Consider the following 135,422-nt stretch of genomic DNA (forward strand, 5'->3'; position numbering starts at 1 on the left):
TTAATCCTTGTGGCGCCTCAGTTTCCCCATCAGTCCCACCCGTCTCCCGGGGTTGCCAGAGCGAGTCGTGCTCCCTCCCGTCTGCCCCCCAGTTCCTGTGCTGCGGGAAGAGGTCTCCTTTCGGCCTCCTGGGGCGCTCGGAGGCCGGCCTGTGCCAGGGAGAGGCGGCCGCAAGACAGGTGAGAAGTGGGGTGGGGGCATCCGGACGCTGGCGGGACAGTCCCTGGGGGCGGACACTGTGGGGCCCCACCCCGAGACTCAGGGACATCCTCCCACCCGTGGGCCTCCCTGGACCCTGGGGGCCCGCCCGCCGAAGGGCTCAGGGAAGGTTCCGGTGGGATCGGGGGCGGCAGTGAAGGCTTCGCCACGCACAGAACCCGCCGGGCGGCCAGGCTGGGCTCGGCAGGCCAGGCCCTTCCCCAAGCCGGACGCGGGCCCCGGGCTCCACTCCCTGAGTCACCCCCTCCGGGTGGGGCTGCCCAAGGCCAGTGGAGACCTGGCCCACGGAAGCTTCTAGAAGCACACGGATTAGGCCTCAGTGCAAAGGGGGGCCCACAGAGCGAGGGTGGTCGGCTCGGTCTAGGGGGGAGGCGCAGGCCCCAGAGGCAGCTGGAAGGGAACTGAGGCTGGAGGGTCGCCAGGGACGGGTGTGGCTACAAGACCTCCATGATGGGCTGCGGGGTGGGGCCAGAGGCAGGGAAGCCCTTCCTCCCTGAGGCCTGGACCCCCCCCTTCCCTGGCTACCGTGCCCCCTCCCACTCTGCCCCTCCCTGCCTGCCGTCCTGGAAACAACCCACCCCCTGTCCTGGCAGGAGGGCCTGGCAGCCCTCCAAGGAACAGAGGAGGAGGATGGGGCGGCTCGGGCCTGCAAGGGGCGGGCCTGGTGCAGCTCGAGGCTGCCAGGGACAGCACAAAGCAGGGCCCAGCAGCGCCCGGGCGGGGCTGAGAGTTGGGGACCCTGCTCCTCACAAGGAGGGTCTCCAGGGCCCCAGCTGCAAACAGGGGTGCGGGCTTGCCTTGGGCACCCCGAGATGGCGGGGACACGGCGGGGGCGGGCACAGACCGAGGACTGCCTGGGTGGGCGGGCCAGCTGGGCAGGAGGAAGGCCTGCCCTGCGGGGGGGCGGGGAGGACGGGGAGACCATGGAGCCTAGGACACACGGTGATCTGTCCTGGAAACACTGCCCCGAATGCCAGAGTCCTGCCCCAAACTAAATGTCGGCGTCTGGGCGGTTCAGAGACGCCGTCAGCTCCCCGCGGACGCAGGCCCTGGGGTAGCGTTGGAAGCCCAGGATGGGGCCAGGAACCAGGACAGTGGGGGCACCCCACACCCTCCGCCTGCTCTCCCTGCCAGCCAGCACCCTCTGGTCCCTGGGCTGGGTGCTGGGACCAGAGTGAGTCAGACCCTCTCGCCGCGGAGCCAGACATGCGGCCCAATACCCCAATACTAGAGCTGAGGGCGGCCATGCGGGGCAGCAGCCCCCGGGGCCCCCACGGAGGCCAGTGTCATCCACTGGGTGTGGCCTTTTCCCCAGAGCCCTGAGGGGTTCCCCTGGGAATGTGCTGCACCCTCTCTTCCCATGGCCCTGGCACTGGCCCCACTGGCCTGAGCGGGGGCGGGGAGGCTGGTCGGGGTGGGTGCCATGCCTGCCGCCCCCCCAGGACTGCCTGCAGGGCATCCGCAGCCACCTGCGGCCGTACCGGAGAGTCCTCTCCACCCTGAGCGGCATCGGCCTGGCCCTCACGGTACGCCTCACCCCTTCCCTCACCCCGGCCCTGAGCGTGGCTGGTCCCCGGTGCCCAGGGAGGTGGGCTGGGGGTGCCCCTGCCTGCCTCCTGCCCCTGCCTGACACCCCGACACCCTGGGAGGCGGGGATCCCCTCCCCGATCAGCCGGTGCAGGTGCTGGTGCCTGGGGTGACCTGTCCCCTCCAGGCGTGCGCCTTGCCGCCCAGCGCCTCCCTCCCGCCCCCAGGCGTGCGCCTTGCCGCCCAGCGCCTCCCTCCGGCCCCCAGGCGTGCGCCTTGCCGCCCAGCGCCTCCCTCCCGCCCCCAGGCGTGCGCCTTGCTGCTCAGCGCCTTCCTCTGGTTTGCCGTCCGCTCCGGCCACAGCTTGGACCGCAAAGGCAAATACGCCCCGGCCGCACGGTAGGCCCCTGCCCGCCCCACTCTCGCCCCACCCTCGCCCCACCCTCGCCCCAGGGCCCCGGCCCCCCGGGAGGCGTCTGCCAGGCGGGTGCTCTAGAGGAAGCACTGTGGGGGGCTGTCCGGGGGTGCAGCTGGGAAGCATCCAGGCCAGCATGCATGCACCCCACTCTGTGGCCCACACTGGACCCCTACTTCCTCCCCTGACTCCCGCCAAGACCCGGCCTCACAAATGCATCTCCACTAACACCAACAAGGAGGGGTGGGTGCTTCTGGGGTCCCCCCACCTTGGGGACCCCAAGGCACCCCTGCACAGGGCGGACCCAGACCTGTGCCAGGAAGCCCCCACACCACCCCTGCCTGTCCCCTCCAGTCACCCCACTGCTCGCTCTGCCCCAGCCATCCGGGCCCTTCCCTGCCCAGCCATCCTGCCTGGCCCCTCTGCATTCTACAGCAGCCTCCTGGGCCCCTCTAGAACATTCCGGAACAGCCTTGCGCTCCCTTCTGCTCCTCAGAGCTCGGGGCTGCCAGCCCCTGGAGCCGGGCGCCTTCCGACGTCTGCAGGACGGGCACGCCACTCGAGCCGCCTCCGGAGCAGGGGCTGTTGGTGACGCAGAGGCCCATGGCGGCTCCAGGGCAACGGACACCCTGCTTCGGCCCCTGTCCTGCCGCCGCTTGCCCTCGGCCGGCCGGGATCCGTAGGGGAGGGCCCGGGCCGTCCCCCCACATGGCGGTGGGGGTGGGGCCCAGACTGGGGGGGGGGCGCTCCTGGGAGGGCCGGGAGGGAGGGAGACCGCCTCTGTCCCTGGTGGCGACTGGGGCCCCCACACCGGGCTCCGACCATCTCCCTGCCTGGAGGAGCGATTTCTTAATTCTGGCAAAACACACATGACGCGAAACTTACCGTCTCTGCCATTCTCCAGTGCGTGGTTCCGTGGTGTAAGGCACATTCCCATCCTGGTGCAGCCAACACCACCACCACCCACCTCCGGAACTTTCCATCGTGGAACACTGACTCCCCTCCCCCGCCCCAGCCCCCTCCCCACCCCCACCCACCGTCTGTCTCTGTGGGTTTGACGGCTCTGGCCCCCATGTGTGGTGTCACACGGCGTTTGTCCTCCTGTGTCCGGCTCCTCGCTCCGCAGGGTGTCTGCGTGGCAGCCCGAGTCAGGGGTTCCGAAGGAGGAATCTTTCCGTATTTGCCGCGAACCAGGGGTCAGGGCAGGACATTGGTGGGGAAAAGGGGAGAATTTTAGAAATTCTGCCTGCCGGAGCCACTCTCCCTGAACATTCAAGCCACCCTATGGCGATTAGCTCTGACCGTCCCTAAACGTCTGCACAGTTCGCTCAAAATCCTACGTCCTGGGTGGAACCGAGTTGGCCCGGCCGAGGCCGAGGTGTAGCAGGCGGAGGCCAAGGGGTGTCAGAGCCCTCTGAACTCCCCCAGCGGGTGGTGCGGCCCTGCCCCCCACCAGGACCACAGCGGGTCCCCCCAAGTCAGGACTGTCTTATGACAGCCCGGCACAGCCCACCTGCTGTCTTTTTTTTTTTTTTTTTGAGACAGAGTCTCACTCTGTTGCCCAGGCTAGAGTGAGTGCCGTGGCGTCAGCCTAGCTCACAGCAACCTCAAACTCCTGGGCTCAAGCAATCCTCCTGCCTCAGCCTCCCGAGTAGCAGGGACTACAGGCATGCGCCACCATGCCTAATTTTTTCTATATTTTTATTTGGCCAATTAATTTCTTTCTGTTTTTTAGTAGAGACGGGGTCTCGCCCTTGCTCAGGCTGGTTTTGAACTCCTGACCTTGAGCAATCTGCCCGCCTCCGCCTCCCAGAGTGCTGGGATTACAGCGTGAGCCACCGCGCCCGGCCCCCACGCCCGCTTGACAACGACACTCACACTCCTTCCCGCACATGCTTCCGAAACGAAGAGTGTCCCCGACACGTGCAAATGACAGGCCTCACCCCCAAAGCCTCGCGGGTCTCGGGGTCTCCGGCTGTGGGCGTTCCCCCTCGGGGACCTCTCTGTCCCGCAGCCCGAGAGACGGGTGTTAAAGGAGCAGGAAGCGCGCAGGAAGGAAGGGTCGTTAACTCCTGTCCGGGTTCAGGCACCACACGGGAGAAGAAATTTCAGCAAAAAGCGCAGGGCGCTCACTTCCCCGGCCGGTCGTGAGGCCGCCCGTGCCCGGGCCTGCCCGCACCGCCGCTCTGGGTTGCCAAGGATCCGAGTCCTTGCAGGGCCTGTCGCCGGGGCCCCCACCCATGAACCCTTGCCCCTAGACTGGGTGTGACAGCGGGTGGCAACTCCCTGTTGCCCCAGCCAGCGCCTTGGCCTCACTGATGGCAGAGGAGCCCGCGATGGCCAGGTGGCGCCCACGGCGTCCAGCTCGATGACACTGGTGTCCGGCCTCGGCTCAAAGTGTCCCCTCGTCATCACTGAAGTGTCCAGACCAGGACGGCAGGAACTACGGGGCCAGGAGGCAAAACTTGGTGAAGGTCTGGCCGGCGGGAGTTGCACCCATGTTATGCTCACGAGGTCCTAGCGTCATGTCCTGCAAGACACGGCACGGGTGACAGTGTCCCCCGCCACCCTGAGGGGTCTTGGGAAGCCAGAGCCCCTCCCCAAGGGCCGGCTCCCTCCTTTTGAGCGACAGGGTCAGGGGTCACCCCGCTGAGCCCAGGGCGTCGTCCCAGCGCCTGGTCCCTTTGGCCGTAAGGTCGGTTCCTTGGCCCCAAACGGGGTCAGACGGAGACGGGCGTCGCTAAGGAAAGGCCGGCGCCGGCAGAAGCGGTCCCAGCGGCGGAAGCAGACCGGGCAGAGAACGCCGAGGACAGCGAGAAAGAAAACCACTTCCCTGTCCGCGGAGGAAGGCGCCGGTCAGCCCGTGGCCAGGTCGAGACTGGCCCCCGTGCAGCGCGGGCCCACGCCGGGGCCCAGAGCTGCGCGGTGACGAGCCAGCCTCCTGCCGTGGGTGACAGGGGGCCCGGCAAGGCCGAGTCCGTGTGTCTGCGCCCACGGCGGCTCCCGTGCTAGCCCGTGTCTGTGCCAGGCGGCGCTGGTGGCCAGGAGGAGCCGCCTGCCCGCCACGGGCTCCAGCAGCCCCGTCTGAGTCCGGTTGCCCAGCCTCGGCTAGAAACAGAGGGCACCTGCCTGCCCGGCCCGGGGCACACCTGCTGCCTGGCAGCCGGGGCTCAGCCTCCACCTGCCCCCCAGGCTCCGGCGGGCATCGTGCCTGTCCGGCATGGCCTGCCCAGACTCCACGGCGCCCGGGGACCTGGAGTCCCTGCTCACAACAGCCAGGTGGCTCAGCCTGCCCACAGCCAGGCCGGCAGCCTGAGGCCTCCTACTCAGAGCAGGCCACCTGCTGGGTACAGGTAGCGGCGTCCACCCAAAGGCAGTCTTGCTTCCTCCAGGAGGTGCTGTGCACAGGGGACCCAAGGTGCAGCAACTGGCCCTTCCGCACGGAGGGACGTGCCTGAGTTCTTTGCACCCAGACAGGATCTGCACGGGACACACCAGCCTCCATTGTCATGGGTTCTACTTCTCACACGGTTCTTACCAAGCAGCCGACACCTCCTCCCTCCACGTCCCAGCCGCGCAGTGTCCCATGGGCGGGGCGGCGGGGAGCGGCCCAGGTCCATTCAGACTGAATTATGGCCGAGAGCCAGTGTGTGCCTGTAATCCCCGCGGGAACAAGCCGGGCACGAGCGGGCCACCTTCGTGGTTTGGACGGACTTAGCCTCACGGCAACGCAAACAGGCGTTCACGGGCTACACGGGTGCTCGCAGGTGTGGAGGCCGGTACTGACGTGCTCCAACCGGGAACACCTGAAACTGCAGCCGCAGCTACGTGGCCACCCGACTCGAGACCCTCCTTGGTGGGCAGTGGCTCCCGGGTTCAGAAACTCTGCTCTGGGGGGTCGCAACTAGACGGGGGGGGGGGGGCGCGGCGACTCCCCGCGTGTGCACACGGTCCCCTCCGCTGGGCAGCACAAAAGTGCCCGCCCCGTCTGCACACGCTGGTGCCCCAGCCGCAACGGGCTCGCCAGGGTGTCAGCAACCTGCAGGCAAGCGCGGTCTGAAAACAGGCAAGCACAAGACATTTCGAGAGAGACATCATATTTGCATTTATTACAGCATGTTGTTATAATTGTTCAGTGTCACCATCAATTACTGCTGTGCCCGGTTTATGAATTAGACGTCACCACAGGCATAGGAATGAACGTGCTGCTAGTATCTGCGGGGTTCCGTGCCACCCACGGTTTCAGGCGTCCGCCGGGTGTCCCGGGGCTTGCCCCCCGTGGGTGGGCTGCGGCTCCCGCGGGCCGTGCAAGGCGGGATGGGGCCCGGCCCCCAGCGTGAGTCTCCCGCCCGCCCGGGGTGTCGGACGTTCCCGCAGCTCGGTTTTGATTTCTCTTCCCTCTTTTTGGGTCCCCTTCTGGGAAATGCCTGTTTGTGTCCCGGCCCCTGGTGGCATGGGGCCACATCCCTTTTCTTGCTGAGTTGTGGGGAAGTTCGTGTGTGTTACGGGGTGGGCGGACACCATCTGTCCCTATGTTTCCCTCCACCAGGGAGGAGTCTCTTTACGCGTCCCTGTGCGTGTGGTAAATACCGTCTCCTGGCTCGTGGCTTCCCTCTCATTGTGGCGACTTCTGGTCGATAAATACCTTGCTCTGTACCTTTCTGTGAACATTTTAATACAGCGATGGATGCAGTGAGCATGCAGGTACCCCTGCGACGGTCAGCTCCGCGTGTCCGCTCAGCCGGGCCACGTGCCCGCTGTGGGTCAAGCCCCAGTCTGGGCGTTGCTGTGGAGGGGCCTTTCAGACGTGATTAATATAATATCTGTGTATGTGTGACACGCACGCATGGGATATGTCATGTATGTGTACGTGTGATATGCACATGTGGCATATATAATGCACGTGTATGTGTGATATGTGTGTATGAGATATATGATGTATGTGTATGTGTGATATGTACGTGTGAGATATATGATGTATGTGTGATATGTGTGTATGAGATATATAATGTACGTGTATGTGTGATATGTAGTATGGGATATATGATGTATGTGTGATATGTATGTATGAGATATATAATGTATGTGTGATATGTACGTATGAGATATATAATGCATGTGTATGTGTGATATGTAGTATGGGATATATGATGTATGTGTACATGTGATAATGCATGTGTACATGTGATATGTATCTATGAGACATAATGCATGTGTATGTGTGATATGTACATATGGGATATATGATGTATGTGTGATATGTACGTGTGAGATATATGATGCATGTGTATGTGTGATATGTAGTATGGGATATATGATGTATGTGTACATGTGATAATGCATGTGTACATGTGATATGTATCTATGAGACATAATGCATGTGTATGTGTGATATGTACATATGGGATATATGATGTATGTGTGATATGTATGTATGAGATATATAATGCATGTGTACATGTGATATGCACGTATCGGATATAGGATGTATGTGTACATGTGACATATATGCACGGGATATATGATGTCTGTGTATGTGTGATACATACGTATGGGATATATAATGTATGTGTATGGTGATATGCATACATGGGATATATTGTCTGTGTATGTGTGATATGTATGTATGAGATATATACTGTATGTGTACATGTTATGTGTACATACGAGATATATACTGTATGTGTACATGTTGTATGTACATATGGGATATATACTGTATGTGTACATGTTGTATGTACATATGGGATATATACTGTATGTGTACATGTTGTATGTACATATGGGATATATACTGTATGTGTACATGTTGTATGTACATATGGGATATATACTGTATGTGTACGTGTTATATGTACGTATGGGATATATACTGTATTTGTATATTTTATTAGTTCTGTTTCTCTGGGGAACCTTGGTACACCCAGCACCTGGACTAAAACAGTGGCAAGCATTCTGCCTTGCATGTGCACTCTCTCTCTCTGTCTGTATACATGTGCATATGTATAAATGTGTCTTACAGTAATTGTAATTTAGCTACAAACATCGTGCCATGATCCCTCAAGCATAAATAGATCAGCAAGCTCAGCATTCATCTCCAAAAGTGGAGGACATTTTCCGACAAAACTATGCCCCATTACCCCACCGAGCTAAGTCAACAGTAATTTCCTAACAGCATGGAGAACCTAATCCACGTTCGATTTCACCAAGTCCCCCGGAAACTAACACTGCTGTTTGTTCAGGCCAAGATCTAATCCAGCCCCGGGCTCGGGGACTGCCTCTCTAGTCCTTTAACGTTTACAACAGCTTCTTCCTCAGCAGCCCCCCATCTTCCCCCCAAGCCACTGACTGCTCCAGGAGCCTGGGTCACCTGCTGGCAGGTGCGCCCTGCCTGCTCCACTCTCACCTGTCCCCCCGTGCCTGGAGGCCTGAGTGTTCCGGAGAACGTGCCCAGGTGGTGCTGGAGGTCCAGTGCCCCTGCGGCCTGCACGGAAGGCACCGATGTCCCATCAGTGAGGCAAAGGTCACCGGCGGGCAGCCAGATGCTTCCATTTGCCCTGTCGTCTGAATATTGGTGTCCTCCCCAAAGCTCACGTTGAAACTTAGTCCCCAGCGCTGCGGCGTTAGCAGGTGGGGCCTTCGGGAGGTGAGCAGGTGGTGGGTGTGAGCTCTGCCCTCGTGGACCGATCCACACCTCACCAAAGGGGCCCACACAGCACCCCTCCTTCAGCTCTTCTGCCACCTGAGGTCACAGGTGCGTCCCTCTGGAGGACACATCGACAAGGCACCGTCCCAGAAGCAGAGAGAGCAGCCCCCACCAGACACTGAATGCCGGAAGCCTGATCTTGGACGTCCCAGCCCTCGGAACTGTGCGGAAACAAATTTCCATCGTTCACAAGTTATCCATTCGGTGCTATCTGTCATAGCGGCAGAAACAGACTAAGACATCTCCATAACGTTACGTCTTCTCTTTGCAACTAGCAACCGACCGTGGGTGCCTCGGGGCCACCCGGTTCCCGGAAACCCTCCTCCTGGAGGGACGGAGCATCTGCTGACGGGCCTTGCCTGAGGGGCCGTTTCACTAGGTGTTGCAGAACGGCAGGTTTCTGGTTGTGCAGCCCCTAAAACCACCCCAAGGAACCCACCTCCTGACAGTCACACCCACGTGCCACCCCTTCCTCTAGAGCTGCCATCCCCAATCCCCCAGACTGAGGCCCATTACCGGACTGAGGCTGCTAGGCCTGAGCTCTGCACCCCCCACCACCCCACGACACACCCCAGCCCCAGCCCCAGCCCCAGCCCCAGTGCGTGGGAAAATTGTCTTCTGTGAAACCGGTCCCTCGTGCCAAAAAAGGCTGGGGCCGGCTGCCCCAGAGTGTGGGCAGGCCCTGGTCATTCGCTCCTAACAAACAGATTAAGGTGAAAGTCCCAAGGCCCAAATAGTTCCCTTACCGCTGGGATGGTCTGTAGGTCCTACGGGCACGCGCTGTGTGGCAGCTCTCTTCCACGAGACCACGGCATGTGGGAACAAATCGTGCAAAACCTTACCGTTGCTCTTCCCTGACATGAAGGGCCTTGTGGGTCAGCCCCCGAGGACCATGAGGCCACCAGCCCCTGACGTCTCAGCTTCACTGTGTGTCTCTCTAGACAGGAGGAGGGAGTGGCGTCTCTTGGAAGCCAGACAGGGTGCAGTGACAGCCTGGCCTTTCGAGAAGCTGCAGGATCAGCCTGCCCTCTCCATACCCCGAGGAGACGTGCGGTGGTGACGCGGAGAATGTCAGGGGCTGGGACGCGGCCGCTTGCCGCCTCCTGTAGCTCCGCGTCTCCCCGGGCCAGCGCTGCGCGTGGCCAGTTGGAGGGCACGCTGCTGGGGCCGGGCCCCACGTGCCGCCGCGACCCCACGTGCTGGAATGGCCCCCGGGCCCACGCTGCGTGTTTCCGGCCATGCTGCTTGTGTGATCCTGATTGGGTAATTTTTGAATCCCACTGTTTTTGATTGGTTGTTAAAGCTTGTTGTTGATTGGATGTTAAAGCTTGATGTTGATTGGACGCATTTTGAGCCCTACCAAGGGTATAAAAGCAGGAGGAGCCCAAGGGAAGGGGCGGAAGATCAGAAGACAGGAAGAGAGCTGTAACGCTAGGCGTGCTGAGCCTGCTGTAGAAGAATAAAGGCTGTTCTCCGACTCTTCGTGTGCCGCTCGGTTCTTTCCCTGGTCAAATGAACAAGAGCTGTAACGCTGGCTGTACGCACTGCCGAGACAGTGGTGTTGTAAAGACAGACTGCGGTCCCGCCAAAAGATGGAGTCGCACCTGTGCTTTGGTGCACCTGGCCGTCCCGTTTACCCGGGCATTCCATCAGCTCCCAGCTAAGGGGAGGGGACATCGGAGAAGAAGGTGCTCCCAGAGGATCTTTCGATCCCCGTATTTTTATTGATGCTACTTGAGTCTCCCAAGGGGCACCAAATGAATTCAAAGCTAGAAGTCACATAACTGCTAGGTTTGATCCAGTATAAATAAAAATATAGAGCGGATCAGCTACATATACTATAATCAACAAAAATTTGTACATTATACCAGAAATGCCATCAAAGGTATAGCTGAACAGCTAGGACCTGCCGGTAAAATGACTTGGGAAAATAAAATGGCGTTAGATAGCAAAAAAAAAAAAAAAAGTGAAAGTGCCGGGAGGTTCCTTCCTCCCTGCCGTGCGCGTGGGCCACAGAGCTGGCAGCCCCTCGCCCTGCCTTGCTCTCTGCCATCCACGGCATCCTACGGAGAGGACCGGAGGGCGACCGGGGCCCTCGTCCACCCCCCGCGAGGCTTGGAATCGGCCTCAGTGACTCGGCCTCGGTGGACTTCCAAGCGGGCCTCCCCGGCGGAGCCTGCAGATGAGGCCACAGCCCCGAACGCCGTCGGCAGCCTCGGGAGCCTCTGAGCCGGAAGGCCTGGCTCAGGTTTCTGCCCCACGGCGACGGCCGGATGACAGAGGCCGCTCGGCCTGCGGCTGGCGTGTGCCAGCGCGGCGCTGCTCGTTTCTGGCCCCGCGCACCGCACGTCCCGCTCGGAGAAAACTCCCAAAGACAAACATGCTCTTAACAGCTGCGGTTTTTAGCAACGGGACATATCAAATGCTTTTTTTTTTTTTTTTTTTTTAAAAAAAAAACAGTTTTGGTAGCAAACCTTAACTACGGCGAGAATACTATTTATAAGATCCCAGACACTGACGTGCTGACTCTGCCTGTCTCTCTGTGTCCTCAGCTGCCCTTCAGCCGGGACGACAGTCTCTTTCCTTCCCCACACGGGACTGCTCAGGGTCCACCGAGAGATCCTCAACTTTGTTTCTTTCTGAGTCCGTTTTGTCCATTTAGATTTTTTCTAGCAAGGTTATTTTTTATTGCTAGGTGATTTTCTAGCAAGGTTATTATTTATTTATTCTTTTCTAGCAAGGTTTTCCTTTCCGCTGAGGTTTTCAAACGTCACGGCTCACGCTTTCTTTTAACGCTCTGTTTGGGGACGGCGTTAGACCCGTGGGGAGCCGCAAAGCAACGAGCGGGACGGCCCCCGCGCGGCCTTCCCCGCCTGCATCTCGCGTGACGTTACGGCGGCCTGGACGGCAGGAGGCCACGCTTGTCGGGGCCACGGGGCTGTTCGACTTCCACCAGTTACGACACATGCGCTCGTGCGTGTGTCTGTGTGTTTCTGCATGGCCACATCACATGCCATTCACTTGACACGCGTGCATCTTCGCAGAACCACGGCCACGTGAAGAATGGCAACTGCCCCACCCCCACGGGCCCCTCCTGCCCGTGCACAGCTGCACCCCATCCCCCACCCCCCACCCCCGCAGCCCACGGCCTGGCCCTGCCGCCACCCGTCAGTTCTCCACCCGCCGGCGGTGATGCAGGGATGTTGTATAACGACCATCGGACGGTACCCGACCCACCCATGTCACTCAGCGTGACCGCCCCGGGCCTCAACACGTCACTGCGCGGATCAACACTGCTCTTTCCGATTGCTGGCCGAGAGCCGGGGATGGCCCACAGTGTTCCGCCGCTCACTTTGAAAGGCACATCATGGTTGTTTCCGGCTCGGGGCCATTATGAATAAAGCTCTGAGTACCCACGTGCAGTTTTTTGGGTGGGCGTAAACTTCCATTTCTTTGGGACCAATGCCCGAGAGTGTGGTTGGCGCCGTCCGCGCCGACTTCATATTCCCTCGCGTTGCTTTAGCCTCCCGCGGGTCTGCACGGGGCCCTCTCTCCTGGCCCCGCGTGGCGTTCGGTTTGCAGCGGTCTGACCGGCCGGACGCTGCTGCCATGTTTCCCCGAAAATAAGACCTCCCCATAAAATGAGCCCTAGCAGGGTGTCTAAGCATGTGCGCCATAGAAGCCCCACCCGAAAATAAGCCCTAGTGACGGGCGTGGCTACGCGGCGCGTCTAGTGCTTGATGTGAGAGATCGGGGCCGGTGGTTCTAAAGGAAATAGAGTCGCGAGACATCCAGGATGGGATTCGGGGTTTGGAGAGTGATGATGATGATCCAGAAGAAGACGACTTCACTATATTTGAATCAGTGTAGATGGTTGTACCTTACTTAAAAAACAATAGCACATCCCCTGAAAATAAGCCCTAGGGTGTCTTCCTGACGACAGCTAAATGTAAGCCCCCGTCTCATTTTCGGGGAAACGCGGCAGTTTGTGAGTCTCTGCGAGGAAGCTGCGGGCTCCCGGCCTCGGTGCCGCGTCTCCGCTCCGTGGGCGCCGCGCTTGTCTCTACTGTTGACGTCTCCTCCGTTCTGCACCCTCAGCCCGGCGCCGGCGGCGGCCTCTGCCCCACCCGGGACGAGCCCGTGTGGTTCCTCCCAAACTCTGCTTCCGCGTCCCGCGAGTTTTAACGTGGTTTTCCCAGTATCATTCACTTCTAGTATTTTAAAATTCCCGTCACAATTTCTCTCGTGCCTGCCATCGGTCGTTTGGAAGGAACGCTCTAAACGCTCTCGTGGTTATGGACTTCCGACCGCGCTGGTGGGGTGAGAGGGGCCGGCGGGGACTGTGTCCTGGCCGGGGTGGGCAGGGGGCCTCGAGGGGCACCGCGGGGAGGTCAGCCTGGCCTGGCCCTCCCACGTCCTCATCCTGAGTGGGCACAAGACCGAGAGCGCCCCTCCTCCCCGCACACCGCTGGTCGGCTCTGTGGGGGACACCTTCCCCTGACTCTGGCCTCGACCCGCCCCCGAGCCCGGGAGACAGGCCTGGCGCTATCAGGAGCGGCCACCCAGCTCCCGTCCCAAAGCCGCCCTTCCAGTGCCTGGCCGGGCTGGCCACAGGCTTCCCGGGGTGCCCCCGTGACCCCAGCCCTGAGCCGGGGCCCCGCTGAGCCCCGTCCTCCCGAGAGAGCCTCCTCCTGGCAGTCGGCCCTTCCTTCCCACCAGGAGTGCGAGGGCCGCCGCGGTTTTCCACACGGACCGCACACTGCCGAGGTCCCCACCCCGTGGAGGGACACACAGGGGCTCCCACGAAGCCGGCCACGTCCTTCTCCTTGACCGAGCGCTGGCTCCGCCGCCGTCCCTGCACGTACTCCTAGGGTGTACACACTCTTCCATGCACGCGAGCACGTCTCACGGTTTTTTGTGTTTTTTTTTGAGACAGAGTCTCGCTTTGTTGCCCAGGCTGGAATGAGTGCTGTGGCATCAGCCTCGCTCACAGCAACCTCCAACTCCTGGGCTCAAGCGATCCTCCTGCCTCAGCCTCCCGAGTAGCTGGGACTACAGGCACGCACCACCATGCCCGGCTAATTTTTTCTATATATATTAGTTGGCCAACTAATTCATTTCTATTTATAGTAGAGACGGGGTCTCGCTCTTGCTCAGGCTGGTCTCAAACTCCTGACCTCAAGCAGTCTGCCCGACTCGGCCTCCCAGAGTGCTAAGATTACAGGCGTGAGCCACCGCGCCCGGCCTTGTCTCACGGTTTTACGGATGGGAGGGCAGCGCGGGGGGGGGGGGGCTGGCCGTGCTGCCACCAGCCTCTCTGCCCCGTCTGGTCTCTGGCGCCAGAGGCGGGGGGGGGGGGGGGGGGCTGCTGGGCAGGTGGCAGCTGCTGCGAGCCGAGCCCCAGGGCAAGCGCTTTTCCCAGGCACTTCCCCCCCCACCGCCCCCACCCTGGGAGAGCCCTGGTGCCGTCCTGTGCAGTTTCACAGGTAAGGAAACTGAGGCACAGCTGTCAGGAGGAGGGGCAGGGCCTCGGATGGTGGAGGTCACTCTCCCCAGCCCCTGCACGTCAGGCCCGAGTGCCGGGGGTCAGGCCCAGGCAGGCGGTGGGGCAAGAACTGCCGTGGTTGGGCTTTTGTCCTATGAGCAAAATGACAGCTGGCCGGAGTGGCCCCAGGGCTCGGCTGGCAGGTCCGAGAGGGCCCTCCCGGCCCCACGTGGGTGCCGGTCGGGGAGCCCCGTGCCCCCCAGCCTCACGGGGGCCCGCTCACTTCCAGGGGGTGGGATCCAGGTTCCCAGATCCCAAAGGAGGACTCGGGGAGGGGCCAGGCGGTGTCTGCAGCCTCCAAAGCACTGGGCGGACCGGAAACAAGGCCTGGGAAGCGCCGTCCCCTCCCGGGTCCTCAGCAGCATCACCCACAACCCTCCCTCCGCTCACAGCAACTTGGGCTTTCCCTGCTCTTGAGTTTAGCCACAGGCCCAAGATGCAAGAGGGAGCATGGGGGGCCTTTTCCTGGCTCGCACCCTCCACCCCCTCCGGCCTCTGCCCGCCGCCCAGTTCCAGAGCGGCCTCCGCACTTCCAGGGGCTGGTGGCAGCCGCGCCCCACGTCTCGGTGCCCGTCTGTGTCCCAGCCCGTGTGTGCCCCGCCAGCGGGACGCCGCGGCCGGGTGATTCGAGGACCACAGACGCTCAGGTCTCACAGCGCCCACCGCACGCCCGGCCTCGGCACCTGCCGCCCGGTCCTCTCCCCACTGGCTCAGCGGCGGCCGCCAGGAGACTCTCGGGCCTGAATGGGCCTTAATCTCATCTTTGTCCTGTGCCGCTCGACCCAACTCAGGCATTTTATCGGGCCTTTGTCTCACAAAGCTCTTAAAATCCCGACTGTCCGGGCAATTGGCTTTTCTGGCCTTGCGCCGTTCTGAATTTCCGGCCGGTCTCTACGCGCCGCGCCATGCCCGCTGGCACGCGGGCGTCCTGAGCTCGGGCGCTCTCCTCTGCCCGCCCCACAGCCGGCGGCGGCCGCCAGCACGCGCAGCAGGCTCTTCCCAGCTCCCTTCCTAGGGCTGCGGCCCCAGGTATTCCTGTCTTCCGAGGCAGGGCCAGGGCGACCGTGACTGCGCCCGTGAGTTTGCTAGTTGCCGCAGCACAGGCCTGTCCTTCCCGACCGGTCCCGAGCCGGCTCTCTGAAGCAGGCGCCGCCGAGGCAGGACACGCAGGCCAGCAAAGACCTGCAGCACCTCCGTGGCGAAGGCAGAGAGCTGCTCCTGTCGTGGGCCTGGCCCCGCTGGCCTGACCTTGGCAGGGGCGTCCACACGGCCACGGAACGTGTCCAGGCCGGCTGTGGTCACGAGCACGGGCAGGGGACTGGGGTCACTGACACAGCCCATCGTGGGAGGAAGGATGACCCACTGGTTTTTTGTTTTGTTTGTTTGTTTTTTGAGACAGAGTCTCACTCTGTTGCCCAGGCTAGAGTGCCGTGTCGTCAGCCTCGCTCATAGCAACCTCAGACTCCTGGGCTCAAGCGATCCTCCTGCCTCAGCCTCCCGAGTAGCTGGGACGACAGGCACGCGCCACCACGCCCGGCTAGTTTTTTTTTAAAAATATATATTTTTATTTGGCCAATTCATTTCTTTCTATTTTTTAGTAGAGACGGGGTCTCGCTCTTGCTCAGGCTGGTTTTGAACTCCTGACTTTGAGCGATCCTCCCGCCTCGGCCTCCCAGAGTGCTAGGATTGCAGGCGTGAGCCGCCGCGCCCGGCCTGACCCAGTGTTTAGGTGAGTCAGTGGCTGGGCCAGGAGGAGGCACCGGCAGCCCGGTGAGCCCGTGGATCAGAGTCTGGGCCTGTAGTGGACGTAGGGACTGCTGGGCTTTGGGCAGCAGAAGACGTGTTTTACGAGTGAGAAGAAGAAGAGACAAGGCTGTATGTTCACCTCACCGTTCCTTCCCCCAGGCCAATGGAACGCTCAGTGTGGTCGTGTGGAGGTCATGTGACTGCGTTCTGACCAATGGGGAGCAGGAGGAAGTGATGCAAGCTACTTCCCACGTGGCCCTCCCCCTCCCAAGGTGACCTTGAGGCCAAATGGTCCCCAAGCCAGAAGATGAAGAGCTGCTCAGCCCACGTCAGACCTGGGATCGTGCGAGTGAAGCACCTGGGATCAGGGTGTGTCTGCTACGGCCACTCAGCCTCACTCCTAAGTGTGGTCCCCCGACCAGCCCCTCCCCGTTGCCCGGGAAACGTGGCAGAAGTGCAGATTCCCAGGCCCTGCCTGGCCCTCTGCAGTCAGGGCCTCGAAGTCAGGCGTTCACAGGCCCTCGGGGAGCCCGATGGCCGATCCCACCAACAAGGTGTGGCGGACACCCGCAAGCGTGTGCTCGGAGCACGGAACCAGGTGTCCCGGCTGTGCAGGCCACGCCGTGGCAGAGTGGCTTGCCCACGGCGGCAGCGCGGGTGAGCGCGGTGGACACAGGTAGGATTGCAAGTGGAGAGAGGTTTGGATTCTGCGTCTCAGAAACGAAGCCACTGTCAACGGAAAAAAAGCCAAACTCTGTAAAATAATTTAAAAGAGGTTTATTCTGAGCCGAATTTGAGGACCGGGACCCAGAGCCACGCCCAAGAAGCCTTGAGCAAGTTCAGTTTGGTTTTATACATTTCAGGGAGGCAGGGGTTACAGGTGAAGTCACCAATCAATACTTGGGAGGCACACATTGGTTTGGCCCAAAGTGGGGGGCTTACAGGTTATGGGTGGGTTTAAAGATTCTTTGGCTTGTAAGACAGGAAGCTTTGCCTCAAAGCTTGGAATGTTTGGACATAAGGAGCTGTTATCAGAGAGAAGCCACTGGGCATAGATTTGTTGTGTAAATTGAGGATCTGCAGGTGTGTCTTGCAACCCCTAGGCCTGTTAATGGGTTATAAAGGATGTCTCCAAGAAGGGAAGGGGCCATGATGAGGCCTGTCTGACCTCCCTCCTCCTGGCAGGCAATTTAGTTTTAGGTTATTCCTTTCGCCACGAGGGGGTCCATTCAGTCAGCCGGGCTGACAGCTGGGACTGGCATGCAGTTGCGGAGGCTGCGGACCCGGGACCCGCAAACGCCCTGACGAACATGACTTCCGGAACGCCCCGCCAGCCACGGCGGCTGGGGCTCGGGGCTCCGGGGCTCCGTGTCACGATGACCAGACTAAATGACACCCAGAGAGCTGGTGAGGCGTCACGTCAGGACACGTCTAGGAGGGTGTTTCCGGAAGGGACTGGCATTCGAGTGAGTGGACTGAGTGTGGGTCCGGCCTGTTTCCGCTGCTGTAAGAAAATACCCATAACTTAGTGATTTATCACACGGAAAGGTACTGCCCGCCGGGCGCGGTGGCTCCCGCCTGTAATCCTAGCACTCTGGGAGGCCGAGGCGGGCAGATTGCTCGAGGTCAGGAGTTCGAAACCAGCCTGAGCAAGAGCGAGACCCCGTCTCTACTATAAATAGAAATGAATGAATTGGTCAACTAATATATAAAGAGAAAAAATGAGCCGGGCATGGTGGCGCATGCCTGTAGTCCCAGCTACTCGGGAGGCTGAGGCAGAAGGATCGCTTGAGCCCAGGAGTTTGAGGTTGCTGTGAGCTGGGCTGACGCCACGGCACTCACCCTAGCCTGGGCAACAAAGCGAGACTCTGTCTCAAAAAAAAAAAAAAGAAAGAAAGAAATGTACTGCTGTGTTTCCCCGAAAGTAAGACAGGGTCTTATATTTATTTTTCCTCAAGAAGACACCCTAGGGCTTATTTTCGGGGTAGGGCTTCCATTGCGCACACGCGTAGACATCCTGCTAGGGCTTGTTTTATGGGCAGGTCCTATTTCAGGGAAACACGCTATTTCATAGTTCTGGAGGCTGGGAAGTCAAAGGTCAGGGCATGGCGGGTTCACGTCTTGCTGGGCCCCCAGTTTCTGCTTCCAGGACGACGACGCCTTGTTGCCGTGTCCCCGTGGCGGGTGGTGGCAGCGTGATGCGGGGACAACCATCCCCAGGGCCTCTTACAAGGGCGTGAGCCTGTCCACGGGACAGAGCCCTCACGCCTTCATCGGTTCCCAGAAAGCTCCGCTGCCGGGGGCCACGTTCCAACGCGAATTTTGGACGAGCACACTCAGGTCACAGCGCTGAGGAAGGCCTGCCGGGCCCAGGGTGGGCGGCCACCGCTCAGCAAGCCTCGGGCCTGGGTAGAGGAACAAGGCCGGGGAAAGGCAACTTGTCCTCCCTCTGCCCGGGGGCAGGGACTCCCGTCCTGTCCTGCCCGACAGCAGAACCCAGGCTGGTCCAGACTTCACACCGGGGCTGCGCCCACAGCTCCCCACGCTCTCGGGCCCTGTCCTCGTCACCGCTTCCTGGTCCTTCAGCTCACAGACGGCGTGCCTGGCACTTCTCAGCCCCATAACCATGTGAGGCCCTCGCCAGAGTAAGTCCCCTCCCATCTATTCATCTACCTACTTATCTACGTACCTGCCCATCCATCCATCCATACCTAGCTATCTGTCCATCTACCTTCCTATCTACCTACCTGCCCATCCATCCATCCATCCATACCTAGATATCTGTCCATCTATCCATCTACCTTCCTATCTACCTACCTGCCTATCCATCCACCCACCCATATCTAGCTATCTGTCCATCCATCCATCTACCTACCTGCCTATCCATCCACCCACCCATATCTAGCTATCTGTCCATCCATCCATCTACCTACCTATCTACCTACCTACCTATCCATCCATATCTAGCTATCTGTCTATTCATCTACCCACCTGCCTATCCATCCATCTACCTATCTACCTACCTGCCCATCCATCCATCCATCCATCCATCAATCCATCCATCCATATCTAGCTGTCTATTCATCTACCTTCCTATCTACCTACCTGCCTATCCATCCATCCAGCCATATCTAGCTACCTGTCTATCCATCTACCTTCCTATCTGCCTACCTGCCTATCCATCCATCCAGCCATATCTAGCTACCTGTCTATTCATCTACCTTCCTATCTGCCTACCTGCCTATCCATCCATCCAGCCATATCTAGCTACCTGTCTATCCATCTACCTTCCTATCTACCTACCTGCCTATCCATCCATCCAGCCATATCTACCTGTCTATTCATCTACCTTCCTATCTGCCTACCTGCCTATCCATCCATCCAGCCATATCTAGCTACCTGTCTATTCATCTACCTTCCTATCTACCTACCTGCCCATCCATCCATCCAGCCATATCTAGCTGTCTATTCATCTACCTACCTATCTACCTACCTGCCTATCCATCCATCCAGCCATATCTAGCTACCTGTCTATTCATCTACCTACCTATTTCCCTACCTGCCTATCCATCCATCCAGCCATATCTAGCTACCTGTCTATTCATCTACCTTCCTATCTACCTACCTGCCTATCCATCCATCCAGCCATATCTAGCTACCTGTCTATTCATCTACCTACCTATCTACCTACCTGCCTATCCATCCAGCCAGCCATATCTAGCTACCTGTCTATTCATCTACCTTCCTATCTACCTACCTGCCTATCCATCCGTATCTAGCTATCCATCCACCTACCTATCTAGACCCTATCTGCTCTCTCTGGAGAACACCGACTAAACAGACTGAAATATAAAAGTAAAAACGTTTATTGCATCCTTCCAGAAGGACAGAGAGAATGAAAGAGAGAGAAAGGGAAAGAGAGGAGGCGGGGAGAGGGCAGGGAGACGGCGTCCCGAAGAAAGAGAGAGGGTGTCCGCAGCGAGGCCAGGTGCCCTGCTGATTTTAAGGAGGACAAAGAGAAGGGAAATAGTGATGCCCTCAGTTGACAGCCAAAGCGGCAGCAGGTAGATGATAAACATTGTAAGGATGTCAAAGTCCAGGAGTTGGTTTTTGTCTTTTTTCGGAGCAGGGGTTATCACAAGAGACGTGACTCTGCCCTCCAGATACAGCTGAGGCTGCAGCTTGTTTTCTGTTGTTTGTTTAGGAATTTTGCAAAAGCATTTTTTTGAGACAGAGTCTCTCACTCTGTTGCCTGGGCTCAGCCTAGCTCACAGCAACCTCAAACTCCTGGGCTCAAGCGATCCTCCTGCCTCAGCCTCCCGAGTAGCTGGGACTACAGGCAAGCGCCACCATGCCCGGCTAATTTTATATATATATTTTAGTTGTCCAGCTAATTTCTTTCTCTTTTTTTAGTAGAGACGGGCTCTCGCTCTTGCTCAGGCTGGTCTAGAACTCCTGAGCTCAAATGATCCGCCCGCCTCGGCCTCCCAGAGTGCTGGGATGACAGGCGTGAGCCACCGCGCCCGGCCATGTAAAAGCAGATTTTTTAAAAAACAATTTCGAAAGAGAGAGATTTATATTTATACATCTGTTTCATTCATTACGTTTTTTTTTTTTTTTTTTTAGAAGTTGTGTAAAGCAGAGCTCCTTCAGGGTTCCTGTCAGTTCCCAGGACTGATCTTCGGCTGTTATTAGGGAAATTTTAGGATTAGGTATTTTTCTATTCGGGGTTAGGTATTTTTTGTTATTGTTGTTTTCGTAAGGCTGCCCCTTTCATTTTCTTCTTTTTTGATTAAAATTTAATTTCTATTGTAAATGAATTCAGAAAATTGGGGATTAGGGGTGGAAGAATTTTTTTTTTTTTTGAAACTGTTTTTTGTTTACTGTGGAAGAAGCAACGTTCCCCCGACCCTGACAGTTTATGTGGATTATCAAGGGGGGGGTGTCTGAAAATGGACCGTGTTGAAAGCTAGGTTCGAGGGGGAAGGGGGCTTGTTGGAGAGACGCCGGCTAGGGCTTGAATGCGGTTTTGCATAAACGTTACTAGACAGGGGAGAGTGCAGGGTCGGAAAATGAGGCCAAAAGCAGAAACACAAGGGGCCTAATAAAGGCGCTAACCAGGAGAATTAGGACTAAAGGCGGATTTTAAAATCTCACCAGGCGAAGTCGTCAGGAGGTGTCTGTGTTTGCAGTGCATTCGTCCTCTTTGGAATGTTTTTAAGGTGAGTTTGTATTTTCTTTTGACTGGCGAACAAAGAAATAGGAAATTTCTCTGGCATGGTATACGTGTCTCCCTCATTTTCAAAGACAGTCTTTGTGTGGAGAAGATTGAATTAAGTAAATCAGCGATGTTGGCAGCAAGTCCAGCTACTATTCCAATTACTGCAAGGGTGGCAGAGGCCGCAGGCTTGGTGGCCTGGTGGCATGAGGGACCAATGGCAAGGGCGTAGGGTCCTCAAGGAGCGTGGGGCCGGGAAGCCAGCACGCCGGGGCACGGGTTCCAGTCCTGCCGGCCATGGGGCACCACAGATGAGCATTGGATCCATAAAGAGAATAAGTTTGACTTCTGGGATTCAGGCAAACATCAATGAGTAGATTGAAATAAGGTCTCGTAAGGTGGTCCCTAAAGTGTTCTGTGCCAAGGCCGGGCGCGGTGGCTCACGCCTGTCATCCTAGCACTCTGGGGAGGCCGAGGCGGGCTGATCGCTCAAGGTCAGGAGTTCGAAACCAGCCTGAGCAAGAGCGAGGCCCCGGCTCTACTAAAAATAGAAAGAACTTAATTGGCCAACTAAAAACATATATAGAAAAAATTAGCCGGGCGTGGTGGCGCATGCCTGTAGTCCCAGCTACTCGGGAGGCTGAGGCAGGAGGATCGCTTGGGCCCAGGAGTTTGAGGTTGCTGTGAGCTAGGCTGACGCCACAGCACTCACTCTAGCCTGGGCAACAAAGTGAGACCCTGTCCCCCCAAAAAACAAAAAAAAGTGTTCTATGCAGCGATGAGTGGACACTAAAGTCATGTCAGCCAAGGGAGGGAGCATGAGGCCTATTTAGGAACACGGGAGAGGTTATGTGCCCAACCGAAAGAAGGGACAGGAGGGCCCCATCCCACTTCACACGCCCAGGAGGTTTTCAGTTTCTGATGTTCCTGGTGTTATCAGGTTGTTATCAAAAGGTACGTCCCTTAAAGGGGCACGATCGGGGAGGCGGGGGACAGATGGTATTTTTCCCTGCACCCCGTTTGGGCCCAGTGGGTGGTGACGTTGTGGGGTTTAGGAACACATGGGCTGTGAAAGGAATCCCAGCAGGCTCCGTGACCCAGTCGCGGCCAGCAGACAGCCGGAAAGCACGCTCCCAATCTGAGCCGTCAGAGAACCTTCCCACCAAACGGCCCCCGGCGAGGGGAACTAATTAGGCACAGGGGAGCTTGCTGCACCAGGGAGACCAAAGGGGTATGGCTCCCTGGAGATTACGCCTTAGCTCTATCGTGCAGATGGCTTGGGAGGGGCCGGGCTATTTTGAGTGGAGATGCTGGGTTCCTGGTGCACCCCGTGCTGTCAGAGCAGGAGGGATTACCCAGGGCTCGGGCTGACTGCACTCACCAGGTGGGACAGCGGGACAGGCCCCTTTTGTGGAGAGATCCGAGCGCCAGTCCAACAGTTTGCACAGGATTGAGGAGGGCCAGCAGTCTCAGGAAGGCAGCAGGGCCCCTCGGACCGCAGGCAAAGATGGATTCTGCACCACGCCCGCGGCGGGCGTGGGAAAAGTCGGACTATCCTTGTGGTCCTCGGCGCGGGCAAGGGAGGAGTGAGCCTGGAACCCGAGCTGGGCAGAAGCGTGAGGACAGGAAGCTGTCCGCACACCACTGCACGGCGACGCTCACGGTTTCGAAGCTCCCGTCGACTAAACCGGAGTCCGGCGTCCGTGATGGGCTGGACTTCGGGGGAGTTCGCCGTGGGCGGAGGCGGGTTCTGGAGGGTCTGCAGGGTGGAGTCTGGAGGGATGACTCTCGGACCCGGTTCCCAGAGCTGAGCTAGAGTGGTGGAAGCAGCGAGAGTTATTTAAAGCGTAGAAGAGGAGGCCGAGGCGGGAGGATCGCTCGAGGTCAGGAGTTCGAAACCAGCCTGAGCAAGAGCGAGACCCCCGTCTCTACTATAAATAGAAAGAAATTCATTGGCCAATTAAAAATATATAGAAAAAATTAGCCGGGCATGGTGGTGCATACCTGTAGTCCCAGCTACTCGGGAGGCTGAGGCGGGAGGCTGAGGCAGGAGGATTGCTTGAGCCCAGGAGTTTGAGGTTGCTGTGAGCTAGGCTGACGCCACGGCACTCACTCTAGCCTGGGCAAAAGAAAAAAAAAGTGTAGAAGGGGGCCCAGCTTGTTCCGGCAAATCCTTGAGTGAAATCGAGTCTCCGGGTTGTGAGGGTTGCGGTCCCTTTAGGAAGCTGCCCGGGGAGTCATCCTGGGCAGGTAGGGGGCAGGCCGGGGCGGTGAAAGACAGCAAGGGAACCAACCCAACTTACTAATTCCATTTCTTGAGATTGGTTTTCATAATTTTATATGTGTGACAGCCCCTAGGCCTAGAGAGGATGACTAACGTTGGGCCAGGTGGAATTCAATAGCTTAAAGCCCGGAGATGACTCTGTTATCTATTTAATCTTCAGTGGCTTTGCAAAACCAAGCAAGAGAGTAATGTTTTAAATAAAAGTCGTGCCAATATTTTTAGTTCTTTCCATGACATTTTTTAAAGAAGCAAATCCGGGACCGCAGCCGATTATATAAACTGCTGTTTAGGAAGAATCAGAGTGAGACAACCACCTTCCGTGGGCGTAGAAGGCCTCATGGTGGTCAGGGTTTCAGACGTAAAGGGGCTTTGGTTATTTCTGTGGCACCCAATTTAGTACGTACAGTTATTATTGATAATATGTGTCAAGGCCTAGTAGAACTTTAGGAATCTCACACAGCCTCGGGGCAGATATTTATAATATATTCATATAAATATAACTCAAAGAAAGTTAAATACCATTTTACACTTGACGATGCCTTTTTTTTTTTTTTTTTTTGAGACAGAGTCTCACTTTTGTTGCCCAGGCTAGAGTGCCATTGCATCAGCCTAGCTCACAGCAACCTCAGACTCCTGGGCTCAAGCGATCCTCCTGCCTCAGCCTCCCTAGTAGCTGGGACTACAGGCATGCGCCACTGTGCCCGGATAATTTTTTCTATATATATGTTTAGTTGGCCAATTAATTTCTTTCTATTTTTAGTAGAGCCGGGGTCTCGCTCTTGCTCAGGCTGGTTTCAAACTCCTGACCTCGAGCGATCAGCCTGCCTTGGTCTCCCAGAGTGCTAGGATTACAGGCGTGAGCCACCACGCCCGGCCTGACCATGCCTTTCTGCAGGGTCTAACACACCTATAAGCCTAATAAGTTTTCTCTTGGGCTTCTAGTGCCTCGACTATTAAAAGCTAATTTGAGGTTTAAAAAAAAAAAAATCCAGAATTTTGCTCTTTGAAAGCCTGTCAAACATTATAGGTCTAAAACATTTGTTTAAATAGAATTGCAGGTCCCTTCTAAGACAATGGCTTTCTCTTTTACTCTTTTACCCAAGAATGACAGTCTTTAGAAGACAGTGCAATGCAGGTGGAACATGGATGTAAACTTTAACCCTCAGAGTTTTCCAGTAGTTAAAGCCCAACAAAAATAACACAGGGATTATTTTGACAAAGCATAAGATCTTATCTCTCTTAGGCCAGTCACCGAAGAGGCAAAGAAAATTTTCTATAGTACGACTCTTGCCGGTGGCCATCTCTTATGTAGCTACTTTCACTGATGTATTAATTAGGATCTTAAACATTTATACTTTAATAACAATTTTAACACTCTGGGAGGCCGAGGCGGGCGGATTGCTCAAGGCCAGGAGTTCAAAACCAGCCTGAGCGAGACCCTGTCTCTACTATAAAAATAGAAAGAAATTAATCGGCCAACTAATATATATATATATACACAAAAAATTAGCCGGGCATGGTGGCGCATGCCTGTAGTCCCAGCTACTCGGGAGGCTGAGGCAGGAGGATCGCTCGAGCCCAGGAGTCTGAGGTTGCTGTGAGCTAGGCTGACGCCACGGCACTCACTCTAACCTGGGGCAACAAAGCGAGACTCTGTCTCAAAAAAAATAAAAATAAAAATAACAATTTTAAAACCAGTTTTATCAAAGGTTACCAAGGCCCCATGAACTAAGAGGCATTTGAGTTCTCTCAATGTTCTTAACAAAATCTGATGTAAGTGCTTATTTTTTCTTTAAGCCAATCAATTAGAGCTCTCTTACACATTTCGGTTAGTGACACATCACATGCACATGACACGTGTGGACACGCAGGTATACAGACATACAGAGGCAGACAGTCTTAGGTGGAACAAGGCAGAAGGTCCTAGAGTTGAAGGCTCAGGGCATCCCAGGGAAAATGCCGCATGCAGATTTCTAGTTAAGCTTCTTCCCGAAGTCAGAGGAAGGAGGAAGCTATAAGATCTTCTCCCAGTGGGGGAATTGGGAGCACTAGAGCAGGGGGTCCTCAAACTTTTTAAACAGGGGGCCAGTTCACTGTCCCTCAGACCGTTGGAGGGCCGGACTGAAGTTTAAAAAAAACAACCATGAACAAATTCCTTTGCACGCTGCACATATCTTATTTTGAAGTAAAAAAACAAACAGGCAAAAACACCCGCATGTGGCCCGCGGGCCGTAGTTTGAGGACGCCTGCACTGAGGGTGGGCGAAGACTTTATCTCCCAGCTACGGAGAAGCTGCAGAACGCACAGGGGGTGCATTTTACCTTTTCCCTGGGAAGATGGGGGTAGGAGAGGGAAACCGAGGCCCTGGGAGTTCAGGGAGAGCAGAGGACGGGCCTCCCATGTTCTTACCTGTGCCAGAGACTCACCTGAGGCTCGGCTATCCCGGGGTGCGGAAGTCGAGTCTGTTCCGCAGCCTGACGGAAGCAGGTTCCGAGGGTGTGGGGGACGCCACCGTCCAGGGCGGGGCAGCCGGGTCCGGCACGCAGGTGCCGGCTCCCGTTTTTTAGGAAGAGGCCACTGGCTCTACCAGGGCCCTCCCTTTGTCAGAGGGGCAGGGTCCTGGCGGAGCCCACTTCCTGGGCCATTGTCCACTCCAGGGACCCAGTGGGGGACAGCTAAAGCAGGGTGCAGTTCCCGGAGAGGGTCGCAGTCCTGATGTCCTCTTGCACGAGCCCGTAATGCTACTCCCCGTCTCTGGGGAGCCCCTTCCACGGCAGAGCCGCCATCTGAGAGCCTGTGCTGCTTTCGGGGCTGCTGTCAACCCCACCCTCTGCTCCCCTCGCCTCTGCCCGTCCCGGTTAGGAACCACCGAGAAGGCCAGGTCTGAAGTTCCGCACATGGAGGCAGGCCGAGGTCCCTTCCCGAGTTTTTGGAGCTTACGCTGAGCATCGGGGCCGACTGGGAGATGAAGCGCCTCGCCAAGATGCACGGTCCCTCCCTGGTGTCGGGATCTAGGTTAGGGAAGAGGAGAATGACGTCAGACAGGGAGAAGACTGGAATCGCACCCTGGCTCCCCGATTTGGGTGCCTGTTGACGCCGCCACCGTCTGACCCTGCAGCCCCAGAAGGGAGCGGGTGTGCGGGGCAGTCCGGAATGGCCCACGCAGGTGTGGCCAGGGGAGGGGAGCAGAGGCGGAAGGAGGGACAGGGGACCCGAAAGAGAAACACCACCTAGGAGGTGAGGCAGGGAGAGAGAGGGGCGCAGGGGTGAGAAGTGGAGCCAAGGCCAGGACGTCCAGCGAGCTCAGAGGCAGTCTGAGGGTAGGGACTGCAGACCCCGTGCCGGCCAGCAGCGGCAGAAGGGCAGGCAGCCTCACGCAGAGATCCGCTCCCAGGCCAAGATTCCTGGTCATTTAATTTACTGAACGTTTGGATGGGGGGGGGGGGTCACTGAGTCCCCACGGTCTGACCAAATGTTGCCCGTGACGGCAACTAGGAGAAAGATGAGGATGTTTTGGCCGGGCGCGGTGGCTCACGCCTGTAATCCCAGCACTCTGGGAGGCCAAGGTGGGTGGATCGCTCGAGGTCAGGAGTTCAAAACCAGCCTGAGCAAGAGTGAGACCCCATCTTTACTAAAAATAGAAAGAAATTAATTGGCCAACTAATATATATATAGAAAAAATTAGCCGGGCATGGTGGCGCATGCCTGTAGTCCCTTGGGAGGCTGAGGCAGGAGGATCGCTCAAGCCCAGGAATTGGAGGCTGGTGTGAGCTAGGCTGACGCCACAGCACTCTAGCCTGGAAATAGAAGACGTCTGAGAGGGCGTCCCCAACTCAGATGACCCCCGAAGGTCTGATGAGACATCAGGCATCCCTGAAAATCTGAAGTCGGACCAAAGCCTGCTGATCTGGGCCAGAGAACAGGTGTCCCCAAACTATGACTCGGATTGTGACCTTGAATTCTTCCCCGCAGCCGGGCGTCCCTGGGTCTGGGTGAAGACTCAGGGGGTCCGTGTCCCCCCACTGCCACCCTCCCACGTGGCAGACCCAGCGCCGGGTTTCCCTCGACCAAACAAGAAAGCTGCCACTCACCGCCTTGTGCCTGTGGCCGTTCCCAGAGTTTCCAGGGACCAAGTGACTCTCCGAGTCCTGAACGATTTGAAGGATGTCCCCGATGCACAGAGGAGCGTTCGGGACGGAAGCGGCTCCCCATCTGCAGGAGGAGACATGAGAGAATGAGCCGGTTCCCTCACGGGGGAGAAAATTGACTTCTCCGAGGGGGCGGGCAGGGAAAAGTCCCCGGGGGGCGGGGGACACCAAATGAGCAGGTGGAAAGGCTGGCAGGTGCTCACGGCACAGGTGGAGAAAGATCTCTCGCTCAGAGGTTAAGATATAAAAGTAAACAAGTTTATTTTATCTTCTCAGAGGACGGAGAGGAAGAAAGAGAGAAGGGAAGGGCGCAGGGAGACGGCATGGCACCCCAAAGAAAGAGAAGGGGGTGTTCGCAGGGGGGCCACGCAGCCGCTCGCTGATTTTAAGGGGGATGCAAAGAGAAAAAATAGTGATGCTGTCAGTGTAAGGCTGGTGTCGGGCCTCCCTAGATAAAAAAGAAAAGGCTCAGGAGGCCAGACCCGCCAAGGACAAAGTGTCAGGCCCCGCTGAGAGGAACCACACCCAGATGTCCACCCAGATAAGAACGTTTGGGCTCCTGGATTCTGCAAATACCACCAGCCCCTCTAATTTCTCAGTGACCACAAAGGCCGCCCAGCTCTTCCCGCCAAAAGTCCTAGCTGGGCCCAAATGGCATAACGGGCTGCACCCCCTTCAAATGGGGGCAACTTCTGGGGCTTCTCTCTTGGGGCCCCAGAACCTCGTCCGGGAGCACTAAATAAAGCCACGTGGTTTGGCCCCCACTCTTTCTCTCTCTGTCTTTTCTTTTCTTCTTTTTTTTTTTTTGAGACAGAGTCTCACTTTGTTGCCCAGGCTAGAGTGAGTGCCGTGGCGTCAGCCTAGCTCACAGCAACCTCAAACTCCTGGGCTCAAGCGATCCTCCTGCCTCAGCCTCCCGAGTAGCTGGGACTACAGGCATTCGCCACCATGCCCGGCTCATTTTTTCTATTAGTTGGCCAATTAATTTCTTTCTATTTATAGTAGAGATGGGGTCTTGCTCTTGCTCAGGCTGGTTTCGAACTCCTGAGCTCAAACAATCCACCCGCCTCGGCCTCCCAGAGAGCTAGAATTACAGTCATGAGCCACCGAGCCTGGCCTGTCTGTCTTTTCTTTTCGCCGCTGCCGGAAAACCTTAAATTGGGCTGGGTAACAAAAGCGGCAGCGGGCAGACAACAAGAACTGCAAGGGTGTCCAAGTCCACAAGTCGGTTTCCTGCCCTTCCCTGGAGAAAGGAGTATGGCAGGAGACGCAACTGTGTCCACGAGATGCGGCTGAGGCCGCAGCTCCTTCTCCGGCTATTTACTCTGCAACTCTGTAAAAGCAGATTCTCAAATAAAACACTTTTGAAAGACAGAGACTTCCACCTTTCTTCCGTTCCTTCGGCTTTTTCCGAGGTTGCGCAAAACAGAACTCCTGCAGGGTCCGTGTTGGTGAGAGAACTCACAGGACTGATCTCTAACCGTGACTGGGGAAGTTCTAGGATCCGGTATTTTCCTAGGTGGGATTAGGTATTTTTTTTTTTTTCCCCCAGCTGTTTTCTGCAAAGCTGCCCCTTTCAGCGCCAGGCAGAGAATCCAACTTAACTCCTGCAGGTGGACATCCAGTTGCCCCAGCAACGCTTCCGAAAAGACTGTTCTTTCCCTCTTTGGACTGTCGCGGCCCCCTCGTCATAAATCGGCTGACCGCAAGTGTGAGGGCTTATTTCTGGAGTCTTGCTTCTGTTCCGCTTACATGTCTGCCTCTAGGCCAGTACCACGCTGCCTCCGCTGCCGTAGCTTTGCGGTAAGTTTGCGTCCGGACATGTGCATCCTCCAACTTTGTCCTCCCCTTTCAGGGTTGTTTTGGCTATTCTGGGGCCCTTGCATTTGCATGTGGATTTTAGGATCAGCTTCTAAAAAGCCAGCTAGGCTTTTGACAGAGCTTGCCTCGGATCTGTAGATCAGGGTGGGAGTACTGCCGCCTTAACAATAGGAAGTCTGCCCCGTGGCCATGGGACGCGGTCTTTCCATCTAATTAGATCTTCTTTGATTTCTTTCAACAGTATTTTGTGGTTTTCAGTGTACAGGTTTTACATTTCTTTCGCTGAATTTATTTCTAGGTATTTTGTTCTTTTTTGCTGTTTTGCCATAAATGGGATTGTCTCCTTGATTTTATCTGTGCATCGTTCATTGCCAGTGTACAGAAATGAAATTGATCTTTTTTGTATGTTAATCTTGTATCCTGCCACACTGCTATACACATTTATTAGTTTTAGTGGATTTCTTAGGATTTTCTATATACAATATGTGATAAGCAAATAGAGAGTTTCGTGCCTTAGTCCATTTGGGATGCTACGATAGAATATCGCAGACCGGGTGTCTTATAAGCAACAGAGATGTATTTCTCACAGTTCTGTGGGCTGGGAAGTCCAAGATCAAGGCGCCAGGAGATTTGGTGTCTGATGAGGGCAGCTTCCTGGTTCACAGACGGCACCTTCCTGTGTCCTCCCGCAGTGGCAGGAAGGGGCTGGGGGTCTGTGGGGCACCCTTTAGGGCACTAATCCCACTCATGAGGGCTCTGCTCTTGTAACCTAACTACCTCCCACAGGCCCCACTTCCAAATATAATCACCCTGGGGGTTAGGATTTCAACAAATAAACATAAAACGTTCAGACCATAGCATTTTACTTATTCCTTTCCAGTATGGGTTCCTTTTACCTATTTTTCTCTTGTCGATTTCCCTGGCCAGAACCTTTAGCACAACGTTGAATAGAACTGGTGAGTGTTCACCCCTATCTCGTCCCAATCTTGGGGGGAAAGATTTCAGTCTTTCAGCATTGACTGTGTCCGTAGCTGTGGGCTTTCCACAGATGCCCTTATGGGGTGGGGAGAGAGAGGACATTGCCTTCTATTAATATTTCTAGTGAGTTCGGTGTTTTTATCAGGAGAGGGTGTTAGGTTCTGTCGGGTTGCTTTTCCTTCATCTATTGAGATGGTCGTATAGCTTTTGTCCTCTATGCTACTAATGCGGTGCATTGCTTTGATTGCTTTTTTGGATTTTAAACCCTCCCCTCCCTCCTTTTAAATATAAAGCTGTCCCACTCCCTGCCTGCCTTTGGGTCTCTGCCGAACACAAGTGACAGGGCCAACTCCCTTGCTAGAGCAAGCTCTGCAGGCACAGCCTCTGCGTGTCCTCAGGTGGGGGTCTGCATGTATGTCCACAGGAAACCGAGGCACCAGGGGCTCTGTAACGGCCCCGGGACAGAATGTGTGCTCCTTGGGGGCAGGGAGCCACCAGCACTGGGCCTCTGCCAGGCAGAGGAGTCTCCTGGGTAAACATCACACCCGACACAGAGGAGCCAGCGACCTTGTGCCTCCCACAGGCCCGGCCGCGCTCCAAGTGCCCTGGGCATATTGCTGCCCTTCACCTGCCCTGCAGGTGGGGAGACAGAGGAACCAGCCCAAGTCACGTGGTGTGGGGAAGACTTCTAGACAGCTCAGCAGCCCCACCTGCCCGGGCACTCAGCCTGCCTGGGCCTGCCCAGTGAGGGGAGCCCAGCGAGGGGGTCTCCTCTCCCAGGCACGACTGCCGGCAAGCCCCCTCCCCGCTGTCTCCCTCGTCCTCTGACACAGCCCGCCTTTGTCCAGTGTCCTGGAGCCAGGACGGAAGCTCCACTGGGCCCAGCTGCGCCCCCTGGGTGCCCACCTGCCCCAGAAGGACAGTCACATGATCATGGCATTGTTGGTCAGGGGTCCCCCAAGGTCCTTGTGAGGTCAGGCTGGTGGGCCGCTGGGAAGGACACCTTAAGATGTGGAGCTCACAGGCGCCAGCCCTGCAGGGTGGCCCCATAAACCCTCAAAGCCCAACCTTCCAGCAAGTCCCCAGGGGCCTGAGGCCAGTTCCAGCTGCTGCCCCAGCCAGTTCAGCACAGACGTCACCCCGTTGCGGCCCACTCTGGCCTTCAGGCCCCAACGCCGGCCGCCCGCCTGCCCAGCTCACCGCCTGCCCGCCCACCACCTGCCAGCCTCAGCCTCAGGCCCTCTCCTCTGCTCTGCTTGTGCCCAGCCCCACCTCCTCTCTGCTCCCCCAGCCTCACCCCTCCGCCTGGAATGCTCCTCCCGCCCTGCCTGGCCCTGCACACTGCAGGGGTGCCCCGGTGGTGCCCTCTTTCAAGCATCCTAGGAATTCCCTCCCTCCAATGTTGACAACACCTGTCCCCCCACCAGAGCCCAAGGTCCTCAAGAGGAGGGGTCCGGTTGCCTGGCTCCCCACAGCCGGTGCCTGGAACGGCGCCTGGCGCACAGCAGGCACCGCTACATATCTGGCACATGACTGAAGGAGGGGACAGAACAAGCAGGCCATGGGCCGGCGTGACCTGCTTTGAGGCTGGTGGACCAAGGACACCGCGTGCATGGATCTGCCCCCTCCTCCCACTCCCTGCCGGTGAGGTCACTGCCTCCCGCCGCCTCCCCCTGCCGAGGATAGAAGATACAGCCCACACCTCTCAGTGCCCTCAGCACTGGGGACAGCAGGCGCCCAGGCCACCACCGAAATGCTTTCCCGCACTGGAGGCCTTTTGTGTCCCTTTTACACAAAAACAACCCTTGCAAGCCCCCAAGTGAACACCTCAGTTTCTTTCCTTATGACGGCACTTCGCATGCACAAAACGCGAGACTGGGCATCAGCTTGTGCTTGTAGCTCTATGAAAAGCGCTAAGCCAAAACCAATTTACAGATTAATCACCAAGAAAACTACAGGAACAGAGCACAGATGGTCACTGCAGAGCTGCTCTGGCCAGCATTAGCTACTGGCCACTCAAGGCCATTTAAATCTAAGTTATCGTGAAACACAATGAAAAACTCAGTTCCTGGTGGCCACACTCTGGTGGCCGGTGGCCGCTGTGCCGGAGAGTTGCCAGACGCAGACGTGCCCGTCACTGCAATTCCGCCTGGCAGAGTGCAGGAGGGGCCATGCTTTGCCAAGAGGGACCGGAGTGTAGGTAAGGGACAGCTCTCCCGACCTGGCCCCCCAGGGGAGCCCCTGTCCAGGGAGCAGCCCCAGGGGCCATCAGTTTTCCTGGGGAAGCCGGGTAGAACCTTCACGGGTGCGCCCCCGAGGGCGTTCACCCCTTCACCCTGGGAGAAAGCGCCCCTCGCTCCCTGACCCAGGCTCCCCGTCCTCACTGGCCTGTCCTCACTGGCCCAAAGCAGCGAGCCAGAGTGCAGGGCTGGCATCCCCGGGCACACACGCCAGCACGTGTTCGGGGTGAGCAAGTCACCCTTTCCACGGGACCAGGGACTGGCTGCCTGTAATCGCGTTCTAGGACCGCCATGCGGACACCCCCCCTCCGCTGACTCTGGGGACCTCGTGCCTACCCAGGCTCCCACCCGCGAGAGCGCTGCAAGCAAAGCGCTATCATTGCAAAGCCGTCACCTTCTCCAGGGAGCCCTCCCGGATTGTCCAAGACGCCTGAGACGAAGGGCTGCAGACGCTGCACTGTCCTCGGGCGCAGGCCCCGCCGCCACCCCCTCGGGGGCTCGGAGGACAGCAGCGCGGGGGGCGCCTCCCGATTCCCGCACCCCGCACGGGGCACCCAGGCCCGAGGCCGCGGCCGCGTGTCGGTCCCGAGCCCCGAAGTGCGCGCGCCGCGCCGGGCCGTTGCTGCGCCCCCGCGCCCGGCGGCGGGAGGAGGGGCGCGCGGGGCGGGGCGGGGCGCGCGGGGCGGGCGGGGCCTGCGGGGGGCGGGGCGCGGCGGCCTATAAGCGGCGCGGAGCGGGGCGCGCGCCCGGCCAGAGAGCGAGCGCGCAGCAGCGGCCGCGACCCCTCCGCTCCCCCGGCCAGGCCGTCCGCGCCCGCGCCCCGCGCAACCCGCGTCCGCCCCGCAGCGCCGGCCCGCGGCCCGCCGCCCCCGACCCGCGCGCCAGGCCCCGGCCACCTCCGCCCCAGCCGCCCGCCCGCCCGCCGCGCAGCCCGGCCCGCGCCCCGGCCGCCGCCGCCATGGGAGTGGAGGGCTGCACCAAGTGCATCAAGTACCTGCTCTTCGTCTTCAATTTCGTCTTCTGGGTGAGCGCCGGCGGGGGGCCGGGGCGGGGGCCGGGCCGGGGCCGGGGCGGGGGCGCACCCCTGCGCAGCGGGCCGGCGGCCGTGCTAGGCCCGGGCCACCGAGCCGCGGCGCCACCTGTGGGCTCCCGGCGCGGCTGGGGGGTCGCGGGGGCCGCCACGCCCCCGACGCGGGCCGGGGGCTGCGAGCCCCTGCGGCCGCCGCTGCGCTCCCGCTTCGTGCTGGGGCCGCGCGCGCGCTCGGCCGCCCCTCGGCCGGCGGGGGGGCGGGCGCGCATTCCCCCTTGCCGCAGTTTCGGGGACCTCCCGCTTCACGGGGCGAAGGGGGGCTCGAGGGCGGGACTTCGAGCGCCCCGCCCCCATGAGCTCATCGGGGCCACCGCCCCTGGATGGGGGGACGCGCAGTCTCCGCCGGAGCCCTGGGACCGTCCGCCCCACTCTTCCCCCATCCCAGCCCACCCTCCAGTCCGCTGTCGCCACCTTGGGGACCGCCCTGAGGGTCAGGCTTCGGGCGGAGCGCGCGACAGGGAGTTCACAGTGCCTGGGATGTCCCGCGTGCTGGGTGCCTGCACCGTGGTGGCCTGGTTTCCTGGGAACCGTCTCCCTCTCCGCACCCAGATTTCAGCCCTGGCCTTGCTCCTGGGAGGGGGTTGTGGGGGTTTTTTAAAGGGAGGGGCTGGGCGGTTCTGAGTTGGCACAAGGCAAAAGATGGCCCAAAGACCTGTGGGGGTCTCCGAGCACCAGGGCCCGCTTCCCGGAGCGGGTGCCCAAGTCTCCACTGTGCAAGGCGGTGCCCATGCGTGAGTCTTCTCAGGGTGCCAGCTTGGGTGCAGGACCGTCTCCTGCCGAGAGTTGCTCTCCGCTGACCCGTCTTCCTGACCGGGACTTGATTGATGGGGCTTTTGCCTTTTGTTTCCATTTCCTGTAAGCCCTGGAGTTGGGGATGGGGTGGAGAGTCCTTCTTGTCCTGGAAGGACTGAGTGGCTGTGCCCTGCCTCCCCTTGGCTGGGCCCCTTGCAGTGGCCACAAGCCCCCCCTGGGCCCCCAGGCTGCCACCCCCTCCCCACCCCGACATCCCAGTGGACCGTGCATTTCTCCAGTTGAGGCAGGGAGGGCGAACTTCTGAAATGGGCCCTGGAGCCCGTGTGTGGCGCGGGGACATCTGTTTTCTGTCTGGACTGCTGGAGACCCCGCGTGGGTCACTGGAGGGGGAGGACCGAGAGGGGACTGGCCTCCCAGCTGAGAGCGGAGTCGGGGGTCCCCCGCACCTCCCCAAGCCCACCTTGCCGGCCACGGCTCGGCCCGCCCGGGGACACCAGTGGGACGTCACCGTGGCCATTGCTGTGCCCTGGGAGTGGAACCCAGGAGCTGCCCAGGCATGGCCCCGGGGCCCGGGCTGCAGAGGCGGGCACCAGTGCTGGCTAGCCTTGCCTGTTTCTGCCCAGGCTGGCGGGACGCCCCTGCCCGGGCCCTAAAGGAAAGCATGGGTGTGGGGCAGGCAGCCTAGGCGGGGGCAGCGGCTTCTCCAGAAGTGGGTTTTTGCCCTCTTGTCAGTACGGGGAGTCCCTCCCACCTGCCCAGCTGGGAGGTCTCCTGGGCATCTCCCCCGGGAGCTTGTCCAGCCCAGGCCGGTAGTTTCCCACCAGCTGGGGTGGAGGCCCAAGAACACATCCCATCCCAGCCCCAGGCGCTCTGTTCTCAGGCCGGCCCCTCCCCTCCCAGGGCCCACCCAGTGCAGAGCATTGAGGCCTGCTTCCGGCCACAGTCCCCGAGGACCCACCACCCACGTGGGCCCCGCCTGGCCGGGGCTGAGCAAGGCGGTGCTGGCGGCCTCCCTCCCTCCCCCCGTGGAGCCCCCTCTGCCCCTGGCATCACAGGGCTTGTGCTATGAGAGCTAGGTGCCAGGGGGTTGGGCCTCGGTGAAGTCCCCACCCCACGACTCTGGTCCTGGGCCTCAGCTTCCTCCCCTCCAAAGTGGGGTCCCCCAGGCCCCTGTCTCCGGGGCTGCCGGTGGATTAGCGAATGCCCTAAGTGCTGACGGAGGGGCGTGGCAGGCAGGGCAGGGGAGTGGGTGCTGGCATGGTGTTTGAAGGGAGCTCGGCGAGGAGAGCCCGGCCGAGAGAGTGGGGGGCGCCTTGGGGAGCGGGTTGCAGGCGCCCTGCAGGGCCTGGAGGACCTGGGGCTGTCCCAGACGCGGCATGTGCTGGGCGGGCAGGAGGAGGCTGGCAGAGGAAGAGGTCGACAGTGGGTGTCTGGACGGGGCACTTTGTAAAAGTTCCGTTTTAGAGAAACAGGAAAATGCTTCCCCGCGGGAGAGGCGGGGGCAGCAGAGGCAGCCCGTGCACCGACGGCGCACGCTGACCTGTGCACACCTGCTCACCTGTACACGCACGCTCACACACACCCCGGCTCTCCCTCCAGGACCCCCGGGCGGAGTGCACGCCCTGCCCTGACGAGAGCCTGCTGTGGGGCCCAGCGGGTCCCTGTCCTCCTGCCCGGGAGTTCATGGCCGGGAGGCAGGGGCAAGGACACAGTGCAGAGGCCCTGGCCCGGCAGGGCAGCCTGGAAATCCCGTAGCTCAGGGGGGTTCCTGAGACCTTGACGGACAGCTGGGGGCAGGGCAGGAGAGCCAGGCGCCTGGCCTGCGTGAGCCTCACTGCCACATCTGCGAAATGGGTATGATAACAGCCTTTTCTCCCTGCCGGCTGGCACTGGCGGGCCAGGGAGTGCGTGAGAGGTGCCACCGGTCCCTGGGGAGAGAAGAACAGCGTCCCCCACCGGGGACTGGCTGCTCTTCCCCCAGCCTAACGTAGCTGGTGGCCTCCTTGTAGGCCAGACCCGGCCAGGAAGGAGACTGATTAGAAGCCTTGAGGAGACTGATTAGAAGCCTTGCTAACTGGCATTTAATTCTCAATTCCAGACAGCACATGACTGTCTGTCACTTAGCCAGTCTGTCACCATCCTTCTGGGAGAGGGGCTGCAACCCAGGCGTCTCTGGGTGGGGGCGGGGACTTCCTGTGCCTGGTCTCGTGGAGCTGGGGGGAGTGGACTTTTCCCCGGGCTGTCTGGCTGTCCAGCTCTGGGGAAATGGCCCGGGCCAGGCCCACCAAGAGAGGAAGTCTGGTTTGCCTCTGGGACAGACTGGCCTGGTGCAGGTGTTTCAGCAGGGAGGGGTACGGGCCTCGAACAAGGAGCTGGGGGGCCTGGGACCCTGGCCACCCTCCTGGCTGGCTCTGCTCTGGTCCCACTTGTTGCCCACCCTCCCTTCTGGGACCAGAGCTGGTGCCCGAGAGCCCGCGTTCCTTCCCTGGGTGTGAGGGGCTGGCTCCCACCCCCGCCCAGCCCCAGGTCAGCTCTGTCTGCAGAATCCAGTCCACTCTGTCATCATACGTAACTGTCCCCCAACCCAGACAAGGACACACCCCACCCCCATGCCCCGTCTCCGCACCTGAAACCCAGGTTCCGGGAGAGCCTCCAGTTATTGGATTAATAAGGTTTAAAGCGCAGATGCCTGAGGGAGGGAGCAGTCGGGGTTCTGGAAGGACCCTGGGCAGGGGTGGGGCTGGGGAGAGGCCCAGGTGCCCCTTGCTCTGGCCCTGACCTCCTGTGACCCAGGCCGGGCACACAGTGCTGGCCGGTCTTCCAGCCTTGGAGGTGCCACCTTGTCCCCGGGACCCCTCTTCTGCACGGAGAGCCAGGCTCACCCCGAAACGGCCCCCAGCGGCCTTCGCCTCTGAGTCATTCCCGCCTGTGCAGTGAGATGGGGTGGGCCCCGCCTGCTGGGCACCTTCCAGAAGCCTCTGGACTTACTCAGCGCTCCCCCTCCAAACACACACACACGCTCCGTACTTCTGGGCCTAACCTCAGAAGCCTCTCTGCCAGTGGGCTGTGGGGCGGGGGCTGAGTCAGAGACCACTTGGGGTAGGCCCTCGGGTGGGGCGGCTCCCTGCGCAAGGGGGGCTGACAGCTGGTGGCTGGGCCTTACTCCGGGTGCCCTGGCAGCTGCCCCCAGGGGCAAGATCTGGTAGGGGCTGGGTGGCCAGGGGCTCGGCCCTCATAAGTGCATTGAGTCAGTGGTGAGGGTGCCCAGCAGGGGCCGAGAGGGCCGGACCTGGGGGTCTGAGCGCCACGCAGGCCAGGGAGACGGCGAGCCGGCCAGCCTGGCGGAGCCTGGGGCCCACACCGCCACCCTGACCGCCGCGCCCCTTCTCTGGAGATGCTCCCCTTTTCCTAGCGTGGAAAGTAAATGCTTCCCTCCCCCGTCCCCGAGTACTGAGGTGGGTGTGGAAGACAGGAAGGCTCAGGTCACGGGGCCTCCTGGAGGGGGCGGGTGAGGGGCGGCCCCCCAGGTGCCCTGTGGTGCACGGGGCTATTAACTTCCTTGGGGGAGTCCGGGCGGGTGCCCCATAACGGCTTCCCTGGGCCGTTGCTTGTGGTTAGGCCCCGTAGTTGGTGCTGTGCTGCAGCTGACAGCAAGCTTCGGGGGGCTGCTGGGGTGCACTGGCCGGGGCAGGGCCGTCGTCAGTGAAGGCCCCCCGCCCCGCCCGCCTGCCCTCCCAGGGCTCCAGTCCTGGGGGCCGGGGGCCCCAGATCTCTGAGGGGACAGCGGTTTGGGAGGCACAGACTCCCTCACCCCACCCAGGGTGAGCGCCCCCTCTCAGCATCCTGCTCCCCCCGCCCTGCCCTCTGCCCTCTGCCCTCGCAGCCGGGCTCCTCTGAGCCAGGCGGGCACTGGGCTGGGAGCCAACCCTGCTGCCTGGGGTGTTCTCAGGGTCACTGGGGTGATAAGGAAACTGAGGTTCCAAGTGACAGCAGGAGGAGGCGGCTGAGAGCCAGAGCCACAGCCTGGAGTGTCCTGGTGTCCTCGCCCGAGTGGGAGTAGGACCAGCCCTCGGCCAGGCAGTGCCGGCGGCGTCCCAGGTGCTGCTGCTGGGCAGAGACACGCCGGGGACCCTGGGCCTCTTGCACCTGCTCACTGGTGCCTGCCTGAGACACACCCACCTTCCGTCACCTGCCCTGGGGGTGCCAGACCTCGTCCTTGGGAGCACACGGCCACACCCCACGGCTGCGCTGTGCCTTTCCCAGCAGGTCTGTGTCCCCGTGCGCCTCCTTGCAGGGCCCAGGGGCAGGGGGGTTTCCCAGAGGAGGGCCAGGTGCAGGGGGGCTTCCTAGAGGAGGGCCAGGTGCAGGGGGGCTTCCCAGAGGAGGGCCAGGTGCAGGGGGCAGGGCAGGTGCGGGGTCTGGCCTGGAAGGGGCCTGCTGCTCAGGGCGCCTGTGCCCGCCCCCAGCCCCGAGAGGTAGTGGAGTGTCCCCCGAGCCCGTGCTCACCTCCCGGCCCTGCGGGAAGTGGCTCGCAGGTCCCAGAAGGGCCAGCGTCCTCGCCTGGCACCTATTTTTAGATGCTGGGACAGGCAGCTTCCTGAGGCCAGGGGCCGTGTGAGTGGAGTTTCCACTTCCTGACCGAGGTGAGGATTCCTGCTCTTCCCTCCACGCTTCCTTCCCGCCCGGGCCCCTGGCGGGGGCAGCTGCTGCTTCCCGGGAAGGCCTGGGACGGGCCCTGTCTCCTCATGGTTGGGGGAGAGCCCGGGATTGGCCTGCAGGGACCAGCTCCCCTCCCCCACGGCATCAGCACCTACACCCCCACCCCCGCGCTCTGGCGTCCCATCCTGAAAGCATTCTGGCCGGGACTCTTCCCTCTGGCCTGTCCCAGCGTCCCTGAGGGGACTTCCTCCCTCCTTCCCGTCTCCGGCCCTCCCTGTCCTCCCGGGGAGGGGCTGTCAGGGCCCCTGCACCTCGCTGGCCGAGCCAAGTGGGCACTTTCTGTGCACTTCCCAGCACAAATGTGCACCCCCCAGGCGGCAGTGAGGAGGCGCGGGGTCTGTAGCCCCCCAGGCCCACAGCGTGCCACTGCCTGGCAGCCCCTCTCTCCAAGAGCATCGAGTTGGGGGGATCTGGGCTAGAGACTCGGGGACACTCAGCTGCTGCTCAGTGGGGGTAAGCCTACGTATGCCATCCTAGTCCCCGCGGGCGTGTGGGCAGGACAAGTGGTGGCCACTTGGCCCAGCTGGTGGGGACCACCAGATGCCCGTCCCCAGCTGAGGGGTGGCCCTGTGTGCTGTAGCACAGCCCCCTGGCCCCACAGCGCCTGGCTGTCCGGGCTCTGGGGGGGGGGGGGCAGTGGCGGCTGGCACAGGAGGGGCTGTCCCAGGCCTGCCAGCGGCGCCTGCCCCCTTTGCTCCCTTGTAACGGCTTTTTGGAACGCGCAGACAGGCTGGGCAGGAACCCTGTGTGCTTGGCAGCCGCTGGCTGGAGCTGCTCTGTTATTTATTAATTCTCAGGAAGGAGGAAGGAAACAGAAACAGAATCCTCACGGAGTTACGCACACTCCTTTCTGTGTCTGCACCCTCGTGCGGGGCCCTCCGGGAACCCCAGCCTGAGAACCGCCCGGCCCCCATGCCCCGGGGGTGGAGTGTTGGGGCAGGTGGCACGTGGCGGTGCCACTTCCGATGGGTGGGCTCTCGGCAGGGCTGCGTCCGTGGGGAGGGGGACGACTCTCGTTTGTGACACGTCACTGTGGCGACAGTCACCGTTGCATGGCCACTCTGGGTGTCGGCCTCTGCTGCGCCTCTGTTTCCCCGTGTGCGTGCGCGGGTTCCATAGGAACAGGGAGGCTGCAGCGGGCCCGAGGTCATCCAGGCCACAGGACCAGCCACAGGCCCTCGGGCCACGCTTCACGAGGTCCCCGCCCCGGGCCCCCAGCCAACCCCGTCACGGCCTGCTCCCGCCCGGGCTGGGCTCTCGTCTGCAGCTGACACGCGTGTCCCACAGTCACCCCGGCTCCCCGCTCTGCTTTCCTCGAACCGCGGTTCCGGGAACCGGGCTGCAGCGTGTCTGACGACACCCGCTGGCTGCTGAGAGCCCAGGGCGCCAGCTCCCGCCCGGAGCGCCCGTGGGCCGCCTGGGCTGTCCGGGGCCCAGAGCGAACTCTGACCCCGGCGGAGCTGGGCCGTCGGGGCTTTGGGGGCGTGGGGGCGGCTGGGACAGCTTTGTTTAATCTCGCTGAGCCTCACCCTCAGTGCACGTGTGTAAGATGCACAGCTCAGTGAGTTTTCACGTGTTCGTCCCCAGAGAGACTGTCACCGCCATCAGGAGCGTGAACGTGCTTTCCACCCTGGAAGCGTCGCTAGGGCCCCCACCCCCCGTGAGCCCCCATCTCCGGCTGCCCCCACCCCATCTCGGCCTGGAGGCTCCCCCTCGCTGACGACCCCCTCGGGTGGGCTTCCCTGAGGGCTTGGGGGCCGACGGGCTCCTGTGGGGGCAGCCTCCCCCCAGCCCGGGCGCCGGAGCGGAAAGCCCCTTCCCGAAACGGAGCAAGGCGTGGCGCCGTGGCCTGAAGTTCATGGACGGCGGGTTGGGTTAGTGGCTGAGCCCACGTGGCCCGCAAGATGGGGATTGTCCCCCCAGCACCTCGGGCCAGGAAGACGGGTAGGCCCTGGGCAGCCAGGGAGGGCGTGGGCTGGGCTCGGCGCAGGTGGGGACACTGAGGCACAGGAGGATGGGGCCCCGCGGCCCCCGCAGCTGAGTCAGGGCTGTAACCAGGTCTCTGTGACCGCAGAGGGCGGAACGGGGCCGGGGCTGCTCCCCCATCCACCTGCCCCCCTGCGTCCGGGAGCGTCTTGCACGCAGCAGTCTCTGGAACACAGAGACTTCAAAACAAAATAAGTGATGTTTTCAGAGCCGCTGGAGGAAGCCAGGGTTGCCACAGCAACTCGCAGCCTGCCACCTCCTCCTCCCCGCCGGGGCCACCGCCAGCCGCCCTCCCCGCCCCCGTGGGAGCCACAGGCACAGAGGAGCCCCAGCTGTGGGCTCCCGCAGGACCCCGAGGCCTCGTCCTGGGAGGGGCGCACCCGGGGTCCCAGCGGCCAACACGGTGGGGGTGGGAGAGCCGGAGCCCTTCTCTCCAAACCAAAGTTTGAAAACTGAGTTGAAACTCCCCTAGGAGCAGCCGGGTTGCGGCCTGCCACGAAGGGGCTAGGCTGAGAAACCACGGCTCGGGCCCGTGTGGTGGGGGTGCCCGGAGAGGGGGCCTGGTGGCCCTGCGGGGCGGGGGTGCCACCCACAGTCCCTTTGAGGTCGGGCGCCCACAGCTGCCGGTGCCCACAGACCTCCCTGGCCTTGCTGGAGGCCAGGCCCCAGTCGGAGGTCCGTGCAGGGGTGGCGGCGGGCAGGAGTCAGAGGGGATGGGCAGGGCCGCGAGCCCACGCCTCCTCCACCCTGCGCCCGCGCTGGGGCCAGTCTGCACAGGGCGTCCCCAGGGCCCTTCTGGGCTTTCCTGGGGGTGGCCCCTGCCGCTGGGGCCTGAACTTCACTGCGCTCCGCTGAGCACACCCTGCCCCGCCCCCGCCGGCCCCTGGGGCAGGAGCAGGGCTGCCAGGTGGTGTTCTCGGGCCCAGATCTCAGTTTCCCTTCTGCCTCGGACCGGCGGCCCCTGGCCTGTCGTGGGCTCAGCATCCAGAAGCAGCCAGTGCTGGCGTGGCGGGGCCTGGGCGCTGGCCCTGCCTGCAGGGGGACAGGACCTGCCCAGGCAGGGGGACGTGCGCTCCCCCCTGCCCCCGGAGCTCTCCAGAGCTGGCACCTCTCACCTGGCTGGTTTTGTTCCAGACCCCCCTGCCTCCTCCTCCAGGAAGCCCCACAGGCCTGGCCCTGGGTGAGGGTGGCACGGAGGGGGCAGGCAGAGCTCCTGCTGTGGGACCTGACACCCCCTGTCTGCCCGCCTCCGGCGGCCCCTGCCAGGGCCAGGTTTGGGTGATTCTCGCGATGTCCTCCCAGGGAGACGGGGCCCTCCTCACCGCCCAGGGACCCTGCAGCTGACCGGCTGTCCCTGTCCTTGGAACGCAGTGTCCCCAGGCTGCAGGAGGGGTGTGGGGCTGAGCTCCACACCTGGGGAGGGACGAAACCCCAGAGGGGATCTGAAGAGGCCCCCCTCCATCTGACCAGAGAGGAGCGCTGCAGGCAGTGGCCGAGGGTGCTGGCGTGGGGGAGGCTGGGGCAGGCAGGACTCGGGGTCACTGGTCATTCATGAGGGCTGCGTGTGCTGGTCCAGGGGCATTGGCGGACGAGGCTGTGACCCCCCCACCCCCCGTGAGGGAGGGGCCGAGCCTCATGGCAGACCCCCCGGCAGAGCTGGGCGTTGTGAGCACGGGGCCCCGCGGGCCGGGCTCCCTGCGCCTCTTCCTCCCGCCTGTCGAGGGGGCCTTGGCGCCACTTCCTTCCTTGCTAGAGCGCCTCTCCCTAGCTCCGATGGCCGTGGGACTTGTCCCACCAGCCGCCGCAAGCCTTGGCTGCCACCACCCACGGGGGCCAGCGGCCTCACACCCCCACCCTGCCCTGGCAGCAGAGGCTGGAGCCCCCACTGCCCCAGGGTTCTCAGTGTACCCAGGACGGTCCCCAAACACACCCGCCACAGTTGGGGCGGTACCACCCCCCAGGGGCGGGCCAGTGCTCCTGGGGTGCTCGGGTCTGGTGGGTGTGGCTTCTGGCAAGCCCCAGCAGATAAAAACACAGGAGTCCCGTTTACAATTCGGTGTTTACGGATATTTCGTCCACTGTCTGGGACACAGGCTAAGGAAGTGTCCAGGCACCTGTCTGAGACACAGATCTAAGTGGCCCGTGTCGGGCCACCCTGCCCCGGCGCGGCACTCAGAGGTGCTGGTGAGGGGCAGGGCTCCAAGTGGATGGCGCAGAAGGACCCGCCACGTGGCGCCCGGTCCCCAAGGCTCCCCGGGGCATCTCAGACAGCGGGCGGGCGCCACTCAGGACGGTGGCCCTGCGCGGCGGCCACACTCACTGCCACAGTGCTCCGGGCTGCAGCTAACTTGGTTCCTGCTCTTTCCCCAGCTGGCCGGAGGTGTGATCCTGGGCGTGGCCCTGTGGCTCCGCCATGACCCGCAGACCACCAACCTCCTCTACCTGGAGCTGGGAGACAGGCCGGCACCCAACACCTTCTACGTAGGTGAGTGCCCACCTGGGGCAGGCACTGATCCTGGGAGCCCGGGGCACCCCCGACAGGTGGTCAGGGAGGGCTTCCAGGAGGAGGGAGGCCTAGCCAGCGGGTAGGACAAGGGATGACAGAGGCAGGGGGGCGTGGCGCAGGCTGGCCAGAAACGGCTCTGTGGGCGGGAGGAGTCGGGCCTGTGCTGTGTGGGGACCCCACCAGGCCCCTCCTGGCTGAGCCAGGGCAGGAGGGCGCAGCTGGCGAGGTGGGAGGAGCCGTGTCAAGACCTGGCTTATTTTAACGTGTGGAATTTCAGGGGAGGCGTCCTGGGGAGGGTGGGGCTGGGGGCCTGGGCTGCCCTGGAACAGCTGAGGCAGCGGAGCGGGAGGGATGCAGTCCAAGGCCCGGAGGCTGGCGTGACTCAGCTGCCCGGCAGGCGGCCGCACCTTGCTGCCTTATTAGGCGGGAGCGGGGGGCCCCCAGGAGCAGGGGCGGTGGAGGAGGGGGAGGAGGACTGTCCCGTGCAGAGCGGCACCCTCCTCCTCCCCACGCCCCTGGCAGCGGAGGCAGGGCCTGGCCCTGGCAGCTCTCTGGGAGCCATTGTTGAGATGTTTCTGTCCTTCAAAGGAGGGGCCTCTGGGACGTCCCGCTGTCCCCACGTGCTGAGGGGTGGGCGGGTGCCATGTGTGCCCCAGGCCTGCCGGAGTCCTGCTCGGCCTGGCTGCTGCCCAGGGCCCCAGGGGGCCACTCAGCGTCCCTCCCAGACACCCTGGGCGCCACTCGCTGCCCATTCCTCCCGCCCTACCCTTCTAGGCCTGTTGATCCGGCCTTGTCCTCCCCAGAGACCGGGGCCTGCGGCTGGCAGTGGGTTCTGGGCCCGGTTCATCCTGGGGATGGCCCCGTGACCCTCTCCCCAGGCGGGGGTGGCCCCGCAGGTTTGAGTGTCAGGAGGAGGAAGGGGAAGCCTGCCCATCCCGGCGTTCGTGGAGACCTTGCCCCTGTGCACGGGGCTGGGCGTGCTTAGCAGCTTTGCCCGGGTGCCGGAGGACGAGGTGACCAGAGGGCCCAGCCAGCATCCTCTGAACCCTTGAGAGCCCCTCCTCCCCAGATAATTGGGGTACTTGGTTCAAATTGGGGGTACCCTCCCAGCAACCCTGGGCCTTGTCCTCCAGGGCCACCAGAGGAGCCCAGGCAGGTTCCATGGCACGTTCCTCCCCCTCCTCTGCCCACCGAGTTCCCGAGGGTCCTCGCCCCGGGACCGGGACGCCATGGGTGTGGCTTTGCCAGGGTTGGAGCGGGGCAGCCCCAGGGCAGGCATTTTTGGAAGGGGCTGCTCTCCTTGGCCTGCAGTGGCTGAAGTTTGTGGCTGGAGCAGCTTCTGCTCACAGGTCAGCACCTGGCCTGGCGTGGCCAGAGAGGAGCTGCAGGGTCACCTAGCTTCCGGTGGAGGCTGCTTGGGGCGAGGGCAGGGACCAGGGCTGCGCCAGGCTCCAGCAGGGCAGCGGTGCCGTGGGAGGGGGCTTGCCAGGCTGGCTCCAGCGCGCCAGGGCAGGGCTGGTGCTGGAAACAGGTGTCTGACCACATGGCACCCCATGGGCCACAACAGGCCTCTAGCCCTGGGGCCGCCCGCCCACCTGTCCTAAGTTATGGCTTCCCCTGTGCTGGGGAACTGCCCTCAGGGGAGCGGGGACCACCTGGCAGGTTAGTCACTGGACAGCAGGGCTGCTACCCCTGGACGTGGGCTTTGCCGTGTCCCCAGCGGCTGGGGGCTGCTCTGATCCCCTCTGGCCACCAGAGTCGGCCTGGTGGAGCTGCTGGCCGCCCCAGTGTGGGCTGGCGGGAGCAGATGCCGCCTCCACAAAGGCTCTTTGTCAGGGCCGGGGAGGGGGCGGGTGTGCCGGGAGTCCTGACCCCCAGGCACACAGAGCAGCCAGTTCAGACGCTGTTTCCCCAGGGCTGGGCGCAGCTGAAGGGCTGCCCTACGGTGGGACGGGGCGGGGGCGGGGAGGCCAGCAAGGCCCCGGATCCCCCCCACGCGCCTGCGCCGGGGGCTGGCATCCATCCAGCGCCAGGGCGCCATCACTCCCAGGCCAGCAGCTGGGCCGGCCAGACAGCACCTGAGGCACCAGCCCCGAGCCGAGACGGGGGCGGGTCTCATCGTCCCACACCCGGGGGCCTCTGGGGGTGGGTCGTGGCTGGCGGGACACGGTCTCTGTGAAGCGTCCATCGCGGCGTTCTCCAAGTGCTCCCACGGTAGGTGCCGTTCACTTCTCGCCGTGGCGTCCACAGTGTTCTTCCCATCCATAGAAGGGGAAACTGAGGCAGAGAGTGGCGTGCACATGGCTCGCGAGAGCCAGGCTGGGCTTCAGGACCCCTTGCTCCACCCGTCCCCGCCGTGTCTTCCTGCCTCCAGAGTCAGTGGCGGGGGAGGTGGGGGCGTTGGCTCACCGGTGTCCCCTCTCCCCCAAGGCATCTACATCCTCATCGCTGTGGGCGCCGTGATGATGTTTGTCGGCTTCCTGGGCTGCTACGGGGCCATCCAGGAATCCCAGTGCCTGCTGGGGACGGTGAGGCGGGGCCGGGGGGCGGGGCGGGCGGCAGAGCGGGCACAGGGGCAGGACCCGGAGTTCGGGGGGAGGCTGCTGGGTTCCCCACAACCGGCTGGGTCAGCCGGGACCAGGGCTCACCGGGTGGCCTCAGCACCCTCCTAAGGGTCTGGCCCCCTGGTTTTCCCCTTTGGTTTGCAAATTAAACCCCACTGTGGTTGGTCTCCGTCATGTCTGTTCCAAAGTGGCCTTTTCCCTTTCTTTTTTGAAAGAAGCCACGAACACAACAGGGAGTGTCTCAGCCCTGAGCCAGCCTCAGGGTCCTGGGCATGCCCCCCGCCGGCGGGAGCTCGGGCCTGGCTGTGTCACCCCGGGCCTGGCCGGTCTAGGAAGGGGGAGGCCTGTGCCAGTGTCACCAGTGGGAGAAACTGAGGCACACACGCGTGGGGAGCAGGAGAAAGGGTGGGGAGGCCAGCCCCAAGCTGCCCGCAGCCTGACCCTGTTCTCCACCCCCCCGTTCTCCTCCCGTGTGGCCCCCAGTTCTTCACCTGCCTGGTGATCCTCTTCGCCTGCGAGGTGGCCGCCGGCATCTGGGGCTTTGTCAACAAGGACCAGGTGAGCCTGGGCCCTCGACGGGCCTGGAGGGGAGGCAGGGCCCCTCCCTCGTGTTGCAGGGTGTGCGCGGTGCTCCCTGGGCTCCTCCTGGGCTCAGCTGGCAGGAAGGTCTCGGGGGCTTCAGGCGGGAGGGGCCCCAGGGCCGCCTTGCAGCCGTCCGGGGTTTGTCCTGGAGGCGGACCTTCCCAGGGGGAGGACGTGTCTACCCAGCATGTGACCATGCTCCCGCCGCGCCCAGATCGCCAAGGACGTGAAGCAGTTCTACGACCAGGCCCTGCAGCAGGCCGTGGTGGATGATGACGCCAACAACGCCAAGGCCGTAGTGAAGACCTTCCACGAGACGGTGGGCAGGGCGGCGGTGGGCAGGGCACAGGGGCCCTGGGACCCCAGGCCGGTGGGGGTGTTCCTCTCCTGGGGCGAGTCCTGGAGCAGGCAGTGCCCCGTGGACTCCGCTGGTCCCTGGGTGGGAGCCCCGGGGGCCAGGCTGGCCGAGTATGCAGCGACCGCTGGGCAGGGAAGAAGGCTGGCCCAGACGCGCTCGCGGGGGCCCCTGTATGGCGCATCTCCCTGGCCATCTGCCCTTGGATCCCCCGGAGCTCTGGGCTGCCGTCCCCCTGCGAGTGCCCAGGTCTGACGGCGGCACCCTTGGTCTCCGCAGCTCGATTGCTGCGGCTCCAACACGCTGTCCAAACTGACCACCTCGGTGCTGAAGAACAACCTGTGTCCCTCGGGCAACAATCTCATCGGCACCTTGTTTAAGGTGGGCGCGTGTGCGGCCTCCCTGGGGTGGGCCCTGGGCGGCGGGCTGGCCTGGCGGGGAAGCAGCCGTGCCAGGCAGGGCCCTGACCTGTGTGTGTGTGTGGGGGGGGGGGCAAGTCTGGCCCAGGAGGAGGCAGGCGCCCCGTGCTGCGCATTCAGGTGAAGAAGTTGTGGTGGTGGGGAGGGGGGGCGTGCACCCAGGTCTCACAGTTGGACCTGCACTCTAGGGGACATGGGGGGCCCTGGCCACCTGGGGTAGTGCCCTGGAGGCCATAGTACCCTTTGGAAATCGCCCGCCAAGGCCTCAGTGAACGTCACCTGGGCAGTGCACACCAGTGACACTTTAGGGCACTGGAGAGACTAAGTGAAAAAGGGCACAGGCAGTGTGTCCCAGGTGTTTTGTGTTGTTCTAAAATGGATGTGAGCTAGGGCCGGGCACGGTGGCTCACACCTGTCATCCCAGCACTCTGGGAGGCCAAGGCGGGCGGTCACTCAAGGTCAGGAGTTTGAGACCAGCCTGAGCAAGAGTAAGACCCTCATCTCTACTAAAAATAGAAATTAATTGGCCAACTAAAAATGTATAGAAAATATTAGCCGGGCATGGTGGTGCATGCCTGTAGTCCCAGCTACTCGGGAGGCTGAGGCAGGAGGATCGCTTGAGCCCAGGAGTTTGAGGCTGCTGTGAGCTAGGCTGATGCCACGGCACTGTAGCCCGGGTAACAGAGTGAGACTGTGTCTCAAAAATAATAATAATAATGGATGGGAGATAAAAACCTGGCAGAGTCCTTCTGAAGTGGGCAGGGTGTTGTAGCCACCGTGGGTCCCCTCTGCGCTCTTTGTGCGATGACCACGGATTGCTGTGTGGCAAGAGGGGGCTGGGAGCTGAGGCCTGGCCCCTGACCCCTGACGGCCACCCCTGCAGGAGGACTGCCACCAGAAGATCGACGAGCTCTTCTCCGGGAAGCTGTACCTCATCGGCATTGCGGCTATCGTGGTCGCCGTGATCATGGTGAGCCGGGGGCAGGGCAGGCTGGGGGCCTGGGCTCCGTGGGGCTGCCCCGCACACAGGGCCTGGTGCTGACAGTGCCCGCCTGCCACCTTCCCGCAGATCTTCGAGATGATCCTAAGCATGGTGCTGTGTTGCGGCATCCGGAACAGCTCCGTGTACTGAGGCCCCTGTAACTTCAGTCTCGGGGCACCCCTGCAGTGCCCCCCCACCCCACCCCCGAGTGACCCGGACACTTCCGAGGGGCCGTCACCACCTGTGTATATAACTTTCCGGTATTACTCTGCTACACGTAGCCTTTTTACTTTTGAGGTTTTGTTTTTGTTCTGAACTTTCCTATTACCTTTTCAGGGCTGACACCACATGTAGGTGGCGTGTGTGTGGGTGTGTGTGTGAGTGGAGACAGACCCAGGCCTTGGGGACTGCAGGGCAGGAGTCCCTCTGCTTTTGGGGGCTTTTGGGGAGCTCTGCCTGCTCAGCCAGGCCGCTCCCGGGGCCACTAGCCCAGAGGCTCAGCTCGGCCGAGCTCGGGCTGTGTCCACCCACCCTGCCCGTCCATCCTGTGGGCTGCACGGCTCATGCCTTTTTATTCCTTGTTCTCTCCTGCCCCAGTTCGAGAGCCGGGTCTATGAGCACTCTTATGCCTTCAATGCACCTATCCTTTCTAACATGTGACTTTCAACTGTAATTACATCTTGAAACAGTCATTTAATAAAGAAGGAAAAAATCAGGCATGCTAACCAGAACTGTCCAGCCCCTTCCTGTGCCAGCATCTGGGACCCAGCGGGCAGCTGGAGAGGCCCACGAGCCTGGTGTGGGTGGGACTTGCCTCTGTGGACTACGCCAGGTCCAGGGTAAGCCATCCTGAGAGGGGCTGCCAGCCGAGGGGTAGGGGGGATCCCTTGGGAGCACTCTATGTGGTCCATGCATGCCCTTTTGGGGCCCCGAGTTGCCTGCAGAAACTTCCACCTCCCTCCCACTTCAGTCCTTGGGCACACACTGCCCAGAGGTGAGCAGGAGAGGTCAGGCAGCCAGAGGACGCAGGACAGGGTGGGCTTGCAGTAGGAGGCGAGGGGGAGCTGCAAGACTCCCCTTCCTCCTGGGCACAGCACAGTAACGGACGGACACACTGGCCCTCCTGGGCATTTGAGGGTCCCTTCCCTGCCTGTGTCTAGGTGCCTGCAAACAGGCCATGAGGACCTGGGTGGCTCAGGGCCTACGATGCCCCTCAGGGTTGGAGGGGATTGGAGGGGAGGATCTTTGCCACCTGGGGAACCCACCCAGCCCACCAAGCCGGGCTGAGGTTCTAAGACTAAGCAGTCTCCTGCGGAGTTCCCCTCTTCCTTTGCCCTGAGCACTAACAGCCACTGGGCTCTGGACTGTCCTGTCTGCTGCGCCCTGGGGTGGAGCTTGCTCTGGCTCAGCTGTTCCCCCTAGCCAGGGGGTGCTAGCAGGTTTCATGACTGCTGGAGGAAATGAAGGCCTGGGAATCACGTCAAGGGCTCCCAGCAGCCTCCCTGCAGGCGGAGTTTGGAAACTAACCCCAGCCTTGCACTGGGGTGCTACAGGGTCTCTGCAGGCTCTCCTGTGGTGCTCCCGACCCCCTCACAATCCTGGGTTGGTTGGGAGAACGGGATGGTCCAAAGAGTACTCTCCTCCCTACTTCGACCTGTGCTGCAAGGCACCAGGGACACCCTGGCCAAGGCTGTTGCCAGGTCTTCCACATGGCTGCCTGGAAGCCACAATGTGACATTAAAGACTAAGTGCTCAGGGTCCGATCGACCATGCATTCCTGGCTGAGGGCACGGGGAGGGAGGAGCCAGTCTTAGGAATAAGGTGTCCCAAAGGTGCACAGCTGAGTGGGGTTCCTGCTTTCCTCTCTTTATTTCTCTAGTCCCGGCAAGAACCAGTCCTTGAATCCTGGTTTCCTGATGGATGCCAGGACAGCAGGCCCTTGGGGGTGGGAGAGGAGAGTTCTCTCTCTGGTCCTCAGAGTGATGGTGGGTCTAGCAGCCAAGGGGAACCCAGGTGCCTTGAGTTTGTGGGACATGAAGCACCCTCAGCAGAGCAGGACAAAGGTGCTGCCCACCTAGGGCTGGTGGCCAAGGGAGGTGTGGCTTGTCCAGGGAGAACCTGGGACCTCGTCCTCCCTGGCTGCCACCCACCCAGCCCTGGCTGACTTGGGAGGTTGAGGAGTGCTCACTGTCCTCCCTTGCCCTGGCCTCTCCATCCTGCCCGACACTCGCCATGCCTCCCTGGGCCAGGCGGCCGGGATTCCTGTGTGGACCACTGATCTGGACGGTGTCAGAGCAGAGCCTGGCCCTGGCTTCCCTGCAGTGACCTGGGGGAACGTCATCTGTACCTCCCGAAGCCCAGAGCAAGGCCTCTGAGCTGACGCCCAGGCGCGAGCCGCCGGCTGGGGCAGTGTCCCCGAGGTCAACGCCCCTCAAGGAAAAAGGCGGAGCGGCCAGGGGCCTGCAAGGACCTCGGGGACAAGCTTCGGCCCGGAGGGCCGGCTAGGGGGCCGCCCCGCGAACCCCGCGTCTTTGTCTCAAGCTGGGGCCGGCTCGGGCTCTGGCCTAAGTGGGACCACGGGAGCCGGGGGACTGCGGGCAACGACGGGCTGGGATCGCCCCCGTGGGGTCTCCAGTCTCCCTGCTTCCGGGCACTGACCGGACATAATGCGGCGGCAGCAGCAGCCACTTCCGGCCATAACCGGAAATACCCCGGAACGGCCTCGTGCCCTCCGTGCGCGATGACGCACTTCCTGCCTGCGGCGGCCGCAGTCCTCGCGGCTTCCGGCAGGCGGCGCTTGGGCCCCGAGAGGGCGCCACTGCCCGTTAGTCGCGCGGGAGCCGCGGCCCCCGCCCCGCCCCTTCCTGTCACGCGCTTCCGGGGCGGGCCGCGCGCATGCGCCGTGCCCCGTGGGCGTACGACGACTGGCGCGGGAGCCGGCTGTGGCGGACGCGCGGCAGCGGTAGGTGCGTAGGGGCTGGCGGCGCCGAGGGCCCCGGGAGGTCTGCCGCCCGCCGGCCCGCCCCGGCCCGCTGGCTCCGGCGGGAGGAAGGCTCGGCCCCGCCCCCCAGAGCGGCCGGGCCGGCGTCCCCGAGGCCGTCCGAGCGCGGCCTGGGCAGTGGCCGGCGCACGGCGAGGGGCGTGCGGGCGGCCCTTCGCCGCGGAGAGTCGCGCCGGCAGGAATCGAGATCCCGCCGGTGTCCGACCTGGCGGGGCGCAGGCCCGGCCGCGTCCTCGCTGTGGCTCCCGGGCAGGGAAGCCCGGCGGGGCGGGGCTGGGGGGCCGGTGGCTGAGAGCCGCGGCCGGGCCGTCCTGGGGGCCTGGAAGCAGGCTCGGGGCACCGGTGGACTCGACAGTCGGTGGGGGCCCGCGGCAGCGCTCCTCTGCGCGGCCGGGAAAGGCCCGGCGTGTGTCGGGTGTCCCAGGAGGAAGGACTGTGCCCCAGGACCAGTGGGGGCTTGCCTCTGCCCGGCAGGGCCGCTCCAGGTGACCGTGGGCACCCCGCCTTCCTGAGAGCTTGACCCTCAGACGCCAAGGACTAGGCTGCGGATCTCTCCGGAGCTCCCCGGGGTCTCCCTGCAAACAGGAGCCCACCTCCCCACCACGGACCAGGAGGGGCGGGTCTCTCGAGCACTCGTCGCACGCCATGCATGCATAGCGAGCAGCTTGTAAATGATGGTATAGTAGCACAGAGGCAGGTGCGGGCCCTGGCTGGCCACCTAATCGCTCAGAGCCTACCTGGGAGGATTGTCGTGGTAAATGAGGTAACAAGCGAGAAGTCCCTGCCCTTGTTTCTAGCCTGTGACGAGGACTGCATAAACCCAAGCTTGGGTCACTTGCGTCCTGGTGTCTGTTCCGCAAGTTCATGCTCCGGTCTGATGGCTGGTTCTCCCCCTGACCCCCACCCAGTGTCAGCTGGACAGCTGAACAGTCCTGGGGGACTCCTGGGACTGAGACAACCACACCTTTGCCACTGAGGACCTTCATCAGGGCTCCGCCCACCCAGCACTCAGCGTCCACCACAGGCACCCACCCAGCGGATGGGGAGGTGAGAAGAGGGCTTTGCAAAGGTGAGATCGGGGCCCCAACCCTTTGTGGGACACGGTTCTTTCTGCCAGTCCGCCTCGCCTGCCCATGCCCTGGGTGGTGGGTCTGCAGGAGGAACTTGCTCTAGATACTGCTCTGCTCAGAAACAAACTTCTGCTTTGGTCCAGGTGTGGTGTGGCCCTGGGCCCACATGGCTGAGGCAGGGACAGGAGAGCCATCCCCTGGCTTGGAGGGCAAGCAGGGGACAGAGTACGACACCCTGCCTTCGGACGCGGCCTCCCTCAGTGACTCGGACTCCGACCTCAGCCTGCCCGGTGGTGCTGAGGTGGAGGCGCTGTCCCCGGGGCGGCTGCCTGGGGAGGCCCAGGAGGATTCGGGCCCCGACGAGCCCTCCTCGCCTCCCAGGGCCGCGGTGCAGCCGTTCCACCTGCGAGGCATGAGCTCCACTTTCTCCCAGCGGAGCCACGACATCTTTGACTGCCTGGAGGGGGCAGCCAGGCGGGCTCCACCCTCTGTGGCCCACGCCAGCGGGCGTGGCAACAGGAGCTTCCGGCAGCCCCTGGCACCCTCGAGCCAGCCTTCAGCGGGAGGCCTGAGCAGGGCCCCTCGGAGCCCTGCCCCCCCGAAGGTGCCCCCTGTCCCCGATTACGTGGCACACCCTGAGCGCTGGACCAAGTACAGCCTGGGGGACGTGGCCGAGGCCAGCGAGCAGGACAATCGGGCGGCTGCCCTGGCGTTCCTGGGCTCCCGGAGCCTCGCTGACCCCACTCACTTCGTGCCCTCCTTCAACCAGGACCCCTCCAGCTGCGGGGAGGGGAGAGTCGTCTTCACCAAACCGGCCCGAGGTGGCGAGGCCAGACCCGAGAGGAAGAGGGTCCTGAGGAAGGGCGGGGAGCCAGGCAAGGGCCCCAGCACTGCCGGTGGGGAGGGCCCTGTGGAGCTGGCACACCTGGCCAGGCCCGGGAGCCCTGAGGCTGAGGAGTGGAACAGCCCCCTTGGGGGCCTGCAGGAAGTGGGACCACCGTCAGGGGCTGTCCATAGTGGGTCCACGCCAGGCCCCCCGATGGTGGAGACTGTTGGTTTCCATGGCAGCAAGAAGCGGAGTAGAGACCATTTCCGGAGTAAGGGCAGCAGCCCCGAGGGCCCGGGTGCTGACGTCTGAGCAGACTCTGGCCACTGGGTCCTCCTGCCCTCCCAGCCAGGCTGCCTACAGGGCTGGCATCAGAGGGATGCCCCGGCCTCTGCCCATCTGGAGTGGAAGGACCATCCCCCTGAGGAGGAAGCTGGGGGCAGCCTGTAGTGGTGGCAGCAGCCCTGGCTGGAGCTCTGGGAACCTATCTCCACTGGAGCAGAGATTTGCTGGGGTCCTTGGGCGTGTGGGCTGGGGACACTGGGAGCCCTTGCTGTCCACTGGGGCACAATAAAGGTTTTAGATCTTTCTCGAGTGTCGTGTCTGTCGGCCCAGCCCTCCGTAGCTGGGGGGCTGCTTTGCGTGTGTGCTGACACCTCCATTCCTCCCCAGATTTGCTGGAGGAACTGATGGGACAGCAAGAAGTAGGCCTGTTCCCTCCAGGCTGGCAGCTCACCACCATGGGTGTCCAGCCAGTGTCCTTAGTGGGCCTGGGTGGGTGCAGAATATGCCCCCAGCCTGGTGCCAACCACAGGGTGGGGGCCAGATGTCGTGTCTGGCGGGTAAGTCCCTGCTCCTGAGTGTTCACTTGTGCTCAGTGACCTGGACACATTAGCCGCCTGGGGTCTCGTTTGACCTGGGCCAGGTGTGTGGCTGCATCCTACAGGGCCCATTGGAAATGAGGCGGCACCTGGCAGGGTGGGCGCCCCAGTGATTGCTGTGCCAGCCATGGGGAAGAGTGGCGGGCTCGGCAGGTACAGTCACCTCCGGAGCCAGTCTGCCGAGTGGAGGGCTGGGTGTTAAGGGGTAGAAATTCTAAGCAATAGCGTTTCAAAGCAAGATTTGTTTGTCATCAGGTAACACGAGTGGGGGTAGGTGCAGGTCCCCTGGGTTGCACGGACATGCCCATCTCACACTGCTCATCCAGTGCTCTGATGGGGGCTGGGGGCATGTGTTTCTTGCTGTCAGGGAGACTGTTCCGGGACACTGCTGTGCTTCCCGGGGGCCCTGGGAGGGTGTCAGGCAGGACAAAGAGAGGTTCCTTTCTGTGGGGCAGATGTCCGGGAAGGGCTAGCCTGTGGCCACTGCCCACTGGGCTTCTCGGGACATTGGCGGAGGTCAGCGTGTCCATGAGGCCCAGGAGGACCAGCTGAGGAGAAGCGGGCCGGCACGCAGCAGGCCAGGCAGCTCAGGTGGCCGAGGGTGGCTGGCCAGGCTGCGGGGGCTCCCTGCCGCCAGGGCCCCCTCTGTGGTCAGCAGTGGCCTGCCGGCTCCCGCCGCCGCAGTTCCGAGAGCCTGGTAGGAAGGAAGGGCCCTCAGAGGCGGGGGCCGGGGCATGGTGGCCCTCGGAGTGGGGACAGCTGGGCAGCCTAGAGCGGGCCAGACCTCCTGTAAGCCCTGGGGCTAGTGCTGTGCCCTGCTAGGGCCCAGGGGGTCCTGCCTGCTGAGAGGGTGGCCCAAGGGGCCGGCTCAGGCTGGGCCTCTGGAGTCTGGGTGAACCAGGCCGGCGCGCCCTGGCGGGGCCTGGCTCTGTCAGAGGGCGCCTGCACCGCCCCAAGGGACAGGACCAACCAAGGCCATCAGAGACCCCCACGCCCCGGAGAAGGGGAGGCAGCAGGCGCAAGGCAGGACCAGCTGCCCGAGGGGGGTGTCGCCTGTGCCCACCCCCACCCCACCCGCCCCACGCGGGCTTACTCCAGGGGACGCCGCCCTGGGCCAGCGTGTCAGCCACGGAGGACAGGAGCACCGCGCAGTAGTTGACCTGGAAGAGAGCGAAGTGTTCAGGGAAACCCCAGGGCTGCCCGGACAGCAGGGGGCCCCTGCCAAGGCCTGCTGCCCTGTGACCCTCTGGGGGCTGCGGCCCACAGGAAGGGGCACGCAAGGTTCTGGCGTGCTGTGGGCAGTGGGCCGTGAGGGGACTGGGACGTGGGACCCTCGGGGGCGGGCTGTGGTCTCCTGACTGGTGGGGAGACAGGCCCAGCTACCAGCTGGTCCTCACCCCAGGGCCCATCCTCAGGGGTGCCCGCTCCTGCCGGGCCCTGGCGTGGCTCTTCAGCTCGTGTCTGGGCGCAGGGCTGTGGGTGGTGGGCAGGCCCCCTCGCCACCGCAGAGCCACCTGGCCTTGCTGTCACTTGCCTGCGATTCCAGAGACTTGATCCGCTTGTCTTGCTCTCTCAGCCCTCCGAGGAACTTGGCCACGAAGTCCACTCTGTGACAGAGGCAGAAGCCAGGCTGCTGACCGCTACGTGGCACTCCACATGTGGGAGCCTCCCGTCCTCCCCGCCCTGTCCTCGAAAGGTGCCCGATCTGGTGGCACCCAGGACTCCTTAGGGCAGCACAGTCTGTAGTGCCGGGCGCTTCTGCGCCCTCCCTGCCTGGGTCACACCGTCCAGCGAGGGGCAGAGAGGGCAGGCCGGGCCCGCCCCAGGCAGGACAGGGCCCCTGAAGCGAGGGCGGGGATGGACCATGGGGCCAGAGAGAAGGGAGGAGGGGCCAGTGTCACCCCGGAGACCGCAGCAGGGAGGATGCACGATCCGTGCCACGGTCCCCAGCTACAGGGCAGGCGAGGCCCCAGCAGAGCCCTGCCCCCGCGGCCTCAGCTCCTCAGCTCAGGTCCTTGTCGCTGGCACCGAGGACACCCCTCCAGTGACAGTGGCAGACGTCCCCCAGGGACCCTGGGGGCCAGGCTCTCCTGCCACCTCCACCTCCAAGGTCGGCGCCGGCACCAGGGCTCAGGGCCACAAGCAGCCGGGGCGCGTCTGGTCCCTCTGCCCCAGGCCGGGCCGCTCTGCGTCTCTGGGCAGCCGCGTGGGCAGAGGTGCCAGGTGCCACGCCCTCGCCCGCACCTGTGCGCCGTCTTCCGCAGCACCTCCCCCTCGCTGTCGCGCCGCCTCTTCTCCACCTTGCTCAGGAAGCTCTCCTTCTGCACCGTCTCCCAGGTGACGATCTGCTGGTCCAGGGGGTCTGGCAGGTCTCGCTCTGGGAGGGCCAGGGCAGGCGCAGGCTTTGCCGGGGCCACGGGGGCACTCCCAGTGGCAGAGCCCGGCCTGGCCCTGGGCGGGGCTCCAGACTGCGGGACGAGGACGGGTCCCGCACGGGGACACGCACGCAGGCTGCAGGGGGCCTCTCCCCTGACCCTGGTCCGGGGCTTGGGTCAGCCTGGAAGGAGCCCAGCCAGGACGCCAGGCCCCGGAGGAGGAGCCCAGGCCCCTCCCGACCCACCCGCACCCCGGGGCGAGCGCGGCCGCCGCCCGCCTCACCCAGGTGCTCCCGCTTGTGCTCGGCCTTGCGGACGGCCCTGCGCAGCGCCAGGCTCAGGTGGCTGAGCAGGATGAAGGGCGGGGCCAGGGCGGGGCGCTCGTGGTACTCCACGATCAGGTGGTAGCGCTGGAACTTCCAGAACATGTCGGCGTTGCCCTGCACCACCTGGAACGTGTAGCTGCGGGACAGGCGCCGAGCCTCACCCACTGGCCCCCCGGCCCCTCCTGCCCCCTCCTGCCCCTGGGGCCCTTTCAGGCGCCAGGCCCCGCACCCCCTTCTGTGCTGGCCCCCGGGGTGCGTCTCAGGGTCCCCTCACCCCCCACGCCCCCTGCTCTCCCCGGCAAGGCCGGGGTTCCTCACACCACCCAGCCGCCCCAAAGACCCCGGCCCTGCTTTCTGGGAGCAGGGAGGGCGGTTCTCGGAGCCGGGGGCCGGGGCGAGCGAAGCCTGGCGGTGCCCGGCTGCTCCGCCTCCTGCACCCCGGGCACCGGCACGGGCGGACGGGCGCGAGCGTCCAGGCCTCTCTACTGGGGCAGGGGGGCCGGGGGCCCAGAGCCTGGGACGAGGGGCACCTGAACATGGCGATGAGCAGGTTCATGAGCAGCACGTTGGTGACCAGTAGGAAGGTGACCAGCAGGAGGATGACCAGCCAGTTGGCGTAGAGGTTGGGGCAGGAGGGCGAGCCCTGCAGCGGCAGTGGGTGCGCGGAGCAGTTCACTCGGGCCTCTGAAAGGCAGGGCGGTGGGGCTGGGGCTGAGGCCGGGGCAGCCGCAGGCAAACGACGAGACCCCCGAGCTTGGTCCCCGGGCCTAGGCCAGCGGGGCACAGGGGCCCTGGCTGGGTGGCCTGCTGTCCCGTTTTACCCGGGATCGTCGGGGTTTTAGCCCCGAAAGCCCCATCGTGGGAGGCGCCGGGCCTGGCAAACCAGACGGGCGTCCGTCCAGCCCAGGGTGGCCCCTCCTGCCTCTGGGGTCACCAGGGCCTGGGGTCACAGCCCAGACCATGTGGGGGATGGGAGGTGGGGGAAGGAGGACTCACAGGACACAGTTTCTGCTGGTTGTTGCATGGATTGACACCCCCTATACCCCCAACAAAAGGCTCTGCTGTCAAGCAGGGAGAGCTGGGAGGGGAGACGGTGTCCTCTTACTGCAGGACTTATCAGAACCTTTACAGAGCTAATGCCTGTCACAGGCTCCAAGCTGGGGGTAAGTCTGACAATTTTCCAAAGCATATCAAGCCAGCAGGCCCAGAGGGCACAGAGCCTGCACTGACCCACTCCAGTCTGAAGGGCACTCTCCAGGCCACGTGGTCTCCCTCGGCCCTGGGCAGGGACTCGCCAGGGGCCCACAGATCACCACACCAGCCCCTCAGAGCAGCTGGAAGTCGGGGTGAGTGTGCAGACCCTAACCCTGGGGGCCCTTGGTGCACAGGGCACCTTGGCCAGAGGCCAGAGCGCCCCTCCACCCGCTACGACTCCTCTCTTCATCCACGAGGGAGCTCCACTTCCCCGCCCTCCCCGGGCCGTGGGCCAGCGTGCATGTGGGAGTGTCTGTGCACACACACGTGCATGTCCACGTGTGGGTGCACATGTCTGTGTGCATCTCTGCATCTGCATGTGAGTCTGCAGGTGAGCACGGTAGTGCACACGTGCACATTCGAGCGTGTTTCTGCGCCTGCCCCCGGGTCCCTGTCTCTCGAGGTCCACCCGTGTGTACCCGTGTTCTGGCCTCCACGTGAGTGTGGGGCTTCAGGGCCCGTTTCCAGGTGTGTGCGCCTCCCTCACCGGGCCAGTCCCTGCCTGCTGCTCCTGAGCGAGTCCCCGCGTGTGATGGGGAGGGGCGCGCAGCGGGCAGAGCGCCAGGTCCCGACCGGCCACCGCCCGGCAGCCCCAGCCCACGAATCTGCCCCCGGGCTGGGGCTGGTCGCGGCCATCTCTCTCCTCCCGGCGCTGGAGAGGTGGCCAGGGCCCGCCTGGACGGCGCGTCTGCGTGGCAGTGAATCTGCCCGACAACAGCGGCTCCCAGGCAACGGCCCCCCAGCCCCCCCACTGTGACTTGAGAAGGCAGCACCCAGCCGGGTGGAAAGTAAACTGTCCCTGCGTCCCGAGCCCAGGAGAGCGAGCTCCATCCAGTGCGGCTCCTGTGCAGAGCGGGGCGGGAGGGCAGGGGCTGCCCTGGACCCCAAGGGACCCGCAGGCTGTGGGGAGCTGCCTGAGCCTCAGTTTCCCTCTCAGCCCAGGCACGTATTAGTGATTGACTCTGCCCAGCGGCATCGTGGATGCGCAGAGAAGGGAGGTGACATGGACAAGGACTCGAGCAGGCCCTGGCCACGGCTTCCCCCTGCAGGACTGGCCGCTGCAGCTCTGGGGACCCCGAGGCAGCCCTCGGGCGGGGGCCTGGCAGAGCCTGCAGGTCCTCAGGGGGATCTAGGTCGCGCCCAGGCCTGTCCGCTCACTCTAGTGGCTGGGGCTGGCCGGGCCAGAGATGCAGCCACTTGGGCAGGGCCCCAACCCTGCCCTGGCCGGAGGCCACGCGGTGAGGAGAGGGGTGGGGCACAGGGCCTGGAAAACTGATGCGCAAAGGCCAAACCACATGCGCTGGGCTCTGTGTTTGCTTCTGTCTTGCAGTCAGCCCATCGACAGGTGTCTGTCACACTGCCCTGGCCTCACCCACGGCTCCTCCAGGAGGGTCGGGTCAGCCACACAGCACGCTGTGCCACGACTGCCCTGCGGCTCTGCTCCGTGCCGCTACTGAGCCTGGGGCACCCCGGAGCGGCCCGTGGGGCCAGCGTCCCTGAGCCCCGCACTCTGGCCTGCCTTCCCAAGGAGGTGGCCTCTCCCAATGGGACACCCGCAGCCGCAGACAGGCCCCGCCCACCTGCGCCCCACAGGTAGCGCGCGTCGAGAGGGTCCCCAGAAGAAGCAGGGGGCCCACAGGGTGGCCTTGCAGCTGACGGGCCTCAGGAGGGTGGGTGACAGGGACACTCAGCCACGCAGGGCCTTGCAGGAGGGTTGAGGCCAGGCCCGAGGGGCCCAGACACCAGGTGATGGCCTCCCCGACACCCCTGCCCTGTGCCTGCCCGTCCCCTACCCCACGTCACCCCCAGCAAGGCCTCTGAGCCTGCGGCTACCCACCGCTGCCTTGAAGTCCCCTGCGTCTGGTTCCTGAGGTCGGGGGCTCCGTGCAAGGAGCCAACCCTGTCCCTGGGTCTGGGCCTGGCCTCAGGGACTCCTCCGGTCTCAACTCCAGGCTGGGGTCCCCTGTGACCCCAACAGGCCCCTCTGGAGAGCTGCACACCCAGGGACTTGAAAGACCGACTGCCTTTGGTTGCTCCTTGGAGTCCCCGCCACCCCGCGCCCGCCCAGCCAGATACAAACCGTCGATCTCGTCCAGCGGAATCTGCCCGAAGATCTGCAGGTAGGGCCGGTAGAGCACGCGGCGGAAGATCCACTCCAGGCGGCTGTCGTGGGGGTGCAGCAGTGCCTGGGTGGTCACGCCGTAGGCCACCAGCCACACGCTCAGGAAGAAGAGGAAGAAGAAGACGTCCTTCATCTCCATGGGGCAGGGAGAGCGCCGTTAGCAGCCCCTTGCTGGGTGGCTCATGACGCACCCAGGGGGATAGTGGGGGGGGGGACAGAGGGGCTCACGACCCACCCAGGGGGACAGTGGGGGAACAGAGGGGCTCACGACCCACCCAGGGGGACAGAGGGGGAACAGAGGGGCTCACGGCCCACCCAGGGGGACAGAGGGGGAACAGAGGGGCTCACCACCCACCCAGGGGGACAGTGAGGGGACAGAGGAGCTCACCACCCACCCAGGGGGACAGTGGGGGGACAGAGGGGCTCACGGCCCACCCAGGGGGACAGTGGGGGGACAGAGGGGCTCACCACCCACCCAGGGGGACAGTGGGGGGACAGAGGGGCTCACGACCCACCCAGGGGGACAGTGAGGGGACAGAGGAGCTCACCACCCACCCAGGGGGACAGTGGGGGGACAGAGGGGCTCACGACCCACCCAGGGGGACAGTGAGGGGACAGAGGAGCTCACGGCCCACCCAGGGGGACAGTGGGGGAACAGAGGGGCTCACGACCCACCCAGGGGGACAGTGGGGGAACAGAGGGGCTCACGACCCACCCAGGGGGACAGTGGGGGGACAGAGGGGCTCACGACCCACCCAGGGGGACAGTGGGGGGACAGAGGGGCTCACGACCCACCCAGGGGGACAGTGGGGGGACAGAGGGGCTCACGACCCACCCAGGGGGACAGTGAGGGGACAGAGGGGCTCACGACCCACCCAGGGGGACAGTGGGGGAACAGAGGGGCTCACGACCCACCCAGGGGGACAGTGGGGGGACAGAGGGGCTCACGACCCACCCGGGGGGACAGAGGGGGTACAGTGGGGCTCACCACCCACCCAGGGGGACAGAGGGGGAACAGAGGGGCTCACCACCCACCCAGGGGGACAGTGAGGGGACAGAGGGGCTCACGACCCACCCAGGGGGACAGCGGGTGGACAGAGGGGCTCACCACCCACCCAGGGGGACAGAGGGGGTACAGTGGGGCTCACCACCCACCCAGGGGGACAGTGAGGGGACAGAGGGGCTCACCACCCACCCAGGGGGACAGAGGGGGAACAGAGGGGCTCACCACCCACCCAGGGGGACAGTGAGGGGACAGAGGGGCTCACGACCCACCCAGGGGGACAGCGGGTGGACAGAGGGGCTCACCACCCACCCAGGGGGACAGTGGGGGGACAGAGGGGCTCACCACCCACCCAGGGGGACAGTGAGGGGACAGAGGGGCTCACCACCCACCCAGGGGGACAGAGGGGGAACAGAGGGGCTCACCACCCACCCAGGGGGACAGTGGGGGGACAGAGGGGCTCACCACCCACCCAGGGGGACAGTGAGGGGACAGAGGGGCTCACCACCCACCCAGGGGGACAGCGGGTGGACAGAGGGGCTCACCACCCACCCAGGGGGACAGTGGGGGGACAGAGGGGCTCACCACCCACCCGGGGGGACAGAGGGGGTACAGTGGGGCTCACCACCCACCCAGGGGGACAGAGGGGGAACAGAGGGGCTCACCACCCACCAAGGGGGACAGCGGGTGGACAGAGGGGCTCACCACCCACCTAGGGGGACAGATGGGGAACAGGGAGGCTCACCACCCACCCAGGGGAACAGATGGGGAATAGAGGGGCTCACCACCCACCTAGGGGAACAGAGGGGGAGCAGAGGGGCTCACCACCCACCCAGGGGGACAGCAGGGGGACAGAGGGGCTCACCATGCGTTCCACAATGATGATCTTGGGGCCCAGCTGCTTGTGTATGGCAAAGATGTGGATGAGCCGGAGGGTGAACACCATGAAGTCCATGGCCAGGACGGAGCGGCCGGCCTCGAACACCGAGGGCAGCATCCTGGGGGGGACAGCAGGCTGGACGGGCGGCTGGAGCCCAGGGAGGTGAGGAGGGTGGCTCTGGCCAGGGCCTCTGAGGTTCCGAGTGGCCCCAGCTGGACGCCTGCCCACAGCCCCCCTGAGGACAGGGCCTCTGGGCCCCACAGACCTGCAGGTGACACCAACGATGAAGAGGAAGATGGCCACCATGTCACACTTGTTCCAGTTGTCCTCCACATACAGCGTGAACTTCTTCAGCAGATGCGTGTCCTCGTCCGTGAAGAAGCCCTGGCAGAGACATGGACACTCTGCTGCCAGCTGCCTGGGCCCTCACTGGGGATGGCCCCGCCCTGCCTGGGCTCTGTGAGGGCCAGGGCTTGGCCTGCCATGGGGTCAGGGTCCATCTGTGACCAGGATCTGGGCTCTGGGTAGGATCAGGGGTCAACTGAAGATGTCCCAAGTCTAAGCCTGGGGACAAAACCTGGGGTTAATCTGAACTTGGGGTCAGTGGTCTGTGTGAACAGGGTCCAGGATTAGTTTATGTCCAGTGGCTGGACTTGGGCTATGTATGATACACTCAGGCTTCACACTCTGACTAGAGAGACAATGGCCATGCTTAGTCTGGAGCTGGGATCGGGGCTCAGTCCGGGGTGGGGCTGGGATCAGGGCTTGGTCTAGAGTGGGGCTGGGATCAGGGCTCGGTCTAGAGTGGGGCTGGGATCAGGGCTCGGTCTGGACTGGAGCTGGGGTCAGGGCTTGGTCTAGAGTGGGGCTGGGATCAGGGCTCAGTCAGAGTGGAGCTGGGATCGGGGCTCAGTCTGGAGTGGGGCTGGGATCAGGGCTTGGTCTAGAGTGGGGCTGGGATCAGGGCTCAGTCAGAGTGGAGCTGGGGTCAGGGCTCGGTCTGGGGTAGGACTGGGATCAGGGCTTGGTCTAGAGTGGGGCTGGGATCAGGGCTCAGTCAGAGTGGAGCTGGGGTCAGGGCTCGGTCTGGGGTAGGACTGGGATCAGGGCTTGGTCTAGAGTGGGGCTGGGATCAGAGCTCAGTCTGGACTGGAGCTGGGGTCAGGGCTTGGTCTAGAGTGGGGCTGGGATCAGGGCTCAGTCAGAGTGGAGCTGGGATCGGGGCTCAGTCTGGAGTGGGGCTGGGATCAGGGCTTGGTCTAGAGTGGGGCTGGGATCAGGGCTCAGTCAGAGTGGAGCTGGGGTCAGGGCTCGGTCTGGGGTAGGACTGGGATCAGGGCTTGGTCTAGAGTGGGGCTGGGATCAGAGCTCAGTCTGGACTGGAGCTGGGGTCAGGGCTTGGTCTAGAGTGGGGCTGGGATCAGGGCTTGGTCTGGACTGAGGCTGGGATCAGGGCTTGGTCTAGAGTGGGGCTGGGATCAGGGCTTGGTCTAGAGTGGGGCTGGGATCAGGGCTCAGTCAGAGTGGAGCTGGGATCGGGGCTCAGTCCGGGGTGGGGCTGGGATCAGGGCTTGGTCTAGAGTGGGGCTGGGATCAGGGCTCAGTCAGAGTGGAGTTGGGATCAGGGCTCAGTCCGGGGTGGGGCTGGGACCAGGGCTCAGTCTGGGGTGGGGCTGAGATCTGGGCTCAGTCTGGGACCAGGATCAAGGCTCTGGCGGTGTTCTTCTTGTTCTGCAATGAGGAGCCGCAGCCCCAGAGGGCCGGCCCCGCGCCCCCGGCCCAGCGCCGCAGAGCAGAGGGAACGGGGCAGGCTGACCCCTGACCTGCCGGATCTCCTCCAGCACCAGTGTGAAGACCCAGAAGTACAGGGTGACCTCGGCCCCCGACGGCCCCTGGGGCGGCGGCCTGAAGTCCACCAGCAGGACGTAGGTGAACAGGAAGAGGAAGGCGAAGTACATGACCACGTTCCCCAGAAACACGGTCACGGGAGCGCCCCAGAACTTCCTCCAGCGCGTGAGCAGGAAGGCCGCGTGCGGGCCTCGGTCGCCCTGGGCTCTCCGCGCCTCCACCGGCTCCTCCACCCTGTGCCATGCAGGAGGCCACAGTGGGAGGCTGCACCCAGCAGGCGCCCACCGGGGTCCAGCCTCCGGCCACCACCCGTCGGCTGCCACCCGCCGGCCACCACCTCCGGCCACCACCCACCGGCCACCACCTGCCGGCCACCACCCACCGGCCACCACCCGCCGGCCGTCACCTCCGGCCACCACCCATCGGCCACCACCCGCCGGCCACCACCTCTGGCCACCACCCGCCGGCCACCACCTCCTAGCATCGGCCACCACCCACTGGCCACCACCTCCGGCCACCACCCACTGGCCACCACCCACTGGCCACCACCCACTGGCCACCACCTCCGGCCACCACCCGCCGGCCACCACCCACTGGCCACCACCTCCGGCCACCACCCGCCGGCCACCACCCACTGGCCACCACCTCCGGCCACCACCCATTGGCCACCACCTCCGGCCACCACCTGCCAGCCACCACCTCCGGCCACCACCCACTGGCCACCACCTCTGGCCACCACCCACTGGCCGCCACCACCTCCAGCTGCCACCCGCCGGCCACCACCCCACCCAGCCCCTCCGGCCCCTCACAGGCTGCCCGGGCCGCACAGCAGGCTCTTCTCTGCGCCCAGGTCGTCCAGCTCCTGCAGGTCCTGGGGGCCGGTCCGCAGAGGGGCCTCCTCGCTGCGGGCACGGGGGACGCTCAGGGCCCGCGGGAAGGGCCCCAGGGGCACCTGCTCGGTCCCACGCACCGAGAAGGACAGAGACCCAGGTGCCCAGCTGTGCACATGGGCCGGGGGCAGCAGGGCCACGGGGATTCAGGACTCGGGTTCCCGGAGACACGCGGCCACTGACACCAGGGGGCCCGGCCCGACCCACCTGAAGGCGATGAGGTTGGTGTAGATGAGCAGCGGGCAGAAGAAGGCGCCCAGCAGCCGCAGGATGGGCGTGCCCGTGGCCATGTCCCCCCACCAGATCTTGGTCAGGAAGGCCTGGGACAGAGACGCACCTGCTGGCCTCCCGCCTCCACCTTTGCCCACGCTGTGCCCTGCGCAGGGGACACCCTTCCCCGGCTCCTGGCCAACGCCAGCTGCTCCTCGGGGTGAGCTGGAGGTGCACGTGGCCGGCCCTCCCTGCTGCTGCGCAGGGCGCAGGAGGGCGGGTGCTCCTGCCACGCGAGCCTTCGCCCAGCGCAGGACCAGGGTGCCCGCCCCCCCCCCCAGGCGGCACAGGGGAGCCAGACGCTGCAGGCCGGTGGTCAGCTGGGCTCCTCGCTGGCCCTGGGTGGTCCCGGGCCCTGCTCGCCCACCTGCCCGCCCGCCTCGGCCCTCCCCGAGGGCTCAGACTCCGACCGGGGCGACAGGGGCCCTGCGTGGCCAGCACCCACCTGCACGCCGTCGTGGGCAAAGAAGGCCTTGGTGTCGGCCTCGGCGGCCAGGTGCAGGCAGGTGGTCCTGCTCCAGCAGCGGTTCCGCCGCACCAGCAGGGCGAAGGCCCGGTCCTCGCTGTTGCTGTAGCACTCAGAGAACAGGTCTGCCCGCGGGGCCTGGCGGCTGGATGGGGCTCGCCCTGCACCCTGCGGCCACACCCCTCCCTCCTCCTGCCTGGAGCCCACGTAGCCCCCCAGGGCAGCCAGGCCTCTGCACCGCGGCCGCGGACAGCCCTGCGGCCTGCCCTGGGCCGGGCTCCCCCGCAGGACCATGGGTGGGACACTCTGAATGTCCCACCAGCGGAGCGCAGGGCACGCCAGGGCCACAAGGCTGCGTCTTCCTCTCCCCGTGCCCAGTCGTTCCGGCCAGGGTTTGGGGGCCCCCTCCCATTCTACAGGGGGACCACCTAGGTCTCACTGGGCCACGCAGCGGGAGGAGGGGGCTTGGAGGGGAGCCCCGCCCCTCGGTCTGGCCCTTCACCCCCTTTCCCCCCAGCGGCACGGCCCCGGCCACTAGGCGTCCACTCACCGAGGGCCAGCTGCTCGTACTTGGCCTCGCGCATGGCCCGGGCCACCTCGGCCTCCGGCTCCAGGTGCGACATCTCTTTGAGGATTTTGCAGGCGGCCAGCGCGGCCGCCACGCCCTCCTGGCCCTAGGAGACGGGATCTCAGGGGCTGCCCGCCGCCCCCCACCCCGCGGGGGGCCGGGGCGGCCGCTCACCATGGCCCAGAAGTAGGTGGCCATCTCGTGGCGGTTCTGCAGCACGGCCCAGAGGAACAGGTCCCTCCAGGGCTGCTCGCTCCTCCGGCCCAGGTCCGGCAGCCACTTCTGGCCCGCGGGCCGCTTGGCCGGGCCCCCCTCCTGCGGCAGGACACGGCTGTCTGTGGGCTCCAGCTGCGGCCCCGGCCCCGCCCCCGCCCGGCCCCGCTCGCTCCCCACCTTCCTGCGGCCCCCAGGCCCCCCGTCCTGGTAGAGGCCGCGGCAGGCGTCCCGCAGGAAGTCCTTGAGCACGCGGGAGACCTCGTGCAGGGAGAAGGCGGGCGGCCCGGCGGGCGGGTCCCGGGCCTGCTGCGCGCCCAGCCCGGCCAGCGGTCGCCGCGCCTCCTCCTGCTTGCGCTGCAGCAGGTCGAAGAGCAGGCTCTTGGGCGCCACGGAGCGGTACAGCTGCTGCAGCCGCCCGAACGTCAGGAAGTCCGCCAGGTCCGCGCCGTTGTCCACGAAGAGCCGCACGAACTCGGGCTTGTTGCTGACCAGCGCGTCCATCAGCACCTCCTCCAGGTCCCGGGACTGGACGGCCGCGGGGGCACGCCAGGGGAGGGGGACAGTGGCAGTGAGCGGGAGCCGGTGGGGGAGGGGTGGCCCGGGGCCAGGCCACGCTGACACCTCCCCGGGCCGTGGCAGGCACAGGCGGGTCCCGACAGTCTGGGGGCACCAAGGGCACCGTGGCTGCCTGAGCCTTCGGGGGTGGCCCACAGCCAAGGGTGGCCCGGCCAGCGAGGGAGGCAGAAGCTCGGCGGTGCTGCGGCCTTGGCACGGCCCCCTCGGGACAGCGCCTGCCCCAGGCCCTTGGCACGGCCCCCTGGGGACAGCCAGGCCGGAGCAGGCAGCCAGCAGCCCTCAGGACAGCACCTGCCGCAGGCCCTTGGCACGACCCCCTGGGGACAGCCGGGCCGGAGCAGGCAACCGGGAGCCCTCGGGACAGTGCCTGCCCCAGGCCTTTGCACGGCCCCCGCCCTGTGCCGGCCACAGTCGGGGCGCGGGGGGGGGCAGCCACGGGCTGCGCAGACGGGGTCGGGCGGCACCTTCCACTCCACGTCCCCGTTGAAGATCTCGCTCTTGGCGATGTCCACGCGGTCCCAGGCCACGGCCAGCTTGAGCTCGTCCAGGTAGTCCTGTGCCTCCTGGCTGTGGCTCTTGCAGGCTGCGGGCGGAGCGGGCAGGGGCGGTGAGGGAGGAGCCTTCCCGGCTCGCAGCACCGGGCTCCACACCTCAGCGCGCTGGCGAGGGGCGCGGCTTTGCTGGGAGGGGCCCAGGGGGCAGGGCGGCCTCTCTGCTCCCATGACGACGCTCCCTCCTGGCGACTGAGGGGCCCCAGCCGACACCCAGGCCTGGGCCCCGGCCACCACGGTCCGGGGAAGCGGGTCTGGTGTGTTTCCTCCTCCGGGAAGGGCATCCGGCCACGCTGGGCACTGCAGGGCCACGCGACAAGGGCCACGCAACTGGACGTGGAGGCCGCTGTCCTCGCCAGACCCATGAGGGAGGCCGGCGGGCCTTAGACTCCAGACCGTGAGCGCCGTGAGACCGTGGCGCCCCTCCCAGCCCGTGGGACCTGCCCGGCTCTCGGGAAGCCACGGTGGGGGGGTCCCTGCACTCGGGGCTCCCCTAGGCCCATTGCCTGGGGGGCGCTGACCCAGAACCTCCGCCGTGTCGAGGGCCCCTCGCTTGGGGGGTGTCCCAGCCCTCGCTCCACCTGCCCTGTCCCCCCCCCGCCGTGGCCCCGTGTCTGGCCGCCACGGGTCGGCCCTCGGCACATGTTTGTCTCCAATGAAAGCGTGTGAGATGCTGATCCCTTTCCCTCAGCGGCCACGTAGATAAACGGGTCTGTCCACACAAGGGCCCACGTGGCCTTCGGAAAGGACTGAGGCCCTGCCACGGCCGCAGCGTGGACCAGCCCTGAAAGCCGGGTGCGGAGTGACAGAGCCGGCAGGACGCATCTTTGCGCGGTTGTGCGGGGCCACGCGGACGGAGCGCCCGGACGGCGCACCCGGAGAGAGCCGTGGATCGGGGCGTGCAGGCTGGCACAGGCTCTCTGCGGCCACGGCAACGCTCTGCGATCAAGTAACGGCGACAGTCGCGCCACCTCGCGCACGTGCTAGAACTGCTGAGTCGAAAACCTTGAAAATCTTTTAAAATTACGGTGAAAAAAAAACACACATCACGGGATTCGCCAAACGCAGGACGTGTTGTGAGTCTGTGCGCCGTCTCCCCCGGGACGGAAAGGGCCGCCAGGCCTGGCCACGCCCCCAGGCGGCTCAGAGCGCAGAAGCCACGGGGGCCACCACCCCGCCGGGCGCCACCACCCCGCCGGGCGCCCACCTTTCACCAGCGCCTTGAGGATGACGGTGTCCAGCTCCTCGGAGCCCTCCTGCTCGAAGTCGTGCACGGTGAGCAGGTGCGGGTGCGAGGTGATGTTCTGCAGCTGGCACGGGGACACAGCGGCTGCGTTGGTGGGAACCCCCTCCCCCAGCCCCCCCCCCAGAGGAGGGCGCAGGAGGACGGGGCCGGGCGGGCAGGGGTGCGTACCAGCTTGGTCCAGCACACGACGTCCTCCCAGGAGAAACGCTGGCTGGGGAACTTCTCCTTGAACTGCTTCTCGGCCACCTGGGGCAGCAGCGGGTGGGGCTGGCTCGCCAGCGCGGCGAGCACGTCGGCCACGCCCCCCGAGCCCGCCAGGATCAGCCACGGCGTGGCCTGCTCCACCGCCCGGGAGACCCTCTGCCGTGGGCGGGGAGGGGACGCCGGTCAGCCCGGGCGACTTCCAGGGCGTGTGTTGGGCGACCCATCACGCCCCTCCCGGAGGGTCCCCGCCTGGCCCCTCCGCCTCGCCCCTCCACCTGGCCCCTCCACCTGGCCCCTCCGCCTGGCCCCTCCGCCTCGCCCCTCCACCTGGCCCCTCCGCCTGGCCCCTCCGCCTCGCCCCTCCGCCTGGCCCCTCCGCCTCGCCCCTCCGCCTGGCCCCTCCGCCTCGCCCCTCCGCCTCGCCCCTCCGCCTCGCCCCTCCGCCTCGCCCCTCCGCCTCGCCCCTTCGCCTTGCCCCTTCGCCTCACCCCTACCTCCAGGATGCCAGGGTCACCGTTGACCAGGAGGCAGAGGACGGGGATCTCGATGCTGCCGGTGCCTGTGGACAGAGCGCCCGTGACGTCCCTCCCGGTGCCCAGGGTGCTGGGATGGGGGTGGGGAGGGGCCCCCAGCTGCCACGGTTTCTGGGCACAGCCAGGTCGAGGGGCCCCTTATCGCAGCCCCGGGCCCGTGGCGGGGGCGGGGACTTCCATCTCGGTCTGGGCCGTCCACCTGGCGGCCTGTGGCAAGGGCGGCACACGGCCATCTCGACATAAAGGGACGTCCATGACGCGGGACACCCGGCGCTCGCCGCAACCGGGGGGTCGCAGGACCACCCAGGGGGACCCCGACTCCGGGGCAGCTGTGAAAGGAGCCCCCCGGCCGGATCTGGAGGCTCCGCCAGGTGGGCCGAGGTGGAGCCGGGGCCGCGGGTGGGCAGGGCGGGCGGCCGTCCTCCTGCCAGGTGACCGGCTCACACCACTGAGTGTCTCGTCACAGAGGAGCGCTCAGCTGGCCTCGCCCCGACCACGTTTTTTGTTTATAAATGCTTTCTGTGGCCCGTGAGTGTCACTAATGTAAGCCACCATACGCTCCGTTTACACACACTATTTTTTTTTTTTGAGACAGAGTCTCGCTTTGTTGCCCAGGCTAGAGTGCTGTAGCGTCAGCCTCGCTCACAGCAACCTCAATCTCCGTGGCTCAAGCCATCCTCCTGCCTCAGCCTCCCGAGTAGCTGGGACTACAGGCATGCACCACCACGCCCGGCTAATTTTTTTGTATATGTATTTTTAGTTGGCCAATTAATTTCTTCCTATTTATACTAGAGACGGGGTCTCGCTCTTGCTCAGGCTCCTGAGCTGAAGCGATCCTCCCGCCTCGGGCTCCAGAGTGCTGGGAGTACAGGCGTGAGCCACCGCGCCCGGCCTATCCACACTATTTACACACACGCCAGCACATTCTTGGTAAATCCAGCTTTCAAACCTGCGGCCGACCACGGCGGCGCCCGTGTCTTGGGCAACGCTGCCCCCTGGTGGCAGCGTACCGCGTGGCCCGTGGAAAGAAAGGAGCCTGGTGCAACTCACAGATCTCACTCTGCTTCCCAGAGCCCCGCGCCTCCGGCTGGGGGGCCCAGTGGAAAGGGGGTGCATGCGGCCGTGCTCTGCCGCCTGACGGGAAGGTCGCTGCCTGTCGGGGCCCCCCCCCCCGCCCCGCTGTGCCACCTCTGCTGCCCCTGCTGGGACGGCTGCCGCTCCCAGGGCCCCAGGTGTGCCTTCTGCCTGGGAGGTGCCTCCCAACTCCCTGGCGGTCCCTCCCCGCCCCCACCCGCGAGGTCCCTGCGGCTCCCTGGGTCCCGAGGAGGCCGGGGCGGGCGGGCCTCACCTCCGTAGCCCGTCCTCTGCTCCGAGATGTGCTTCTCCAGCTGCAGCCGCAGCCCCGTCAGCCCGTCCCCCGCCCCGGGGGGCCCCGGCTCCACCAGGACGAAGTGGGACAGGTTGCTGTCCAGGGCGCAGAGGGGGCCCTGGCTGCTGCCGCCGTCCTCTGCGGGATAGTGGACGGGGACGTCCTCCTATGCCCGGGGGACACAGCAGAGCCCTCAGGAGGCAGCCCGGGCTGGGACCCCCACGACACCCTCCCCGCCACGGCCCCGAAGCCCTGCACAGGGATTCTGCCCAGGCCTCTGTTTCCCCACCCCTCGGACCCACGGGGAGGCCCAGGGTCCCTCCCTAGTCTGGCAGGGCCGGGCGGGAGCTCCCCGTTTCTAGACTCTGCGGGGGCCGCCCGGGCCCGCACGGCCTGCCTTGGACAGACCCCCGGCTGGGCGTGGGGAGGGCCTGGGCTGTGCAAAGCTTGGGGGCGCTGGCCACACCAGGCCTGGTCCCCATGCGGGGCTGCACCCTCGGTTCCCTGAGCAATGCCGCCACCTGCTGGCCGCATGTTCTGGCCTGTCCTCCCTGCCCTTCCCCTGCGCCTCAGTCCTCAGAACCCCTGCCCCCTCCACCCCTACCCCCACCTCCCCACCCCCCCTGACGCCTCCAGACTGGGACGGGAGCCCTGGACATGAGCTGCTCTGCCCCCGCCCTTCCTGCCTCCTGGGCCCACCTGGCCCACCTGGCCCACCTGGCCCACCTGGCCCACCTGGCCCACCTGGCCCACCTGGCCCAGCGAAGCCAGACGCTCACCTGGGCGTCCTCCAGGAGCCGGCGGTGCAGGACACGGCCCAGGGAGGCGAAGCCCACGGCGACCACGCGCACCCTGGCGGACGTGCTGGCCAGCGAGTGGTCGCGCACGGCCTGCCCCACGTGCCAGGCGGAGCCCGAGCGGAGGGCGCTGGTCAGGATCCAGGCCCCTGTGGGCGGGAGGAGGGGGACGCTTGTCCAGCCGGGGCCCGGGGCCTGCCCAGCTGGCCCTGACCCCCAGGCCGGTCGGCAGCCGGTGACCGGGGGCGAGGGTTTGGGCACGGGACAGCCAGGCTCAGAGATGGCGCGGCACCTGCACAGGCCACGCAGCAGCCGGGACCGGCTGGACCCCGAGCCCACGTCCCCAGGCCGGGTGAAGGAAGTGGCAGCCCCGGCCTGGCCTGAAGGGCACGAGCCAGCAGCCAGCTCCCCACGGGGACAGACCCTGTCACAGCTGGGCCAGAGTCCCCGACTGGTTTTTCCAAATGACAAAGCCCTTAGCTTGTGTCTGGTTTGGGAATCTTTTTTTTCTTGCTACAGTCATTTCTGCAGTAACGGATTCAGAAACCCCAGACCCTTCCCCCGGGGTGTCTGCAGGCAGAGACGGCTGCAGAACAGAGCCTGAGCCCCCGGACCGGCCGGCCAGCCAGCTCTGCCAGGGAGGCGCGGGCGTGATGGGGCCCTGGGCGTGATCAGCGCCGGGGCCCGTGAGTGGCGGGTGGCTCTAAGGAAGGCCAGGCCTCTGCCCACGGGGTGGCCGGGACCCAGCAGGGAGGCCCTTGGCCCCGGCCGAGGCTACTACGCGAGTCCCCGAGAGCCGCTTCCACCGGGGAGGGGCAGCGGCCGGGCGCGGGGGCCTCACCCGTGGTCTGGGCCGCCGTCACCAGCCCCTTGCGCAGCACGGCCCGCAGCCAGGGCTTCATGGCGAAGGGCCGCTCCTCCCCCACCAGCGACACCACCAGGTTGGGGGCCGGCAGGTGCCACCTGGTCAGCAGCAGGTCGAACAGCACGGACGGGGCCACGCCGCTCGGCACCTTCACGAACTGCGGGGCGGGGCGCAGGGGCTCAGGGCTCAGGGCAGCGGGAGGGGACAGGCCCCCGGACCTTTCCGGAGCACGGCTGGTCCTGCCTTGACCTGCCGCGTGGCCTGGGCGGTCCCAGCTCCCTTCGGAGAGACGGGGGTGCCGAGCCAGGACCTCCCAGGGGGACTTGGGGGCTCTGGTGACCCAAGGGTGGGAGGTGCAGCCGGAGGCTCTGGTTCCCGGCTCAGAGCACGGCCCCCAGAGAGCAGAGCCCGGGAGGCAGAGAGCAGTGGGTGCTCGGCGTCCTGAACCCGGGGGCTCCAGGGCGCACATGCCAGGAGTCACACAGGCCTGGGGGCCGCCCCTACCTTGCCTCGCTTCTTCCCAGACCCTCCGAAGTCGATCTCGCCCTGGTACAGGCCCGGCCCGTCTGCAGGGTCCCTGGGGCTGCCGGGACAGGAGTCCCGGGCGTCCTGCATGGCGGCCCCTCTGCAGGAACACAGGCACCCCTGAGGGCAGGAGAACCCGCCCCCTGCCTTCCTCCCTGCGGGGGCCGGGCTGCCGTCATTAGGGAGCCCCTCCCCAGCCGCGACATGCTGGCAGAGTTGGGGACCCCCACGGGGGAGTCTCTGCCACAGTGGCCGTCCCGCCAGGCAGCCCTGCCCCACACCAGCTGCACCCGTCATGCCCCTTCCCAGGCGGGGTGGGGGGCGCGTCCAGGCTCCTGGCCCTGCCACTCACCCCGGCCCAGCCGCCTTGGGCCGACCGCACCCGGCCTCTGTCCTCCGAAGGCTCCGGTGGGGGTTGTCCTGGAAACCCCGAAAGACTTAGCAGGGGGACCCGTAGCCTTTTGGCCTCGCAGCCCACCTGCCCCTAGGACACCCTGGGCGCACCTGGCGGGCAGGTGACAAGGCGAGGCTGGTGCACCCAGCTCAGGTGCAAGGGTGCCTGGGAAGACGGGTGGAGGAGGGGGGACCACCCCTCCTTGCCCGGGTGGGCCCCGGCCCCCAGAGAGGGAAGCCCTGCACCGGCTCCACCACCCTGTCTGCCTGGGGCCGCCTGCGGCACCCACTTCTACAGAGCTATGTCCCCTGTCCCCGGCAGTGCCGGCCGGCCACAGACGGGCCCCGTGTGAGTGGAGAATGGTCCTTCGGAACATGCTGTTTCTTACAGCGGCCACACCTGTGCCCACGGGCGGGGATGGGCAGGACAGGGAGCCGGACGGGGGTCCGGGGCCCAGCCGGGGCCCTCCCCACTGTGCCCCTCTGGAGCCAGCACAGTAGCTGTGTCCCCCCAGAGAAGGTGTCCCCCAAAGAGACATGCCCAAGTCCTAGCCCCTGGCGCCCTGACTGCGACCTTCTTTGGAAACAGGGTCTTTGCGGAGGGGGTCGTGATGTCAGTCAGGACGAGGCTTTGCAGAAAAGGGTGGGCCCTGCCCCGGCGGCTGTCCCTGTGAAAAGGGGACATTGGGCCGCAGACACAGACTCACAGAGGGAAGGTGATGTGAGGGCAGGGGCGGCAGCAGCAGTGACGCCACAAGCAGGCGAGGCTGGGAGGGGCCTCCTGACAGCTCTGCGAGGGCCGGCCCTGCCCACACCTGGCCCCACACCTGGCCCCACACCTGGCAGGACTGGGCACCTCGGCCTCCAGGTCGGGCGAGAACAGACTCCTGCCGGTTCGAGATGCCCGGCGAGCGGCCGTGTGTCCCGGCAGCCGGACCCCCGTGCCGTTTTCGGGCCAGCGGGGGGGCAAGCAAGCGTGTGCCTGCGTGGGGCCCGGGCAGGTGCGGTGTGGCCCTGTGGCCACAGGCGGGGCCACCCCGGGAACCCGAGCGCTGGCGGCCGGGACGCAAGTCCTCCCGCACTTCCCAGCCCACAGCCACGCGGCAAGGGCGGCATTTGAATGTGGCCTCCCGGGCGGGGCTCGCGCTATCCGTGTCGGGTTTCGGCGGCTGGTGTCTGCAGGCCGGCCCGGCTGGGCCCGGGGCGGGGAGGGCAGGACACGCAGCCTACTGGCGTCCCCTGGCTGCGGAGACCAAGGACCTCCAACCGGGGCCACAAAGCCACAGCTGTGGAGGCCAGAGATGCGGAGTCCAGGTGTGGGCAGCCCGTGCTCCCTCCGCGTCTCGGGGAGCACCTTCCTCGCCCCTTCCGGCTCTGGTGGCTCCAGGTGTCCCTTGGCCTGTGGCCTCTGTCCCTGCTGCCGTGTGGCCTCGCTCACGTGTGTCTGTGTGTGCCCTGCTAGTGAGGACACCAGCCACCAGGCCAGCCCAGCGTGGCCACCGTGGCAGACCACGTCCGCAAAGACCCTGCTTCCAAAGAAGGTCACATTCCGAGGCTCCCGGAGGACACTGCTGCCCCTTCTAGGGGGACAGTGCTCGGTGCAGAGTAGGCACCTGGGGGGAGGGGGTGCTTGCCACGTGAGCGGGGGTGGGGTGCGGGCCGAGGGCCCTCACTGCGCCAGGGCCCTGCCATGCCTGGCCACCCCGTAGGGCCATCGGCTGCCACATCTGGACACACGCCCTGCGGCAGGGAGGTGCGTGGCTGGATGTGTCTCCTTGCCCGGGTGGGGGTTTGGGGGCCAGAGCCCAGCTGTGCACCTCGGCCCCCAGGGAACGGGCCGTGCCGGCCAGCACTGACATCCTTGCCTATCCCACCAGCCTCAGGCCAGAGATGGGGCCTCACTCCTGTCCCCCCACCCCTGGTGGGGGAGTCAGGGGGGAGCCCGGCCCCTGAAACGCCTCTCCGCCCCCCCCAAGGCCCAAACCCCACTGAGCGTCTCTGGCTGGGGCTCAGAGGGGGCTCCCCTCTGTCAAGGCCCCTGGGAGTGGAGGCAGCCACCAGCCGTGCCCTGGGCCCCCCATGGCCCTGTTGCCTCTTTCCTCCCTGACAGGGTGGGGGTGGGTGGGGGGGCCCCTGGGAGAGGAGCAGTGGTGGGGGGGCAGCCTCACCTTCCCTCAGGCCCCGCCCACTTGGGCCTTGGGGAAGGTGCCAGGCATCAGGCAAATGGGGCCAGGGGTATGCAAACAGCCCGATTTGCATGGCAGGTGCCTGGTCCTTACCGCCCTGCCCCCCTCCATGTCTCTGGAGGAGAGGGGGAGCTGGGGGCGGCAGGGGTCCTCTGTGACTCCGGCCAGAATCCCATCCCGGATCTCCCGAGAAGCAGAGCCCAGGCAGACACGCGGACCCCGGCGTGAAGGCCCCGCCGGCCAGAGGCATCACAGGGACAGCCCGAGCTGCATGTGGCTCCCCGAGCCGGGTCCCCCCAGCTGTGTGACTCTGGGCAGGTCCTCCAAAATTCGTGGGCCGCCTCACCCCTGGGATTCGGGTAAATGGCGGTAACAGGCAGAAGGTGCCGGAAAGGTCCCTGCGCCCAGCAGGTGTGAAGCCGGCTTTGTGCCCTGGTCCCCCGAGCACGCAGGCCGGGGAGGGTGACGGGCACAGCGGCGACTCGGGGTCCCCACGATCCCTCCCACGGCCCCACCTCCCTGTCCAGGCTCCCTCCAGCCCAGACCCTCCCCAAGTACTGGGCAGCCCCTTCCGGAAAGCCCCACCTCACCATGGCGGGGCTGTCCCTGTCCCTGCAGAGCCCCTGGAAGGGAGGATCCCCCACGGGGTCCCCGGCCCCGCTCCCCACCTGCCCTTCCCGCCCCGGGGAGAAGGGCCCGTCCCAGGTGCTGGCGGTGGCACAGGGCCTACCTGTGCGCCTCCTCTCCGGCACCCCGACATGCGGCCACCAGCTAGGGAGCAGGACAGAGTCTGCCGCCCTGTGGGGTGCGCCCGTGAGCCCGCCCTCGGCCCCTCCTCCTCCCCGCCCGGCACGCCCCGCACCTGGGCACCTGGGCGGCCAGTGCCAGCCCCGCAGCACAGACACAGGGCCCCGGCAGCCTTCTCGGCGCAACCGGCCCACAGGCCTGCTGTCCCCAAAGGCCCCTGCCAGGAGCCTAACCCTTGCTCGGGTCTCCTCGGCCCCAGTGCCCCCGGGCACGTCCGGTCTGCAGGAGGGCAGCAGGGCGGGGGGCTGCGCCTGCAGGGTGGGCCGCTCTAGCACGTGATCGGACGGGGTTCTTTGCCTCAGTTTCCCCAGCAAGTGGGAATGGGAGTTGCCCTGAGAGCACATGTCCCACACCAGGGCCCCACTGTCCCGAGGACTGTCCCCACGGTGTGTCCTCTGTCGGGGAAAGCCACACAGCCCGGGCCTGACCGGGCCGGCGGCCAGCGCCCCGGTGCTGCATGAGGACTGCCCCGCGCCCGGGCAGGACGGGGTGCCGTGGGGCGGAGAGTGCCTCCTGGGCTCCCCCTGGGCTCCTTCATCACTCCGGGCCTCAGTTTCTCGGTCTGTAAAAGGGGCATCCTAACAGCCCAGCTTCCGGGAGACTGAGGGGGACGCACTGGGGTACCGAGCCTGGCGGCGCTCCCGTGGTGGGCGCCTTCCCCAGAGACCCGGGGCCCTCCCGGCCTCAGGCCCTGTGACCCACTCTCGGACTCCGGTGGCCTCAAAAGTCTAGCCCGTCGGCCACCAGAGAGCGCCCCAGGAGCACAGGCGGAGTTGGCCGGGCGGCTGAGGACGGAGGGGTGGAGGCGGTGACTGCACGTTGAGCAGGAGGCTCGGGGGACCCCACAGCAGCCCCTGGTCCCCGGCCTGGCTGCCCGCGACGGGCCATCAGGGGCCTCTGTCAACACAGGGAGGACACAGGGTCAGAGGCCCAGAGCTCGGCTCCCGGTACTCGGGGCCCCAGGGCAGGGCCCTCCAGGCTGGCAACCCGGAGGGCCCAGTTCTGAGAGGGAGAGGCCGGCCCCGGGCAAGGACAGGGTCCACTGGGCCCTGCAGGTCCAGCCTGAGCTCACACCCACCCCCCAGGCCAGGGCCTGGCCCTACTGTGGGCCCTGCTAGTGTCTGGGGTCACGTGGAGAGTTCAGGGGTCTCCCCAGACCCTCTGAGCCTGTGGGGTGGGGCACAGTCCCTCCCTTGTCCCGGTCCTGGCCCTGCCCCTCTGCAAGGCCTCCTCTGTCTCCTGGACACCGAAAGGACAGCAGCAGCCCCTCTCCAGCCCAGTACCAGGTCATACTCCTCCCTGCCTACAACCTTCCCTGGCTCCCTATTGCCCTGGCAAGAAAACCCAACAGGCCTTGGAGCCTTTGTTTCTGCTGCCCAGCCAGGAGCGCCTCCTGCTGGCGTCTTGCCCCTGGGATCTCAGCTTCCTCGTCTTCCCCAGAGACCCCTGGGGGGCCGGCTCACGTGGGCAGGGGGTCCTCCCCTCGGTCTCTCTTCCCCGCGCCCTGGTGCTACTTTTCAGGGCGCCTCACCCTGGGCAATGGTCTTTCATGCGCTTGTGTGCTTATCTGGTCGCTCCCCGCCTGGCACTGTGGCCTGGGAGTTCCCTGCCACCCCCGCCACCCCCGGGCCCTGACACCCTGGCACAGTGCGAGCGCCAGTGCGATGAATGAATGAATGAATGCATGAATGAATGAGTGAAACTATCAGGGAATGCCCAGGTGTGTGTCTGTGCGGGGCGCCGTGGGGGCAGGGACGGGGGTGTCTGGGGGAGGTGGCAGTCTTGGGGGACTGGGTGCTCGGGGCAGATACTGGCCGGGCTCAGGGGCCTGCTCCTCTGCACAGCTGGGGGTGCCAGGGCGCTTGCCTGCGTCCCCCCACTTTTTGCCGGGTCTCCCCACACGCCGCGGTGGCTCTGCCTCCAGCTGCTTCCGACCCCGTCGCTACAGTTGGCCCCGGCAGGAGCCACCTGGATACTTCCTTTGGGGGAGAGGCCGCACCTGGTCTGGAAGGGTCCGGCAGGGTCCGGCCAGACCACCGGCCCCCCGCCCGCTGGCTGCGGAGGCCGGGCCCACGTCCCAAAAGCTGAGCCCGGGTCCAGGAGGGCCGGAGCCCGCTGGCCGCCCCAGCATCTCTGACCAGGACCCCAGGCCTGGGCTCGGGGAGGGGGCTGGGGGCTGGCTCCCGGGCTGTGCCACACGGCGTTTGGCTGGAAGAAAGATTTGCAGCCTCTGAGCCACCTCTCCTGTGTCCTGCAGGAGTGAAGCCGCCACCCAGGCAGCGGCCGCACGCCCCCCTGGGCCACGCAAGGCCAAGCCTCGGGGGACAGAGGGCCCAGACCCCCTTGGACGGGAGCAGCGGGCAGCGAGGAAGCCACTCCTGGCCGGAAAGCACAGTGCACGCAGTGGGGGACAGGGGGACGGGGCCACAGGCGAGCTCTGCAGGCTGCAGCCCGGGCCCGACCCTGGAGTGGAAGGCAAGAGCCCAGTGGGACCAGCAGAGCCGCGTGCCCGGCTGCCCCCTCCACTGAGGGTCAACCCCGTAGGGCATCCCAGACTCTGGCCCCCAACCCCACTCCCCACCCATGAGTGACCTGTCCTGCTGCCCAGAGACCCCAAGGCCTCAGGGGGGCCACCCACAGGGCTGAGCCACCTTCGGGGGGCTCCGGGGACCTGGTGGCCCCTCCTCCCGTGACGGTGCCCATGGTTCTGCAGCCGTCCTTGTTTCCCGCGGTCCTTGCTCCCCAAGGCAGGGCCAGCATCCTCCCCCTGAAGTGGCCACGAGGGTGTCCTCAGCCCAGAATCCTGCGTCCAGCATGTGGGGCCTGGTCTGTGCCCTCAGCCCCAGGCCAGGGCAGGGAGGGGACAGAGGCCGTGCGGCGTCCAAGACAGCGAGCCCCGAGCCACACGGCGGCACCTGCGGCTGTCCCCACTAGGCCCGCGCTGTCCTTGGAGCGTGGCCTCTAGCCGCCTACAGCCCTGGGAGAGGCGACCTTGACCTTAACCCCGTCAAGGGGCTGGAGACGGGATGGAGCCCAGGGAGGCCGGGTGGCCCCACAGGCCCAGACTCCAGGCTCACGCCCCCTCCTCCACCTGGAAGCATCTGGAGCTTTGGGAAGGAGACACCCCCTCCCCCCGCCCCGCGGCAGAGTGCAAACAAAGGAGTGGCCCTGTCGCCCGCTGGCCCTGTCGCCCGCTGGGCCTGTCGCCTGCTGGGCCTGTCACCCGCTGGGTCTGTCGCCCGCTGGCCCTGTCACCCCCTGGGCCTGTCGCCCGCTGGCCCTGTCACCCGCTGGCCCTGTCGCCTGCTGGCCTATCGCCCCCTGGGCCTGTCACCCGCTGGGTCTGTCGCCCGCTGGCCCTGTCACCCGCTGGCCCTGTCGCCCGCTGGGCCTATCGCCCCCTGGGCCTGTCGCCCGCTGGGCCTGTCGCCCCCTGGGCCTGTCGCCGGATGGGCCCTGTCGCCCCCTGGGCCTGTCGCCTGCAGGCCCTGTCGCTCCCTGACCTGTCGCCCGCTGGCCCTGTCGCCCCCTGACCTGTCGCCCGCTGGGCTGGCCGCTCCGGCCCCACAGCTCCGGCTGTGGGGCCAAGCGGCTGCCCACGGCCGGGGATGCCACACGCATGTGACTGTGCCAAGGAGTCTGTTTTGTGTGTGCGCCTTGGTCTGTCGGTGTGAGCGCGTGTCCTGCACGGCAAGGCGGGCTCGGGGCGGCGGCCAGGGCTGCAACGGGGCCTTCAGGGACTGGGGTCCCAGGTCCCAAGTGGAGTCTGGACGACAGCAACGGCACGTCTCGCGGCCCGCAAGGACCCAGTGCAGGATGTGCAGGGCGGCGCCCAGCGGGGCTGGGTCTGCGCGGGCCTCAGAGGAAGGGCTAGCGTGTGCCGGTGTGCGTGCATGTGTGTAGACACGGGGGGTGGGCGCGTGTAGACACGGGGCCTACGTATGTGTGTGCATGTTTGTCCGTGTGGATGAACACATTGTGTGTGCAGGCACTGTGTATGTGTATTGAACACATCATGTGTGTCTCTCTGTGTTGAACACATGTATGTCGAACATAGTATGTGTCTGTGTGTGCATATGTTGAACACATGTGTGTCGGACACAGTATGTGTCTGCATGCATATGTTGGACACATGTGTTGAACATGTATGTCGAACATGTGTTGAACACATATGTTGAACATGTGTTGAACATATCACACGTGCCTGGACACTGTTGTACACACGTGTTGAACACGCGTGTAGGACACATGTGTGTTGGACACGTGTGTGTGTTGAACACACTGTGTGCACAGACGCCCAGGGCTCTGGAGCAGGGGCCCCACTGGCGGTGCACGCCCTGGTGTGTGCGGGGAGAGGGGCAATGTCGGGGTCCCCGGGCTGGCGAGCACCCATGAGCACCCCGGCCACCCTGCTCCTCAGCCGGCTGAGGACCCCGCCGGCTCCCGCGGCCACCGCACACAGGCTCACTGCGGCGTCCGGGCGCCGGGCACCATGTGAGGGTCGGAGTTCGGGGACACAGCAACAGGCAAGGAAACGAAGGAGACATGTGGAAAGTGAGTCGCCCACACAGCTGCGGAGAGAAACAAAGCGGGGCCCTCCCGCCAGCGGTGGGGGTTGAATTTTACACAGGCTGGTCAAGGAAGGCTTCACGGAGGAGGCAGCTTTTGGCAAATGACTCAGGAAGGGCGGCCTGCCCCCCCGCCCCCCCCCCCCCGCGCTCAGCCCCCCCCTCCGGCGCTCGGCAGGGCAGCTGACCGCCCGCCCGGCTGCAGCAAGCCGCCACCGCAGCGGAGCGGCCCTTTCTCAGGCTCCGGGTGGCCACGGGGGAGGACGTGAGCTTGTGAGCTGCTCGCGGGGCTCCGCCCTGCACGCAGGTGCCTCACACACAGGGTCACTGTCCTCTGGGGCCAGGGGCCTCCCCCACACTGCAAGCCGGCAAGCCTGGGAATCCAGTAGGCGCCCAATAAATACCAGCGGGCTGCCTGAGTCATCCCTGCCTCCTCATCCTCAGTCCACACCCCGCCCTCCCTGCCGGCCTGCGGCGGGCACCCCTCTGGTCCTTGCTCCGCTCAGGCCGGCCCCGGCTCTGCCCTGGGACGGGCACGGGGGCTTCGGGGTCGGGGGCCGGGCGGGGGGCTCCCGCCGGAGGACAGGAACGGCCCGCCACGCCTGGAGGGACTTAGGGACAGCCCACTCGCCCAGGCCTTCTGTCCTCTGTCCTCTGACCGCCCAGGGCTGCCCGTGACTTCCCCGGGGGGCTCTGGGCCCAGCTGCCCAGGGGAGGGCTGTGTGGGGGCCCAGGCTGCTCCTTGGGCAGGGACCCCCACAAGGGCCGGGCGAGGCCTGAGACCTTTAGACTTTCAGGACTGGTCCCCGATACGCCACTTGGAGGGGAGGGGAGGCTCGTGGCCAGTGACAGGGCACTAGTGGGGGGCCCTTGGGTGTCCCCCGAAGCCAGCTTCCCCAGACCCACAGAGCAAGCGCCAACGGCTCGTACCCCTGCCGGTGTCTCCCTGGGCCGGGAAGCTCAGCGCTGCGCGCAGAGCGGTGTCGGCCTTCTGTCGGGTGGGCTGGCCCTGAGGGCGCCTGGGCGCTTCCCCAGAGCAGGGCGCTGAGGCCGGCTGGGGCCTCTGCGGTGACGTCAGGTGACCTCACTCAGCGCAAGGTAAGCACAGTGCTGGGCGGGGCCCAGGGTCCAGGGCGGGAGGGCTGAGCGTGGCTATGAGACTCGGCGGGGAGGGCCCAGCCGCCAGCCGGCCGGCCAGCAGGGCACAGCCACGCTCCTCGGGGTGGCTCCCCGCCCCCCAACTCTGCCCCGCTGGCTTCTCGTCTGAGCCCGGCTGCCCTAGCCCGCCAGAGCCCACTGCCCGAGGCTGCCTTTCTCAGCGGCGGGGACGGGGCATCCTGGGCCCTGCGAACACTGTGCGCACCGTGCAGCTGCATGCCTGTACACGCTTGCACACGCGTGGGCACAGCGCTCAGTCTTCCGGGCTGGTGCCCCCCCAGCGCGTCCTGGAAGAGGAGGAGGCGGGGCACACCCAGACCGCGAGTCGGGGGACAGGCGCACGCCCTCCTCTCTGTGACTGTGAGATGCGGGGGTCCCCCATGTCACAGGCGAAGGAGCTGCCTCGGGGGTCCCCCAGCTCCAGTTTGTGCAGAGCCTGCTTGTGGGGGGCGTGTCCTGGAGGGAGCAGGTGGCAGCGGGCAGGCTGGGACCCAGGGACCCTGTCCCCCTCAGCGGGCGACCTCACCCCCTTGCCGGGCCCGAGAGTGGCCACTGGGCTGGGCCGGGCTGCTGCCACATCTCGGGCACGGCCCCCAGCCCCTAGCTCTTTGGAGCCTGCAGGGAGCTCACAGACAGCCCCTGTCCAGCCTCCCCCCTGCCTCAGTGCCCCCAAGCCGACAGGACCCCAGACTAGCAGAGCAGCATCACGCCATGAGAGCCCCGAGGAGCTCCCCCTGCTGGCTGCGGGCACAGCCCTGGGGCCTCCAGGAAGCCCCCCCAGGTGCTTGGGTGGCTGGTTGTTAGAGTTTTAAAATATGGAAACAGGCCGGGCGCGGTGGCTCACGCCTGTAATCCCAGCACTCTGGGAGGCGGAGGCGGGCGGATTGCTTGAGGTCAGGAGTTCGAAACCAGCCTGAGCAAGAGCGAGACCCCATCTCTACTATAAATAGAAAGAAATTAATTGGCCAACTAATATATAAAGAAAAAAAAATGAGCCGGGCATGGTGGCGCATGCCTGTAGTCCCAGCTACTCGGGAGGCAGAGGCAGGAGGATAGCTTGAGCCCAGGAGTTTGAGGTTGCTGTGAGCTAGGCTGACACCACGGCACTCACCTAGCCTGGACAACACAGTGAGACTCTGTCTCAAAAATAAAATAAAATAAAATAAAATATGGAAACGTACCCAGACATAGATGAGTGCATTCACCACGTGGCTTTGACAGTTCCCAATTCAGAGGCAGTTTGGTTTAATCTCTCCCCCAACTCCCTGCGCCTCCCTGCTGGTTGTTTCGAAGCAATTCCCCACGTCACGCCCTTCCATCTGGACATGCTCCACCCTAGCAGGGCTGCCGGTCAGTTGGTGCGGGGAAGGCAGGTCTCTGCGGGCTCTCCCCGAGCTCCGGCAACCCGCAAAAGGCCAGGTGGCACCGTCACTGATATCACGGATGGATGGGCTTTTCAGGTACTCGGTGTGTTTTCCTCCGTACTTCTTTTTGAGGCTCAAATTACCCTGTTGTCGAACAGCCTCTGCCCAAACTGTGCAGCGGACGGCACTAGGGCATCATTTCATCCTTAGATAATAAAGTGGCTCAGGGGTCCGTGCTAAAAATTTCCAAATCAAACTTAAGGATTGGTTTGTGCTTCTTTGGTTTTACATCATCTCTTTTATACTGAAAATCCTGGTTCCAAAGGAATACAACGTGATTCTTTTTTTTTTTTTTTTTTTTGGAGACAGAGTCTCGCTTTGTTGCCCAGGCTAGAGTGAGTGCCGTGGCGTCAGCCCAGCTCACAGCAACCTCAAACTCCTGGGCTCAAGCGATCCTCCTGCCTCAGCCTCCCGAGTAGCTGGGACTACAGGCATGCGCCACCATGCCCGGCTAATTTTTTTCTATATATTTTTAGTTGGCCAATTAATTTCTTCCTATTTTTAGTAGAGACGGGGTCTCGCTCTTGCTCAGGCTGGTCTCGAACTCCTGACCTCGAGCGATCCTCCCGCCTCGGCCTCCCAGAGTGCTAGGATGACAGGCGTGAGCCACCGCGCCCGGGCCAACGTGATTCTTTATTTGAGATAGATATGTATGTATGTAACTTCAAAACAGCAACACCAACGATACACCTCGCTGGGTTCCTGCCGTCCCTTGAGGCTCAGTGATAATCGGTCGTGACGCTTCCTTGCAGGGCTGCGGCGCGGTGAACCCACCAAAGGGCGTCGTGATGTTTCGCCAGCGCAGAGAGTGCGGCGTGGAGAGCAGCACGCACGTCTGTGAAAACGCTTTCCTGGTTTTCCCGCAAATCTTCGGGTTAGCTCCTACCTAGGAGCGGGGTTTCCAGGTCAGACGCTCCCTGCACTTTCCCTGGCACGGCCGGCCGGCGTCTCCGCCTGCCGGGGGAGGGGGAGGGGCACCTGTGCCCTGTGTGTCTCCGGGAGGGCGCCCTCAAAGGCCGGGAGCTTCGCCAATCAGATATGCGGCAGCCGTATCTCGGTGTACTTTCATAATTTGCATTTTCCTTGTTATGGGCAAGGTCGAGCACTTTTTCACGAGCACGAAGGTCACGGACCCTATCTCCTGTGACCTGTTTGCGCCTTTCGCCCGGTTTTCCGTAGGAGGCCGGTGGTTTCTTCCTCTCAGTTTTGTCCGTTCTTTATCTATAGTGGTGACATGGATCCTTTGCCTGTGATAGAATGCAAACGCTTTCTCCCCAATTTGTCATTTGTTTCTTTTGCTTTGCTAATGGTGTTTTTTATTTTTTTCTTGTTTTTTTATCTGTTGCTTTTGAAACCCAAGTCATAACTGGAGATGTTTCCCAGCTCCCAGGTTCCTGGGGGAAGCGTCCGTTCTTTCCTGAAGAATCTGCACAACTGCATTTCAACGTTTGCATTTGAGCGTCTGATCCGTTCGAAATCTCTTCTGCACGGTGTGAGGGGTGGACCCGGCGCCTTTCTCCTCCCGAGACGCTGTCCCGGTGCTCCAGCCCCTCTCACTACGCACGCACAGAGCCGGAGCTGGGAGAGCAGACGCGTCAGGTGCCCGGTTCACCCACTCCCCACGCGGAAAGTCCTCGCCGCCGGATGCCTGGTGTCCCCAAAGAGGCAGCCGCCCCCTCTGGCCGTCTGCCCTTTTGCACCTTACCCCAGGCTCCCCCCGGAAGGCTCCCCTCCCCCCCCCCCCCCCCCGTGTCTCCCGTGCCCCACGGTGCAGCACAGGTGGGACCCACTTCATTTGCTGTTTCTGCAAATCATACCCAGCCTCTCTGTGCGGGCACCGTGCTAGGTGTGGGGCGTCAGGGTCAAGGGCCCCTGCTGAGTTTCCGTCGGAGGGGGGTGAGTCACCCTGTAAGTCGGCCCAGGGTGCTGGGTGAAGACCTAGAGGTGTCGCATGTGTTGTCCCTGGGCAGGGCAGCAGCGGTCTCCGCAGAGCTCTCCTCCAGGCCTTGCCTTGGGGCACAGTGGCCCCCAGAGGGTGGTCTCTTCTCTGTGCTGCCCCCCCCCCGCCCCCAGCAGAATTGCACCCCTGGGGAGCAGCCGGGCCAGAGGCACCAATCTCCCACCCACCACTCGCCTCCACACCTTCCCCACCTGGGGACCCCCTACCCACCGCGCAGCCCAGGTCCGGAGAGCGCAGGACAAGACGCTCATTGCCCAAGTCCCTAGGGGGTGCCTACGCCTCTCCCTAGACCTGCCCAGCCAGACACCGGCTCCCCCGCCACGCCTCCCACTAAGCCGTCCCTGACCGTGGGTGGCCCCATCTCACCTCCGGAGTCCTGGTGCGCAAGGGCCCCAGAGCCCCCTCTCCACCTTCCGCTCGCGCACCTGGAAACCCCGGGGCGCTCAGAGTGTGCGCGGGGCCAGCACTCCTGGCCATCGGGCCCCAAGAGGATCGCCGCGAGTGCCCCAGGGCGCCCCTCTTTCGCCCTTTCCTCCCACCCCCTCTCAGGAGCGGCTCAGAGGGCGGGAAAGTAGGTGCCCACGGCGCCCCGGTCCCACTGCGGTCCAGGCACCTGCCAGCCCCCGCCTTCCTCCGGATCAGCGCAGCCTCTGGGGTGGGGCCCCGCAGGTGGGCGCGGGCGGGCGGGAGGGGCGGGGCGTCCAGCGGGGCGGGGCCCGGCGCCCCAGGGGACCGGCCCGCGGCCCCCGCCCCCTCAGGCCCCGCCCCGCCCGGGCGGAGCGGGCAGCGGCCCCCCGCGGCGGGGTGGCAGCAGCGGCCGCCCGCACTGTGCCCGGGCGCTCGCCCTCGCCGCAGCTCCGGCCCCGCGGGCGCGCGCCATGGCCGCGGCCTCCCCGCCCGGGACCGAGAGGACGCGCTGGGGCTGGGGCCGCCTGCCGGGCGCCCGGCGGGGCAGCGCGGGCCCGGCCAAGAGGTGCCCGTTCTCGCTGGAGCTGGCGGAGGGCAGCCCGGCGGGCGGCGCGCTCTATGCACCGATCGCGCCGCCCGGCGCCCCGGGGCCCGCGCCCTCCGCCGCGCCCCCCACGCCGCCCGCACCCCCAGCCGCCGAGCTCGGCCCGCCGCCGCGCGTGAGCCTGGACCCGCGCGTCTCCATCTACAGCGCGCGCCGCCCGCTGCTGGCGCGCACCCACGTCCAGGGCCGCGTCTACAACTTCCTCGAGCGCCCCACCGGCTGGAAGTGCTTCGTCTACCACTTCGCAGTGTGAGTATCGCCAGGCCGCCCCAGGGGCTTTCCACCGCTGCCTGCCGGTCCCAGCCACCTGCCCGCCCAGCTGCCAAGCCCGCCCAGCCGCCAAGCGGGGAGGGAGGGGTTAATGGCGAAACGCAGAAGTTCAGGGACACCCTGCTGTGACTGTTGGTGGGAAGCTCCTCGAAGGCCCACCTGGGCATGTGTGTGTGGGGGGTGCTGGGGAGGGGGTGCCCAGAGCCTAGAAGCGGGGTCCACTCCTCCTGGAGGGGCAGTCCAGGTGCTGATCCTCCTGGGACGAGGAGGAGTGGGGCAGCGGGAGGGGAGCTGCCCTTGGGCACAGCACAGAGGAGTCCCCAAGGTCGGAGGGGACAGGGCAGATACTCAGGAGCCCCCAAGAGGGGAGGGGCCTTGTGCTCCTGCTAGTGCCAGCCCGCCTCAGACCCCCAGGCCCAGTGGACTCCTGTCCTGGGCAGGCGGTGGCTTCCTGCAGGCCCAGCGTGGTGTGGAGAGCACTCACCGGCCCTGTGTTAAGCGAACCCAGATCCAGAAAACCTGGGTGGATGCGAGGAGTGGAGGGGCACGGGGAGGGGGTGGGGCCGCCTGCAGCCTCCCTGAGGGGCAGCTGTGCACCAGGAGACAGTGGGCAGGTAGCACCTGGCCCCTGCTCTTACCAGGTGGCTCCTATTCCCAGCACCACGTGCCCGAGTGGGGCAGGGCGCTGGCTTCTCAGGGACGGGCATGAGAAATTCCCTCCCAGGGGTGTCTGGCTGCTCTCGGCTGCTGCCCTTGGCCCTGCTTCCTGGCTGCCCAGCCGGCAGCCTCTGCTGCCGGGAGCCTTTGCTCCGTGTCCCGTGGGTCATCGGGGACTGTGCGGGGTGGCCGGCGGCAGAGTGTGCTCATCCCCGCTTCCTGCCCTGGGCCTGCTGGACACCTGGCCCGAGGGCACCCGGGGCCCTGTTCACTGCTGTCTGTCGGTAGCTGCTGCCAGGCCCCCAGGGAGCAGCAGGACCCGTCCGGCTTGGAGCACCGTCTCAGGTGAGGGAGTGGGGCCGAGGTCCCAGGGCGCTGCCCTCCTTGGTGACAGAGGCAGGACCTTCCAAGTCAGGGAGGGCAAGTCTCAGGGACCACTGTCCCGCAGACACGGTCGGACCGTGGGCTCGGAGACTCTTCCTTCCCCTGCTCCCCCGCCACCTGCAGTGCCCGGGCGTGCCGAGCCGTGGCCGGTCTGTGGGAGGGGAAGGTTCTGCCCACGGCCGCAGCGGCCCGTCTTGGGGTTCCGGAGATGTTCGCGTGCAGTGACCCCAAGGGACCCCACCCGAGCCGGATGCCACTGTGGGAGCGTGCAACAAACCCCGGGCTTGGGGGTGCTGCTGTGCCTCCTCACGCTCGCCTGCTGGGGCCCAGACTCCCTGGGGCGCCCGGGAGCAGGCAGCCCCCACAGCCAGATGTGTGGGGAGCCCCTGTCCGGAGGCCTGTGTGTCCGGACGCCCCCCTCTTGCCTTTAGCCACCTCTCGGTCGGGCCCTGGGCGTGCGGGGGGGGGCAAGCGTCCCGGGAGCTCCCGTGGCCCGCCCCGGTGCCTGCGGAGGAAGAGGGCTCGCCGCGCCCCAGAGGAAGTCTCTGCTTACGCTCGTGTTTTCTTCCTGATTCTGATTGTTTAGCTCTCGGAAGTTTGCTCAGCGCCGCCGTCTGCCTTTGCCCGGCCTCCCGGAGCGGGCAGGGCAGGGGCAGCTTCTGGGGACAGGGAGACGGGAAGGGGACGCTTCTGTGAGTGGCCTGTGGCCTTGGGCCCCGTCCCCGTACGAGGCGTGCCTGGCCCTGGGACACCTGGGGTCATGCGAGGCAGGGCATGGGGCTTGTCTGGGGCTTGGGGGCCACTCACCCCAGCATCTCCAGGGGGTCGCAGGGCCCTGAACACTCTCAGTCCAGCCTGGCTCTTGGGGGAGACCCGGCCTCACACGGGGACCACAGAGTGGCCGGAGCCCGGGGAGGACGGTGTGGTCCACCCTAGTGTCGCTCTGAGCATCAGAGGTGGTGGCCGGGGGGCCTGGGTGTCTTGGGTGGGGCAGACTGTAATGAGAAGGGTTGTGGGTTTGGGGGCTGGAGGAGGACGGGCTGAGGCCCGGGGTGCATAGGGTGTCAGAGTGGGGGGGACACGCTGTCCCGCGTGCCAGTGGCCGGGGAAGCAGGCCAGGATATCCTGCCTCTCCTTGGGGAACCCCCAGCAGCTCTTCCTGTGTTCCTCGGCCGCCCCCCCCCCCCAAGGCCTGCGGGGTCAGGGAGCAGGACGCAGCGGAGGGGCCGTGGCCCTCGCCTGCGTGGGCTTCCTGTCTGTCTCCTGTAACCCCAGCTGTCTTCCGTGGCCCTCTGTGCCCCCACCGTGGGAACCCCTACTGTATCTGGGGGCTCGGGGGTCCCAAAGCCCCTGCTGGCCGCAGGGGGTCCCAGCTACCCGCTGGCGAGGCCGAGGTGTCCAGGTTCCCCTGCTCTGGTTGCCGAGGAGCCTGGAGACCTGCCTGTGGATTTGAGGGAGGGCCCAGAGTGGGGGAGGCTGCCCTGCCCCAGGCTGGGCTCCTGTCCCCGCCCGCCCACGGCCCTCCAGCTCCCCAAGACCTCTCTGGTGGCTTTTGGCGGCACCCTTGACGCGTGTTAATCACTGATGGAGCCAGAAGCAGGTCCTGGGCTTCACTGGGCTGAGCCGGTCCGGAGGCCGAGGCCAGTGCCCGGGCCGTGGCTGCCCTGTACCCGCCGGTCCCGGGCTCTGGCCCCGGTCTGCAGTGGCCGCTGGGCAGCTGTGCTGTGGCTGGCAGGTGGGGGGGGAGGCTGGGAGGACAGGCGGTCTGGTCTGCAGACCCTGCCCGTGTCTCTGCCTGTGTGTTGAGTGCCAGACTGTGGCCGGTGGGCCGGGGGAGCGGCTGGGAGGGAGGGAGACAGTCCAGGAGGAGAAAGAGCTCAGCGCTCTGGGAGGAAGGGCTGGTGGGGACGTGCTGGGACCCGACAAGGGTGGACGTGGAAGTGGGGTGGAGCTCTGTGTCTGGGCACTGCCTCGTGGCTGGGCCACCCCAGCCAGGTTCCTGAGCCCTCTGTCTACCTCTTGCCCCTGTGGCCGGCTGGCGGTGGTGGTGCCGGTGCCTTCCGTGCAGGGCTGGTCGGGGGAGGTGGGAGCGTGCACACATGCCGGTGCTCAGGTGCTCGCTGCAGCTGCCGAGGCCAGGTGGAGGGACAGGGGGTCCCTCCTGGCACCCGGCAGCCGAGGCTCTGGGTCCTTCGCACACGGGCCGGCGGCAGCGGGCCTGAGGGAGGGGCTGCCGGGCGTGGTGGGTGCCATCTCGATGGCTTCTGCTGCGTGGGGGCCCCAGGCCCCCGCCGTTGAGGGACAGGGGTGGCGCCCGGCGGAGGTGGTGGCAGGAGCGTCATGACGGTGTTTGCACATGTCCACCCTGTTTGGGTCGAGTCCTGTCCCTCAAAGGGAGGGGGCGGGTCCTGACCCCCAGCACCTCGATGGGGTCGTATCTGGAGATGGGCTCGCTTTAACGCCATCTCCTCTGTAAAGACCCGAGAGGGTGGCCCTGATCCCAGGTGGCTGGTGTCCTCGTAAGAAGAGGGGATTAGGACACAGACGCACACAGAGGGACGCCCCTGAGGGGACACGAGAGACAGCCCAGGAGGGCCCGTCCTGAGACACCTCGCTCTTGGACGTGCCGCCTCCTGGGCCAAGAGACAGGAAGCGTCTGTCATTCCAGCCGCTCGGCCTGTGGGGCCTCGTCACGGCGGCCCCAGGCGCTGCCACCCTCCGCGTGCCCGGACGGTGTCCCTGAGTCAGCTTCTGGTCGGGCTGCCTGTTGGGGCCGCCCCGTGCGTGTGGGCAGAGTGGCTGGATCCCGGGGAGCTGGCGTGGCCGCTGCTGCCGTGGCTTCTGCCACGTGCTGCCTGGCTTGTGGCACGTCCGGCAGGGGCAGGAGGGGACAGTGGCTCCGATGCAGGCCGCAGACTGGGGACAGGCTGTGTGGGGCTGAGCGGTGGGAGCAGCTGTGCCGGGCAGGGGTGCAGTGCCACCTCGGGTGCCAGGGTGAGGGGGGCTGGGCGCCAACGCCACCGGGGCGGCAACACCCCCATCCCTAAAGGTGTCAGTGCCAGATCCTCCTCCTGCTACACACGCCTGTGTCAGAGTTTGCCCTTCCCGTGCCAGCGTGACCGGGGCCGCTCGGACAAGCTGCCGGGCGGTGCTGACCCGGCAGGCGTGGGGAGCACGGAGAGCTCCCTGGTGGTCCCGGGCCTCGGGGTGCCACCGGCCTGTGGGCTGCACTCTGGGTCGCACGGCTTTCCAGCCCTGACCTTGCAAACGGCATCTCTCTGCGACCCGGCCTGTCTCCTCCAGGGCAGGCTGACGGCAGGGACAGCCTCACCGCGGGCTCCCGGGGGTGGTGGCCTGCGAGGAGACTGTTCCAGGCCCTGGAGAAGCCAAGGGAGACACACGTCCAAGGAGAGAGATGTGGGTGTGTGGACGGCCCTGGGAGATGCCACGGAGAAGCTCCCGGGAACCCCAGCCACGGCTACTGGAGGGGAGAATGAAGGGGTGGACGCCACCACCTTGGGCCACTTTGACCCCCGGTATTTGGCTGCAGAGGGAAGGGGGGGGTCCGGCTTCAGGTCCTTGGGCAGCCACCTGCTCCGAGCCCTGCCACTCCCAACCTTGCCCAACAAACCTCGCCCTGGGCAGGTGCTTGGCCGGGCAGTGCCACTCCTGCCTGTGAGGTGGCCAGTCTGGGGTTGGTGTCGCTGGCGGGTCACTCCAGCACCCGGCTCTCCGCGGCGGGGCCGCGCACGTGTCTGGGGTCCCCGTGGGCGCGTCAGTCGGACCGTCCACGTCTTCACGCTGCCTGCCGGGCAGCCGTCTCTCTCCACTGGCCCCGCCGGGCACGGTGAGAAACTGCCGCGCTCTCGGAGGGCAAGGCTGGCGTGGCCATCAAGGGGACCGAGGAGGAGCCTGCTGGTCGCTCTGCTATGGGCCAGGTGACCAGGGGACACCATGGGACCTGAGGACACACAGCCATTTTTGCGGCTTCTGACCACACGACGGGGCTTGGTGTCCTGCTGCCCAGCCCCGCCCCCGCTCTGAGCCCCAGTGGGTCGGTGCCGGCCGGACTGGGGGTGCCGTGGCGGGGGTGGGGGGCAGCCTGGCCCTGCCCCGGGGGCTGTCAGAGGGACGGGAGCGGCACTGCGGGCCAAGCACCTGCCGAGGGTGTGGTTTGCTGGGCGCGGCTGGGAACGGGGGTGGGGGGCTGGGACTCAGAGCAGGTTGCTGCCCAAGGCCACACAGCTGTGCCCGAGGCTGCCAGACTCTGCCGCCCTGACCTGCTGCCCCGAGTGCCCGCTGACAGCCAGGCCGGAATCTGACGGGCCCTGGAGGCCTTGTTTATGCCCTAAGGAGGGGAAACTTGGGCAGGACTGTCACTTCTTTAGTGGCTTGGCCACGTGAGGAGTGGGCGCTGTCCTGGAGGGAGAGAAGAGGAAGCCACCTCCTGAGAGAGGAGTGTGGGGCCCAGCCCGACACTGTCCCAGGCTCGGCTCCGAGGCCACCTCCTCCAGGAAGCCTTCCCGTGCTGCCCCAGGCAGAGTGCTGCCTTCCTCGCCATCCCCCTCCAGTGCCTGGAGCCCCTGCAGCTCGGCGCTTGGGCTCTGTGTGGGGCGTTGGGGTGACCCTGGGCATTTGGGGGTCCATGTGGGCAGGTCCCACCCCTCCGGATGGGATCACCTGGCATCTGGTCTCTGAGACCCGGGCCCCTCCTTGCCTGCCTCTGCTCCTGCCCACCCCAACCCTGCTGTGTGTCAGGGCGGCCGCCCGGCAACTCCCAGCCCAGACAGGCCGGGCCGCTGACGTCTGCCTGTTGTACTTTTATGCAGCGACTTTCCTGAGCTTGGGCAGACGGTGGGCAGAAGCCACGGGGACCCCGTGGCTGGCGGGAGAGTCCTGTTCTCATTTTTGCTCATTGGCTTACAAATGGGGGCATTCGAGTAGCTATGCAGATGGGGAAACTGAAGCCCAGCTACTCTGCTCATGCCCCACCCGGGAAGCTTCTCCACTTCTGCCCGGAAGCCTCAGGATGCCACGGTCTCAGGCACGGTGTCACCCTGTTTCTGGCATCAGGCCTGGCGTGCACCCATGGGCACCCCCTGGCCAGCTGGCCCTGCCCCCAGTCTGCAGATGGTGCCTCTACCACCTCCGGGAAGCACCTGAGGGTCCCCCTTCCTACTCACAAATGCTTGCCTCGCACCTGTGTCTTGGACGTGGGTGCCCTGTGGGCAGCCCCACTCATGGGGTGCAGGTTCACTGGGGTTGGGGCTCTGGGCCTCGCCCCTGTCTGCCAAGGATGGGCCCCTCCTCCACCCCCTCCCAACCACACTCTTGAGCAAACCGGAAGGACTCTCTGAACAGCTGTCCGCTGCCTCTTCCCGTCCAACTTGCTGCGTGCAGAGAGCTAAGGAGACTCAGAAGGCAGGAACCAAAGGCAGGTGGCCGGACAGGAACTCCCAACTGCACCCTGTATGGTGACAGCCCAGCTGCACCGGGACCCATCCCCAGGGCCAGGCTGCAGCCTCGGCCTCTGGGCTGAGCAGGGGGGACCACAGGACCCCGACCCAGGCAGGCACGTTCCCTCCCGGCCTGCAGAAGGGAGCAGCTAGAGTCAGGGGGCCACCCAGGGGGATCTCCAGCTACATCCCGGCAGCCCGAGCAACCACGCACTTCACACGTCTGATCTTGGAGGGTCCTGGTTTGGGGTTTTCTCCCGTGACGTCTCCAGCTATTGTCTTGAGAAAAGTCACGTCTGTGCTCTCTGCTGGGGTGGCTCAAATAAAACATAAAGCTTTGGAAATTAAAACCACATGGTGCTGCCACGTGCACGAGCAGATCACCAACGGAACGGAATTCGTAAGCCACGTACAGACTCGATGGAAGTTGAGTGAAAGGACATCTCGCCGATTGGAAGAGACGCTTGCTAGCCAGCGATGCTGGGTGGCCACGTGGAATGCCAGCAGATGGGACCCAGGTGCCACCTCACACGCCAGGATAAACCCACGTGGGCCAGAAAACCACTCGGGCTCCAGGCACCCTGCACCCTGCAGCGGGGAGGCTCTCCCACACGTCGGAGGTGGATGCATTGCGGAGAGGACGCGTGGGACTGCGGAAGGCAAGTGACTTGCAGGCGGTGCCACCACCGTGAGGACAATAAACAGACGCTGGACTGAGGCAGGATGTGACTTGTCACGAGAGGTTGATGTCACTGATGTGGAGTTTCTGGAAACAGAGAAGAAAACCAGCCACCCACGGGAGATGGGCAGGAGACCCGAACACCTGTTCACGGGGGACCGACTGCAGGTGGTTTCCTCAAACATGCAGGGAGGCGCCACCTTGGCTCCTGTTGAGAAAAAATGCAGATGAAAACATCACCAAGGTCCCTCCAGACGGGCAGAAACCCCCAAAGCACTGGCCGGCGGGCGAGTGGTGTGTTAGACGACGTGGGGGGAGGGGTCGGTAACATCTGACAAAGCCATGTATGTGTTGACCTCCGACCCGACAATCTCACTTTCTGGAATCTTCTTTCCTGAAGGTACCAGCAGAAGCAAGAAGAGACATGGTACAGTCTGTCTGTAATCGTGAGACTGGGGAACGTGCCTGCCATCGTGGGGGACGGGCTGGATCGGCCACGCGTGGAGTATTACACAGCGGTGAAAAGGCGCGTGGATCTCTGTGTGCTACTGTGGAGGGATCGTCGGGAGTTTTAAGCGAAGAAGGCACAGTGGGGAACGGCTACCCACCCTCTGACAGAGGAGGAGGGTGCGGGAACATGCACTGATTAAAGACAAAGCAGTGGGAGCAGGATTCAAAGCTCAAAAAATTACCTCGAGGAGGGAAGAGCCAGATGTCTCTGAATAGACCTCGTTTCATAGATTTCACTCTGGAACCTTTTAAAAAATAGTTTGCATAATTTTAAGTAAAAAAGCATCCCCTAATCTCTTAATTAAAAATCCCGGAATAAATATTAACTGGAAAAAATATTCCATCAAACTCAAAATGAAACAGATTAACCTAAAAATTTGTACTGAGTTAGTGAAATACCACCCAGAAACTTTCAGGCGACGTATTTCCTGTGGGCTACTGGCTAAGGACAGCCCGCTAGACACGGGAGAGCAGCGACGGAGTTTGACTTATTTTGGCTGCTGCGTGGGGACTGTGGGTTAAGGCAAGTCCGGCACTGTTGGTGTCGTTAAGAACTGAAATTTTTGGTGCAGGAGGAAAAAAAAACGGACGTAAGTTAGATGAGGTTAGGCAAAAACGCTCCAGCCCTGCATTTGAGAGGTGTCTATGTGTGTCACCCTGATAGTCTTTGAAAAGGGCCACCCAGTGGCTGTGAGCACCCTGAACCCCAGACTGTGGCCTCTGAGTGTCATTTCTCCCCTGAGAGCAACTGTGGTCCCTGAGGAATGGCTGAGCCCAGGTCTGTGGCAGGAGGTGACCGGGCAAAGGCAGGACGGCCGTCCCGGGCTACGAGGAACGTGCCACCAGGACGGGAGACACCTCGAGGACATGCCCTGGCTGTAGGGCACAGTGGTCAGGAATAGTGGCCAACACGGATGGTGGCGTGTCCTGGGAGCTTAAATCCCGAGTTCATCCTGATGCTAAGGGAGGAAGCTGTCAAAGTGTTGGAGGTCAGCGGGGACACTCGTGATTTTGACCCTGGTGAGTCTTTACGTGGAGAGAGCCCAACGTGCCTCTGTCCTGTGTTGCCGTAAACGTAACTCGGAAGCCCAGCAGGTGAGGTTGTGTCCCTGCTCCGGACCCGCCTGTGCTGGAAGAGGCACCGCCGGGGCTCGTGCCTGACCGTCCTCTGGCACCGGCGAGGCCTTGGATGTGGCATTGAAGTGGATGCTACCACCAAGCAGACGGCCTGATGCCTGGGGCTCAGGATAGCGCCTAGGGGGCACCTCGGCCCTCGGTATTTTCTCACTGAGTGGATGAACTACTGGCTGAGCCTCTAGATGGAAATACAGGTTTATTGGAAATCCTGGGGCCTGGGGACACCACGGAGGCCACCTGCAACGTCCCCACTGTGGTGCTTTCCTGGACAGATGGCCGGTTTCCTCCGTGAGTGAAACGCCAGGAGATGAAGAGCAGGTGAGGTCTGAGAATCACACTCCCACCAACGGGCGCTCAGCCCTTCTTAGGTCTGGATCAGACAAACTGCAAACATCGCAGTTATGGTTCAGTGACATCCTCAGGCATCGTCACCCTGCCTCTCCCACCAGGGTGTTTGCCGTCATTGTCTCCTAGGTCCTGATCGCGTCTGCCCAGCCGGGAGGGTTTGGGGCTGTTGGGAATTTTGTGGCTGGCTCCCTCCTTCCCAGGGACAGGGATTTAGGGGGGCTCTGGAGCAAACAGACCTGGGTTTGCACCAGTCCCCGGCTGGCCCCGTGACCTCAGCTGGGGAACGGGGACAGCCAGGCTTCCCTGGTGCGTGGCAGTGGGGACGCCATGGCCCCCGGGGTCTGGGGTGCGGTGCCCGGGGGCTGTGTGGCCTGCCTGGGACGCGAGTTCACCGACCTTGCCCCTAACCTCAGGCCAAGATGGGGGGTCAGCAATTGGGGTCTGAGCAGGAGCCGGATGGATGAAGGCCAGGTGCCCTGGGAACAGGGTGCCCCCCACACTTCCTGGGGAGACCTGGGAGGACGCTGGGGGAAATCGGGGTCCGAGCAGGTTAGTAGAAGGCGCTGTCGGGCGGGCCTTGGAGGAGTCTGAGGCCCACGTGGGATGTGGCTACACTATCTGGGGATGGTCCCCGGCCTCTAGCTGTGGCCATGTGCCCATCCTGCTCAGCCTCGGCCCCGTGCTGCAGACCCGGCTCCCGGCTGGCTCGGAGCCACCCAGCCCTGCCCGTCCCGGCCCTGCCTGTCCCAGGATGCCTCCACCTGCGGCCTGCGGAGGGAGCTGAGGACAGGGAGCGGCCCAGACACACCCTAAGGAAACAAAAGTTGCTGCAGAGGCCTGCGGTTCCTTGTCCCCCTCCTGCTCCAGCCCCACGGAGGGCAGCTCCAGCCGGAGAGATGGGGGAAGGGCTCTCCGCCTCCTAAACCTCCCTCTGCCCCTCGATCCCACCTGCTGGGGCCTGTCTGGCCTGGCAGGGACCCAGGGACCCTGCGTGACCCTGTAGCAAGGAGGCTGTCCTGGCAGTCCCCGCCTGTGGGGGCCGTCTGCAAACGCGATCGCTGGGCTGCAGCGGGTGCAGGGGCCGAGGATGCTGCGTGTGGGGCCGCCTGCATCCTGCCCATGTGTGGAGACACCGGCCAGCCGGGCACATGCTGCACCTGGTGACCCAGGAGAGGCCAGGCCAGCAGCAAAGCCCACTCTGCCCCTGCGGCCACCCCGCCTGCTGCCCACACGCCCCGGCCTCCAGCGGAGTCCTGTCCCCACTCAGCGCCGGCAGGCGGGGACCCCGGCGTGCCTCCCGGGAGGGTCTTCCTGCAGGGCCGGTGCCTCGGTGACAAGCCAGCTTCCGTCCACTGTGTGGCAGGAGGTGGCCCTGGGGGTGGACCGTGTCCTCCTCTCGGACCACTCTGCGGGTCACCTAGGCCCCGCCTGCCCCCCGGGAGCTCCTGCTACGTGGCCAGTGGGTGTGGAGAGGGCTGGGTTCCTGCTCGTGGCCCCCGCAGGAGGTGGTTTGGGGCTGGCGGGATCAGGTGAGGGGTCGCTCCTTAAACCCGCTCCCCTCCCCACGGGCGGCCCAGGTGGCCGAGACCCGGAGGGAAGCGGTAGGCCAGAGAAGATACAGGGTTGGTTTAAAGCTACACCGCAGGTTTTGCAGTCGTCAGACAGACCGAGTCTAGTGCCTGGTGTGAACGGCGGGTTTTCCCTTTGAGTGCGTGAGCCCGGCCCAGCCTGCGTGTCGAAGCTCAGAGTTCCCCTAAAACGCAGACGGGCTGCGGGTCACCGGCGCGGCAGGAAGACCCCCCCCCCGTGGGGCATGTGGGGGTCCGTGGACAGCAGCAGGGCCTGGGTCCCCGCCTGCAGGCGCTGAGCTGGGACAGGACTCCGGCCAGGGCACGTGGGCAGCGGGCGGGTGGCCGCAGGGGCGGCGTGGACTCTGCTGCTGGCCCGGCTCCTCTGGGTGGCAGGTACAGCGCCCACCTCCCGGGGTCTTTTCGAGGGGCTCTGTGGCTGGTGCGGGGCAGGGGTGCCCCGAGGGAGGAGGAGGGGTGCCCAGGCCCCCGGCAACCCGAGGGCAGGCGATACTCGTCTGTGCGGCGGTCTCAGCCCTGCTTCTGCTCGAGGCTCCGGCCGCCGCCCCACGCCGCCCGCCCATCCGTCCTTCCCGAGGCCATGCTCTGCTCCTGCCGGGCCCAGAGGGGTCCCAGGCACCTGGACGCCGGCCCGGCTGTGTCTAGACCCTGCACCAAAGCTTCGCATGTGGACATTTGCCAAATGTCCCGTGCCCGTTGCCGGGGACTCGGTGGCAGTGGGCTGGGTGGGAGAGACCCCTGTTCTGGGTGGCTGGGGCTGTGCCCGGGTGCTCCAGGCCTTCAGCGTGTGTGGGGAGATGGCACCACCACGACAGCGGGCCAGGCATCTCTCTGCACCTCCAGGCCTGGGAGGAGCGCTTTGCTCCAGGACCGGGCGCATGGGGTGCATAGGGCACTTCTTGCCGGTCTCGTCCACTGATGCTGCAGCCTGGAGTTTCCTGGGGCGTCCAGGAGTCCGATGGGCCTGACCCTCCTCCCTCAGGGTGCAGGGGTGGCGTCTGAGCCGGGGCGTCCTGGAGTTGGCACCCTGGTGTGCGTCCTGGCCCTGTCCTGCCCTCCAGGGGTGGCCCTGGCGGCCACCTCCTCCAAGGCTGCCCTCCCGTGTTGACGGGGTCTGGCACCGGAGCCTCGTCTCGGCTTGGTGACGAGTCCGGTGCAGTCACGCGTGGGCAGCTCGGCCCGCGTGTGCAGCCTGGCGGGGCTGCCACTGACCCGTCCGCTGTCTCTTCGGCCTGGGAAGGGACAGGTTTCTCAGCCGACTCGCACACTGTCCACCTCCCAGCGCGGTGCCGTGCCGGTCAATTTTGTTCCTAAAATAGCCTCCGACACCCCTCCCTGGAGTGGACCTCGCGCAGGGAGATAAGGCCTCGCGCTGTCAGGGGCGGGCTGGCCTGGAGTGGGGCCGGGCTCCCTCCCTCCCCACTCTGTCCCCGCCAGCCTCCAGGCACAGGGCCGGGGGCGGCCTTGTCTCCTGGTGAGCGTGTCGGGGGGCCGGGGCGGCCATGGCGCCAGGCCCGGGTTTGCGTGGCCCCGGTTGCAGCTGTTCTCATTAACATGGCCCCCACCCCACCCCCAGCCCCGAGTCCAAGCATCTGGGTCTCAGGAATTTGAGGCCTGTGGCAAGGATCGTAGCAAGGATCCTGAGCCACCTGTGCCAGTGCAGGGCTGGCCTGGGGTCCGTGTCCCCAGGGGTGGGCAGGTGTGTGGGGGGTACGGAGGGAGGAGTGGAGGGACGCAGGCTGGTTCCAGCGCCCGCCATCCCGAGCGTGGCGTGGTGGGTGGGGCCTTGGCCGGCCTGGCCCCGGCGTGGCCGCCCTGTGCATCCCGGGCCAGCGGGGCCAAGGCCTGAGACTCGGGAGGGGCCGAGTCTGCCCGGTCCTGGGAGGGCCAGCCCTGCTTGCCTTTCCGAGGGTCGCAGGGGACTCGGAGCTCGTCCCTGGGCTGAGGGGGTCTTTGCAGACGTGTCTCATGGACAGCCGTGGGCGCCTGGCTACATGCGTGTCGGGTCCCCGACACGGCGTCGGGTGGGTCCCCATGGCCGTCCACTGCAGGGTGGACATGCGCGGTGAGGGCCAGGCAGCCATCGGGCTGGCGTCCAGGTCCCCGTCCCACTTGCCGCCACCTCGGGCGGGTCTCTTCCCGAGCCTCACACCTGCCTGGGGCTCTGGCGGAGGCCTCCGGTTTCTAGAATGTGCCGTCTCCCCTTCGCATCACAGGACCACGTGCACTGCAGCTGTCAGACCCCACCTCGTCCTGTGAGACCCCGCCGCTGCCGGGTGGCGGCCGGCTCTCCCGCCGCGTCCCCCTGTGGACGATTTCCGCTGGCCGCTGCCCTGGCGGTGGGGTGGCTGAGCCGCCGGGGACTCTGCTCTGGCCGGGGCTGCGGGCGGGGGCGGGCGGGGGCCCTGGCTGGCGAGAACAGCGGCCCAGAGGGCAGCTGGGGGCGGGAGGGCCCCGCGGCTGCGAGGAGCCCCCTGGCTGGCACGTGGGCCGCAGTGACGGGCGAGGCTGGCCCTGCGCGCCCGGCCTGAGTTCTGGTTTCTTCTGAGCTGTCGCAGCCTGGCGTGAGCCTCTCGAGCTGGGGGTGGAGCCGGCGGCCACAGGAGGGCCTGGGGCTGTGGGGCTGGGGAGGGGGCCTGGGGCCCGCTTGCAGGGGGTGTCCCTGCTGTGGGGACAGGGTGACTGGGAAGTGGGCTGGTTCCTGGGCGTCTGGGAAGAGCAGGGAATCGGGGCACGGTGCTCCATTCCTGGCTTTGTCCCGCATTGCCGTGTGACCTTGGATGACCAGGTGACTTTCCCATGTCCCTGTGAGCCTAATTGCTACCCACCTGGGGGCAGGGACAGAGGACGGGAACACAAAAGGCCTTTGAGAAGTCCCTGCCGCCCGGCAGCGAGGTAGAGGCTGTTCCTGGCTGGGGAGTGCTGGCCCCTCTGTCCCCTGGATCCCGGCCCACTCGGTCCCTGCTGCAGCTCCAGGGGGCACGGCACCTCCCGGTGAGCGCTGGAATGTTCTGGCCGCCCTTGGCACAGGCGAGGGGCGGGGCGGGCCCCCCCAGGGCAGGCTCCGCCCCCCGAGCGCTTATCAAGGCCCCTCTGGCAGGCCGCCTGCCACCTCAAAGTCACGCCGCCCCAGGGTGTCCTGGGCTCTAGGCTCTTCCGGGGAGTGGGAGTGCGGGTGGGGTGCTGTCGTTTGTGGGGCACTGGGCGCCCAGAGCCGTGCTGGGCCTGACACACGTGGGCTGGGGAGGTCTGTGGGTGCCCGGACCGGACGTGAACCTGCCTCTGCTCCCCGAGTGTCAGGGCAGTGGCGGCTGTTGCCCGTGGCACCCAGAACGTGGCGGGGGTCAGCCCGGCCCTGGCACGGCTCAGCCACGCCAGGGTCCCGTGGGTGCCGGGCACCCACCCACCCGGGAATTGCTTGGTGGGTGGGTGGGGGGGGGGTTCCGTGGGTTCCTGTCCGCGGGGCCCGCGTGGGCAGTTGGGTTTGGATTGGTCTGTCGTGGGCCCGGTGACGGCACCAAGGAAAACGACGTCAGCCATGGCAGGGCCGATCCACGCGGGGTGGGGCCGGGGCCTGTGGGAGCCTCGGGGCGGTTGGAAAGTGGCCTGTGTGTGACGGCACAGCACGGGGGTGTCACCGTCCCAGGCAGTAAACAGCAGGCCGGGCATTCTCTCTCTGGGGCCAAGGCACACGATGTCCGGCTGCTGAAGACCCCGGAAGTGGACCCCAAGGGTTCCTCGTGGTCACCCCGGGCTATGGGTTTAATCTTTCTGTTTTTGCTTATCTCAATTTTCTAACTAAAAACATATTGCTTTTTTTTTTTAAATAACAGGTCATTTTAATTAAAATATATAAGTGACCAGAGGTCTGAAACGGGGACTCTGGAGCCCTTGAGTGTGTCTTGGCGTCTGGGGCTGAGAACTCAGTGCCCTGAGTGTGGTTTGGCCCAGAGCGTGGGGGGTGGGGCAGGCGCCGTGGTCCCCCTTTGGGCCCTGGCCTGGGCCTCGGTTGCTGGAACCTTCCTTGGGGAGTGTGCAAGGTGGGCTCCGGGGTGGGAGGAATGTCCAGGAGAGGCGGAGGTGGCTTGGTGAACCTGCGCAGGTGGCTGGGGCTGGCGGGCGGGCAGGTCCCTTCTGAAGGGTCCCGACCAGAGCTGGAAGGAGCCGGAGCCCCCAGGGGGCTTCCCTTCTCCTCTTTGTTCGGGGTGGTGGCGGTGGCGGAAGTCCCCGTGCAGGACGCAGGCAGTGGCTCCATCAAGGGCCCCATGGCCGAGGAAGGGAGCGTGGACCTGGGCACCAGGCTTGCACCGGGTACGGTGACCCCTCATCCGAGGGACCCGCCTGGACGCCTGGTCCCCTGTGCAGGTGGGAGGCCCTGGCGGCAGGGACAGCAGTGCTCTGCCCACAGTCCGGCCACGTGGCCCAAGACCACCAGCCATCCACAGCGGCGAGGCCGGCTGGGGTCCGAGTGGGGAGGAGCCCCGGCCCGCCAGGGCTGAGATGTCTGAGTTCATCGCTCCCGCCATTGTCCAGGTGGGGTCAAAGCCCGGGAGCGGCAGACACGCGCTCAGGGGCACAGCTGGGGGCTTGGGGGGCTCTCTGGTCAGCGCCCCGCAATCGGCTCTGGGCAGCCCCCCCCCCACGCCCCGTCTGAGGCCCTGGCACACGAGCGTTGCACAGGCCCCTGCCGGGAGTTGGGGCTGCGTCTCCTGCTGGCAGCCCGAGCAGGCTCCCTCTCCAGGTCTGGGGAGGACAGGGTGTGAGCCGGGAGGGAGGGCGAGGAGGGAGGGGATGGTGGCTCAGCTCTGCCTCCCCAAGGCAAGCTCCCCGGGGAGCTTCCAGGTGGCCTTGGAGGGAGGGCCTCGGCGTGCCCCGGGCGGGAGCGGACTTGGCAGATACCTGCCGTGCTCCTGGGAGCCTGGAAGGTCGTCCTGGGCCTGGCAGGCGGAATAGAGCTTCCTCCCTAGGCGGTTCTGGATTGAGTGGCTCCTGGTAGCACCTGCTGGGCAGGTGACCTGACCCGTCCTTCCCCTGGGAGCATGGCGACTGCCACGGGCTGTCTCCTGGGAGGCCGTGCCCGCGGGGGTGTGCGCTGGCAGGCGCTGGCCGTGGGCGCTGCTCCCTGCTGTCCCGGCCGGGACCTACCTGCTCACCCACGGCTGCCGCAGGGGACCGGGGTGTGTTGAGTCTCCCAGAGACCTCTGCCCAGGACATGTCACCAAGGAAGCTGGAAAGGACCGTTGTCATTAGGGGAGGAGACGCAGACAGCCTGTGGCCCAGCTGCCCCATTTATAGCTGGGGAAACCGAGGCCCGGAGCAGACATTGGGCCTCCAAAGGGGCAGGGGACACCTTGGCCGAGCTCCCGCCTGGATGGGTGCTTGTTGGTGGGAAGACATCCCAGGCCCCCCCCGCCACCGGTCTGTCCCCCTCTTTGCAGGAGGAGGAGGAGTGGGGCTCACGGAAGCCCAGGGCAGCAGGGTGCTGGGGCGGCTATTCTCAGTGGGGCGAGGGCCAGCCAGGGTCACTGGGCTCGTCCTGCAGCCAGGAGTCTGGTGGCCCGTGGACGTCTTTCCGGCCTTGGGGCTTCAGCCTCACGTCAGCCTGGCCCAGCAGGACTTGGTCCCGAGGGCCAGAAGGTCCCTGGGAGCTGCTGTCGGGCCACGGCCACAGCTGGGCCACGGGACTGCTGGCCAGCCTCGGGCCTCCTGCCAGGCGGGCAGAGGGACAGCCTTCCTGTCCCAGTGGGGCGGGGTGGGCTCCGTGCCCACCCACGGGTGGTGCAGCCTGGCGGCTCCCTGAGCTCCAGGCCTGGGTCGTGCTACCTAGGAACAGACACTAGTGGTTTTAGTTAGTGGAGCGGGGTCTCTCCCCCTCTGCGCTGGTGACACTGGGTCTCTGTCATTCTGTCATGGTGACTGTCCCGTCCATTGTAGGGAGCTGGGTAGCACCTTGGCCTTGACCCACCAGAACCCAGAGGCGTCCTCCCCTACCCCAACCGTGGCAATGAGAATGTCCCCAGACAGTGCCAGGCCCTCCCTGGGGGGCCCTGCCTGAGAAGCCCGATTGCAGAGTGGCCGTTGGGAGGGCCCGAGAGGCCACGGCAGGCCCCAGGACACGCGGCAGCTGGATGTGAGGGCTTGGGCCGGCCGTCCCTGTGCACGGCTCTGTGGGTTGCACCCGGTGCCTGTGGGCAACAGGCTGGGTCGAAGGCCGTCCTGCCAGTCAGCCTGTTCCCCGGGCTCCTTGCTGTCCTGCGGTTCTGCCCTGTTTTCCTCGCCCTTGTGGTCGTCCGTGGCTCCCGCCGTGCCGTGTCCTGCCGCTCCCGTGGTTGGCGCCTGCAGGCGGGGCTGCAGTGAGCCGGGGAAGGCCCTGGTGCTGTTGAAGAGCAGAGGTGGGGTAGAGAGGAGGTAACACCCAGGTGTGCTCAGCCTCGTGGGGACAGCTGACCACGCAGTGTGGCCCTGGCATCCAGTTCGGACTCGGGATGTCCAGAGCAGCCCCCAGACCCTGTTCAGTGGGCGCCCGGGGCCTTGGCCGACTGGGGTGGGTGCGGGGGCTCACGCGGGGGCCTCAGCCCTCTCGGTCACGTGCCTTCAGCTGGCCCCACGCCGCCCGGCTTGGGCCTCCCAGCCCCTTTCGTGGCTGGTGCGCAGGGTCTCCAGTTTGGGGTGATTTGGGGCCCACCACTCACTTTGGGGGGACCGTTCTGTGCCCCTGGAGGCCTCTGGGTACCACTCCACCCTGGCCCGGCCTCCTGCTGAGGCTGCTGTCCTCCTGCCAGCCTGGACGCTGCGCCTGCCTGCCCCTCTGCCACCAGCCTGCCAGGTCCGGCTCCTCACGGGGCTGCCTGCTGCCCGCACGCCTGGGCCACGCCCTCCGAGGGCCAGCCCTGGGCCACAGTCCGGGCCCTTCCTGGGCATGTTTGCGGACAGCCGGGCTACAGGGGCCTGAAGGGGACCAAGGAGGGGTCCTGGGGCCCCGGATGTGATGGGCACTCCAGGCGGGGACAGGGAGTGACCCCGGAGGTCAGGGGGCCAGCCTGCGGCTGAAGCGGGGACAGGGCCCAGGCAGGATGTCACTCGTGGCTTTGGGGGTGCGCAGGGCACCTCTGCAGGGTGGCAGTGGGCCGTCATGGGGTCCGGGCTGATGCTCCTACTGCCAGGGCTCCTGGGGGTGGGACTGAGCCGTGGGTGCTGTCGTGGTGCTTTGGTGCCTGGCACGGAGTTGGGGCCCAGGAGGACAGGGCTGGCTTCGACCGTGTCTGGCCCCTCTGTTTTGTCCCTTGGAGGTGGAGGAAACTGTGCCCTGTTCCCTGGGTCAGCTGGGGATTGGGGGTCTGGTCCCCTGGTTCCAAACAGGCGTTTGCAGAGGATGTGGTGTGGCCGGGAGGGTCAGCTGAGAAGCCACCGGGGACAGATAACAGCCCGGGCTTGAGCACGCGGGGCTGCAGGGGCCGTTGAGATGGAATCTGGCTGCAGCCGGGGCCGGCTGGGGCTGGGGCTTGGGCGAGGCCACCTCCAAATGCCGGTGCTGGACAGGCTGCTGCCCACTGGGCCCGGCCCAGGCAGTGGGTCAGCACACACACCAGCTGATGGGCACCCAGCAGTGGGGGCTTTGGGCACCCCTCGTCCCCCTCCCCTCCCTCAAACAGGTGGGCAGGGAAGGGGCCCGGGCACCTCTGGGCGCACGGAAGCCCCTGTGTCGGGGCTGACGTGGCTCCCTGCCTGGGGCCCGCCTTCTGCCACGGGCAGGCCAAGGAGGCCGGGGCTGCCCACGCCTGGAGACCGGCCCCGCGGGCACAGGCCTGAGGCTCTGGGTCCTCCTCTTCTCTCTCGCCTGTGACACAGGGACGGGCCACAGCAGCTCCTGCAGAGCTCGGCAGTGACGTGCCCAGACCCTGCCTTGGACAGAGCTGGTGCCGGGGAGCGCTCACGCCTGTCAGGGCGCCAGGCCTGCGGGCTGCGGCCCCTGCCTCGGAGCAACGTTTCGTGAAAGCAGCTTTACCGAGGCGTGATGACACGTGACAAACTGCTGTCCTCGGGCAGTGCGTGTTGTTTGCACGTTGTCACGTGTGTGCGTCGCACACATGGTGGCCACACTCCCCGCCTGGCTTCTCCCGCTCGGACCCATTGCTCCGAGACCCCTCTCTGCTGCGTCGGGAGCTTGCTCCAGTCTGTGGCGGAGCCGTGCCGGGTGGGGGTGACCCTGTTGGTGTGTGCGGTCACCTGCTGGCGGACATGTGGGCTGGGTCCCGCTGGGCTCTTACAGAGGAAGCTGCCAGGAGTGTCTGTGTCCAGGTCATGGTGCGTCACAGCGTGCGGTCCTACTGCGCTGCCCACGGCTCGTGGAGCAGGTGCGTGTCCGAGTGTCGCCCCTCAGCTGGCTTCGAGGGTCTGGGCCAGCTGGTCTGCAGACGGCAGCCCGTGGGCACCCGAGGCGGTGGCTGCCCGGGAGGTGCCTCTGCTCGGGCAGGGCCTGGGACGGCTGTCACACACGCTGTGCCTGGGCAGACAGGCCACCCACGTGCCTCTCTCTGCACCTGCCACCCTCGGGAGCCTGGGAGAGCCACACACCCTGCCTTCCAGAACATTCTTCTTCACCAAACCTGCAACATGTGCAGGAGCAGGGGCTGCGGGGCCCTGGGGGGAGCTGGGTGGCCACTCGGGAGCAGCTGCGGCCAGCCCAGAGCTCCCAGCCCGGTGGCCTCTCCACGTGTCACCCAGCACAGAGCCGCTCTGCACCCTGCCCTCGGCACGGGCTCTGAGAGGCCCGTTTGGTGCCGAGCGGGGAGGCCGGGCGTCAGAAAGGCCGGCGGGAGGGCTGGGTGGGAGCCAGGGTCTCGGGCGTGAGGTTCGCAGGTCTGGTTCCTTCCTCTGCTGTCCTCTGGTCTCCTGGTGGTGACCACCGGTGGCTCATGTGGCACCTGGGAGCCACAACTTCTTTGTTTACCTTGAGCAGGAGGGAGACATGGTTGGCTCGGGGCAGGTGCCCGGCCTGGGCAGCGGGGACCATGGGGGACAAGGCCCGATGGCTGGTGCCCCGGCCGCAGAGAACAGGCACCCCCGGCCCTGCGGGGCACGTCCCACCCTGCAGCTGAGCAAACCGGAGCTCCAGTGGGTGCCGGGCGACAGGTCCCAGGTGGCCAGCAGGTAGCAGGTGCCACCTGGCATGCAGGCCGTCTGAGGCGGTTTGCCGGGCGCAGGTGCCTGCTGTGCCCTGGAGGAGGGGGGGCAGCCCGGCCGCGTCCCTGAAACATTCATGAGCCACTGCCACCACCAGAGGCCCTTTCAGCGTCCAGACAAAAGGCCTCTGCGTCAGCGTGTTCCGTGGTGCATGGGAGCCCGGGCTGGGAGACAGAGGGACTCGGAGCACGGGGTGGCCACGCCTGCGCGTGTGGGTGGGGTTTGAGGAAGAGGGTGCGTGTGGCCAGGGTGGGCTGCTGTGGACTGTCACGGGTGGCGGTCCTGCCCCGGGAGCCCTGGTCCCAGACTTCACGCAGACTTGCCCACAGGAACCTCACTGCGGCCATTTACTGGCCTCATCTACCTACAGGGAAACTGAGGCACAGGGTGTGCGGCTCGTGCAGGCAGAGCTGTATGGGAGCCCCGGCGTTCGACTTCAGAGATCACCTTTGTGTGTGTGTGTGTGTGTGCGCGCGCGTGCACATGCTTAAATGGGCGTCGTTTTTATTATGGTAAAATACACATAACACAAAATCTGCCATTTTTACCATTTTAAAACATACAATTCCGTGGCCTTTGGCTCATTCACAAAGCAGTGCAACCACCACCTCTTTCTGATTCCGGAACGTTTCTGCCACCCCAGGAGGAAATCCGTGCACCTGCTAGTCGCCCCTTCCACCCCCGCCGTCCCCCAGCCCCGACAGCCCCGAGTCGGGTCCTGTCTCTGGATTTGTCTGTTCTGGGCGTTGCGTGAGAGGGGAGTCGCGGAATGCGTGGCCCCAGCGTCCGGCCTCTGTCCCTGAGCGCCCCGTGGCACGGCACGCGTCGGGAATCCGTTGCCTTTCGGGCTGGGTGTCACGTGTGGTGTGGGGCGACCGCGGGTGTTTGTCCGATCCTCGGTGGGGACCCTGGGCTGTTCCACCCCTGGCTGCCGGGGACCGGTCCTCTCGCCGGGGACCTGCAGGCACAGGTCTGCACGAAAACTGCTCTTGGTCCTCTGCCGCACGCACCAGCCGGCGGGCCCTGGGCCGGGGCTTCTCCCCGCGCTTTGCAAGTCTGGGTTCCAGGCGGCTGGTTCCAGTTCGCCCCCGCCGGCCTCCCACCCTCGGAGCCCCTCTCGCCCCTCTCGCCCTGGCGTCTGGGCGCTCAGGGCCACACGCCCCCCTCCCTCCCACTGCTGCCAGATGCCACTCTGGCTCTGGCTTGAGATGACAGCCACCTCTCCGCGCCCAGCATTGACCTGTGATGAGAACGGGCTGCATTGTCCACAGCCCGCAAGACCACAGTGGAGCAAGACGGAACGTTCCAGAAGACCACGGCGGAGCAAGACGGAACGTTCCAGAAGACCACGGCAGAGCAAGACGGAACGTTCCAGAACTAGGCCCTGGGAAAGGAAGCATGCAGGAGGCCCGGTTCCTTCCATACTGAGCCTGGGTAGGACCCGGCTCACAGTGGGGCAGAGGCTGGCCTCCTGCTCAGCCTCCACCAGGACTCAGCCTCCCCGGCTCTCCGCTCGCCACCAGACCTCAGAGTCCCGCCACCCTCCCCCCCTCCAGGGAGGACTCGCCGTTGCTTCCACGGGCCGGGGTCTGCGCCTCACCCTCCTTCCTGAGTTCCTTCCGGCGCTTTCTTGGTGGTGTTGTACACGCTCACCGCCGCCGTGAACGAGAACCAAATGGAAAACGATCACCCAGCCCCGCCCCAGGCCGCCTTCTCGCTCCTTCCTGGCCAGACCTCCCGGCAGAGCTGTCCACGCCCGCCCGTCACGCTTGCTGCCGGCTAGAGACCCCTTCCCCAAAGCCTGATTCTTAGGATTGATTTAAAACAAAATAAAAAACCAAAATTAAATATGCATTGCTTGTGGAAATCACAAAATCGAGTATGACACCATCACGATACAAGAATGGCTGAAGGTTTTCGAGTATGCACACCTGCTGGCTGAAGGTTTCCGAGTATGCACACTGCTGGCTGAAGGTTTCCGAGTATGGACACTGCTGGCTGAAGGTTTCCGAGTATGCACACTGCTGGCTGAAGGTTTCCGAGTGTGCACACTGCTGGCTGAAGGTTTCCGAGTGTGCACACTGCTGGCTGAAGGTTTCCGAGTGTGCACACTGCTGGCTGAAGGTTTCCGAGTGTGCACACTGCTGGCTGAAGGTTTCCGAGTATGGACACTGCTGGCTGAAGGTTTCCGAGTATGCACACTGCTGGCTGAAGGTTTCCGAGTATGCACACTGCTGGCTGAAGGTTTCCGAGTATGCACACCTGCTGGCTGAAGGTTTCCGAGTATGCACACTGCTGGCTGAAGGTTTCCGAGTATGCACACTGCTGGCTGAAGGTTTCCGAGTATGCACACTGCTGGCTGAAGGTTTTCGAGTATGGACACTGCTGGCTGAAGGTTTCCGAGTATGCACACCTGCTGGCTGAAGGTTTCCGAGTATGCACACTGCTGGCTGAAGGTTTCCGAGTATGCACACTGCTGGCTGAAGGTTTCCGAGTATGCACACTGCTGGCTGAAGGTTTCCGAGTATGCACACCTGCTGGCTGAAGGTTTCCGAGTATGCACACTGCTGGCTGAAGGTTTCCGAGTATGCACACCTGCTGGCTGAAGGTTTCCGAGTATGCACACCTGCTGGCTGAAGGTTTCCGAGTATGCACACCTGCTGGCTGAAGGTTTCCGAGTATGCACACCTGCTGGCTGAAGGTTTCCGAGTATGCACACCTGCTGGCTGAAGGTTTCCGAGTATGCACACCTGCTGGCTGAAGGTTTCCGAGTATGCACACCTGCTGGCTGAAGGTTTCCGAGTATGCACACCTGCTGGCTGAAGGTTTTCCAGTATGCACACTGCTGGCTGAAGGTTTCCGAGTATGCACACTGCTGGCTGAAGGTTTCCGAGTATGCACACTGCTGGCTGAAGGTTTCCGAGTATGCACACTGCTGGCTGAAGGTTTCCGAGTATGCACACTGCTGGCTGAAGGTTTTCGAGTATGCACACCTGCTGGCTGAAGGTTTTCGAGTATGCACACCTGCTGGCTGAAGGTTTTCGAGTATGCACACTGCTGCACAAGACAGCAGAGGCTGCAGCCGCAATCAAGAAGATTATTGCTAGCGTCAGCTGTGAAGCTGTAACTCTCATAAAGGCGATAAAACAATTATTTGGAATGCAAAGGGGAGCAGAGACTTTAATCATCTCATCCGGTCTTTGGCGGATCCAGAAAACAGGTAATTTGAATTATTAATATAGTTGGTAGAGATGCAGAACTTTGTACCCTAAGAGCAAAAGATGAGCCTTTTGCAGCATTCCCGGAAAGTGACCTTATGCTAGACTGCAAAAGCCTCACTACAGTCTGAAATTAAGGACCTGTTCTGGACGTCCCTGATTTAAACGTAAGCTTAAAACTTATTAATTACAAGTTTAATAAGAGTTGAAAGAATAAAAAGTTCAAAGACATAAAAACAGCAATATTGCTGTCTGACAAACCTAAATATTACATGGATCCGTGCATATCTGTATCCCAGACAATCCACAGCTGTCGGCACTTCCGCTTTTAAAAAAGAAACGAGTAAACTAAGCACGTAAGTTAGAAAGTTCACAGTAAGAGAAACAGTGCTGACAACCCTTTTCGGGAGCTGGGTGTTTTTTTTTTTTCTTTTGAGGAAAAAAAAAAAAGGTGGCTTCATAATTCCAATGAAGGAAAAACCTCAAGTCCCTAGCTAACGGTGACACGTGAGAAGTCCCTTTAGTGATAGATTAGAAAAAGTTTTAGATTTGACAATGATTTATAAAATTCCAAAAAAAAATTTGAACTTTTGTGGAATGGTTGAGTATTCGGGAAAAGACATTAAATAAAAGTTAGGAAGCAGCAGAAAATCGGCAGAAAAGCAGCAGAAAGTCTCGGTCTGCGCGGGATGAACTTGGAAACATCCCTGAAGCCATCCCCAGCCGCCTTTGAATGTGTGGAGAATGAGGTGGGCGGAGATGGCTCTGACACCGGTCGCGTCAAAAAAAAAAAAAAAAAGAATATTCTTTTTATAAAGTCGTCAAAAAGTTTCTTCTGGCAAAGCCTCAGGCCAGGGTGCCCCAGGTCCTGTCCACCCCGGAGATGAGATGCCACGGAGAAGTCCGGCCGGCGGACAGGCTGCCCGGCCGCTGTGAGCTTAGCGCAAAACCTCTCCAGCAGAAATAGCAGAAGGGAAACTGAGGACTGATGACATGTGCTAACAGATGTGACACAATGCTCGATATGTTAGCAAGTTAAAACCCATAGCAGGGCCGGGCGCGGTGGCTCACGCCTGTAATCCTAGCACCCTGGGAGGCCGAGGCAGGAGGATCGCTCAAGGTCAGGTATTGGAAACCTGAGCAAGAGCGAGACCCCGTCTCTACTATAAATAGAAATTAATTGGCCAACTAAAAATATATATAGAAAAAGTTAGCCGGGCATGGTGGCGCATGCCTGTGGTCCCAGCTACTCGGGAGGCTGAGGCAGGAGGATCGCTTGAGCCCAGGAGTCTGAGGTTGCTGTGAGCTAGGCTGACGCCACGGCACTCACTCTAGCCCGGGCAACAACAGAGTGAGACTCTGTTTCAAAAAACAAAACAAAACAACCCACACCAGGTTAAAAGTGACCCCACACAATGATGGCAATGGACAACAACTCACGACATAAAACAGGAAGGAGCCCCGTGACCACGTGGGCATAGGGACACAGTGACCACGTGGGAGACGGCGGCCGACTCCCGGAGGTGGAAGGGGAGGTGGGGCCGGGAGGCCACGAGGAAGCCGAGACACGGCAGCAGGTTGAGGCTCGGGTGGGTGACAGTGTCAGAGTGTGTCCCTGTGCTCACTCGCTAGTTACAAAGGGAAAAGAGCGACTTGCCAGGGACACGTGACGTGGTAAGCCGCCAGCCACGGAGGAACACTTGCAAAGTTAGTGGCCTGAACTCTCCAGAAATGCCAAGGCCCAAAAATGGAAGGAAAGACTAAAGAGCTGTTTGCTTTTATTAGTTTTTAAAAAATTTTTTTTCCTTTGGAGACGGGGGTCTCGCTCTGTTGCCCAGGCTGGAGTGCAGAGGTGTCGTCATAGCTGGCTGCAGCCTCAAACTCCTGGGCTCCAGCGATCCTCCTGCCTCAGCCTCCCGAGTAGCTGGGACTACAGGCATGGGACACCACCACCACACCCGGCTAATTTTTTTTTTAACTCTTTGTAGAGACGGTGTCTTGCTGTGTTGCTCAGGCTGGTCTCACCCTCCTGGAGGCCTCAGCACGCCTCCTGCCTCGACCTCCCGAGGTGCCAGGTTGACAGGCACGCGCCACCCGCCCTGGCCTGAGAACTGTTCATGTTAAAGGAGAATGAAGGAATGTGATCACCAAGGGGCGTCTGATTCTGGATGGGGCCCCCCCGGGGAAGAGGCAGCTGCGGTCAGCGCTGCCGAAGGTCTTGGTGAAGTCGGAACCTGCGCCGTGAGTTGGGGACCGTCTCCCGTCAGCCTCAGGTTCCCAGGTTTTGACCGCCGTGCTGCGTGCTCACGGGGGAGAGCGTCCCTGTTCCCGAGAGACACCGTGTTTCCCCGAAAACAAGACCTGCCCATAAAATGAGCCCTAGCGGGATGTCTAAGCATGTGCGCCATAGAAGCCCCACCCCGAAAATCAGCCCCAGTGACGGGCGCATCTGCACAACCCGTGCGTGTCGTCGCGGAGCGGGAGAGAAGACGAGCAGCCCTTCCCATCCGCCCCGTGACAGCTCTGTGGCTCGACGTGAGAGATCGGGGCCGGTGGTTCTAAAGGAAACAGAGTCGCAAGAAATTCGGGATGGGATTCGGGGTTTGGAGAGTGACGATGATGTTCCAGAAGAAGACGACTTCACTCTATTCGAATAAATGTAGATTGTTGTACCGTACTGTAAAGAAAACAGCACCTCCCCTGAAAATAAGCCCTGGGGTGTCTTCTTGAGGACAAGTAAATACAAGACCCCGTCCTGTTTTCGGGGAAACACGGGGCGTGCGGACATATTAGCAGAAGCCGGGCGAGGTGTCTCCAGCCCGTCCTCAAAGGGTCCGGGGCGGCCCGGCCTGGCCGGGGCGGGACGTGGGCGGCGTGGAAACCGCAGGCGACTCCAGGCAGAGCGTGCCGGCGTGCCTTGCACTCGGCTTGCAGCCTCTCTGGGTGCGAAATGATGTTATATAGATAGAAAGTCAGAAAAGAGTCGCGCACCGCGTCGCTTAGATGTCTCTTGTAACCACAGGGAGGGGCGGGTTTCCCCTCCGAGATGCCCCGACGGGACTCGTCGTGCCGCGAGTTCCAATCTAAAGCACGTGATTGTCCCAGCGTGTGGGGGCGCTTCCGGCCATCTCCTCACCAGGCGCCGGAAACCGTTCTCAGTAGATCAGTTTTTCTGATTACGCGACTCAGAAACGCTGATCGGAGAACATCCGGAAACTTTGAAGAAGGAAATTAAAATGACTCATCGCACCGAAAGCCAGAGGTGCCTGCCGTGGGTTTCCTCCGGGTCTTCTTTCCCTTCCCGGCTGACTGCATGCGTGCGTGTGTTGTTCTTGGTCACTGTGCATGTGCGTGCGTGTGCGTGGCGTGGGCACATGCCCGGCGCAGTCCGGAGCGGGCGGCGTGTCCTCAGCCAGGACGCTGCCCCGCCGGCCGTGTGCCCCACGGGCTGCTCGCTCTCCCCGTTTGCCTCTGTCTTCTCATCTGTGCAATGGGGGCAGCGAGAGTCCTCGCCTGGTGCGGTGGTTTGGGGATTAGAGAAGCCAATTCCACGGCGGCCTCAGCGGGCACTCGCTCGGACGGCCCCGGCAGCAGCGATGGGTCTCGTGACCTTCGTATGTGCACACGCGTGTTTGCGCAGGGGTGCGGTCAACATGGGCTGAGACCAGGTGACTCGCTTGTGTCATCTTTGACACGTCGTGGGCGTTTCTCACATCCTCCTCCCAGACGTGGCGGTCCCATGGCTGCCGGGTGTTGCACAGCGTCACCGAGCGCCGTCGCTGCTGTGGACAGCTGGTTCGCGTCCTAACCGACTGTCACACGCTGTGACTCGAATCTTCCCGCGGTCATGTTCGCCCGGAACTCGGGGTTATCTCCTTGGTCACGGTGGCAGGAGAGAAGCAGCAGGGTCGAAGGGCCCCGCGTTGCGTGGCTCTGACGCCTGTAGTCGAGCTGCCCCCGGGAAGGTTGTCCGGCTCTGGCTCCCCGCCGGGACTCGGGGCGCTGCGGGTTCCCTGCCCTCCCTGGAGCCCCGCACGCTCGTATGGACACTCTGCCATTTGGCCGAGGCAAAAGTAGGCTCTCCCTGTTGTTGTGGAGAGGGTGTGCTTTTCCGTTCACGGTCCCTTTGCTCGGCGGCCACTCACCCGCCCGGCCACCTGCCCGCCGCGCAGCTGGGACGCGGAGGCTCCGTCTGGGCTGTTGGGAAACAGAGCGAGCGAGACGGCACGGCCGCCCTCCAGGAAATGTCACGCAGGAGAGAGGGGACAGTCACGGCCAGGTGCGTGGCGCGTCCGGTAGTGGTGAGACCCCGAGGAGGAGGAGTCGGGCAGGGAAGGGGTGCAGAGGGCGAGGGGTGCCCTTCGTGGAGGGCGGACACGACGGCCCCTGGGGCTGGGAGGTGTGTCAGCGGAGACCTGAAGGAGCCGCAGGGCGGGCCGTGCCTGCCTCTGCAGGAAGGGCGTCTGGGCAGCGGGCAGGGCACGTGCAAAGGGCCTGCGGCAGGGACGTGCCTGGTGAGCTCCAGGAACTTGAGGGGCCAGGGCTAGAGCGGGCGTGGGGGAGATGCTGGGGATGGGATGGGGGGCTGTGAGGTCACCACCTGTGAGAGGTTGCAGGCGCCCAGGGGCATGACTGGTGAGGGACGAGATCTGCCCCCTCTCGCCTTCTGCACTTTTTTAAAAACCTTGTTTTTTTTGAGACAGTCTCGCTTTGTTGCCCAGGCTAGAGTGAGTGCCGTGGCGTCAGCCTAGCTCACAGCAACCTCCAACTCCTGGGCTCAAGGGATCCTCCTGCCTCAGCCTCCCGAGTAGCTGGGACTACAGGCATGCGCCACCATGCCCGGCTAATTTTTTTCTATATATATTAGTTGGCCAATTAATTTCTTCCTATTTATGGTAGAGGCGGGGTCTCGCTCTTGCTCAGGCTGGTTTCGAACTCCTGACCTGGAGCAATCCACTGGCATAGTTGGCCCGCAGGCGCCGAGCCCCCAGCAGGTGAAAATCCAGGTGCAATGTTTTATTCCCCCAAAACTTGACTGACAGCCTGGTGTTGACTGGAAGCCTGGCCAGTAACAAAGTAGCCGATTCACCCACAGTTGTTGTGTTGTGTGTCTTCTGTACTGTGTGCTGGCAGCCGGTAAGCTAGAGAAAAGGAACTGCTAAGAAAAGTAGGCCGGGCGCGGTGGCTCGAGCCTGTAATCCCAGCACTCCGGGAGGCCGAGGAGGGAGGATCATTTGAGCTCAGGAGTTTGAAACCAGCCTGAGCAAGAGCGAGACCCCGTCTCTACTATAAATAGAAAGAAATTAATTGGCCAACTAATATATATATATAGAAAAAATTAGCCGGGCATGGTGGCGCATGCCTGTAGTCCCAGCTACTCGGGAGGCTGAGGCAGGAGGATCGCTTGAGCCCAGGAGTTTGAGGTTGCTGTGAGCCAGGCTGACACCACGGCACTCACTCTAGCCTGGGCAACAGAGTCAGACTCTGTCTTCAAAAAAAGTATGAGGAGGAGAAAATGTGTTTGCTATTTGAGTGGAAGTGGGCATCACAGAGGACCTCTTCCTCATCTTCATGTGCAGTGGGGGAGGGTGGGGCTCGCTGTCTCCACCCGGGTGGCAGAGCAGAGGAAAGCCCACAGGTAGCTGGGCCCTGCGGTTCCTCCCCGCGCCGTTCCAGGGTGAGCTGTAGTCTGTTTGGCCCCCCGTCCCCGCGCCGTTGGCTCTGAGTGCTTACTCCGGGGTCTCCGTGGAGGGGATGTGAAAATACTCCTGCTCCGAGAGTCGGAGCTACAGGAAGGCGTGTTCAGAGCAGACAGGCGTCTTCAGCGCCGTCCCCTGCCCCGTCCCCCCAGACGCGGCGGCCTCTGCAGTTTCTTATTTCTCCCCCCAGAGGTTCCCTCTCCCAGATGGGCCAGTGCACGTGTTTTCCTGTGTCACCACCCTTTCCCTCTTAATGGGAAGCACAGTGTACGTGCTCCTTTGCGAGTCTTGAATCGTGGCAAAATGCACATAACGTAAAAGTTGACGGATTCACCAGCCCTGAGCGTGCAGGTCAGCGGCGTTAATTGCATGTATTATGTTGTTGTGCAATCATCGTCACCCTCGTCTCAGAGCTGTTTCGTCGTGCAAAACTGAGACTCTGTCCCCGGTAAACGCCAGCTCCCCCTCCCGCCCCAGCCCCCCATGTCCGCTTTCCGTCTCTGCGGATTTGGGGACTCCAGGGACCTCGGTATTTGTTCGTCTGTGTCTGCTTCGTTTCGCTCCCTGTGACGTCCTCAGGGTCCACCCACGCTGTGGCACGTTGCAGAGTTTCCTTTTCCAGGCTGAATAATGCTCCTCTGTGTATGGACCACATTCCGTCTGTCCCCCACGGAGGAGACCTGGCTTCTCCCATGTCTTAGTCTCTGAACGGGGCTGCCGTGAGCGCCGCTATAGAAATGTCTTCTAAACACACCCTGCTTTCAGTTCCTTCGGGTCTGCATCCAGAGGTGGGTTATATGGTGTTTTTAATTTTTTGAGGGGCTTCTACCCTGTTTTCCTCAGTGGGAACACCTGCCAACAGCACACACAAGCTCGGTGTTTTTTCCGTGTCCTTCATGACACTTGTTGCTTTCTGTGTGTGTGTGCTAACAGCAGCCGTCCCAGTGGGCGCCGTTTTTGTAATCTTTATTTGCCTTTCCTTATGATTACTGATGTTGACCATCTTTTCATGTAATCATTGGCCACTTGTGTAGCTTCTCTGGATAAATGTCTACTTAAGTCTTTTGACTGTTTTTTTTAACCGCTTTGGCACGGCGCTCACCGGCCGCGGAGCCTGGCCTGCAGCCGGCGCCCCCGTCCCCGCGGCGCACGGACCACGGCCCGCCCTGCTCCTGCGGGACGGGGACAGCTCGAAAGCACCGAAAGCTTGTCTGTCTTTACGGGCAGCTTTACGCGGCATGTAAATCAGACTAGGTGACATATACATACATGTTTTCGTTATGTTATTTTTAAATGTTCACAATTTTATTTCGATAAATGAAAAATTGGAAAAGTCATATCACGGCTGTCGCTACGGTCGCTGTGCGCGTTCACCTGTGGCTGTGGGCTACGGTCGACGCTCGCACCGAAGTGGTTAAATCCGGTGGGGTTTTTTTTTGTTGTCGAGTTTTAAAAGTTCTCAATATGTTGTGGGTATTAATCTCTTATCGGATATTTGACTTGCAAATATATTTCTCCCGTTCTGTGGGCTACATTTTTACTCTGTGGATGTTGTCTTTGGACGCACAAAATCATGAATGTTTTGTGAAGTCCAAATTGTCTGTTTTTCTGCTTTTTGGCTGTGTCTTGGGTGTCATATCCAAGAAATCATTACCAAATCCAATGTTATGAAGATGATTTTACCCTGTGGTTTCTTCTAAGTTTTACAGTTGTAGGTCTTTGATCCATTTTGAGTTAATTTTTATTTATGGCGTGATGTGTAACGGTCTCCACGTGCACGTCCAGTTTGCCCAGCGCTGTTTATTGGACAGACCATGCTTTTCCCGTCAGATGGTCTTGGTACCCTTGTCGAAAATCATTTGACCAGACAGCAGGGTCTATTTCTGTGTTGTCTCTCAGATCCCATGGTCTGTGAGTCTGTCCTTATGCAAGTAGCTCACCGTCTCGGTTACTGCAGCTTTGTCTCATAGCGAGTTTCGAACCTGGGAAGCGTTAGGCTCCCAGCTTTGGCTTTCTTTTCAAGATTGTTTTTGGCTATTTGGGGTTCCTTGAGTTTCCATATAAATTTTAGGATTTTTCTATTTCTGCAAAAATTGTCATTGGGATTTCGGTAGGGATGGCTTTGAATTTGTAGATCGCTCTGGGCAGACTTGACACCTCAACGTTAAGTCTTTCAATCCACGCACACGGGACCTGTTTCTGTTTATTTTTATATCTTGTTAAGTTTCTTTCAAGAGCGCTTTGTGGTTTTCATTGCACAGGTCTCTGAGCTCCTTGGTTAAGTTCACTCCTAAGTATTTTATTCTATCTGATGCTATTATAAGTGCAATTGTTTTCTTAATTTCATTTTTGAGTTGTTCGTTGTTAGCATATTAGAAATGCAACCAATTTTTGTATATCAACTTTGTATCCTGTTACTTTGCTGAATTCATCTATTCTGATAGGCTTTTCGTGGAATCTTTAGGGTTTTCTATGTATAAGATCATATCATTTGTGAACACAGATAATTTTACTTCTTCCTTCCCATTTTGAGTGGCTTTTATTCCTTTTTCTCTTGCCTCGTTGCTCTGGCTGGAATTTCCAGTATGATGCTGAATAGAGTGTGAATAGGATTCATCCTTGCCTTTCTCCTGACCTCAGGGGAAAAATTTTGTCTTTCATGGTTACGATGCTAGCTGTGGATTTTTCATAGATGGTTTTTATTATGTTGAGGTAACTTCCTTCTAGTCCTAGTTTGTTGAGAGGTTTTTGGTTTTTTTTATCATAAAGGATGTTGAATTTTGCAGTCAATGCTCTTGTGTGAGAATGCTGAATTTTGTAAAACATTTTTTTTGTATCAATTGAGATCATCACATGTTTTTCTTTTCCTTCATTCATGCATGTGGCGTATTGCACCGATTGAGTTTCATTCCAGGAATAAATCCCATGGGGGCCTGGCGTGTGATCCTTTTGATGCGCTGCTCTGTGTGCCTTGCTGGTATCTTGTGATTTTCGCACCAGTGTTCGTAAGGGATATTGGGCTGTAATTTTCTTACGCTGTCTTCAGCTTTGGTGCCAAGGTAATGCTGGCTTCGTAGAATGAGTTAGTAAGCTTTCCCTCCTCTTCAGTTGTTTTGGGAAAGTTTGAGAAGGATTGATTGATCTTGGTTCTTTAAATATTTGGTAGAATTCACTGGGGGAGCCACAGGTCCAGGGCTTTCTTTTGTTGGGGGTTTTTTAAATCACTAATTCAGTCTCCTTGCTAGTTATAGGACTATTCAGATTTTCTCTTTCTCCGTGATTTAGTCTTGGCAGGTTTTATATTTCTAAGAGTTTGTCATTTTCGTCCAGTTTACTCGATTGTTGGCATACGGTGGTGCGTGGTTCTCTGACGATCTTCTTTCTTTCTATGGGGTCCATGTTCATGTCCCTACTTACATTTCTAACTTTGGTAATTCGAGCCGTCTTCCTTTCTGGCGCAGTCCCCGCAGCTAAAGGTGTGTCTGTTATTTGATCTCGGAGAACAGCCTGTGGTTTCATTTGTTTCTCTGATGTCTTTCTGTTCTCTATTTGGTTGGTCTCTGCCCTAATGTTTATTTCCTTCCTTCTGCTAGCTTTGGGTTTGGCTCGTTCTTCTTTTTCTAGTTCCTCAAGTTGGGAAGTGAGGTTGCCGATTCGATTTCTCGCTCGTCGATGTGAGAGTTCGTGGCGTCCAGTCTCGTGGGCCCTGCCCTCGCCGGGCCCGCCGAGTCTCCGTGTGCCGTGTCCGCGTGTTCACCGCGTGGGGCGTTCTGATTTCCCTTCTGGTTTCTTCTTTGATCCGTTGGTTGAGGGTGTGTCGTTTCATTTCCATGAATTTGTGAACGTTCCTGTTTTACTTCTGTTACTGATTTCTCGCTTTATCCCGTTGTGGTTGGAGAAGATTCTCTGTATGAGCAATGTCTTTTTGAATCTATTGAGATTTAAATTGCGGCCTAATGTATGACATTTTCTGGAATGTATGACATATTTCTGGAATGTATGGCGTTTTTCTGGAACGTATGGCGTTTTCCTGGAACATATGGCGTTTTCCTGGAATGTATGACGTGTTTCTGGAATGCATGGCGTTTTCTGGAATGTATAGCGGTTTCTGGAATGCATGGCATTTTCTGGAATGCATGGCATTTTTCTGGAATGTAAGGTGTTTTCTGGAATGCATGGCATATTTCTGGAATGCATGGCGTTTTCTGGAATGCATGGCGTTTTCTGGAATGCATGGCGTTTTCTGGAATGCATGGCGTTTTCTGGAATGCATGGTGTTTTCTGGAATGTATGGCATTTTCTGGAAGTGGTTCCATGTGCGCTTGAGCAGGCGTGTGTTGCTGCCGGGCAGGGTGTCCTGTGTGCGCTCCCTGTGGCAGCAGCCCCCAGCCGTTTTGGCACCAGGGAACCGGTTTCACGGAAGACACTGTTTCCAGGGTGGGGGAGGGGAGGCGGAGCTCAGGCGGTGACTCGATGGGGAGCGGCTGGGAACACCTTGCCCTGCCATCACCTCCTGCTGTGCCCCCCACTTTCTAAGTTTCTCGGAGGACAATTTCACCACACACGGGGGTGGCGGGGAGGGGCTCGGGGCAGAGCTCTGCGGTTCGGTCCCTAACAGGCCATGGATGGGTGCCGGTCTGCAGCCCGGGGGCCGGGGACCGTGGCACTAGATCTACTTGGTTCGTCGTTTTTTAAGTCCTCTGTTTCCTAACTTTACCGTGTGGTTCATTGTGATTGAGAGGGAGGCATTGCCGTGGGGCTGCCCGTCTCTCCCTTCGGTTCCAGAAGGTTTTATTTCACATATTTGGACTGGCTGCGCTGGACGCACCGGTGTTTATAACGGTTACATCTTCCTCGCTGCTGCTTGCTGTATCGAACCTGTTATTACTGTACCATGTCCCTCTCTCTCGTAACCTTTGCGGATTTAAAACCTGTTTTAGTCTGGTATTAGCACAGCCACCCCGGCTCTATTTCGGTTGCCATTCGCTTGGGACATCTTTTTCCATCCTTTCGCTTTCCGTCCCTTTGTGTGTTTGGGTCTGACGTGGGCCTGGTGCAGACAGTGTGTGGTTGCAGCATGTTTATCCATTCTGCTGTTGTTGAGACTGCTTTTCGATGCACAATTTTTTTTTAATTTTTTATTTTCATGAAGTTCAATTTGTCTTTTTTTTTTTTCTTGTTGCTTGTGCCGTTGGAGTCATAACCCAGAAATCACCCCCAACTCCAACGCCATGAAGCTTGTGCTCTGTGTTTTCTTCCAACATTTTTATACTTTCAAATGTTTTACATTTAGGTCTTTGATCCATTTTGTTGAGTAGATTTTTTTGTATCCAACTGTGTCATTTTACATGTAGCTATCGAGTTTCCCCAGCACTACTTGTTGCAAAGACTGTTTGCACTCTTTTTTTTTTTATTTGTTTTTCTCACTTACTCTAGTATTTCCTGGAGATTATTTCATACCAGTTTATCAAGATCATCTTTTTTATAGTCACCGTGTGTGTTACAACGTGGATCCGCGCATCCTTATTCGACCCCTGCCTACCTATGGGCATTTGGGGTTTTCTAATAGTGTGCAACGTCAAACAGTGTTGCCAAATGTAACCTTGTCCCTGTGTGTATTGTATTATTGCAATGATGTTGCAAAGAATAGCCTTGTACGCGTGTGTCCGCTCACGTTGTCAGAAATGCACCTGCAGCCTGGAGCCCTAGAGATGCCAGCGTCGGGCTGGAAGGTGAGCTCCTGGCTTTGCTGGGTCCGGTCAGATTCCCCTCCTGGAGGGCTGCTCGCTTGTCTGCGTGCCCCGCGCGTGTGTGGGCACACTGGGCTCCCCGCACTTTGCCCCGTGGCGTGTCCTCTCACTGTTTCACTTTTCTGCCAGCTCCCTAGCGTTGTTTAATCTGTATTTCTGTAATTATGAATTACGTTCCATGGTTTTCCTATGTCTGAAAGTCGTCTGTGTGTGTATTTGTAAATTGTCCCTAATTTTGCTTCCAAGTTTTTCTGTTGGGTGGTTGGGTGTTCTGGTTCTTGCTCCCTCAATTTTTAAGCTATTTATACTGAGGGAATATTAGTCATTTGTCTGGGTTTATGTTGCGAATTTTTGTCCCCCCCCCCAGTTGGTCAGTTGTCTCCTGACTTTGTTTATGGTGGTTTCTGGGATGAAAAAGCCGTGACCGTTCCCGGGGTCAGGTTGAGTCCCCTCTTCCGTGGCCCCGGAGCCAGGGTGTTTGGGAGCCTGTCCCTGCACTGGGGCCAGGGAGGGACTGACTGTGTTTCTTTCTGGAAGTTTGGGGCTCGGCATCCCGCGTTCAGCAACTCGTCCGTGGGAGTCGCTCTCGGGCGTGGTCTGAAGTGGCCTTTTCGGGGCGGGGCGGCTGCTGGGTTCCCTGGCAGTAGCTGCCACCGCGTGGGGACCCTCTGGCCCCCGAGTGGCGCAGGGCTGGGCGGGGCAGGGAGGCAGCTGTGGGTGGGATGGGGAGGGTGAGGAGTCAGGACCACCGCGGTAGACGACGGGGTTTGTGGGCAGGCTGGATGGTGGGCGTGGGCGGGTGGGCGCAGGGGGAGGACGAGACACCCGGTAGAAGATGCTTTCTGTTTCTGAGATGGCGAAGGTGCTGGGGTCGGGGTTGGGGACGCGGAGCCAGTGGGGACGGGCTGTTGTGCCGTGTCCGGGAGGCGGCAGGGAGATGCAGGGGCAGGAGCTCGGGTGAGAGCTTGGCTGGGCACCGGCACGGAATCAGCGTGAGAGCCGGGGCTGGACGGGTGTCCGGGGTGGGGGGTGGGCTGGAGGGGACAGGGCCAGGCCGAGGAGTGCGGCGGGCCCAGGAAGGGGCGCGTCCTGGAACCAAAGCGAGGGACTCTGCACTCCAGCGGCTGCCCGGGGCTTCAGAACTGGTCTCTGGGCTCCACGAGTGGCTCACGGGTTTTACCCCACACGCGTGTGTGGGGGCTGAGACCCTGCCCTGCTCCGACCTCTCGGGCAGGGACCAGCTCAGACCCCCGGAGCTGGCCTGGGCCGCGGCAGGGATCAGTGCCCACGGCCGCCGCTGCTGGGGGAGAACTTTGCAGATGCGACGCGGGTGGGGTCCAGGCTCACCGACGGGCCTTCGGGGGCTTTGACCCCGGGCACACACTGGGTCAGATGACCCGCTGTGGCCCAGCTCAGCGGGAGCCCGGTCACTGGGGCCTGGGCTCGGCAGGGCAGGCTTTGGGGCCCCAGGTGCTGATGGGTGGGCCAGGGGCCGGCTCTGGGGCTGGCTGTTCTGCACAGGATGTCGGGGGGTCCTCAGAGGGGTGACCCCGAGGGTCAGGTGGGCACGGACGATACCCAGTGGGGTGAGGGTCGTGCCCGGCTCACAGGGCCCCCGGACACCAGCGGGTGGGCTTCTCGGAGTGCAGGGGCAGGCGTAGGCGACCCAGGTGTCGTGCTGTTGCTTGGAGACCCCTGGGGATCCCACTGGGGGGGGCAGCGACCCCCAGGCTTCCACTGCAGAAACGCCCCATTTGGACTGTTGGATGAAGCTGTTTAAGAAGAAAGGCGTCACTTGCCCTGGTCTCACTTGGGGCTCGGGGAGGCCGGGGAAGGCTGCGTGTGTAAGGCGTGCCCCCTCCACGCCAGCATGCCCCGTGCACACCCATCCTCATGGGCGCCGGGGGTCACCCTTCGTCACAGAATCACAGGAACAAAAACAGCAGAGCCCCAGCCGGGAGAAGGCCGGGGGCAGGTGCACTGCACCAGGCAACTGTGCACAGGGTCTGTGCGGACTCAACTGCAATCTGGGGAGGCTTCCTAGTGGAGGAGGTGTCGCTCGGGGTGAAAGGGAAGTTTCCAAGTTGGCACAACACATGCCCTGAATTGGGGAACTTGAGGGGCCCTTGGGGGGGGAGGACGGTGTTTGTGGTACGGGAAGTGCACAGCACAGATTGGGAAGCAGAGCTGAAGGTTTTATTTGCTGTTTCATGAAACCGAGTTTCAGTTTTTAGTATTACGTAATTCACGAAGGCGGCTTTGGGCTTCGGCGGGGGGGCTGGAAGGGTCCCAGGCGTCCCTCCTGTCGGCATCTCCGTCCCCCCCTCCCCGTTCCAGCGCGGTGTCTCTGCGCCCCGGGACCCCTGCCTGGCAATCCCGCCCTCCTGTCTGGGACCGGCCACGGCTCCCTCTGCTCCAGTGGACAGTCGGTGGCTGGGGGGCGTCCGGTGTCCTGGGGAAGGCCGGGCTATTCTGGGCAGCAGGCAGGAAGTGGCAGCTCCGGGCCAGGGGTCAGAGGGCAGTGGGGCAGGGCGAGCTCCCAGGTGGCCGTGGGGGTGGCCGAGTTTTCACTCCGGCACGTCCTGCACGGCCCGCCCTCTGCTCCTCCTCCCTGGCTGCCAGGGGCCTGGGTCTGCAGACGGCACCGAGAAGGGGGAGGAAGAGGGGCTCGGGCCGCAGGCTCGCGGAGGGGTGGGCGGGCCGGCGGAGGTGGCCTGCGGCGGCCGGGCTGCGAGATGCCCACAGAGGTGGCCCGGACAGCGTCCCCTCTCTCCACATGCGTCCCGGCACACGGCTGTGGTTCCCCGAGTTCAGGGCCGGCGAGGTGTCCTCCCGCCACTGCGGTTGGGGTCCGTGAAGCTGCAGGGACACCAGCGGTGTCCCTCCCTCCCTTCCGGCTGGGGTCCGAGGCCCAGGCCAGCCGTGCCCTTGGCTCGCCCCGCCAGCCGGGCCTCCGCCTGCGCTCGTGCCGAGTGTCTCAGGGCCTTTGCACATGCTCTCTCCTCTGCCTGGGGTGTCCGTCCCAGCTGTTCTCCGGGCCCCGCTGCCCTGCCGCTCCCCGGACTCCCCTTCCTCTTCTGCCAGTCGTCACTCGTGCTTGCCTTTGCTTTATCTTCCCTCTCCCCGAGCGCCGAGGGCCCGCCTGGCTCCGTGCACGCCGGGTGCTTTCCGGGTGGGCGCTGCCGGGACAAGAACCGGGCGTGGGGCGCGGCCTGGGCTCCTCCCAGCTGGCGCTTGGAAGGTAGGAGGCCTGGGGGTCGGGGGGAGCAGACCCCACGGGGCCCGGCAGGTGGGGCCTCGAGTGCAGTTTATTCTGCCCCTGGAGGGCTTCCTGGCGGTGGCAACAGGCCGCACCCGATCCCTGTTCAGAGCAGCCTTCCAGCCCACGTGCCCCTCGTGGTCGGACTCTGGGCGATTCGGGACGTGGTTTAGCCCAGGCCTGGCCACACCGTGGCCTGTGAGTCCTCCCTCTGTGCTTGGCGGTTCGTGGGACAGGCAAGGGCGTCTCTGTGCTCCCAGCCACCGCGCAGCGTGATGGGACGCTACGACAGAAATGAAACCGCCGTGGGGCAGCCCTGGCTGCGGGGAGCAACAGCGACGCCCCGCACCGAGCCCTCTGCAGAGTCCACGTGGCTCCTGGTTTGGGGGAGGCTCCACCCTGGTTCTGGGGGCCCTGAGTGGAAGTCCAGCCGGGAGGGTCCGCCATGCACCGGGGACCTCGAGGCGGGACCCAGGCCGGGGCGGGAGGTGCCCGCAGCGTGGGGGCAGCTCCGTGTGCCCGGCCCACACAGGGAGGCCGGGTCGGAGGGGGGCGTGGACGGGCGAGAGGAAGCGCGGTCCTCAGCCCCTGTGGCCAGAGAGGAGATGAGTCGCTTCCTGGAGGCAGCGTCTGCAGAGCCGGGCCGCCCTCCCGGGAGCAGGACCTGTGCCTCGCCCGGGAGTCATCTGGGAGAGCCGCACGCGGGAAGACCAGATCCGCGCACGCCCGGGCCCCCAGTCTCTGCCCACGCAGGGACGATGACAGGGTGCACGCTCAGCTGCCTCGGTGGCCCCGGTGGCTGGAGGAACTGGTGCCTGGGCAGGCAACGGCCGCACGGGTGTAGTGCTCAGTTCCTGCCGGGTCCCTGCTGCCTTCCTCGGGGGTGTCATTGTGGGGCCTGGTCTGTGGCCCCCAGACCTCCAGCTCAGGGCCTGGGGTCCCAGGGCTCACGCCCCTGACCCTGCAGCCCCTGCTGTGGCCCCTGCTGCCCACCTGCCTCCATGTGTCATGGCCGTAGCCTTGCGGGTCGGGCTGAGGTCGAGGGTGGGTGAGGGAGGGCTTTCCGAAAGCCAGACCCGGCCAGACAGCAAGCCCGGCACGCCCAGGCAGGGACCTCACCGGGGGCCGGCTGGGGCCTGGCTCAGGGCAGCGGCTGCTGGTGAGGGCCCCCTGCAGTCCCTGGTGAGGGAGGGTCCTCTGTCCCCGGCTGGGGCGGTGCTGGGGGTGGCGTCTGCAAGTGTGGCCCCCTTGTCAGCGGCACGCAGAGGAGAGCGGGGTGTACCGGGGGCCCCCAGGGGAAAGGTGGAGTCCCCAGGACAGACAGCCAGGGACTGTCCCCAACCGCAGCACCCCCGACTCCCCCCCAGGTCCCCGTCCCCGCTCACGTGCACCTGGTTCCCCTTTGGTGGCTGTGGGTTTGCAGCCGGGCTTGTGGCCGCCTGGAGCAGGTCTCCCCAGCTCCCCAAAGACAGGCCGTGACCACACTGGGCCACGGGCTTCGAGCTGAGGTTTCCCGCGGTGGCTTCCAGGGACAGCCTGAGGCGAGACTGCATGCATGGCCCCGCCCGCGTCTCCCTGCTCTCGCTCTCTGAGCCGGACGCCCCTGCCCTCGGCCTGAGACCAAGCGGACCGGGTCCCTGGGGCCTTGGGCTGCTCTCGGGTCCAGCCTGCGCTCACATGGGACGTCCGTGGCCCCAGCATGGCATGGGCAGAGGCACCGTCCCTGCCCCGATCCTGAGACCTTCCTCTTGTGGCCAGGGCGTGGCCGTCCCACCTGGGGCAGGGTGAACAGCCACATTGAGGCGGCACCGCCTGGGGCGTGTTCCAGCCAGCCCCTTGGTGGCGTCCGTGTTTGGTCAGTGAAGGGCTCCCCGGCCAGGGTCCCCGGGGAGCAGACTGTGGGCCATGGAGCCCAGCTGTCGGTCGGACTCCAGTCTGGAGCGCGGGGAGAAAGTGGTTTTCAGACGTGATCGGCGTTTGAGTCAGCGACATGGAGCAGAGCGGCCGCCCTCCGGGGTCGGGGAAGGACTCGCCTCTGCCCGGGGCCGGGGCCTCTCCCCACACGCTCCGCTGTGTGGCCCCTAACCTGGTCGTGGGACTAAGTGGCAGCATTTTGCCATGTCCCGTGGCCCCAGAGTCTGAGGCTGCCACCGTCTCTGGAATATCGATGGGGAGGCTGGGGGCACCCCTGGTGCACCCTCACTCTCCAGTGGGGAAACCGAGGCTCAGAGGTCACGCACTCCGAAGCCTCCGGGGATCCAGTGTGCTCTGGGGCGGGGCAGGAGGTTTCCTTGGGCTGGAGACCTGGGTTAGCTGTCAGGAGGGACCTTCCCGACAGGGACGAGCCCCGAGGGCCCCACCCCCGGCTCTGGTGGCTCAAGTGGACCTGGCTACCCGAGTGCCCAGCGTGGCCGAGGCACTCCCTGCCCTCCCCACCCCACCCCCTTCTTGGCGGGAGCCCTGCCCTCGTCCTCCAGTCCTTAGTGCCAGCCCACACACCCACCACCAGTGCCCGCCCTGCCCCGGAGGCCACCCTGCCCCAGGACAGCGAGTGCCGCCCTGTCATCGGAGGCGGGGAGGCCCGGGGCCAGGCGAGGCTATGGGACCGGGACTGTCCCCAGGCAGGGGCCTGGCCGGTTCCAGGCAGGGGGGTGGGGCAGGTGCGTCTGGCCCCTGGGAGGTTCTCCCCGGCCCCTGCCCAGCCCGGACGACTCTCGCAGGGACGAGGAAGTGCGTCCTCTGGCAGATGAGGGCCGTGTCCGGGGGTCACTTCAGTCTGTTCTCCCGGCACCTTCTAAATTTACCCTCTCGGGGGTGTCTTATCAGGGCCGGGGAGCCAGGCCCAGTGTGGCCGGCACCAGGAGGACAGGCCCCAGCCCGGCAGCCCTCGGCCCCAGGGAGGCCTGACCCTGTGCCCGGCCACCTGCCTCCCCCGGTCCCTGGGAGGAAGAGCCCCGTCCTCACCCGCTCGGGGGCTGCCAGGGCCTGGCTGCGTCCCAGGCCCCTCCTGCACACTCCGGACACCCCCAGGGCCGGGACATGCCACTGCCCGCCTAGCCGGGCCTGCCTGGGGCCCGTCCTCTCACCACCGGCTGGGCCTTGTTCCGGAAGCCCCTCCTGGAAGGCCAGGCGGCCCGGAAGCCCTGCTGCTCCAGGTCGACCCTCCAGGTCATGGTTTTCCTGGTGGCTTCGGGGTGTGGTGGGAGGCCTGGCGACCAGTGCTTGCTGACTCCTCAGTGCTGTGTGACCCTGGGCAGGTCACTCAACCTCTCTGAGCTTCTCGGTTGTCTCCTGGAACAAGGAATGGGCCACTTTCTTGGGCTGCTTGTGAGGTTCAGAGCAGACAGGAGGACGCGGGGCTTTTACGTGGCCTGTCCCTTCCCCCGGCGCCTGGGGCCCCTGACCCGCTGGGGCCGTGCTCCTGGGGCGGCCACCCGGGCCTGGCTGTGAAGAGGACGTGACGCCAGCTCTGTGGGTACATGTCCTGCCTCTGAGCGGTTCCCAAACCCCGGCCCAAGGGAGCCCGCAGGAGGGTCCTCGGCCCAGGCCGGGGACGGGTGTTCCCAGTCCAGCCACTGTGGCCTGACACTGGGACACAGGTGCGTGAAGTTGGGACGCAGTCGCGTGTCCCGGCTGTCGCGGATCCCATGGAGCTGCACACGCGTGTGCCGACACACGCTCCTCCCCGCCAGGCGAGGGGCTCTGCTCAGGTGCGGTCGGTCGTGCTTGGGCACCAGGTGAGGACGTCGACAGGTGTCCCCAGGCAGGGCTGGACCTGGCCGGACGGGCCCCGGGAGGTGGGGGGATCCGCTGTACCCCCCCCCCGTGTGCTCAGCTCTGCACTCGGCTGGACCCCCAGTCCCTGTGCTGCAAGGCCGTGGAAAGCAGAGGGGCGTCGTGCTCGTTACCATGGAGACAGTGGCTGTGTCACACCTGTCACCTCTGCAGGTGTTGGGTCCTGGGCAGTAGAGGATCAGCCACGGCGGGAAGTGCCGCCAGCGGGCAGCTCCCAGGCGCCCCCAGGGGCCCCAGGACGGACCCCGGTGTCTGTCTGTGCCGAGCGGGGCTCAGCGGGGCGGCCCCGAGGGCAGGTCTGGGGTTTGGAGCCCCTTCCCGCCCCACGCGACTGAATCTGGCCGCGTCACTGCCGGGCCCCTGGCCTCGGAGGTGCTTTCCCTCCCGGAGCCTGGCTGGACTCCGGGCAGGATGGCGGGAACAGCTGCGTCTCGGGGGAGGGGCCCGTGGCCTGGGCAGCCTGGCGGGGCAGTGGCGGCCCTGCGGTTGGTGACGCCGGGCGTCAGAAGGCCTCTCTGGGAACCGGGCAGAGGGAGCCCAGGCCCGGGGGTCCGGGGACGCCCAGGAGGGAGGGTTGGGAGTTCGGTTCCGGTTGGGAGTGGCTGGGACGTGGGAGGGGCCCGACAACAGGGCTTGCATCCCCCGGGATGGGTCGTCCAGCCACTCGGATACTGCCTTGGGATGGGGAGACCGAGGCGGGAGACAAGGGGGGTGGGCTGTGGCTGAGGGGCAGGCCCAGTGGCCGCGGCATGGGGGGACAGGCCTTGGGGAGGTACCAGCAGGGGGGTCCTGTCTCTCTGGGGTCCCAGATTTCCCTTTGGGAAGACTGTCAGCAGAAGCCCCATGAGGCAGGGGAAGCCTCCATCTTGCCGCGGGACTCGGGTTTTAATCTCCTAGCGGCTCCTCTGCACCGGCGGTGCCCACGTTTGAGGCTCTGGGAGACGACAGGGCAGACACCGAACCTCCCCCGCCTAGCGGCTTTGTCTCCGCCCTGGGGCCTCGGATCAGGTTGCCACTGTGAGCCTTTTAAAGAAACGAGCTCAGCGCTGGCCTGGACCCTGCCGGCCCGAGGGTTTGAGCCGCGTGGGGGCCGGGTGGCGAGGGCCCTCGGCAGGGCCCGCACAGCTGGGCACCGGGTCCCCTCCGCCACGCTCCACGGTGTGTGGCGTGGCCTGGCGGTGGCTGCCTGGAAAGGGGCTTCCACCGCCCCACTGGCCGGCTGCGCAGCGAAGGTCCCCAGGGGCCGAGACCGGGTCTGTGGGCCCCACGGGGACCTGGCGCCTTGGGCGCCGCCCTTGCAGGGGGCCGGCCCGGTCCCGCCCGCACCTGCCCTGTCACCGCCGTCTGCTCTCTTCCCGCCGTGACGGGGCTGGGCGGTGCCATGGGCCGAACAACGTCCTGGGCGAGAGACGCGGGTTCCGGGACGCGTGGACCTTACCTTATTCTTAAGACGGTCTGGGCAGGTGCGATCCGGGGAAGGGTCTCCATGCGGTGAAGGTGAAAAGGAACACAGCGTGTTTGGAGCCGTGGTCTAAACGTGGCAATGTTAATGTATGTTCTTGCCGCATGCCTAATTCTGACCTTTAAGAATTCAGGATTCACCGATGCCGTGTTTCCCCGAAAACAAGACGGGGTCTTATATTTGTTTTTCCTCAAGAAGACACCCAAGGGCTTATTTTCAGGGGATGTACTACTTTTTTTTTTACAGTACAACCATCTACATTGATTCAAATATAGTTAAGTCATCTTCTTCTGGAACATCATCATCACTTTCCAAACCCCGAATCCCATCCTGAATTTCTTGCGACTCTATTTCCTTTAGAACCACCGGCCCCAACCTCTTACGTGGAGCCACAGAGCTGTCACGGGGCGGATGAGAAGGGCTGCTCGTCTTCTTTCCCGCTCCGCGACGACACGCACGGGTCGTGCAGATGGGCTGCGCAGCCACGCCCGTCGCTAGGGCTTATTTTCGGGGTGGGGCTTCTATCGCACACATGCTTAGACACCCCGCTAGGGCTCATTTTACGGGCAGGTCTTATTCTCGGGGAAACACGGTGCTTCCTGCCATCAAAGTGACATTTGAAATACCCGCCACCTGTCACCGTAGGCTGGACGGCGGCCCCAGCACGCCCCTCCCGGAGCCTGGGAATGTGGCCTTTTGTAGGAAAAGCACCTTTGCAGCTGAGGGTCCCAGAAGAGGCGATCGTCCCGGGCCACCTGGGTGGGCCACGTCCCGGGACCAGTGTCCTCCTGGGAGACACGGGAGCTTCGATAGAGGAGGCGTCGGCCACGCAGGCGGGGACGAGACTGGCGCAGAGGCCTGCTGCTCGCAGAGGCTGGGAGGGGCCCGCACCTGCTTGTGCCCCCGCTCCCGGCCCCCGCCCAGATGACACGCAGCCACGCACGTCCACGTGGCCCCGGGCGCGTCCCACCCTGTGTCCAAGCCTCGATGTCCCCGATCCAGGGGGCTTCTGTGGGTGGGTGGCCTGGGAGGGGCTTCTGTCTCTCACCTGGGAGGCGCTGCCTTCCCCACAGGGCTCAGAGGAGGGGACCCCATCGTGTCCCCGGCCCTGCTGACGCTGCCGGGGGGCACCAGGTGCCGGTGGCTAACACGCGGCCTTGTCCGTGGTGCGGACTCCATCGTGGAGGGAGGGCAGGCGGGCAGTGAGCGAGCAGGCCCGGCCCCTCCCGGCCCCCGGTGCTCCCCTCTTGGGGAGGAGCCTCTCTTGGGGGTGGTTGGCATGTTCCAGGTGACTTTTGTTCACAAAGTCCCAGCCCTCCACGCGGCAGCCTGGGCCCGTCCCGAAGCAGCCGTGGACGCGCCGGCCTCCTTCACCCGCCGTGGCCACGCTTCCATCCGAGGCTGCACTCGTAAATGTGCTTAGTTTAGTAAATTGACTTAGTTTCCTTTAATACTTTTTTAATTGTGGTAACACACGTGGTGCAGAAGTTGGCACCATAACCACGTTTGAGCGCCCGGTCCGGCCCGTGGCCGTAAGATGCTCGTGTTAGTGTGTGGCCGCCACACCGGCCGCCCTGGGTCCGCCCCCGGGAGACACTGGCTCCCCACCCCCGCCCGGTCCCCCCAGACACTGGCTCTCTGCCCCCGCCCGGTCCCCCCAGACACTGGCTCCCCGCCCCCGCCCGGTCCCCCCAGACACTGACTCCCCGCCCCCCCCCCCCGTCCCCCCAGACACTGACTCCCCGCCCCCCCCGTCCCCCCAGACACTGGCTCCCCGCCCCCGCCCGGTCCCCCCAGACACTGGCTCCCCGCCCCCGCCCGGTCCCCCCGAGACACTGACTCCCCGCCCCTGCCCGGTCCCCCCAGACACTGACTCCCCACCCCCACCCGGTCCCCCCAGACACTGGCTCCCCGCCCCCACCCGGTCCCCCCAGACACTGGCTCCCCGCCCCCGCCTGGTCCCCCAGAGACACTGGCTCCCCGCCCCCGCCTGGTGCCCCCAGACACTGACTCCCTGCCCCTGCCCGGTCCCCCTGAGACACTGACTCCCTGCCCCCGCCCGGTCCCCCCAGACACTGGCTCCCCGCCCCCGCTCGGTCCCCCCAGACACTGGCTCCCCGCCCCCGCCTGGTCCCCCCGAGACACTGGCTCCCCGCCCCCGCTCGGTCCCCCCAGACACTGACTCCCCGCCCCCGCCCGGTCCCCCCAGACACTGGCTCCCCGCCCCCGCTCGGTCCCCCCAGACACTGGCTCCCCGCCCCCGCCTGGTCCCCCCGAGACACTGGCTCCCCGCCCCCGCTCGGTCCCCCCAGACACTGACTCCCCACCCCCGCCTGGTCCCCCCAGACACTGGCTCCCCGCCCCCGCCCGGTCCCCCCAGACACTGGCTCCCCGCCCCCGCCTGGTCCCCCAGAGACACTGGCTCCCCGCCCCCGCTCGGTCCCCCCAGACACTGGCTCCCCACCCCCGCTCGGTCCCCCCAGACACTGACTCCCCACCCCCACCCGGTCCCCCCGAGACACTGGCTCCCCGCCCCCGCCCGGTCCCCCAAGACACTGGCTCCCAGCCCCCGCCCGGTCCTCCCCCATCCACCCCAGACACTGACTCCCTGCCCCCGCCCTGGGTCTGCCCCCATGAGACACTGACTCCCCGCCCCCGCCCGGTCCCCGTCCTGCCCCGGGCCCCTGTGGGCTCCACTCTCGGGACGTGGCGTGGGTGGGGTCGGGAGGCCTCTGTCCTCTGTCGCCAGCTCGTTCCGCTCAGCGTGGCGTCCTCGGTCCCCCCTCCCCCCTGCTCTCGTGTCCTCTGTGCGTGACGTGTCTCCAGACCGACAGACTCCCCCGTGCTCGTGTGACTTAGTTCTCGTATGTTTGGTGGCCGAGTGCGCGAGCACAGAGAATCTGAGGTTGTCTGAGACGCTCCCGCGCTGCCCCGAACGTCCCCCGGCCCCAGCTGACAGTGCCCGGCACCTTGGTGGCTGGGTCGTGAGGGCGTCCCTTGCACGGGCCGAGCTTTCTCAGCACACAGAGAACACAGGTGTCCGTAACTGTTCTCAGCGTGTTGGGGCCGTCCCAGGGCTACCAGACGCCCCGCGCCAGCTACAGACACTGCTGCCGCCCGTGGGGAGCGCACCCGAGCGGCCCCTGCCCCTCCTGGAGGGGACCTGCCTGGCCGGTACTCGTGGGCCACCTGGGCTGACCCAGCCCTGCAGGGTGGCCCGGGGGCCCAGCGTGTGCAGAAGAGAAGGGCTCAGAGTCCGCCCGCTCTGGGCTCTAAACACGCCTCCCTGTGGCCCCGAACCCCCCACTTCAGCCGCCGCCTCCCTGGGGCCCCGCGGAGGGCTCCGACGCAGCCCAGACAGGCCCCCGCCTTCTTCCTGCTCCCGGGGCACCTGGCTGCTGGGACCTGGGAACCATGTCCGATAACAGGCTGGACGTCCCTTGGGGCGGCGCTGGCGGTCATGGCTCCCGAGGTCACTTTGCCACCCAGGGAAACAAGGAGGGTATTGTCCCTGGGCTGCGCCCCGTCTCCACCCTCACCCGCGCTCCCCCGCCATGGCCTTCTGGGGACCTGGTGGGGCCTCGCGTCCTGGCTCCGTGGGGGCCGAGGCAGGGCCGGGAGGGGGGCAGCCCGCAGGCCCAGCTCCTCCGAGCAGGGACCCCGGCTCTGCCGCCCGGGGGCTTGCAGCTCCGCCCAGGACAGGAAGAGATAAAGCCGCAAATGAGATAAAGCTCCTTTTATCTGGAGGAGATAAAAGCAAACTTTGTTATAGGGTTCTGTCTGGGGCAGAACAGCTCGATCAAATATTTGCAGAACCGTTTAGCACCGTTTAGCGGGCAGAACACAGCCAGGCCGAAGGCTTCGATCGACACCCCCTCCCGCCATGGGCAGGTCTCCCACGCAGGCCCTGGGGGAGGGGCGCCTTGGGCAGAGCCCCTCCCCCACCCATGCCCTGGGGCCCCGAACCCTGATCTGGGGGCAGCCGTGGCTCTGTCTGCACGGGGTTCCCCACGCCCCTCTGCCCGGGCGGGGGTGACGCCCAGCCGGCACCCGCTCCCAGGGGTGGCCTAGGTCCTGCCCCACCGCTCTCCTGTTGGGAGGTGGGCCGGGCGCGTCCTCACTCGGGTCTTCCCTCCTCCGCGAGGCTCAGGCGAGACTCTTCCAGCCTCCAGTGACCCCCAGCCCACCGAGCCTCCTGTGGGGTGGGCAGGGGTGGCCCCCCGGCTGCCAGAATCCACACCGCGCAGTCCAGGTGCTTTGTTTGGCTCAGGCGAGACTCTTCCAGCCTCCAGTGACCCCCAGCCCACCGAGCCTCCTGTGTGGTGGGCAGGGGTGGCCCCCCGGCTGCCAGAATCCACGCCGCGCAGTCCAGGTGCTTTGTTTGCAGCAGTTCCTGAAGTTTCCAAGCCCCGCCCGGCGTGAGCTCGTGCTTCCTGCCTAGCGCCAACTCCTTTCTGTCCTGCAACCGCTAGAGTTGCGAGGACAGCAGCAGCAAACAGGAGCCGCCCCCTGACAGCGCAAGAATCGTGCGGCCACCGCGAGGAGGCGTGGGCTCCAAAAGGCGCCGTCCCCGGTGGCCCTGAGCAGAGTGGCCGGAGGGCACCTCGCACCTGCTCGCGGCGGCGCCCCGGGAGGGCGGGAGACGTTGCCGTGGGTTCTCGTTCCCTGCCTCCGCTCCGGAGCGCTTGAACCCGCCACCCACGCGGTCGTGGCCCCGGGCTGGAGGCTGCGGTCAGCAGACCGGGGTCCTGACCACGGCCCGGCCCTCCCCGGGCTGCGTCGTGGCCGAGGTGCGCGCCCCGAGGGGGCGTGGAGGTGCTCGCGGCGTGGGGCCCGGGCGCGGCTGACTTTGCTTGGGGGGAGCCACTGCCGTCGGCCGGGGCCCAGGCCCCGAAGGCGTCCACGTCGCAGTCCCGAGCGCGGGTCACATTGTGTGGCAACAGGGCGTGGCGGCTGTGAGCGGGTGGAGGGTCTCGGGCGCGTCCTGGCGGGCAGGTGGGCCGGGTGATCCCGAGGGTCCTTCCAGCAGGGGCGGGCGGGCAGAAGCAGCGCT

General features: G+C 63.8%; 4 protein-coding genes and 1 long non-coding RNA gene across 12 annotated transcripts in view; 3 read left to right on the forward strand and 2 right to left on the reverse strand.

The window, feature by feature from the left end:
• TSPAN32 (tetraspanin 32) overlaps positions 1–2,664 on the forward strand; it is a 17,399-nt gene extending 14,735 nt beyond the window's left edge. The window contains exons 6-9 of one of the 3 annotated variants that reach the window (XM_076001243.1): positions 93–179; positions 1,662–1,745; positions 2,054–2,145; positions 2,566–2,664. In XM_076001243.1, the coding sequence (XP_075857358.1) occupies positions 93–179; positions 1,662–1,745; positions 2,054–2,145; positions 2,566–2,617 (315 nt within the window). In that variant the 3' untranslated portion in view covers positions 2,618–2,664. Of the gene's footprint in view, positions 1–92; positions 180–1,237; positions 1,619–1,661; positions 1,746–2,053; positions 2,146–2,565 lie in introns of those variants that run through there. The other 2 variants (XM_076001242.1, XM_012757380.3) reach the window with 2 other exon arrangements.
• A 14,256-nt stretch (positions 2,665–16,920) lies between these two features.
• LOC109730644 (uncharacterized) lies at positions 16,921–33,476 on the reverse strand. 3 transcript variants are annotated; one of them, XR_012918890.1, is made up of 4 exons: positions 33,196–33,476; positions 26,087–26,671; positions 22,758–23,188; positions 16,921–17,662 (listed from the first exon to the last, which is right to left on the reverse strand). It is a non-coding gene; the product is annotated as an uncharacterized LOC109730644 (long non-coding RNA). The 3 variants fall into 3 exon arrangements; XR_012918889.1 differs by lacking the exon at positions 16,921–17,662 and having other exon boundaries at positions 20,009–23,188; positions 33,242–33,476; XR_002223606.2 differs by lacking the exon at positions 16,921–17,662 and having other exon boundaries at positions 20,009–23,188.
• Positions 33,477–33,712: 236 nt separating this feature from the next.
• CD81 (CD81 molecule) lies at positions 33,713–49,528 on the forward strand. Its single transcript, XM_012757690.3, has 8 exons — positions 33,713–33,871; positions 43,766–43,880; positions 46,332–46,429; positions 46,949–47,023; positions 47,262–47,366; positions 47,682–47,783; positions 48,705–48,791; positions 48,891–49,528. The coding sequence occupies exons 1-8, from the start codon at positions 33,806–33,808 to the stop codon at positions 48,951–48,953; spliced, it is 711 nt and encodes a 236-aa protein (XP_012613144.2). The 5' UTR covers positions 33,713–33,805; the 3' UTR covers positions 48,954–49,528.
• A 2,082-nt stretch (positions 49,529–51,610) lies between these two features.
• Positions 51,611–54,289, forward strand: TSSC4 (tumor suppressing subtransferable candidate 4). 4 transcript variants are annotated; one of them, XM_012757689.3, is made up of 3 exons: positions 51,611–51,765; positions 52,713–52,873; positions 53,018–54,289. In XM_012757689.3, the coding sequence occupies exon 3, from the start codon at positions 53,041–53,043 to the stop codon at positions 54,010–54,012; it is 972 nt and encodes a 323-aa protein (XP_012613143.1). In that variant the 5' UTR covers positions 51,611–51,765; positions 52,713–52,873; positions 53,018–53,040; the 3' UTR covers positions 54,013–54,289. The 4 variants fall into 4 exon arrangements, with proteins under 4 accessions (XP_012613143.1, XP_012613142.1, XP_012613139.1 ...); XM_012757688.3 differs by having other exon boundaries at positions 52,713–52,851; XM_012757685.2 differs by having other exon boundaries at positions 51,642–51,769.
• Positions 54,290–54,803: 514 nt separating this feature from the next.
• On the reverse strand, positions 54,804–75,717 carry TRPM5 (transient receptor potential cation channel subfamily M member 5). The gene is made up of 28 exons (XM_076001352.1): positions 75,638–75,717; positions 74,698–75,471; positions 74,427–74,526; positions 73,818–73,885; positions 73,445–73,565; positions 72,917–73,097; positions 72,058–72,224; positions 71,258–71,444; positions 69,871–69,935; positions 69,341–69,532; positions 69,134–69,236; positions 67,840–67,958; positions 66,977–67,324; positions 66,758–66,898; positions 66,566–66,689; positions 65,995–66,140; positions 65,487–65,599; positions 65,199–65,291; positions 64,365–64,623; positions 62,807–62,925; positions 62,527–62,659; positions 60,617–60,791; positions 57,813–57,966; positions 57,240–57,418; positions 56,826–56,958; positions 56,116–56,188; positions 55,675–55,741; positions 54,804–55,275 (listed from the first exon to the last, which is right to left on the reverse strand). The coding sequence occupies exons 1-28, from the start codon at positions 75,715–75,717 to the stop codon at positions 55,169–55,171; spliced, it is 4,521 nt and encodes a 1,506-aa protein (XP_075857467.1). The 3' UTR covers positions 54,804–55,168.
• Between the last annotated feature and the right edge of the window lie 59,705 nt (positions 75,718–135,422).

This window comes from Microcebus murinus, chromosome 4 (assembly GCF_040939455.1).
Source record: "Microcebus murinus isolate Inina chromosome 4, M.murinus_Inina_mat1.0, whole genome shotgun sequence".
Lineage (NCBI taxonomy): Eukaryota > Metazoa > Chordata > Mammalia > Primates > Cheirogaleidae > Microcebus > Microcebus murinus.

Excerpts from the sequence above, each read along its gene's own strand:
- CD81 (XM_012757690.3), top strand. The coding sequence starts at position 33,806 with ATGGGAGTGGAGGGCTGCACCAAGTGCATCAAGTACCTGCTCTTCGTC. Across the intron at positions 47,784-48,704 it reads TCATCGGCACCTTGTTTAAG|GAGGACTGCCACCAGAAGAT; the intron begins GTGGGCGCGTGT and ends CCACCCCTGCAG. Across the intron at positions 48,792-48,890 it reads TCGTGGTCGCCGTGATCATG|ATCTTCGAGATGATCCTAAG; the intron begins GTGAGCCGGGGG and ends ACCTTCCCGCAG.
- TSSC4 (XM_012757685.2), top strand. The coding sequence starts at position 51,699 with ATGCGCCGTGCCCCGTGGGCGTACGACGACTGGCGCGGGAGCCGGCTG. Across the intron at positions 51,770-52,712 it reads CGGACGCGCGGCAGCGGTAG|TGTCAGCTGGACAGCTGAAC; the intron begins GTGCGTAGGGGC and ends ACCCCCACCCAG. Across the intron at positions 52,874-53,017 it reads GAGAAGAGGGCTTTGCAAAG|GTGTGGTGTGGCCCTGGGCC; the intron begins GTGAGATCGGGG and ends GCTTTGGTCCAG.
- TRPM5 (XM_076001352.1), bottom strand. The coding sequence starts at position 75,717 with ATGTCAGTGCTGGCCGGCACGGCCCGTTCCCTGGGGGCCGAGGTGCAC. Across the intron at positions 74,527-74,697 it reads GAGGTGCCCAGTCCTGCCAG|GGACAGCCGCCGGGGCAGGG; the intron begins GTGTGGGGCCAG and ends CCCTTTTCACAG. Across the intron at positions 56,959-57,239 it reads GCACAAGCGGGAGCACCTGG|AGCGAGACCTGCCAGACCCC; the intron begins GTGAGGCGGGCG and ends TGGCCCTCCCAG.